Source organism: Vulpes lagopus, chromosome 19, assembly GCF_018345385.1.
Source record: "Vulpes lagopus strain Blue_001 chromosome 19, ASM1834538v1, whole genome shotgun sequence".
Lineage (NCBI taxonomy): Eukaryota > Metazoa > Chordata > Mammalia > Carnivora > Canidae > Vulpes > Vulpes lagopus.
Window position 1 is genome coordinate 35,121,992 of NC_054842.1, and position 121,750 is coordinate 35,243,741.

General features: G+C 38.1%; 1 protein-coding gene and 1 non-coding gene across 2 annotated transcripts; both read left to right on the forward strand.

The window, feature by feature from the left end:
- The first annotated feature begins 6,287 nt into the window (after positions 1 to 6,287).
- Positions 6,288 to 119,079, forward strand: ARMC8 (armadillo repeat containing 8). The gene is made up of 22 exons (XM_041734053.1): positions 6,288 to 6,506; positions 42,696 to 42,772; positions 54,083 to 54,154; positions 55,534 to 55,676; positions 55,781 to 55,878; positions 60,009 to 60,101; positions 65,057 to 65,137; positions 67,543 to 67,618; positions 67,712 to 67,802; positions 69,430 to 69,490; positions 71,454 to 71,654; positions 74,763 to 74,858; positions 91,264 to 91,346; positions 91,649 to 91,730; positions 93,935 to 94,021; positions 97,829 to 97,921; positions 100,642 to 100,791; positions 101,836 to 101,931; positions 106,625 to 106,720; positions 110,665 to 110,737; positions 112,166 to 112,259; positions 116,499 to 119,079. Exons 1-22 carry the CDS (start codon positions 6,462 to 6,464, stop codon positions 116,530 to 116,532), a joined length of 2,022 nt encoding a protein of 673 aa, XP_041589987.1. The 5' UTR covers positions 6,288 to 6,461; the 3' UTR covers positions 116,533 to 119,079.
- LOC121479157 lies at positions 58,827 to 58,949 on the forward strand. Its single transcript, XR_005984670.1, has one exon. It is a non-coding gene; the product is annotated as a U6atac minor spliceosomal RNA (small nuclear RNA).
- Positions 119,080 to 121,750: the final 2,671 nt, after the last annotated feature.

Here is a 121,750-nt window from a genome sequence, read left to right on the forward strand (position 1 = left end):
TAATTTTTTCTTTCTTTCTCTCTTTCTTTTTTTAAGATTTTAATTATTTATTTATGAGAGACACAGAGAGGCAGAGACATAGGCAGAGGGAGAAGCAGGCTCCCTGCAGGCAGCCTGAAGCGGGACTCAATTCCAGGACCCCAGGGATCACGACCTGAGCCAAAGGCAGACGCTCAACCACTAAGCCACCCAGGCATCGCTGAGCAATGAATTTTCAAGTCTGTTTATAAATAAAATGTGACAGACATCAAGAAAAACATCTATCCTTGCTATCTGTATCTCAGAATTGAATGAGGTGATTTTGGCACCTACCACCACCTGATGGCAGCACACCCTACAGGAAAACTAAGAAGAGAGCAAGTGTGTGGTGGTAAAACAAAAACTTAAGAGGGGCAAACATCACAAAAGAATAAAAGTTCTGTGGTTCTCGCCTCTGAATCTTAAACTTGTCAGACATATCACCGGACTTCCTGATTTCATTTTAAAAAACACCTTCACTATCTCTCGTTTACAAGTTTGGTAACTTCCAGATTCCATTCCTGTATTGTAAATGGTAAAAAAAAAAAAAAAAAAAAATTGGATTTACTTACCTAAACTGTCATCTTCAAGTCTTTATTTTCAAACACATCTGCCTAAAGTGGTCGTCATTGTTCAGGGTGGAGGGGTCTTTTTATTACCCAGGCAATCCAGAAGATGGTATAGCCAACTGAGGACCTGCTGATTTTATAGACAGTAGAGCTCTTGTCTGCATTGGTTTTAGAGGATCTACCAGTGTTTCTACACCTAAATACAGAGACGTGGTGTCTTAATTTTTCAAGTGGATGAAGGTTTATGGACAAGCCAAGCTCTGTGTGGAGTAACACTCAGGGATTTGCCTGGTCTGTTCCTCTTGACACTTCAGGTCAGAGCTTGGGGTGCCACCTCCACCAAAAGGACTTCAGGTCTCATGAAGTTTCCTTCCTAGATGCTGCCTTAGCCGCATACCCTTTTACTTATTATTCTACATTCTAATGACTTATTTTCTTGTCTCTCTTTATCTTTTGCCTGAAAGCTTTTGAGAACAAGGAATGTTATCTATCTTGTTCATAATTATATTACCACTCCTGGGCACTGTGCCTGGCACATAGTGGGTACCTAATATATATATTTTGTTGCATGAATACATTTCTAGGATCCTTGGTCCTCTTTTAAAAAATAACTCTCTAAATGATTTCTTTTTTCATTATTAAAGAAAAAACAATTGCTTAATTCACAACTACTTAATTTTTTACACTTAAATTCTTCACTGGGTATTTCCTGAGAACAGGGCTTTCTCTTTATAACAACAATTATCAAAGTCAAGATATTAGCAATGATTAGCAATCATCTAAAGATTTTGTTCAAATTTCACCAACCTTCCTGTTGATGTCCTTTGTGGCAAGAGGGGAAAAAAAAATTTTTTTTTTTCATTGTCCAGGATTCAATCCTAGATCACAAATTGCATTTGGTTGTCATGTCACTTTAGTTTCCTTTAACCTAGAACAATTCTTCAGCTTTTCTTTGCTTTTCATGACAATTTTAAAGGATATGAGTGTGTTATTTTGTAGAATATCCCTCAATTAGGATTTATCTGATGTTTCCTCATCATTACACTCATGCATTTTTGGCAGGAATACTGTGGAAGTGATGCTATAACCTTATCAGTACATCCTATCGTGGTGTCTATTTAACTCATTAGTGGTGATTTTAATCAAAATTGCTTGAATAAACTGGTATCTACCAAATTTCTCTACTATCATTAGTAATTTATGGGAAGATACTTTGAGACTTGATAAATATCCTGTTCTTCACTATATTTTCATCAATTTAAGCATCCCTTGGTGATTTTTGCTTCAATTATAACTCACATGGTTGTCATGTGGTGGCTTTCAAATTCCATCATCTTTATCTGTAAGTTGGAATTCTACCAAATTTGCTTGTAAAAAGAACATTTTCTTTTTTTACTGTAATTTCTAATAAAAGACTTTTTTAATACCTTACTACTCCTGCTTTATGCATATGCATATTTTGTACCTTCCAAACATTTGATGAATTACTAATGCATTATTTCCCATTGCAAAGGCATTGTAGATTTTGCTTAATTATCTGGTTGCTTAGGTGAGTGCTTAGTTGTCCCATGTAGGATAGGCCTGTGGAGTCCTAGGAGACTGTGAGGGCTCTGGTAGGAATTTTGAAAGAGAAATCTGTGCTCAAATTGATTGAGCCTCTTATTCAACCCCTGAGCAAACTTAAACAAATTATTGAACCTCTCTCAGAGTCTCACTTTTATTTCTGCCTGCTTGAAGTTGGGAACCATGTCTTTATACCACTTTGAATCCCTAGTAAATATGTGTACAAGTAACCCCACAGTTAGTGACTGTTAAACTGAACTATATCTTGTGTGCACCACCATTAATACATTTTCTCTTTTTGATCTAGCTAAAGATTCTCCTCTATTGTCAAATCCTTTTAAAGCTGCTTCTAAATTCCTTTTGAGGCCATTCAGTTTTTGGTTTACAACTATTCTTCTACACTTTATGCTTCCCTCCTTTTGCATAGGTATGTTTCTACTTTCAAGAATTTGACTTTCTCTAACCTGGCAGTTGGCACTTAGATATTTGTAAGTACTTTTCAGATTTCTTTCTGGCTACTTTTCATTTTGTATTACTATTTTTCCTTATTAAATTCACACTTTGTTGTCATTTTTTTCAGAAATTAATACTGCTCTGAGGTAAGAGCCATGGAAGGATGGGAAGAAATTTCATTCCTGTTTGTAGGGAAGTCAGTGTAGATATTTCCCTCTTCCCACTCACCACAGTGCCAGTTACCTGTTTTCTTGTTGTTGTTACATGGAAGTTTTATCAAAATTTTTTATTACCCCTCAATTTCCACTCATTAATTGGCTTTGACGAGTAAACCTACAGTTATTTAGCAGCAAAATTTGAACTACAAATGAGATCCTGATCCTCAAGCTTAAAAGTTTACTAATCAATTCTTCCTTCCTGTAAAATGGCTATGTCAGTCTTCTGGAAATAAAACAGAAATGCCTGAATAGCAGAGGTGTTGGATTCTTTGAGTCACATCTGTATCTCCTGTCCACTCTGATTTCAGCCACAGTTGTAATGATGGTTCTGCTGCAAGCTCAGATTCATATTGTCAGTATTGCACCCCAAAAGCAAGCCAACAGATTCTGCTTTTCTATACCAGATTACAGAAGCCCTCTCTATTCTGAGCACAAGTACAATCCAGGACAGTTACCAGCCCTGGGGAAATCCTCAACCAGTGCAGGATGGGAGAGTGGATAAATGCTCCAACTTCAAGAGGGACATCTGGGGGAGCATTCTGTACATTTTTCAGAGGCCCTCAAGGAGTAAGCAATGATTTCAATAATGGATCCTTATATTGACTTTTCCTTCTTTCTTTTCTTACACTCCCTGACCCATCAATTCTGTTCTCTGGAAACACTTCCCAAATAAACTACCTGCACTGAAATCACTATCCCATGATCTGCCTTTGGTGGTGCCCAAACTAAGTAAAAAGTTCATTCAATAAGCATTTACTAAGTGACTATTTTACGCTAGGCAGTGAGATAAAAGACTTAGCTGATAAAAATACTAGTACTTACCTTGAAGTGTATAATGAGGAGACAAGTAAACAATTACCAAAAAATTAAAATATATTGTTGGAGATACTCTGTTAGTCGCAAGAACATGATGCAGGGACACCTGGGTGGCTCAGCAGTTGAGCGTCTCCCTTGGACTCAGGGCGTGATCCTGGAGTTCCAGGATTGAACCCCATATAGGGCTCCCTGCGAGGAGCCTGCTCCTCTGCCTATGTCTCTGCCTCTCTCTGTGTCTCTCATGACTAAATAAATAAAATCTTTAAAAAAAAAAAAAGAACATGATGTATAAAAACATGGGGAAGGGGTCACCTAACTTATACTTGGGAAAAGGGCTTCCTGGAGGATGTATTGCTTGAGGTAATGGGTGAAGCATGGAAAAATACAGTTATCACAACTCTATAAATATAAATGTCATATAAATGTCAGCTGAAATTTCATTTGATACTTTTATATCCTCTGTTCAAGGGTTATGCTCTGCTATGTTATAGTATGCAGAATATGACATGATTTTAGGTGATAGGTGGACATTTAAACTTTTTTGTAGTTATGTTAATATGTACTAGAATAAAAATAAGCACAAAAACTTGATTTTACAGACTCTTATGGTTTAGGATGAAGCTAAACTATTTAATGAATTGAAATTGACTTTAAAGAAAAATACTGAGTGAATAACAACACCCAGGTTCAGATGACAAAGTTTGCATGGGTGGCATGCAGATTATTGAAGTTTGGAGAATACTGCAGAAGGAAAAATCTGAAGTGAAATTCCTGCTTTCTAGAAACTCAACAGTTTGTTTGGGAAGACAGAGCGATGAGGAAGGATGATTAGGGATACAATAAATTTGAAAACCAAGTACAGGTTTCCCCCACAATGCAAAATTAGAGTGTTCTTTTCTTTTTAACATCTAAGAATTTATTTAAAGACACAAAACAGGGATCCCTGGGTGGCACAGCGGTTTGGCACCTGCCTTTGGCTCAGGGCGTGATCCTGGAGACCCGGGATTGAATCCCACGTCGGGCTCCCGGTGCATGGAGCCTACTTCTCCCTCTGCCTGTGTCTCTGCCCCTCTCTCTCTCTCTGTGTGTGACTACCATAAAAAAAAAAAAAAGACCCAAAACAGCTATATTAACAGATACATATATATTTGTTTTTTCTTTATGCTGTTTAATGCTAAAGTGTTCTTATTAAAACTTTCTAAACTAAAATGGCATAAAGTGAAGAAGGAATACCATAACTTCACATGGAAACATTTTTGAGCATTCCCAGAGCTGAAAAATAACCTCTTTTAGGCATCTCTGATACCTTAGGCCATATCTTACTAACAGATGAACAAAATAAATGGAGATAAAGCACAGATGCTCACAGATACAGTTCAAAGCTATGGGTGGCTTGGTGCTGAGATGCTGAATGTAGTAACCAGAGGAAGAGCTTGGGGATGCCACTCTCCACTGCTGCCTGTGGTTGACAGGTGCCTTACAAAGGCTCACTGCAAAACACACACTGCTATTTTCATTTACTACCTTTTTTTTTCATAAAAGCAAAAATTCTCTTTGGGTTTCTTTGGTTAGCAAAAACAGATTCTAACGTAGGGCTTTGCTAAAAGCAAAGTGGCTTAAGGGGAACTTTCTAGAATAGAAAGCAGTGAGAAGCAAAGTAAAAAGGTTAGAGGCTACAAGATCAGTTGGAAGGCTATTGCTCTAGGGCAGGGGAGAGGTAGTAACAGCCTGATTAAGGAGTGGCTATAAAAATAGAAAAAAAACAAGTAATGAAACAGGCTTACTGCAACCACTCTATGAAAACTGACTGGTTATAGACAGCAGGAAGGTGAAACCTGTCCAGCCAAGTCCAGGGCTGTTTTATACACACACATACACACCACACCCATAGACACACACATGGAGTGGGAAAGCTGAATTAATGAGAAAATATCATTAGAAGCATGTTTTTATTTGGCTTCAGTTATCAGAGCGCTTTAGTGTTAATTCTCGGATATTTGTCCCCCTTTTTTTTCTATTTGACTCAGAGACTGAGGAAATAGTAACATATATATATATAACGCTTTCTACATTCCAGTCCTGTTCTAAAGACCTTTAGTTTCCCGTTCTCATAACCCCTATTTTATAGAAGAGAAAGCTGAAGCATAGGGAGGTTAAGTAACTTGGCTGGACGTAATGCAACTGATAAGTGAAGTAGCAAAGACTAACCCAGGCGTTCTGGCTCCAGAGTATCTCTTCTTAACACTACACCAGAATTAATGGGTCGAGCAGATTACGCCGAAGACCTGGTTCGGAGACCACAGTCCCTTCATCTGTAAAATGGCGATAACCACGCTAGGAACCTGCTGCAAAGGAGCGAGATAATGTATAGGAACGTGAACTTCAAATTACATATGCAACTCCACACACTCACTAGTCTTTATCATGTGAATAGGTGAGCTGCACTGTAACGACTCAGCCCGTGAAGTTTGCAGCTCCAAGAGCGAGACCCCACCCCTGTGGCTCCGCCCACCGCGAGCGGCAGGTGGGGCCGGCAGATCTTCTTTGCGCATGCGGAAACTGCTGCCCGCTCCCACCTCTAACCCAGGCTGAGAGTAGCTGCCGTTTCTGAGACGACGATTCGTCAGGAGACGCTTGGCGCGGTTTTCCTTTTCTCTCCCCTCTGCGGGCCCTGGTCGTACTTCAGCTGTGCCTAGAGTGTGGTGTGTTCTCGTCTGTCTGCCTGTCTCTCCGCAGAAGGTGCCTGTCGTTGGCCCAGTAGTTCCCTGTCGAAAGTGCCGGCCCCCGCGCCGGCACCGGCCGTAGCCGGGTGGGAAGGCTCAAGATGGCGTGCCTGTTGGAGACCCCAATCCGCATGAGCGTCCTCTCGGTGAGTGACCGCCGCAGCCGCCCGCCAGCTCGAGAGCTCGGGCCGGCCCGCAACACTCACCCCAAACATGGAGTGCCTCCTGGAACACCACCCCTTGGGGTGGCTTCCGGCTCAGCTGTGGGCCGTGGGGAGAGAGAGGGTGGGCGGGAGGAATAGACGGGACCCCGACCGAGCCAGAAACGTCTAACTCCGGGAGCGCCCACCGGTGCCGTTGCTCAGGTGGCCTCTGGCGGACGGGGTGGTTGGGCATACGGGCGGCTGGTCCGGCGGCTCGGCTTGGGTCTTGCCAGGTGCTTCGCTGAACCTTCCTGTTAGCGTTGCCGCTTCTCCGGGCCGAGCGCTGTGCCCTGTGGGGCGCGGGGCTTGCTCCTGGCCTGGGAGGGAGCGCCCGTCCAGCCCCCCCGCGGCGTTGGCAACGAGGGGTGCAGGCGCTTCGGCCCCCACAGCCTGCGAGCGGCCAGGCACGGGCTAGAACCGCTTGCTTCTTGGCAACGGGGATTTCACGTCAGCTGCAGCGTGTGTAGTTATTTGAGCTCCTCTGCTCTGCCCTGCTCTGGAGGTCGCAGCTCCGAGTCTAAAGGAACCTGTGCCTGGCATTACTTTTTTTTTTTTTTTTTCCTTTTAAGGGGAGTCAAACGCTGAGAAAAAGAAAAAAATTAAAATTTTCCTACTACTATTGAAAGAAGGGAATGTATTGACTCGCCAGGAAGTAATACCTAGTTGTTTTGTTTTGTTTTGTTTTGTTTTTTCTTCAAATTAAATCCGGAAATACAACTTTCACTTTTCACTCTATGGCTCTTGAGAACCAGGACCCGGAGTGAAAGTTACTGAGGAATAACTCCAGAGGATTTTTACAACGATTTAGAGCTGTCCAACTCAGAGAAGAGTCACTTTACCTACCAATGGTCCATCTGCTGTTGTTGGAAATAGGCAAAGACTCGTTGGCCATCTTTTAGACTTGGGGAAAGCTGTCTGGTTGGATTACAGATGCTTCGATTTGTCAGGTTCCTAGAATCTGTGACTCCAGCGGATTTCTTTTCTCTCCCCTGACTTCCCCCATTGATTCACCTATCTGGAAGCCCTTAGGGCATTAGCTGTGATTCAGGGTTAGAACGCTGTGGCATACCAGAACCAAGATCATTTAATTTGGGGGGATGGGGGCTGTCACCAGATTTGCCTCCTGATGGGTTTTAGCAGTCCTTTTCCTTATTTTATACAGCAATGGGGGAAACACTGTTCATCTAGGTATTGAATCAGGTTTGCTTTTTTTTTTTTTTTTAAGGTTTGTCTTTTATTCTACCTCTGTAATATTTTGTGGGAGAGCAGGTGAATGACTTTTCCCTCATGTTTCCTTTTTTTTTTTAAAGTATGCCTCTCACCTGTCCTCAATTACCTTTAATTATCTTGTTTATCTTTTTTTTTTTAACGTTTTATTTATTTATTCATGAGAGACAGAGAGAGAGGCAGAGACACAGGCAGAGGGAGAAGCGGCTCCCGCAGGGAGCCCGATGTGGGACTCGATCCTAGGTCCCCAGGATCATGCCCTGGGCTGAAGGTAGCACTAAACCGCTGAGCCACCCAGGCTGCCCATGTTTATCCTTTATTTCACCTGAAGCTTTACTTTTTGTACACTGTTAACTTGTGTCGTGCCTACAGTTGAAAATTTTCATTTGTTTCACTCCCTCAGTAAAAATATTTCCTGTTTAATTCTATGCAGAAACTTCTATTCCCTACTTCTGGGGATTTGCTTTAGTTCTAATGTCACCGAAGGCTAATTTATTTTTCACAGTCCCAACGCCTTGTCTGTCAGTTCACCAGTTACAGAGCCTTGAAAAATCAGACACCACTGTGGCACAACCGTTTGAAATAGAGTGCAGGTGGAACAGGAAATATTAATCAGAAATTACCTTGAAATAATTGATTCCTTTAATATAGGCTGCTTACTGTGCACCAGGTATGTACAAAACTGTAATGGAATACATTTTAGGGAATGCCAAGGATGAGATCAGATATGCCCTCAGGGATCTTACAGTCTGAAGGAGCCCACAGTCCGATAAACATAGTTCAAGCAAGGGGCAAATCGAATGCCTTTAAAGGTTTCATTCAAGGCCCTTTGTACCTTCTCCCCATGAGAGATCTCTTTCACTCTTACAACCTTAACTGTGATCAACTCATAGATTACCTTGCCAACCTTGACTTTTTTCCACCTAGTCTCACATCTTCAATTGCATGGATGTTACCTAAGACTTTTTTTCCCTCTAGTATCTATTTTTTCCCCATTAGTATCTATATTATTCAATGAATTATCATTGAATTTAAATAAATTATTGAATTGTATTATTGGTTTCAGAGGTAGAGGTTAGAGATTCATCAGTCTTATATAATACCCAGTGCTCATTACATGCCCTCATTAATATTCATCTCCCAGTTACCCCATCACCCCGTCCCTCTCCCCTCCAGCAACTCACAGTTCGTTTCTTATTAAGAGTCTCTTTATGGTTTGTCTGTGTCTCTGATTTCATCTTGTTTTATTTTTTCCTCTTTCCTCCTTATGATCCTGTTTTGTTTCTTAAATTCTAGGTATGAGTGAGATCATATAATTGTCTTTCTCTGATTGACTTACTGCACTTAGCATAATATCCTTTAGTTCCACCCACATTGTTGAAAATGGCAAGGTTTCTTTCTTTCTTTCTTTCTTTCTTTCTTTCTTTCTTTCTTTCTTTCTTTCTTTCTTTCTTTCATGACTGAGTAGTAGTCCATTGTGTGTATATATGCCATTCTTTATCCATTCATCTGTAGATGGACATCTGGGCTCTTTCCACAGTTTCGCTATTGTAGACATTGCTGCTATAAATATTGGGGTGCAGGTGCCCCTTCACATCACTACATTTGTATCTTTGGGGTAAATAAATACCCAGCAGTGCAATTGCTGGGTCATAGGGTAGCTCTATTTTCAAATTTTTGAGGAGCCTTCCTACTGTTTTCCAGAGTGGCTGTACCAGTTTGCATTACTACCAACAGTGTAAGAGGGTTCCCCTTTTTCTGCATCCTCGCCAACATCTGTCATTTCCTGACTTTATTTATTTTAGCCATTCTGACCGGTGTGAGGTGGTATCTCATTGTGGCTTCGATTTATATTTGCCTTATGCCGAGTGATCATGTGTCTGTTGGCTATGTCTTCTTTGGAGAAATGTCTGTTCATGTCTTACCTGAGACTTCTAACAAAGCACATTCCCTTCTCCCAAGAGACTTAATTGAGACTTTCCATTTCTATTAATGGTACTGTCTTTCATTGATCAGTCACTGTTAAACCTCTTGAATTATCTTTGGCTCTTCCCCCCTTTCATGGTCCTGTATCTAATCAGTCCTTAAGTTCTTTTGGCTCTTAGTGTTTCAGACATCTCCCATGGCCACCCTCTCATATCATTTTTGTGCCTGCACTACCACAGAGTCCTCAGAATTACTTTTAACGCTCCTTATGTCTTAACCTTTCAGTTCAAGTCCATTCTCTACCATAATTTTCCTATAGAAGACATTGGACATACTGTTTTCCTGTTTCAGTTCTTTGGTAGGTTCCTATTGATGAAAGGCTGATAATCCTGTTCACTTTGGACATAAGAGTCTTTATTTTCTGCATGAACTGTCTATCCCATATAAACTGTCTTTCCCAGATTGAAGTGATCTTGGATTCTTCCAAACCCAGTAACTTCTTGTCTGCCTACTCATTTGTACATATGAATTATAGCTTTGTACGGATTCATTCATGTAATATATTTTGAACTTCTGTCATTTGCCAGGCATGGCGCTGGGTTTGGGAATACAGTGGTGAGCTGCACAGACCTATCTCTGCCCTTTGGAAATTTTAGCCTAATGAGTATAGATGTCAAATCATTACACAGTTCTTTAATTGTGAATGACGATTAGTGTTATGAATGAAAAATATAGGGTGGTGTATGACCATGTAGTAGAGGAACCTGATATTGAGGGCCGGGAGGAGAGCTAGGGAGGATTTCCCTGAAGAAGTGATAATGAACCGAGAGTTTAGGGATGGTTAAGAATTAACTAGAAAAACAGAAGAGTGTTCTGGGCAAAGGAAACTGCTTTTGCAGAAGCCCTGAGGCCTTTAATAATTGTTCTGTCTTAGTAAATTAATTCAGAGGTAAGTGCTTGACCTTTTTCTTAACCCCACTGGTATTTATAGCACCATGTCTTTCATATACTAGGTATTCAGTAAATGGTTGAACTATCTATTTTGGGGATTTGAACAAACTCTCTGGCTATCTTTTTTTTTTTTTTTTTTAAGATTTTATTTATTTATTAATGAGAGACAGAGAGACAGAGAGAGAGAGAAGCAGAGACACAGGCAGAGGGAGAAGCAGGCTCCATGATCCGAGGTCTCCAGGGTCACGCCCTGGGCTGAAGGCCGTGCTAAACCCCTGAACCCCCCGGGTTGCCCTCCCGCTATCTTTTCTAGGCCACACAGTGATCATCCCTAGCCATCTTTGGTTTGCACTTTGGTTTGCCTTACCCTTTTCAACAAATTTATAAATTCTCCCATATTTCCCAACTCTTGGATGATTTCACATTGATTGTTTAAAACTTTTATTTTGAAGTAATTATAGATTCATGGGAAGTTGCAAAGATAGTACAGAGAGATCCTGTGCATGCTTTGCCCAGTTTCCCTTGTTAGTTACATTTATTTATAACTATAGTACAATATCAAAACCAGGAAGTTGATATTGGTAGAAGTACGTATATAGTTCTTTATCATTTTATTATGTCTACAGTGTACCACAATCAAGATAAAGAATTAGTCTATCATCACAAAAATCTCCCTTATGCTACCTCAAACCTACCTACACCCTCTGCCCACTATCTCTGACCCCTGTTAACACCTAATTTCCACCTCTGTAATTTTGTCATGTTCTGTAATGTTACATAAATACAGTATGTGACCTTTTGAGATTGACGTTTGTCACTCAACATAATGCTCTTGAGATCCATCCAAGTTGTGTGTATCAATAGTTTGTTCCTTTTACTGCTAAGTAGTATTCCATGGTATGGATGTCATATTTAGCTATAAACCTGTTACACATTTTGGTTATTCCCAGTTTTTGCCTGTTATAACCTGCAGTGAACAATCATATACAGGTTTTTGTGTGATCATAACTTTTCATATTTCTGAGATTAGTGCCCAGGAGTATAATTACTAGGTTATATGGTAAATGTATGTTTAGTTCTTAAAGAAACTAGCACTTTTCTAGAGTGTATATACTATTTTACATTCCCATCAGTAATGTATGAGAGATCCAGTTTCTCTGTACCCTCAACTAGCATTTGGAAGTCATTTTTTGTTTTATCTATTCTAAGTAGATATGTAGTGATAACTTACCATGGTCTTAATTTGCATTTCTCTAATGACAAGTAGTGTCAAAAATATTTCCATTACTTATATGCCATTCATATCATTGAATATGAGAAATACTTTAGTGAAGTATTTCTTCATATCCTTTTGCCCCCTTTCTAATTGTACTGTTTGTTTTTTAACTGCTGAGTTTTGAAAGCTCTTTATAGATTCTAGGTATGAGTCCTTTGTCAGGTGCTTAGCAAATATTTTCTCCCAAGTCTGTGGATTATCTTTTCAGTCCTCTATAACTATAGATTAAAAAATAAACTTTTTTTATTTTCTCCCAAGTCTGTAGAATATCTTTTCATCCTCTATAACTATAGGTTAAAACATAAATTTTGATCTCAACTTCACACAGCATACAAAAATTAATTCAAAATGGATCATAGATTCAATTGTAAGACATTAAGTGAAACTTGTAGAATAAACAAGAGAAAATCTGCAGAACCTTGGGCTTAGTGAAGAAGTCTTAGACATAATAACAAAAACATGACCTATTTAAGAAAAAAATTTTTAAATTAAAAATTAGTAAGTGGACTTAACCAAAATGAAAATTTATCTTTGTGAAAGACTCTGTTAAGAGGATGATCACATTTTACTGTGGTCACTTTGTAATGATTTGAGAGAGGCAAAGTAATAAAATTTTATTGCACAGCATTGTAGGCTGCTGTAGACAGCTAAGGCATCTATTAATTTTAGTTGTCTTCTTTAACAATGTATTCTTAGTGCTATTATGCCTTTTTGACAAGCAGCTAGTAGAACTATACAGGGTATTCCAAGTCTGATTCAGGGTATTCCTTGATTTTGTTCTGTCCTTGGTCATTATAAGCATTTGTTGGACTTAAGCTGCATATTGATTTGCTCTCTTAACATGGACAGCTGACAATAGGAAGAATTTTTATGTGAAGTTAAGGCCAGCTATACAATAAGCATGAATTTGGCCTCTTGGTTTTTAGTAATAAATGCAAAGCAAAATATGGTCAATGCATTTTAAATTTTGTCATTAATTCACTCCACAAAGCATGAGGAAGCTCAGGATATGTTAGGAGGTGTTCCTAAAAGGAATTTAGCAGTATGAACTTCCAAGTCTTTACTGGCAATGTGTGAGGAATGGGAGATGATCATTGTTTGTTTCCAGGCATAAGGTTGTCTCTTTAAGGGAAGATTGCCACCTGAATTGAGACATTGAGTGCTCAAGGAGTCTTTTAAGCTTTACAAAGAGTTAGAAACACTTTCATGTAGGGTCTTTCTATTTCATTGGAGATTTAGCTCCTGTGTCCTCCCATTATCATTAAGAATTTGAAAATACTGCTGGGAGCCAGGAATTTCAATGGTTTTGACTTGTATCTTTTTTATTCCTGATTTGGCAATTGCTTTGCAGTGCCATCTGTCATACTGGCTTCTGGGTAAAGATATGGAGTTACTGACAAATATTCCTCTTACTTTCTGGAAACTGGAGAACAGCTGCCTTTGCTGAGCAGTGGTGCTATGATCCATGGGACTATTTAGATAGGATTGAAAGCTATTCCAAATAAGAGCTGTTTTGCAGAAACATCCCCAACTTGTCACTTTTATAAAGGAAAATTGATCCTCTTTCTATAAAATCAGAAGAATAATGAGTTAGCTATATTCTCCAGTATATTCATAATATAGTTAATTGGAGGAGGGGGGAATGATAAGGGAGTATCATGCTGCCTCATGAACATGAAAAGTTGTGGTCCATTGGGAAAAGTTTCCGGCTCATACGATCTATTAATATTTGGTGGTCTTTACCATCTGCAAAGTTATTATAGTACATGAGATTCTTTCACTACAGGAGTTTTAAGAATTTATTAGGCTTTCAAAAAGTTATATGTGGTCACTAATTGGATAAGGGGAATGAAGAAAAGAGTTATGATCATAATCAAACATGATTGACAGGATTTTTACCTTTACAACTATGTAGTATTGTGTACTGAGGATTGGGAGAGGAGCATGTTAGGAAGTAAGGAGGAAAAATAAATTTCATTTTAGACATGCTGAGTTTGCAGTGTTTTCTGGACATTCCTGTTTTAGAGCTGTCCAATAGGCAGTTGGATATTCTGGAGTGTTTTCCATACCACCAAGTAATTCTCTAGTTCTCCATGGACCCCAGCCAGGTGTCTTACAATTTAACTCAATTCTGACACTGTCTGCCTGACCTGATAGAGTCAGATCCCACAGGTAAAGGGTTCAGTCCTACAAGACACCAGTTCTAAGTCCAGTTTGTTCTGGATCAGGTCCTAGTTGTAAGTCCAGGTTGTTGTTCTGTGCCTCTGGCTGATCAGCTGTAAATCAGAGGTTCTCACAATGCCCTCCTTGGTTTCGGTAATTTGTTAGAATGGTTCACAAAGCTCAGGAAAACCTTCACTTATGTTTCCCAGTTTATTACAAATGATACAGATGAGCAGCCAGATGATGAGATACATGAAGATCCAGACATGTCCCAAATGCAAGAACTTCTGTCCCCATGGAATTGGGGTATGCCACTCTCCCAGAACATGGATACATTGACCAGCCCAGAAACTCATCAGATTTTATTGAGCTTTAATCACCAGCACTCCCTTTCCTCCCCTCACACACCATTTTTCCCCTTCCCAGAGATTGCTGGGTTGGAATGGAAGTTCCAGCCCTCTAATCACATGGTCTTTCTGGTTACCAGTCTTATCCTGAGGCTCTCTTGAGGCCCTAGCCTAATTGTTCATTAGCATAAACTCAGTGTGCTCAAAGGGGAATCTTTATGAATAACCAGAGACACTCCTATCACTTAGGAAGTCCCAAGAGTTTTAATAGCTTTGTGCCAGGAACTGGGACAAAGACCACATGTATTTGTTGTACCACACACATAAAGATCTAGTGCATAAACCTGGGGTGATCATTTGGGAGTCATCCCCATACTGATCAGTGGTTCTGACTTACTAAGGCTAAGAGTCTCAACACCCTTGTCCCCAGAAAAACGTGCATCTGTTTAAAGAATCACATAATTTCAAGTGGTTTATGATTCCGTGAAACCTACATATCAATCTTGAGTTAATAATTCCTTTTTTTTTTATTAATTCCAAAGTCAGTCTCAAAAACATATATAGCAAAATTTAGAGGTCGTTTGCATTCATTTTTGAATGTAAAAATTGTGACAATAATAAGGTTTTGAAATTCATGTCACGTATCATGTGGAGACTTGGCTCTGAAGAACCATGATCTTTTGCCCAGAATATGTAGTGATCTATAAGATGCACTACCTTTACAGAAATGGTTTTGTATAGTAGATGGTGTAGCAGGCCTGGGGGAAAAGGGTAGGTCAGCTGGAAATCCACAAAGTAAGACACTTGGGGGGTCTGAGCACAGACAAAACAGAATAGACAGAGATTACAAGTGGCTGGTGATAGTGGCATGATTGTCACAGGCACAGTGTGGGTGACAGGTCAGACAGATCCTTAGTGGTACTATAGTAGGAAAGCTAATGTACCAATTGTTGAAGCGGTGGGCTGAGTCTGAATCAAGCACCATGGATAGCTCCGATGCAATGATATTCACTGTCTCTAAGAATCGGAAGCAAATAAGTCCTTTTTAAAAAATCAGGAGACAGCTACTCAGGACACTACCAGTTACAAGGTGTACCATGAAAGATGGTACCCAGGATCTCTGAGTCATTATATGATTTCAATCTTGAGTAATAATTTAAACTATTCTTGTGGTCCACCCATGTCTGAATAGCCTCACTCTTGTTCTGTCAAGATTGAGAAGCAAGCATTTGTATACATTCTAGTGGGTTTCCTGAGCTATCTTACCATCTTGGGAGGCATTTAAAAGAACCTCAGCGAACCCAGAGAGCATCTCAGTATTTGTAAAACTGATCACAATCCTTGTCATTCCTATGCCCTAGACCTTTGTCTCCTTGGACTTCCATATTCTGCTTTGTACCTTACTTAGTTCTTTACTCTGTCTGGAAGGATCTCTTCTTGGCCCTCAATCTTTAGACATTCCCTGCTATATTGAAGAGTAAGTGAATAGAATTTAATAGTAGGAAGGGACCTTAAAGATCATCCAAAACCAAACAACTCCTTGTGATTTGACCATATTTTAAAAGGATAAAGATTTCAGTACCTGATTAGAAAGAGGCATGAATGCTAAATTGCTTCCAGTTCTTGCAACCACCAAAGTATGTTTATAGCAATTGTTGATATTACACAGAAGCTATAATAATATTTTATTAATTAATTAATTTATTTATTTATTTATTTTATTTATTCATAGAGACACACACACACACACAGAGAGAGAGAGAGAGAGAGAGAGAGAGAGAGAGGCAGAGACACAGGCAGAGGGAGAAGCAGGCCCCATGCAGGGAGCCCGGTGTGGGACTCAATCCCAAATCTCCGGCATCATGCCCTGGACTGAAGGCGGTGCTAAACCACTGAGCCACCCAGGCTGCCCTAATATTTTATTATATTAAAAATTCACTACAGAAAAAGTAAAGGCTACTCTTCATATCCCTAGCTTGCTCTGGCTTTTAAATTATGAAAATAAAAAACCCTCTTTATATGAGTGTGAATTACCGAGTTTTTGGAAGAAATCTGCAGATGAACTTTAGTTCATTCTTGCCATTTTTTTTTTAATTGGGGAAAACTGAGAACTAGAGAGGCAGACTTACCCACTGTCATATCCTATTATATAAAGTGTCAGAGCCATATATTCAAACACCTAATTAAAAACAAAACAAAACTGTGTGCACAGCCTTACATTTTAGAATTTTGGAACTCTGAGCCCTGATTTACTGTTTTCAAGTGTTTCCTTAACATGTAAAGTCTGATTTTCAGTGTTATTTATTGAGAGTTCAGGGTTGCCTCTTATCCAGGTAGATTAAATTTAAAAATTATGTATTTAAGTATTTTCATGATTGTGTTTGTGAAATTTAAAGCTGATTGTAGGGATGCCTGGGTGGCTCAGTGATTGAGCATCTGTCTTCAGCTCAGGGCATGATCCCAGAGTCCTGGGATCAAGTCCTGCATCGGGCTCCCTGCAGGGAGCCTGCTTCTCCTTCTGCCTGTATCTCTGCCTCTCTCTCTCAGTATGTCTCTCCTGAATAAATAAAATCTTTAAAAAAAAATTAAAAATAAGTAAAGCTGATTGTATCCTAAGAGTCTCAGTTGTCATTATATTATTATATTCTATGCATATAGGGTCCAGTCAAGCTGAAGTGCCATTTTAGAAACCTTCTAAAGTAGCTAGAGGCTGCAGAAATTAGGGCTTTGCTTAATATGGAGATAGAGGATGCTATGAACCTCTAGAAACACCAAGGTATGAATCCCATGATAAAACAAGTAAAGGATAAAAATAGTTGCAAAAAACCAATGTGACATGTCTGAAAGAATTTGAATGAGAATATGATTGAGTTCTAATGGGGCAGAAGTTTACCAGAATTCAAAAAGTAAAAGAAAAACAACAAAACACCAAATCTTGGGTTTTAAATAGTACTTGGGCATTTTCTTCTCATTTTTCTTTATTTTGGAGGCTGGTGGGAATATTGGAACACATAGGAAGCTCATGGTAACTACCTGCAAGGAAAAGATCAGACTTTGTTGATGATTTTATTTAATTAACTTATTTTTTAAAGATTTTATTTATTTATTTATGAGAGAGACAGAAAGAGACAGAGACATAGGCAGAGGGAGAAGCAGGCTCCATGCAGGGAGCCTGATGTGGGACTAGATCCCAGGATTCCAGGATCATGCCCTGAGCCGAAAGCAGACGCTTAACCACTGAGCCACCCAGGCGGCCCTGATGATTTTATTTTTTTGTATTGTCCCAGATGGGCAGATTTATTTTGCCCTCAAAATTAGGAAAGAATTCTCTAGAAGTTAATTTTAATAGTGAAATAAACTGTCTGGCAGAGGAATACTGTATATCACCAAAACTCTTAAAGCAATTGTGAGGCAATATTTAGGATTTTGTGAATTTATCTCTCCAGAACACAACCAGAATAAAGGGAGAGGCATATGATTTGAAATTAGGGTACAGTTTAGTAAAATACTTTTAAAAAGTGTTGATTTCGGGGGCACCTGGGTGGTGCAGTCAGTTAAGCGTCCAACTCTTGGTTTCAGCTTAGGTCATGATCTCAGGGTCATGAGATTGAGCCCTGTAACAACTCTGCACTCAGCACTGAATCTGCTTTGGACACTTTCTTCCTTTCCCTCTACCCCTCCCCACTGTGCATGCTCATGTGCACAGTCTCTCTCTCTATCTCTCTCAAATTAATCCTCAAAGTATTGATTTCTGGTATTCTGGACATGGCAGCCCTACTCTTTAGGGACAACTACAAACATATCAAATGTCATGAGCTTTAAAATGAATAATTGAGAATTTGTGACTGATCTAAGCAGTACACTTATTTGGCATTTCCAGAAATTGTCAGAATGAGAAAAGAAAGCATTTTTGGACTGAGAGTTTTGGAGGGGTCAGAAAATCAAATTTTGGTTTCACATTATTTGGGGAATGGATAAGATTCTGGTGCTTCCGGTTGACTGGAACGTTAAGAGCTGGTTCAGTTGATGGCCCCCAACACTAATTTGTAGTGCCTCCTTGGCTATCCTGAAGTGAAATTCATAGATAAGTTAACTGTTCTCCCATGTTACTTTTAGTTATTTTTAAAGATTTTATTTATGTATTCTCCATTAATTCATTCATTCATAGCTCGAGTGAGGGAATGGGGGAGGGGAGAGAGAGGTAGAGGGTGAGATAATCCCAAACTGGCTCCAGGCCCAATGCGTAGCCTGACAACAGGGCTCAATCTCAGGATCCTGAGTTTATGACCTGAGCCAGAATCAAGAGTCAATTGCTTAACTGAGCCACCCAGGTGCCCCTCATATGTTCCTTTTAAAGAGTTGCCATTGTGGGCACCTGGGTGGCTCAAACATCTGCCTTTGGTTCCATGGTCATGATTCTGGGGTTCTGAGATGGAACTCCTGGGTTGGGCTCCTGACTCAGCAGGGAATCTGCTTTTCCCTGCCCCTCTCCTGCTTGTGCTCTCTCTTGCTCTCAAATAAAATCTTTTTTAGAAAATAAAGAGTTGGCATTATGTCCCAGGTCGTATTAAGGGAGAAAGAGAAGGAAATAATATAATTTGAGTAGTACTCAGGTACTACTATCAGAAAGAAGTGATTACCAGTAGTGATATATTTGTAGGTGTAGAAATTTGGCTGTGAATGTGATTGCTACACTCCAGGCTGATATAGCTAGAATGTAACAGTTACTTAAATACACTAAGTGATGGTGTTTTATGTAACTTTTGAAATGAACAATTTTTGGTTCCTAACAAGACAAAGTATAACTTTTTCCTTATTCATATGGGAGTTGCATTCTTGGGAAAATCACTGTACTGTAAAATACAAAATGTATTTCGTGTTTATATGTGAAATAGATTCTAGGCTCAGAATATTTTTAAAATTTTATTTTTGCCTATACAACTGCATAGTGTAAAGTCTTTTACATGTGGGTCCGTTGTCCCATGCATTGCAGAACATCCAGCCATCTTTCTTAGTCCTTGTCCACCTAGATATCAGTAGTACCTGCTGTCATCATTTACGTGAATTTATAACATGTATCTTAGAGAATAGTGCTGTTCCTGTTTATAACCGCTGAACACATGGGACTTTCTGAGTAGTGTATCTTAAGTGTACCTCCCTCTTTCTCTCCTGCCCTTTTCCCTCCCCTAACTTATAAGAGTGTATAGTATAAGGACTTGGAAATAAATGTGCTATTAAACATTTTCCCCTGTAGCAGGTATAGTCCTCTAATATCTTATTTGTCTTATTTGTCATTTACTGTTTTTTGTCCTTCTCTCCTTGCTGAAATGTAAGGTCTGCAAAGGTGGCCTGGCAGGGGCAGAGGGGTGTCTTTGTTCATTACCTAGAACAAAAATGTCTGCATAGTTGTTTAAATATTTGTTGACTGAATTAAAGGGTACAACTTCAGCTTTGTTTTGGATTCCCAAGTGCATACTATATCATTACAATACTAAATTGCATTTCTCAAACAACCACATTGCTTCAGAACTCTCTTGTGCACGTATTCTGCTCCATACCTACAGTCCTTGTCTTTTTTCCTCCATTTTTCACCTACCAAAATGATACTAGTATTTCAGATTGATTATGCTCACTGCTTAGACACCACCTCCCATTCCACTTCTAATTTTAGTACTTAATTAGATTTTCAATTTTCTTTTTATATTGTATTCACTTACTACATTTATCCTGTATTATAAGTTACACTTATAAGTTACATATATCTTTATTTCGTTTCTGTGCTTTGAATGCCTTAAGGTAAGGGATAATTTCTTATCTCTTACCAACATCTAGCTTACTGCCTGATAAATGAGCGATATTCACATGCTGAATTTCAGCCTGAAATAGGTTTTAAATGCAATCTTCATAGAATTCAAACATTCTTAATTTTTAGTTGTGTTTTCTTTCATCTCTCCCCAAAACCAGGATTTATCCTTATAATGCTGAATGATGAACATTATGAACAGTTTTATCTTGAAGTTCCTAATAATTTGAGGAATAATTGAGATATTAAATTTTGATTGGCAGTTACTAATTTAAACATTCATTTCTGGGCAGCCCTGGTGGCGCAGTGGTTTAGTGCCACCTGCAGCCCAGGGTGTGATCCTGGAGACCCAGGATCAAGTCCCACGTTGGGCTCCCTGCATGGAGCCTGCTTCTCCCTCTGCCTGTGTCTCTGCCTCTCTCTGTGTGTCTCTCATGATAAATAAATAAAATCTTAAAAAAAAAACAAAATAAATAAACATTTATTTCTTAGGGGTCAGAATTTCCCATTGACAACTGTTCTTTTTAATTTCTAAACATCATATAGTGAGAAAATAGATTTGAAAATGTTTTATAAACTGTAACAAACTAAACATTTGGTATTATAAAACTACCTCCCTCTGCTTCTGGGTTGATTATATGGGAGAGAGGACACTATATATCGGTTATTTCTTGTACTATACATTGATATTCTTAAACTGTGATTTTATAATTCTGAGCCCTTGATAACACCTGTAGTTACATAATTATAAAAAATTCACACATTATTACTTTTGTACATTGTTAGTGGTTTTTAAAAATCTCAAATAATGAAAGTTTAGATTTTAAAGTTTAGCACTCAGGTGCATATTTATTTCTTGCTAAGTACTAAGCTTGTTCTGGGAAAAAAAACGTATCCAATAAGAAAAGATACCTTTGGAAAAACAAAAAGAAAAGTATCTATCTGAATAATTAGGCTTTAATCACGAATATAAATAACCAAGAGAGTCATTAGTACACTTGTTAAATCAGTTATCTTTTTTGTACAAACATAGAATTTCCTTGAAATCAGTATTCGGATGGTACTCTTACATGGAGTTTTCCTGTATGTTCCCTCATTTGTTTTACACTCTATGTGGTAACATCACCATTTTATAATTGAAGAAACAGTCTCAAATTTTTATTTTTCCCCTAAGTCACAAAGCTAGTAAGTAGTAGAATGAGAACTCAAACCCAAGTCTTCAAATGCCAGATCATGTGTTCTGTCTACCACACAATGCTTGAGTATGTTAGAAATAAAGAACATAATTTTTTTTTAAAGATTTTATTTATTTATTCACAAGAGAGAAAAAGAGTATCCAGTATTTTATTACTGGAACTGTGTGTTTATTGATTCCCTTCACCCAGTTGGCCTGCTGCCACTCCCACCTCCCACCCCCCAATTAATCTCTCCTTTCTGTGAGTATAGATTTTATTTTGTCTGTTTTAAGATTCCACATATTAATGAAAACATGAATTATTTGACTTACCTCATTTAGTGTAATACCTTCAGGGTCCATCCATGTAGTTACAAATGCCATGATTTCATTCTCTTTTATGTCTGAGTAATATGTACATATTACATACATAGCATGTACTGTTGACCCTTGAACAATATGAAGATTAGGACACTGATATCCCCCTAGGCAGTTAAAAATCCACGTACAACTTTTTATGCCTCACAAACTTAACTACTACTAGCCTTTTTTTTTTTTTTTTTTTTTAAGATTTTGTTTATTTATTAGAGAGAGAGAGGCAGAGACACAGGCAGAGGGAGAAGCAGGCTTCATGCAGGGAGCCTGATGTGGGACTCAATTCCGGATCTCCAGGATCACACCTTGGGCTGAAGGCAACGCTAAACCACCAAGTCACCAGGGCTGCCCACTACTAGCCTATTTTTGAACAGAAGACTTAACTAATAACATAAACAGCCAAATATCACATATACTGTATATATTATATACTATATTCTTACAATAAAATAGAGACAAAATATTTAAATCATAAAAATACACATAAGTAAAAATATATCTACACATAAGTGGACGTCTGAAATTCAAACCCTTGTTTAAGGGTCACTTATACATGCTACATCTTCTTTATCCGTTAGTACATTAATGGACAGTTAGGGTTTTTTTTTCATACCTTGGCTATTATAAATAATGCTGTAATGAATATAGGGTTGCATATATCTTTCTGAATTAGTGTTTTTTTTTTTTCAGCTAGATACTCAATCGTGGACTTGCTGGATTATGTGGTAGTTCTATTTTAGTTTTTTGAGGAACTTTTATACCATTTTCCATAGTGCCTGCACCAGTTTACATTCCCAGCAGTGAACGAGAATTCCCTTTTCTCCACATCCTTGCCAGTATTTGTTATTTCTTGCGGTTTTTTTTTTCTAGCCATTCTGACAGCTGTAAGGTGATATCTCATTGTAGTTTTGATTTGCATTTTTCCTGATAATTAATGATTTTGAGGATCTTTTCATATGCCTGTTGGCCATCTATATATATTCTTAGAAAAATGTCTATTCAGATCCTCTACCCATTTTTTTTTTATTTTTTTTTTCTCTACCCATTTTTTAATTGGATTGTTTGTTACTGAGTTGTATGAGTTCTTTGTATATATTATATATTAACCCCTGATGGGATATATGATTTGCATGTATCTTCTCTCATTTAGTAGTCTGCCTTTTTGTTTTGTTGATGGTTTTTCTTTTTTCTTTTCTTTTCCTTTCCTTTCCTTTCCTTTCCTTTCCTTTCCTTTCCTTTCCTTTCCTTTCCTTTCTTTTCTTTTCTTTTCTTTTCTTTCTTTTTTAAGATTTTATTTATGTATTCATGAGAGACACAAAGAGAGAGGCAGAGGGAGAGGGAGAAGCAGGCAGGGAGTCTTACGCAGGACTCAATCCTGGGTCTCCAGGATCACGCCCTGGGCTGAAGGTGGCACTAAACCGCTGAGCCACCCAGGCCGCCCATTGTTGATGGTTTCTTTTGCTGTGCAGAAGTTTTTTAGTATGATATACTCACATTTGTTTACTTTTGCTTTTGTTTCTGTTGCCTTTGGAGTCCTCTGAAAAACATTGCTAAGACCATTGGCAGGGAGCTTACTGCCTGTGTTTTCTTCTAGGAGTTCTATGGTTTTAAATTGTATGTTTACGTTTTTAATCTATTTAAATTTGCTTTTATATACAGTGTAAAATAGTAGTCCAGTTTTATTATTTTGCATTGTAGCTATTCAGTTTTCCCAACATAATTTAGAAACTGTCCTTTTCCACTGTATATTCTTGGTTCCTTTTTTATAAGTTAATTGACCATATGTAATTGGGTTTATTTCTGGGCTCTCTGTTCTGTTCTCTTTATCTATATGTCTATTTTTGTGCCATTACCATGCTGTTTTGATTACTGTAGCTTTGTAGTATAATTTGAAACCAGGGAGCATGATACCTCTGGCTTTTTATTTTTGTTTTCGTTTTTCCCTCTTAAGGTTATTTTGGCTATTTGAGGTTAGAGAGGCTATTGAGGCTATTTGAGGTTGAGAAAAGGTCTTTTCTGGTTCCATAGAAATTTTAGAATTGTTACCATTCTATGAAAAATGTCATTGGAATTTTGAGAGATTGAATTGAATCCTTAGATTACTTTGGGTAGTACGGATATTTTAATAATACTGATTTTTCCATTTTATGAACAGAATATTTTTCTATTTATTGGTGTCTTCAGTTTCTTTTGCCAGTGTCTTACAATTTCCAGTGTATGAGTCTTTGCACTCCTTGGTTAAGTTTATTCCTAGGTATTCTTTTTGTTGTAATTATAAATGGGATTGTTTTCTTGACTTCTCTTTCTGATAGTTCATTATTAGTTTTTGTGTATTGATTTTTGTATCCTACAAATTTAATGAATTCTTTTATACTTTTAGTAGTTTTTTTGGTGGAGTTTATGGATTTTATATATATAATACCATATCACCTACAAGTAGTGAGCATTTGAATTTGTCCTTTCCAGTATTATGCCTTTTCTTTTTCTTGCCTAATTGCTGTACCTAGGACTTCCAGGACTATGTTGAATAAAAGTGAAGAGTGGGCTTCCTTGTCTTGTTCCTGAGCTCAGTGGAAAAGCTTTCACCTTTTCTTTTCTTTCCTTTTTTTTTTTTTTTTTTTAGCTTTCACCTTTTCACCATTGAGTATATTAATTGTGAGTTTGTCGTGTATGGCCTATGTTATTTATTTTTTTAAAGATTTTATTTATTCATGAGAAACACACACAGAGAGAGGCAGAGACACAGGCAGAGGGAGAGACAGGCTTCATGCAGGAAGCCTGATGTGGGACTTGATCCCGGGTCTCTAGGATCACGCCCTGGGCTGAAGGTGGCGCTAAACCGCTGAGTCACCCGGGCTGTGCATGGCCTGTGTTATTTTGAAGTATGTTTCCTGTATACCCACTTTGTGATTTTTTAAAAATAAATGGATGTTGAATTTTGTCAAATGCTTTTTCTGCATCTATTGAGATGGCCATGTGATTTTTATCTTTAATTTTGATAATGTGTATAAGATTGATTGGTTGATTATTTTCTTCTTCTGGGATCTCCTATAATGCAGGTGTTATTCCACTTGATGTTGAAACATCCTTGCATCCTGGGTAAATCCCACTTGACTATGATGTATAATCCTCTGAATATGTTGTAGAGTTTGGTAATATTTTGTTGAGGATTATTGCATCTATGTTCATCAGGGATGTTGGGCTATAATATTCTTTTTTTGTGGTGTCCTTGTCTGGTTTTGGTATCAGGGTAATGCCTGCCTCATAAAATGAGCTTGGAAGCTTTTCCTCCTCTTGAAGTTTTGAAGGAGTTTGAGAAGGATCAACTTAAAATTTTGAATTAAATCTTTTAGAATTCACTAATAATAAGCTGTCTGGTCATGGACTTTTGTTTGTTGGAAGATTTTTGATTACTGATGGAATGTTCTTACTAGTAATCTGCCTATTCTGATTTTCTATTTCTTTATGATTCAGTCTTAGAAAATTTCAAATTTCTAGAAATTTATCCATTTCTTCTGTGTTGCATAATTTGTAGGCACATACTTGTACATGGTAGTCTCATAATTTCATATTTCTGTAGTATCAGTTGTAACTTCCTTCCTTTCATTTCTAATTTTATTTGCATCTTCTCTATTTTTTTTTCTTGGTGTATCTAACAAGAATTGTCCATTTTGCTTTTCTTTTCAAACAACTGGCTCTTCATTTCATTGACCTTTTCTATTGTGTTTTAGTCTTTATTTATTTCAATTCTGATCTTTATTATTTCCTTCCTTCTGCTAACTTTGGAGTTTCTTCTTTTTCTAGTTCCTTTAGTGTAAAGTCAAATTGTTTGAGATTTCTCTTGTTTCTTGAGGTAGGCTTGTATTGTTATGAACTTCCCTCTTAGTATCACTTTTGCTGTATCTCATAGATTTTGATATGTAGCATTTGTGTTTACATTTGTCTCTAGGTATTTTTTTATTTCTTCTATGTAGTTGTTCAATGACATGTTTAATCCCCAACGAATTTGTAGTTCTTCTAATTTTCCCTTGTAACTGATTTCTAGTTTCATACCATTGTGGTCAGAAAGATGCTTAATGTAATTTCAGTCTTCCTGATATTGAGACTTGTATTATAGCCTAATATGTGATTTCTCTTGAAGAATATTCCATGTGCATTTGAGAGGAATGTATATTCTGCTTTTGGATGGAATATTCTGTATGTGTCTGTTAAGTCCATCTGGTCTACTATGTCATTTAAGACCAATGTCTTCTGTCTGGATGATCAATCTATTGATGTATGTGGGGTGTTAAATTCTTCTACTGGTATTATATTCCTGTCAGTTTCTCCTTTTGTGTCTATATTTGATGTATGTATTTTGGAGCTTCTCTGTTGGGTGCAAATATATTTATAAATGGTTTGTCTTCTTGTTGGATTGACTGTTTTATTATTATGTAGTGCCTTTTTATGTACCTTATTACAGTCTTTGTTTTGTTTGCCTTTTTTTTTTTTTTTTTTTTTTTTTTTTTAATGGGACGCCTGGGTGGCTCAGTGGTTGAGCATCTGCCTTTGGCTCAGGGCGTGATGCTGGGATCCAGGATCGAGTCCCACATTGGGCTTCATTGGGAGCCTGCTTATCCCTCTGCCTGTGTGTCTCTGCCTCTCTCTGTGTGTCTCTCATGAATGGATGGATGGGATTTAAAAAAAAAAAGATTTTTTTTTCTTTTTTTATTCATTTATTTGAGAAAGAGAGAACAGGGCAAGAGAGAGCACAAGCAGGGTGAGGGGCAGAGGGAGAAGCAGACTCCCTGCTGAGCAGGGAACCTGACGTGGGGCTAGATCCCAAGATTCTGGGATCATTATCTGCCAAAAGTAGATGCTTAACTGACTGAGCTACCCAGGCACACCCAGTCTTTGCTTTAAAGTATTTCATCTGATGCAAGAAGCTACACTGGTTTTCTTTTTGTTTCCATTTGCATGGAATATCTTTTTCACTCCTTCACTCTCAGGCTCTGTGTTTGTCCTTCTGAATTGAGTCTCTTGTTGGTCTCTTTAAAAAAAAAAAAAAATGAAAGGGGCACCTTGGTGGCTCAGTGGTTGAGCATCACCTTTGGCTCAGGTCATGATCCCAGGATCCTGGGATCGAGACCCACATCAGACTTCCCACAGAGAGCCTGCTTCTCCCTCTGCCTGTGTCTCTACTTCTCTTTCTCTGTCTCTCATGAATAAACAAATAAAATCTTAAAAAAAAAAAGTCTACATAGCCACTCTGTGTCTTTTGGTTGGAGAATTTAAACCATTTAAATTTAAAGTTAGTATTGATAGGTATGTACTTACTGCTATTTTGTTTCTGGCTTTGTAGTTCTTTCCATTCCTTTTTTCATTTTCTCTTTTCCATTGTGGTGTGATGACTTTCTCTACTGTTATGTTTAGATTCCTTTTTTATTCTGTGTATTTACCATAAATGTTTGCTTTGTGGTTTTTATGAGATTCACATCTATCATCTTGTGTATGTAATAGTCTATTTTAAGTTCATAGCAACTTAAATTTGAACACATTCCAAACTTTATATTTTTACTTTCTCCCACCCTACAATTTATGCTTTTGATGTCACTTTTTACATCTTCTTAATTTATGTATCTCTTAACTAAGTATTGTGGTTTTAGTTAATTTTATTATATTTGTTTTTTTTAACATTCTTAGTAGGTTTGTAAGTCATTAATACACTACCTTTATTTTATATCACCTTTTCAGTGATAATTTTTGCTTTTGTATGTTTTCTTTTTATTAATGTCATTTTTTTTTTCAGCTTAAAGAAGTCCCTTTAATATTTCTTGTAAGGCTGGCTTAGTGATGAACTTTTAAAGCTTTTGTTTGTCTGGAGAACTTTCTTTCAAGTCTGAGTGATAATCTTGCTGGGTTTTCTTGATTGGAGATTTTTATCCTTTCATCATTTTGAATATGTCATGCCACAGTCTTCTGGTTTGCAAAGTTTCTGCTGTGAAATCTGTTGATAACCTCTGGGGTTTCCCTTGAAAACAATTTGCTATTCTGTGCTGCTTTTAAGATTCTCTTTATTTTTCATTTTTGACCTTTTAATTAAAATCTGTCTTAGTGTGACTTTCATTGGGTCCATTTTCTTTGGAACTCTCTAGGCTTCCTGGACCTGGACGTGTTTCCTTCTTTAGGGGAATTTTCAGCCATTATTTCTTCAAATAAGTGTTTTGCTCCTTTATTTTCTTCTTCTGGGATTCCCTATAATGCAAGTGTTATTCCATTTGATGTTGTTCCTCAGGTCCCTTATTTTCATTTTTTTAAATTATTTTTTCTTTTTGCTGCTATGAGTGAGTTCCATTGATTTATCATCCAGCTCACTCATCTGTACTTCTGTCTTCCAGTGTATTGAATCCTTCCAGTATATTTTTCAGTTCAGTGATTGTATTCTTCAGCTCTGTGATTTCTCTTTGGTATTTTATGTTTGTTGAAGTTCTCACTGTGTTCATCCATTCTTTCAGGTTTGATGAATGTTTTTATGACCATTATTTTGAATTCCTTATCAGGTAGATTACTTGTCTCCATATCATTATGGTCTTTTTTTTTTTTTTTTTGAGGTTTTGTCTCATTTTCTGTTTCCTCATTTTGTTTGACTATCTGCATTTGTTTCTATTAAGCAAAACAGCTAGCTATCTTTCTCAGTCTTGAAAGAAAGAGTGTTTTTTTTTTAAGATCATATTTATTTGGAGAGCAAGAGAACTTGTGTGCAAGCAGGAGAGGGGCAGAGGGAGAGAGAAAATCTTAAGCAGACTCTGTGCTGAGTGTGGAGACCAACGTGGGGCCCGATCCCACAACTCCGAGATCACAACCTGAGCTGAAACCAAGAATCAGTTGCCCAACTGACTGAACCACTCAGGTGCCCCTTGAAGTAATGGTTTTATGTAGTTTCTGATCCTTCTCCTTCAACATTGCCCTAGCTCTTGGTTGTCTTTTCCACCCTTGTGATTGTCTTAACTGCCTAATTTATTCTTGATATGCCCCCGTTGTTGTGGATGTGCCAAGACTTGTTAGCAACCTAAGAGAAGGAATCTCTTTTAGCATCTCATTTCAGACTAAGCGGAAGCCAGACCTTCAGGCAGCAGCATTTGAAGTGTGGAAATATATGCAGTCCTGTGGGGCTTCAATTGTAATTCCTGTGGGCCTCCAGACCAGAAGATCTGGAGGTGTCTCCAGGGCAACAGTTGGAAAAGTCTGAGCTCCAGACAAGTGTATAACTCTTTCCTGGGAAGTCTGGCCGAGCCGTAGCAAGCCCAAGGTGGTGAACAAGTGTGGTGTCTCCCTGAGAGTGCCTTTTTAGTCTCTAGATGTGTGGGAAACTTGATGCCTATCCTTCAGGCTAAAGCACTAGGCTAAGCAAATAGGTTTTTTCATAGGAAGACTGGGGTAGTGTGTCAGTTTTCTGTCTCTGCAGTGCCGTGAGGGTGGTGGCTTGCCACAAGAGCTGTCTATCCAGGTATTACAGTCCCGTGCAGCTCTGGAAAGCCAACCCTGTTAGCCACCACCAGGAGATTAAAAGATGGGGCCAGGAGATTAAAAGATCCGTGTGGATCGTGTGTGACTGCTGGCTTTAGCAAGGCAGCTGGAGAGTGTGGTGGGTGGGGCAGACTCACAGACTTCAGAGAGGGAGCAGAAAAATGTGATTACTTGTGGGCTTCAACAGTGCTTTGAGTAAGTGCCTTGTCTATGTGTGTGCTCCAGCTTTAGGCTGGAAATGAGAGAATACCACTGGTGTTTACCAGCCCCAGCTAGGGGCAGGGGAATATCACAACCACTTGCACTTGTGGACTTTAAGTAGGGAGCAGGAGAACTCAGAGACCATTTGCACTTGCCTGCCCTCGCCAGAGAGCAGGGGAGTACTCCCAACTACCCATGCTCTCTGGCCTCAGCAAGTGCCAGGACCACTCACCCCTACATCCCAGCAAGGCAGTGGGACAGTGCTATGTCTGACCTTACTCACCTATGCTAGCATAGCAGTCTATGGAGAGTGCAGCAGTGGTGTCTGCCAGCCCCTCTGTCTCTGGGCAGCATCTCAGCTGCCTCTCACCCCTCTAATTGATGCCTCCAGATCTGCAAATTATTCTCCTTTATATATAACCTACACACTTCTCAAGCTACTGTTTTTTTGGTGGGTTTTGGGAAAGTGAAACCATATAATGAGCCCTCCAAGAGGGGAACCTCACTTTCCTATAGCACTTTGGGACCCCTGGATATTATTAGCACCATTGGTATTCTAAGTTCAGACATTCTAGGGGCTCGTCTTTCTGGTACAGATCTCAGAAGCCAGGGCGCCAGATGTGGGTACCAACCCCTGCTTCCTCTGGGAGATGCGCCTACCTGGTAAGATCTTTCCCTCTTGTGTGCCATGCCAGAGGTAGAGTTTTTTGCAAGACTGTATCTTCTTGTCTTATCTATCTAGATGTAATCTTTTTATCCTTTGTTGTAAAGAGCATTTCATCTAGTTTTCAGATCTTTTTAGGAGGGAAATGATCCATATTTAGTTGTAGAAATTGGTGTGTCCATGGGAAGAGATGAGTTCAGGATTTTGACATTTGCTGATGCCAGAGAGCATGGGTAGTTGGAGTGTCCCACCACTCCCTGGCTGGTGCAGGTGAGTGCAAATGGTTACAGTTCTTCTTCCTAGCTAAAGTTGGACCTTTCTCCCAAAAGGCAGGGTTTTCATTCACCCCAGTCATGGCCAGCTGATTCAGCAGGGTAGAGATTGTTTTAGTTTGCCTTTTCAGGATGTCTGACCAGTTTTCTGAGATCTTTCCACTTTTTCCTCTTTTGGACTACCAAAAAAAGAATTAAAGGTAGTTTGATTATACAGCTTAGTTTGTTTCTAGCACTCTTCATTTATGTGTATTACTTTGTGATAATGATTAATAATGCCCTCTTTCACTCTTTAAAATTATCCTAGTTTGGATGATAAATTTGAGGGTGTATTACTATTATTTTGTTATGTAACAAGTTACTCTGAAACTTAACTCCTTAAAACTATGTTTATTTCAGTTTCTGTAGGTCAGGAATTCAGGTGTAGCTTAGCTGGTGCCTTTGCCCCAGAGTTTCTTTAGAGGTTGCAGCCATGGTGTTAGCAGGAGCCATGTTTTGTTTTTGGTTTTTATTTCTGGTTTCTTGTTGTTGTTTTTTAAGATTTTATTTGAGAGAGAGAGAGGATGAGTGGGGGGAAGAGTAGATGGAGAGGAAGAGAGAGAGCCCTCAAGTTGATTTAATCCCAGGACACCGAGATCAAGACCTAAGCCAAAATCCAGAGTTGGCCACTTAACCAACTGAGCCACCGCTATGCCCCTAACAGGAGCCATGTTTTACCTGCAAGCTCAATTGGGGGAGACTATCTCCAAGCTCACCCATGTAGTTATTGGCAGGATTTGGTTCCATGTGGGCAGTTGGACTAAGGGCTTCAATTCCTTGCTGGCTTGGGTGTGAGCCTGCAGTTCCATTCTATGTGAGCCTTTTTGTAGCACAGCATGGCAGCTGGCTTTTGATACACACACACAGAACTCTGAAGTGACATCTTATCACTTCCACTGCATTTTTTTTTTGCTAGAATCAAGTACCAGGAGGTAGGTATCATTGGGGGCCATCTTACAGACTGCCTAACATAGTTGGTCATTCTAATAAAAGGGAAATTGCTTCCATTAATACTTCTCTATAATGGAATGCAACTCATTACCTGTTTTTGTTTTCCTGCAAGAAGACATTTACTTCAGGCTTCTCTTTTTCTTTATGGTGATCAGTACCTGTTTGTACATACAGTAGATTCAACTCTTCTTAATTCACAAATTTGGTATCTACAAACTTTATGCTAGATGGGCCCATGTACATTTTCATATAATATAATCTCAGGATGCTAATAAAGCATAAAATGTAACAGATTTTTAATTTATGCATTTGTGGTGGTTTTATTGCAGCTTTGAATATGTAAAATGAGTTCAGATCCAGTTTTTAAGGTCTTGCTAGGTCATTTGTTTGAAGCCTTGTGCCAAAAGGCAGAGGTCACAGTCTGACCTTAGCTAGTTCTGCTCTCCTTTATGGGCACAGACTGTACTTTGAGCTTTAGCGGGCTGCTTGGCACATTCAGTCAGTTGGAAGGACAGAAGGATCACCATGTCTACAGCTACTGGAAGATACAGAAAGCAATTTAAAAGGGCAAGGGTGTTTTGTTGTTGTTGTTGTTGTTGTTACTGTTTTTAGTAGGCCCCATGCCCAATGTGGAGCCCAACGCAGAACTTGTACTCACAATTCTGAGATGAAGACCTGGGCTCAGATCAAGAGTCAACTGACTGAGCCACCCAGATGCCCCATAAAAGGGCATAGGTGTTTTGAAGTAAAGGCACATCTGGAAAAGACAGAACATCAGAAACCCTCCTAACTTTCTTGTCTCTATGAGTAAGGAGGGAAGGAAGAATGCCAGTGCTTCTCGTATTTCTGGAGTAAATAAGAAGTACCCAATACTCCTTACTTTGTTGTTGGCGAGAATGAAGAGCCCCAAGGTTCTTTCCACTGCTACCTCCCCCAGTATCATAGACATGGTCCTACTCATTCCCTTGAGGTCACCAGTATTAAGCTCTTTATACCCATTTACATGAACTACCACAAGAAGCTCAGGGCTCTAGGGTCATTCCTCACGTGCATATAACCCTGTCTTTTTACTTTTCTATCCAGATCCCTTACCTTTCTCTGAACATTTCCTTCCATCTTTTTTGTTTAGACCAAAACTGGAATTTTCCTCCGATGATACTTTTTCCCAGCTTGCTTTTGTAAACTTCTTAACTAGTGGCTCTTTTTCCTTCTCTGTCTCTCATATCCCTCCTATCCCTGGAGATGGAGATTGAGACTTTCTCCTCATTGCTCTTTTCAGACCCTTTTCTTTCCCTTTTCTCTAAACACTCCTGATAAGATATACCTTATCAGACTCTACCTTGTGCATCTATAGAACCTCTGGCTCATTCTTCTTCATTTCTTTGAGATTTTAGCTCCTAGCTCAGTCACTTTCTCTAGCACTACTTAAATAATAACTTATGGAAATTTCATTTTTCTTAAAACTGTAGGCTTCCCTGATGATCATATCCTTCATCCTGCCTTGAGGTACTTGTTCCCATAGTCATTTCCTAGACCTTGATCTTACAATAACTAAAGTTCGTCCATAATCTCAATTTCAAATATCCTGGCCACCACCTCTGTCCTTCCAACCCACTCCTTCTATTGCCCCCGTGTCAGCAATCCTTCTTCAGTCCATTACCACTTTTTCACTGGCCTTTAATAGGTCCATCATCATAATCATAACTTTTCATATACTCTCAACTCAGCTCACCCCTTTCCCTAGCTTTGTCATCCTTGTGTGGTATAATTCTGGCTCTGGTTAAATCCAACTCTCTTTTTCATGCGTCCTTCGGTACATTTTAATGTCACTGAGGAAAAACATAGCCATGCTGACTGGTCATACTTTAAATTTATAACCATGAACCTCAAGAGGGCTAGTGCTGCCTGGCAGTCCTGGTACATGTTCTTGCCCATTCAGTGTTGTCATCTTCCTCCTTTCCTCAAACCATCCACATCCACACCCACCCTCACCATTGTTTACTCTCTAAAAATAGGAGTACTCACGGAGTGTCCATAAGTGCACAGTACCATATCTATCTACTTAATTCTCTCTGGTCATTGTACCTCCCATAGTTCTACTTGACCAATAAATTCCTTTTTCTCTCCATATTCTTGAACATTGTTTCAAAGTTTTCCCCTTGCCCCAGTGCAGCATGTTCTTCTCTCTGGTAAAGAAACTTTTCATCAGTGAAGAAGTATGCTCTCATTTATTTACATCTTTTTTAAAAAATGCTTTCCTGACTCCACTTCTCCCTGTAGCTACTACTGTTTCTTCATTCTCCTTTACAAAATGAAACTCCTTGAAAGAGTTGTCTGTGTATACTTTCTCTGATTCTTCTTTTCCTATTCATTCTCAAGTCCTCTTAAAGCAGGCATTGGCTTCACCACTCTGCCCATACTTTTGTTGTCAAGGTTGCTGATGACCACCATATTTCTGTATCATGCCCTAATCATCATCTTATGCTTTACTTTATTAATAAAATTTGCATATTTGTTACTTTCTCCTTGAAACATCCTCTCATTTGGCTTCTTGGAATTCTGCTTGATCCAAGTGCTCCAGTGTTTAGTCTTCTGGCCTTGCTTTATCCATGTAAAGTGAACTCCCTTAGTGGACTCATCCCATTCACATGCTGACAATTTCCTGATTGTATCTCGTGCCTACAGCTGTCTCCTAAACTCTAGATTCATATATCTGGTTGCCAATTTGACATTCTCATTTAAATGGCTAATAAAATTCTTAAGCCTAACGTGTTCAAAACAGAATTTTTGGGGCATCTGGATGGCTCAGTAGGTTAAACATCTGCCTTTGGCTCAGGTTATGATCTTGGGGTCCTGGGATTGAGTCCCATGTCGGGCTCTCTGCTAGTGGGGAGTCTCTTTCTCTGTTTCCCTCTGCCCCTCCCCTGCTCATTCTCTCTTTCTCTTAAATAAATAGATAAAATCTTAAAAAAAAGCAAATGAATTTTTGATCTTCTCAGTCTTCGTCATCTAATTAACTGACAACAAATTAGATGCTCAGGCAAAAACTTTAAGTATTATCCTTGGCTCCTCTCTTGTTTCACACCCCACATCTGTTGTATTGGGACAGTATATCCAATTTGACAGTCATTCAACTTCAACATTTATCTGGAATCTGAGTGCATTTTATTACCTTGAAAACTTGTTCTAGTCCAGGTTACCATCATCTCTCTGAAATGACAGCATTTGTGATATTGAAATAGCCTCCTACCTAGTCTCCCTACATTTTTCCTCTAGTCCCTCCACACATTTGTCTATTCTAAGATTGTATCCAGAATGATATTTTTAAAACAAGTCAGTTCATGTCTCCTTTTTTCTAGAACTCTAATGGCTTCCCAACTCAAACCATAAAAGTAAAAATCCTTGCAATGATCAATAGGGCTCTATACTAGCCCTCTTCAGTGGAAAAATAATGCAAGTGAGACGTGTAATTTTAACTTTTCTAGAAGCCATGTTGTAAAAGTAAAAAGAAAATGTAAAATCTTAATATATTTAACTTAAACCAATATATTGAAATGTTATTTCAACAATAATCAATGAAAGGAATTGTTAATTGAATTATTTTACTTTTTTACATTAAGGCTTCACAATCTGGTATGTATTTTATACAATTTGGATGCCAAATTTTGATTGGGAATACTTGATTGGCATGTAGGTTTCATAAAATTTACAGTTGAACAAGTAGATTTACATACCCAAGTAGTTCTAAATATTTTTTTCTTTCTTTTTAAGTATTTTATTTTATTTTATTTTATTTATTATTTTTTTTATGATAGTCACAGAGAGAGAGAGAGGCAGAGACACAGGCAGAGGGAGAAGCAGGCTCCATGCACCAGGAGCCCGACACGGGATTCGATCCCGGGTCTCCAGGATTGCGCCCCAGGCCAAAGGCTGGCGCCAAACCGCTGCACCACCCAGGGATCCCAAGTATTTTATTTATTTATTAGAGAGAGAGAGAGAGAGAGCACAAGAAGGCGGGAGCAGCAGGCAAAGGGAGAGGGAGAAGCAGGTTCTCCACTGAGCAGGGAGCCTAATGCGGGGCTGGATCCCAGGACCCTGGGATCATGACCTGAGCCAAAGGCAGACTCTTAACTGACTGAGCCAACCAAGTACCCCTCTTAAAGGTTTTCTAATAACTGAATCCAGCATTGGCTTTTAAATTTAAAATACTAAAATTCAAAAATTTTAAATTCAGTTTTTAGCCACATTTCAAATGTTCACTAGCTACATGAATCCAGTGGCTATCATATTGGACGGTGTAGCTCTTTATCATCTGGCCCCTCTTCTCTGACCTTATCTCCTGTGTCTCCTTTACTCATTCTGCACCAACTGTAATGTCCTCCTGTTGGATCATAGCAGACACTTCCCATTTCAGAGCCTTTGCATTTGGTTTTCTCTTTGCCTAAAAAGCTTTGCCCCCAGGTGGCTGCATGACTTCCTCCTTCATCTTCTTCAGGTCTTTGCTCAAATGTCACCTTCTTAGAGCAGCTTTCCCTGAGCAGTTTGTTTAATATCTATACTATTTGCCTTCTGTCTCAAATTCTTACATTTCCAGGTTGCCTTTTGAAAGAAGAGAGAAGAGGGCTGAGAAAGGAGGGGTGACCTGATCTACAAAGGGAATCAGTGAAATAAAAGAACTATCCCATGCAGACAAATCAGTGAATATGTTAGGCAAAAGTGCAGAGTAAATACATGAATACATGACTATATATCCTCAGCCCACTGCTACCTAGGCATCTCAGAGGATTGTTTTTTGTGTGTGTGTATACATGGCTTGACCCCCTTACTAATTGTAAGCTCCTTAAATGCAAAGTTCTGCTATAATATCCTTTTGTGCCTTCTTTGGCACCTTGCATAGAACTTTGACCAAAAGACAATCTGTACTCCAATTATGGGCCACCTATTGGTTAGCCTTTTGTGTTTTATATTCTTGGTGGCATCTTCCCTCCCTTCTTTCTCACGCCAGCAACTGGTATATGTTTGCTAATATTGGTATGTGTGTGTTGGCTTCACATGGTCTATGCATATGGTTGGGATGCTGATTCTTTCCTTGTCCAGTCTTGTGCACTCTTTGTTTTCCAAAACTAACTCCTCTAAGGAGTCTTCATCACTGATTCTCCCTCCTAGTTTATTAACTCCCTCCTCAGTGCTGCCTGTATGTGTGTATACTTTTTTTATTCTAGTAGGGAATATAAACATGTAAACATAATTACAATAGAAAATGAATTCTTGACGGCAGGAATTCAGTGCCTTGCATATAGTAAATACTCAGTGCTTGTAAAATTGAATGAACCAGATCCAGGTACAGGGCAGTAAAAGAGAGTTGCTGTTATTGGGCAAAACTTATGTTGTTTAAGATACAGATCTTAAACCCAAGTACTTTTTCTAAACCACATTGAGAAGCAAGAGATGCAGAGCTGTGAGAGAATATGTGAAAAGGAACAGTAAAATCCAAGATCAGCTCCTGTATAGAAGGGAGGCTAAAGATCTGAGGTACTTAAAGGAACTGGATGTGTTGGAAATCCAGGGGAACACATGTGTTCAAATGGAGTGACAAAATTCATCCATTTGTATTACAGGAATACTATTTTCAGTTTTACTCTGGCTTTTGCTCTTGATATATTATTTCTTGATGTAGTTGTACAGTTGTTTGTGTCCCTACTTAAACTTTGATAGTCTGACATCAGGGTAAAAGATCCATCCCTCATTTGTTAACTAAGGAATTGGGACAAATACTTTTTTTAAAATTATAAACCTTAAAAAAATTTATTAGAGAGAGCAAGTGTGTGTACAAGCAGGCGGGAGGGCAGAGGGAGAGGGAGAAACAGACTGCTCAGCAGGGAGCCTGACATGGGGTTCTAGACCCTGGGATCATGACCTGAGCCAAAGGCAGATGCTTAACTGACTGAGCCACCCAGGCGCCCTAGGGATTGGGACAAATACTTAAGAATCCTTCTAACTCTGTGGTTCTGTTATTTTGAGTAAACCAAATCCTGTTATCAGGTACTTTAATGGTATCCTGTTGGGCACAAGTCTTTCTACCAGTTTTGCTTGTTTGCTGACCCTGTTCTTTATAAATAGAGTACATACTAAAAGTAGGTATTCAGATTGCCTATGAGGATATTTTAGTAGGAGGCTCATAAGAGGAAAAATGTTTTGATTTTGAATTAATTCTATTATCAGAAAATCAGAATTTATGCAGTTTTTCCCCCAGAGATATTTTTGGTGACTCAGAAGTATAAGCTGGCACTGTGTCTTGTCAATTAACTGTTTCTGATCATGGGTTCTGGGTAAACTGGAACAGTATTTTTTCTGCTTGATACTAATTATTTGCACATGGGCGTAGTACATGAACATATTTCAGCAGGCATCAAGAAAGAAGCAGAAGGGGGAAGCCTGGGTGGCTCAGTGGTTGAGCTTCTGCTTTCAGCTCAGGGCCTGATCCTGGAGTCCCGCATCGGGCTCCCTACAGGGAGCCTATTTTTCCCTCTGCCTATGTCTGCCTCTCTCTGTGTATCTCTCATGAATAATAAATAAAATCTTTGAAAAAGAAACAGAAGGGACGAAAATTCTTTTTTTCTAGTTCCAAAACATATGTTCTTTGTTTTCTTTTTAATAAATTAATTTTTATTGGTGTTCAATTTACCAACATACAGAATAACACCCAGTGCTCATCCCGTCAAGTGTCCCCCTCAGTGCCCGTCACCCATTCCCCCCACCCCCCACCCTTCTCCCCTTCCACCACCCCTAGTTCGTTTCCCAGAGTTAGGAGTCTTTATGTTCTGTCTCCCTTCCTGATATTTCCCACACATTTCTTCTTCCTTCCTTTATATTCCCTTTCACTATTATTTATATTCCCCAAATGAATGAGAACATAGAATGTTTGTCCTTCTCCGATTGACTTACTGCACTCAGCATAATACCCTCCAGTTCCATCCACGTTGAAGCAAATGGTGGGTATTTGTCGTTTCTAATGGCTGAGTAATATTCCATTGTATACATAAACCACATCTTCTTTATCCATTCATCTTTCGATGGACACCGAGGCTCCTTCCACAGTTTGGCGTTTGTGGACATTGCTGCTAGAAACATCGGGGTGCAGGTGTCCCGGCATTTCACTGCATCTGAATCTTTGGGGTAAATCCCCAACAGTGCAACTGCTGGGTCGTAGGGCAGGTCTATTTTTAACTCTTTGAGGAACCTCCACACAGTTTTCCAGAGTGGCTGCACCAGTTCACATTCCCACCAACAGTGAAAGAGGGTTCCCTTTTCTCCGCATCCTCTCCAACATTTGTGGTTTCCTGTCTTGTTAATTTTCCCCATTCTCACTGGTGTGAGGTGGTATCTCATTGTGGTTTTGATTTGTATTTCCCTGATGGCAAGTGATGCAGAGCATTTTCTCATGTGCATGTTGGCCATGTCCATGTCTTCCTCTGTGAGATTTCTCTTCACGTCTTTTGCCCATTTCATGATTGGATTGTTTGTTTCTTTGGTGTTGAGTTTAATAAGTACTTTATAGATCTTGGAAACTAGCCCTTTATCTGATATGTCATTTGCAAATATCTTCTCCCATTCTGTAGGTTGTCTTTGAGTTTTGTTGACTGTATCCTTTGCTGTGCAGAAGCTTCTTATCTTGATGAAGTCCCAATAGTTCATTTTTGCTTTTGTTTCTTTTGCCTTCGTGGATGTATCTCGCAAGAAGTTGCTGTGGCCGAGTTCAAAAAGGGTGTTGCCTCTGTTCTCCTCTAGGATTTTGATGGAATCTTGTCTCACATTTAGATCTTTCGTCCATTTTGAGTTTATCTTTGTGTATGGTGCAGGAGAGTGGTCTAGTTTCATTCTTCTGCATGTGGATGTCCAATTTTCCCAGCACCATTTATTGAAGAGACTGTCTTTCTTCCAATGGATAGTCTTTCCTCCTTTATCGAATATTAGTTGACCATAAAGTTCAGGGTCCACTTCTGGGTTCTCTATTCTGTTCCATTGATCTATGTGTCTGTTTTTGTGCCAGGACCACACTGTCTTGATGACCACAGCTTTGTAGTACAACCTGAAATCTGGCATTGTGATGCCCCCAGCTATGGTTTTCTTTTTTAAAATTCCCCTGGCTATTCGGGGTCTTTTCTGATTCCACACAAATCTTAAAATAATTTGTTCTAACTCTCTGAAGAAAGTCCATGGTATTTTGATAGGGATTGCATTAAACGTGTAAATTGCCCTGGGTAACATTGACATTTTCACAATATTAATTCTGCCAATCCATGAGCATGGAATATTTTTCCATCTCTTTGTGTCTTCCTCAATTTCTTTCAGAAGTGTTCTATAGTTTTTAGGGTATAGATCCTTTACCTCTTTGGTTAGGTTTATTCCTAGGTATCTTATGCTTTTGGGTGCAATTGTAAATGGGATTGACTCCTTAATTTCTCTTTCTTCAGTCTCATTGTTAGTGTATAGAAATGCCATTGATTTCTGGGCATTGATTTTGTATCCTGCCATGCTACCAAATTGCTGTATGAGTTCTAGCAATCTTAGGGTGGAGGCTTTTGGGTTTTCTTTGTAGAGTATCATGTCATCGGCGAAGAGGGAGAGTTTGACTTCTTCTTTGCCAATTTGAATGCCTTTAATGTCTTTTTGTTGTCTGATTGCTGAGGCGAGGACTTCCAGTACTATGTTGAATAGCAGTGGTGAGAGTGGACATCCCTGTCTTGTTCCTGATCTTAGGGGAAAGGCTCCCAGTGCTTCCCCATTGAGAATGATATTTGCTGTGGGCTTTTCGTAGATGGCTTTTAAGATGTCGAGGAAAGTTCCCTCTATCCCAACACTCTGAAGTGTTTTGATCAGGAATGGATGCTGTATTTTGTCAAATGCTTTCTCTGCATCTAATGAGAGGATCATATGGTTCTTGGTTTTTCTCTTGCTGATATGATGAATAACATTGCTTGTTTTATGAGTGTTGAACCAGCCTTGTGTCCCGGGGATAAATCCTACTTGGTCATGGTGAATAATTTTCTTAATGTGTTGTTGGATCCTATTGGCTAGTATCTTGTTGAGAATTTTTGCATCCATGTTGATCAGGGATATTGGTCTGTAATTCTCCTTTTTGGTGGGGTCTTTGTCTGGTTTTGGAATTAAGGTGATGCTGGCCTCATAGAACGAATTTGGAAGTACTCCATCTCTTTCTATCTTTCCAAACAGCTTTAGTAGAATAGGTATGATTTCTTCTTTAAACGTTTGATAGAATTCCCCTGGGAAGCCATCTGGCCCTAGACTCTTGTGTCTTGGGAGGTTTTTGATGACTGCTTCAATTTCCTCCCTGGTTATTGGCCTGTTCAGGTTTTCTATTTCTTCCTGTTCCAGTTTTGGTAGTTTGTGGCTTTCCAGGAATGCGTCCATTTCTTCTAGATTGCCTAATTTATTGGCGTATAGCTGTTCATAATATGTTTTTAAAATTGTTTGTATTTCCTTGGTGTTGGTAGTGATCTCTCCTTTCTCATTCATGATTTTATTAATTTGAGTCTTCTCTCTCTTCTTTTTAATAAGGTTGGCTAATGGTTTATCTATCTTATTAATTCTTTCAAAGAACCAACTCCTGGTTCTGTTGATCTGTTCCACAGTTCTTTTGGTCTCGATTTCATTTAGTTCTGCTCGAATTTTAATTAACTCTCTTCTTCTGCTGGGCATGGGGTCCATTAGCTGCTTTTTCTCTAGCTCCTTTATGTGTAAGCTGAGCTTTTGTATTTGAGTTCTTTCCAGTTTTTGAATGGATGCTTGTATTGCGATGTATTTCCCCCTCAGGACTGCTTTTGCTGCATCCCAAAGATTTTTGTTCTTTGTTTTAAAAAGTGGGGCACCTAGCTGATTCAGTTAGTAGAGCCTGTGACTCTTGATCTCAGAGCTCTGATTTTGAGCCCCACATTGGGTGTAGAGATTACTTAATAAAATCTTTTTTGGGCAGCCTCGGTGGCTCAGCGGCTCACCGCCTTCCACTTGGGGTGTGATCCTGGAGACCTGGGATCGAGTCCCACGTCAGGCTCCCTGCGTGGAGCCTACTTCTCCCTCTGCCTGTGTCTCTGACTCTGTCTCTCTCTCTCTCTCTCTCTGTGTCATGAATAAATAAATAAAATCTTTAAAAAAATCTTTTAAAAAAAAGTAATAAAAAATATAAAAAATATTACCCAAATAAGTATTACAAGAAATAACATAATAGAGCAAACTCCACAATACAAATAAAGGGAAGTGTCTCCCTTTGCTTTTTGTTCTAACTCTCCCCATTCTATGTAGCTTCAGCCATTTCAGACTCAATAACTCTGTTGGACTTAATCTCTCTCTCTCTATTCTTTTAAAAGATTTATTTCTTTATTTGAGGGGAGATGCAGTGCTCCATCCCAAGATTCTGAAATCATGACCTGAAGCAAAATCAAGAGTTGGACGCTTAACTGACTGAGCTATCTGGGCGCCCCTAAATCTCTCTTAATTCTTTTTAATCTTTTTTTTTTTTTAATTCATGAGAGACCTGGGGGGTGGGTGCAGAGAGGCAGAGACATAGGCAGAGGGAGAAGCAGGCTCCATGCAGGGAGCCCGATGTGGACTCGATCCCGGGACTCCAGGATCACACCTTGAGCCGGAGGCAGACCCTTAACTGCTGAGCCACCCAGGTATCCCTCTCTTAATTCTTAATTGCTTTTCCCTCACAGAAACTGCGACAACTTTTTTACTTTAGTTTTTTTTTTATATATATATATGTCTGCTTCCTATCAGTGTAGCTTCTCTGCATCAGTCTGAAAGCCTTCCTCTTGAATGTGGACTACCACTCTTGAACTTTTTATGAAGTGGTTCCCCTTTCTTCCTTGCTGAGAGCCAGATTTTCTGTCCCATTAGTGGGTACTAAACAGAAGCAACTTTTCTGTTGTTCAAAGGTGACATCCATCAGTTGATTAAGAAACTTAACCTTGCTTCTTAACACTTATGCCTAGTTCTTCTGTTTGCAAAGCTTGCAGGGCTTACCACAAAGTTCCCACTGTCTAGTTGTGGTTTTAGTGAGAACTAGGTATTTTCTTTCTTCCTCATCTTACTATTTATCTTGTCACAGCTTTTCTCAGAATGATTTAATGTAGTAAGTATTTTATTAGATTAAATAGCTATTTGATGTTGTGGGTGATGCTGTGAATTTGTGATTTGCATGGCTTCAGATGTCATAATTTTTCCCCCCACTTTCTAGGAAGTAACAGCTAGCAGTCGCCACTATGTTGACAGGCTATTTGACCCTGATCCCCAGAAAGTTCTACAAGGTGTCATGTAAGTAGTATATATTTAAGAGTCTATCAAAAAGTCTTTTGTTTTTTATTAGTCTTGTTTGTTTTTGTGTTTGAATTTGCCAAATATTATAATTCTGAAAATGCAGAGTTAAAACTTTTTTCTTCTGTTTTAGAAAGATCCCTTGACATTCATGACTTTAATATTGTACTGTAAAGAGTTGTCTGATAGTTGTTCGCTGCCATGATTAACTTACTTTTTTTGTATAATACTTGTTTTACCATTTTAAAACATTTTTAAAACATTTTTAATGAATGTTTTTGTGACTTTAATATCCAACAAAGGCAAGGGAATAAAATTGATACTTTTTTATAATTGGAATGGTGTGGGAGAATATGTCAGTAGGGGTTTTTTGTTTGCTTTATTTTGTTTTTGATTAACTCAGTGACTGTAAGGGTTGAATCTCCTACTGATACTTTAAATCTTAGAATTTAGAAGGCAGTTGTTAGAAAATTTAAACTCTTGATAACCTGAATGCCCATTTTTTTTCTCTCCAAAATCCCCTACTATTTAGTGAGAGGAAACATTTTTAAGCAACATACCTGAGGTGATAATACTTTTAAAAATTCAGATAAGTGTGATAAGATTGCAAGTAATTGAAAAATGAATTCTCTATTCTGAGAGTAGATTATCATTGCTGTCAACATGTGATTTCTAGGGAAGAAGTTCTAGCCTGAGACTTCTCTTAGGGTTGACACACATGGAGTACCGACAGGCCTAAACTGTGTCCAGGGGAAGGAAGAAACCAAAAAGGGTCAGGATGTTTGGTATAGCAGTAAAGGCACACAGAAGTCCCTTTATTCTTCTCTTATCCTGTTAGTGTTATCAGCCAAATAGTACTTTCAGTTTAACTTATGCTCAGTCATGGCAAGGCTTTATTTATAGAAGTATCTACAGATTGTAATTCTTTTTTTTTTTAAAGGATATATTTTTTTTAATTGTATTTGCTTATGATAGTCATACAGAGAGAGAGAGGCAGAGACATAGGCAGAGGGAGAAGCAGGCTCCGTGCACCGGGAGCCCGATGTGGGACCCGATCCCGGGTCTCAAGGATCGCGCCCTGGGCCAAAGGCAGGCGCCAAACCGCTGCGCCACCCAGGGATCCCCAGATTGTAATTCTTAATCAAACCACTTCCCCCACCCCAACAAAAAAGGGCAGTGTAGAAGGCACATCTTAGGGATGTGGATTTGTAGAGTGGAGGCAAGATTAAAACGAGTCAGGCTGCTTGACTATTCAAATTGAGGTGGAAAAGAAGGTGAGGACCTGGATGTAGACCCACTTGGCATACTTGACACCTTACTTCACATTTTCTCAGTTTATAGGAACAGGAGATTACAATTTTTGTTTTATTATGTTGACTTTGCCTTTGTCCCCTTCACTAGGAGGCTTTATCATGATTTAATCAGCCCTTTTGTGGGCTAGTTTGATTATTACCAGAAAAAGTGATATTAAATCCATCTGTTAAATAAATCAGTTTGGGTTGTACCCATACACGGAAATTAGTTGTGGGGATAGTTTTAATTAACACTCCTCCTTAGAAAGACATTCCCCACACACAGCAAGAATTTTCTGTATTAGTAATTCTAGATACCATTTAGGATTGTTCACTAAGTAGTTTAGTTGAAAATGTCAGACCCATTTAGTGTTCCATGAATGATAGATGATGATGTTGTATCATTATTTTTATTGATTGCTACAGTGGTTGTTTAGGAGAAAAGCTAATTTTGTCAGTCAGGATTTCTGCATGAAAAACTTATCTTGTATCATAAATGAGTAGCTAATTCAGATGTTACTTGTCATTTGAAATTTGTCATTTCCCAAAGAACGCTGTAGCTTCTTGAGAATTGATAAATAAGGCATAAAAAACAATGGAAAGAGTATATTACAACAAAGCAGCTAAGGTGAAGTTTAATGGCCTTAGTGCCTCTTTAAAAAGTTGTCAAGTCTAGGACACTTAAACTAGCTAAAACAGATTAGCAAGATTTTTGTGGAGAGATGGTGGAGTACAAGGAGTATAGGCTTTGGAATTGGACAACAAGAGGTTGAATTCCTGGTTCTGACATTTCCTGCTGAAGGCCTTTCCTAGCTGTGTGCTGGGGCAAGTTACTTAATATCCTTGAGCCCTAACTTCATCATCCATAAAGGGAGAGTAATATGCCCATCTTTCCAAGTTATAAGAATTAAGTCAAAAACATAAAATCCAATGCCTAGTATGTTGTAGATAATCCACAGATTGACACTTAAGTGATAATCATTACCCTAATTTAAAACAACCTCAAAAATAAGAAAATTGTTTTCAAAGAGAAAAAAATATCAAACATTAAAAACAATTCAAACTGGTGGAGATAAGGGAGAGGGGCTAGAAGTCTTGATTCAGACAAGATATGCAAGTGATAACATATAAACATGATTGCTATTTACAATAATAAAATCTGTGTAAAGTTGGAAAGGCACAGATCACCCCAAATCTTTTTACTTTATGACAGAATAGAGCTACCCTTATATGGATGTGTTGTGTGATTTGATAGTGTCCTTTTCTCCAGAGAGAAAAATTTATTCTTTCTGACTTAATATTTTCCTAAAGTTTGTCACTGTCTGAAAGTTAATTGTATGTAGTCAAAAGAATGAAAAGTAAACTATATTTTTAACATTTTATTCTTAAATAAATGTCTAATACTGTCTTGTCTAATACTGGAGTAATACAGTATTGGTGGAAGAAAGAGGGAACCAAAATGAGGTTTAGAAAAAAGAGTTGACCAATTTTTTTCTTTTATACACATTACACAGCCACCATTGAGTCATACAGAGACCATTACTAGACCAAAATAGGTAGAACAGAAGTAGCCACAGAGTGTAAACAACCAAAAGTACCCTACCAACTTTAAGAAAGGAGAAGATAGAGGCTGAAGTAATCAACTTTGAGTCCAAAATATCCAATTGGAAAGACATTTAAAAATTGACAACTAGCTTTAGTTTCAGGACAACCTGAGTTTTATCATTTTTCTAGCTATAAGTTTGATTTTCTTGATAAGGATTGTGAGCATATAAAACATATAATCAGGAAAAGCACAATTGAAGAAATTAAAGGCAAATAAGGACTTTTCATCATGGTCTATAATCTAGAGCCATAGTCCTACCCGTACATCTAGGGAACTTCTTTGTAGCTAACCCATGTCATAAAGGACCATTTTACAGAGTTGGTGAATGTGGCCTTGTTGAAAAATACTATTAAGTAACAGAAGTGGTTAATAGTTGCTTAATAGTGCTTAATTGTTGAAGAGTGAGTTCTCTAGAAATAACTGTTTTGTTAGTGGTACAATATTTGCTATAAATTTAAATGATCCTATTGAATCAAAAGTTTGAATACAGAATCAGATCATAAAAGAGCAAAGTTTCAAATGCATAACTGAATAGAAGATCATTAGATAGGAATAAGATACGAACAGAAAACAGGGAGGTCAGTTGTATAGGTCATGAATTATAGCCTTTGCAACTACAACAGAGTAGCTATATCAGATAAACTATCCTGCATTGCAAATTCTGAGCCTTCTCTAGTGCAGAGATCGTGTATGACCTTAAAAAACAGTTACAGGATATTTTTTGAAGTTTATTCTAATGTGTTAGCTCAACCACATTAAATCTCATAGTTGAAGAATAACTTAACTGTTTATGTAGATTAAGTCAAAGCTGCTTAGCACTGTGGGTTTTTTTTTTTTTAACATTTATAATAAATTACGGCACCTGATCTGGTTTTTACATGAGTGAATCTCCAGGAAAAGATCGGCAGATATCCCTATGTCGCCCTGTGTTGAAGGACAAAAGATCAAATAAGCAAATGTGGCTGGCTTTGTAGTTTCCAAGTTGAATAGAACTAGGAAACTAGACTGGATCTCTTGGTAAACTCAGGCAGGCAGTTGAAGGTACTGTAGAATTGGTGGGTGATTTTCACCAAGTATCCACTTCTAAAAATTATTTTCTGGAGTATTTTAATATACTGATGCTGTAAGTTTATTTTGGTAATGATTACTTGATTTTTCTAGTTCCAGGAAATTATGTACCTCTGGTTTTAGTAGAACATAGACAAGTTCTATTTTTCTTGCATTAACTAAAGATAGGAGCTTTTATAAAATGAAGACTTTGAATTTTGAGAAATTTTTAATTAAGGGATAAGTTTTAGGATAATTCAAAAGAAGTAATCCTATCAGTTGCTTTTAAAAGTGTTACAGATAAACAAAGATAACCATATACCAAATGAAATGGAGTGACTGAGTCTTACTTGTTTAAACTAATCTGAGACAATTCAGTCTGTTTAAAAGGGTGGCAAGTTTTTCCAAAAATTGCTAGATCAGATTGACATAGTTTTATGCACAGATGGATATTTGTGTGTAATACCATGTTTGTATACATGGTATTAACTTTGAAAATCAAGAATAGCTGTTTATTTGTATGCGTGTGTGTGTATATGTGTATATATTGTTTTGTTGTATTTGTAGAACATTTAAATATATGCTGTCGTATTATAATGTAGCATTTTTTATGTTCTTTGGAATGATTATATGTATTAAAAATATTTATAAATATGCCCTAAAATATTGTCACATTTATTTTAATGCAGTTCCTACATTATACTCTTCCTTTTTGGAGAATGTAAGGTGATTTGTAATCACACATTGATAAAACAGAGTTAAATACATTTCTGATTTCTAAACTAATATTTATTCAAACTGGAACTGTATCTAACACCACATACATTCCAAGAATCTACACAATAGGGTAGCTTGTATATAAAAATTGAATTCCAGCAATTCTCAGTTCCGTTCAATTTATATGTATAGTAGGTGCCTAATACATGCCTCAGTTGATTTGAAATGGGAAGTTCACTATAAATTCCTCAAGTACCTCCTGGATCAACGCCTTATGTTAAAAATAGCTTCGGTTTGGTTAATAGATCACCAGTATCTAATTCTTTACAATTGGCAGTGCACCTGTGTTAATAATAACTTTAATTAGAATATGAGCATATCTCATTTCCTAACCATGCTGGATAGTAGAAAGCTTATGGTACTTGGATGTTTGGATGTTACATTCTCCAAAAAGGACATCATAATTAATTATATTACAGGGACAGAGCAGTGAGTATGTTTGTAATTTCCCAAGTCCAGATAATTTTATAAATTGTTTACCATGTTGCCTTATTCTGGCTACCTACAAATGTATATTTTCTCCTTATTTTACGGATGTCTTATGACCAGTGAGTTTTCAGAATTCGGTCAAACTTTATACTCAGATTGTAGTTTTCAGTATCCAGTGTATTTTTGTGCTACTTCACACCAGTTAGACCAAGGATTGAATATACAGTATTCCAAACAGGAGCTTCTTCAGGTAAGTGAAAAGTAATACTGGCTCAAAGTGAAAATAATATAATTGATCTTTAGCTTGTGGCTCCAGCCTTCTGTGATCTTAAAGATAATTTTCTGTTTTTAGTTACTAGGTTTTCATTTAAAATTTATGCTGTTTTGACTGACTGAAACTGTTTCTCCAGCAGGTCTAGATCCCAGTTCTTTAAAAACAAAATTTCCTGTGTCTTAATTGTAAAGTGCAGGGTTTACTTTCTCTCTTGGTTTAAAAAATTTTTTTTCCTTTTGGAGAGGGAGGGAGGGAGGCAGGTGGAAAGGGAGAGGGAGAGGGAGAAAATCTTAAGGAGGCTTCATTCTCAGTGCAGAGCTTGACAGAGTGCTCGATCTCACAACCCTGAGATCATGACCTGAGTTAAAATCAGGAGTTGGACATGTAACCGACTGAGCCACCCAAGCTCCCCAATTTTCTCTTGGTTTTGATCACTATCCTAATTTTATAATTTAGATAAAAGTTCTGGTGGACACTGTGCATGTTGGTTTAATATTTGAACCTTTTTCTCTACCACACTGAAAATTAATCTTTCAGAGTAAAGAAAGGAAGTAGAAAAGTAGATGCCTTTTGAGTCCTTTTATTAACCTCTATATAAAAGTAGATGCCTTTTGAGTCCTTTTATTAACGGAAAAATAAAAGTTTCTAGCTAGATTTTAGCTGAGAATGTTCTCTGGCAAATTCATTTTTATAACATCTTAATACTGGCTTCTTCTCCCTTCCTCCAAGAGTGGGATAGCCTCAAGGCTTACTTTTTAACTTTTCAACCTGGGTATTTTTATCTCACCTCAAATGTAATTCACTGTGTCCAAAATCAAGATAGATCTTTGTCTTGTTAAGGGATTTATTTTCTAAGCTTTCTAGTGTTCTCTGCATCCAGGAACTCAGACTTAAAGTAGTCAAAGAGATGTCACATACCACATTTCCTAAACCCATCAAATCGCCTTGTTAACTCCTTTCTCAAAATGTTCTCTGTATTAGTGATTCCTGTGGCTGTCAACCTAGTCAGTCTCATAAAACCAGACACCTGGATGGATTGCATAATTCCTTCAACAAACATTTGATTGCCTACCACGTGCTAGGCATGTGATAGGATGAGAGTATGTAAGACTGAATGGATCTGGAAGATCCATAAGTCTAATGAAGGAGTCAGATAGCTAAACAGATAGTCTACCATAGTTTGGTTAGTGAACAGTTTAATCATAAGCCAAGGGCAGTCTTGGGATCACACAGGAAGAGTATCAGCCATGTAGTTGCCTCTCTTGACTCTAGTATTCTCTGCATTCCTATCCATCCCATATTCATCTTATCATCCTTCATAACCTTTTTTCTGATGGAAACATGATTGTTCTTTAATCCATTCCACCTTATTTTGTCTGTTCTCTTTATCACTTTTCTTTATGCTCTGCTTAATGTTCCCACTTTAAAGGGACATTTCTTTTCAGTCCAGGCTCCTGGTTCTGCCCTAGAAACATGATATATTCATTTCTAATATGGTGTTCTATGAATGGCTTTTCCATTTGCCCTTCCCATTCACTATCCAAATCCTGGCCATTTTCTAAGATTCATTTAGTTCCTCCTGTTGCTTCAAAACCTGTTAAGTGGGCAGCCTGGGTGGCTCAGCGGTTTAGCACCGCCTTCAGCCCAGGGTGTGATCCTGGAGACCTGGGATCGAGTCCCACATCGGGCTTCCTGCATGGAGCCTGTTTCTCCCTCTGCCTGCGCCTCTGCCTCTCTCTCTCTCTCTCTGATGAATAAATAAATAAAATATTTTTTTTAAAAAAAACAAAAAACCAAAACAAAACCTGTTAAGCTTGTCTGATCATCTACTTAGCCCTGTAAGCACTCGATTTATAATATAGCACCACCTTACATTGCTGGTGTTATTTTAATCTCTTAAAGGAGATTGTAAACTCTTCAAGCATCACATTATGTGAAGCTCTTGTATCCTTCATAGAGCCTAACATTGCTGAGTTCAAAGCTTAATTGTTGAATTTCAGTAGTATATAAGGAGGGCATTTTTTTCCTCTAACATTAAAAGTTGGTAAATACATGGTATATATTTCTTTGATCTACTGGGAAGAGGATGTCTTTAATTGAAAGCTAGAAATGCTTTTTCATTTTGTATAAAAATGTAAAATTGAAACACAGGAAGAAAAGGAAATACGTTAGCTCACTTTTCGATCAGTTTGTTCTGAATGCCTGATGGTATGCTAGAGGTAATGGAAACAACACTTGGCATAAAAGACACAAGTTGAAACTGGCTCTGTCATTTAATGTAGAGCTCTGAGAAAAGCCCTGAACCTGAGTCTTAGCTTCCTCATCAGTAAAATGGGGTTAATACTAGTCAAGGTTTTGATGAATAGTACATAATATAATGGATATGGAATGCTTTGTAAACTTCAAAGCAATATATAAGGTTTTCATAATTTTGTTGTGCCCCCATCTTGGATAATTTGAGTTTGTATTTTATAAAAATACGGATTTCTATATGGTGCATTTTGTGATCCATTGATAGTAACTTCTCTGATATTTTCAGGTCAGATTGGCTTTCTTGCCTCTGAAGAGGAAACAGACTTCTGTCCTATCAAAGTAGTGATATGAATAGAGGGCAGCTAACAGGGACATCTAACCCAGACCTGGGAATTGTCAGGATAAGCTTCCTGGAGAAAGTGAAATTATTATCTAAGGTCAGACTTGAAAGATGAGTAAAGTTAGCCAGGGGGAAGTATGAGAGGGATAAGAAGATGAAAGAGAATAGCTACACTCTAGCTGGCTCTGAAATTGAATCCTGTACCATATTTAGGCCTGCTAAAGATGGATATATGTGATGATTATCTCTTCGGTTGTATTTCATAGACATGATTTTCTAGTATTTCTTTATAGTAAAAATTGAATAGAATGTATTTGCTAGCCATAAAAGTCTCTTCTTCCTTATGTAGCATAGATGTATTTTATTAGAGCCACAGATGAATTATTTTCTTTAGCCATTGGCCCATTTTATTAATTGTTTCTCTTTAGTCTGCTTTAACTCTATAACTACCAATTGCTTTCTTCATAGGTTTTTTGTTTGGTTGGTTTTTGTTTTTGTTTTTGTTGTATTTGCAACCAATTTTCCAGTTCTCTTGTATTAAGAGAACTGGAAAATTGGTTTTGGAGGGGTTTTTATTGGTTCTTGTCTATAAAAACATTTACTTTTGCATAGCTTCAGATATTTGGAACATGTTTATAAGGTAATTTGGGGACACTTCATTTCTGCTTAGTTTAGGAAGAACAGAAATCTGGGGAAATGTCCTGTTGGGAATTCCAGAATAGAGAAACCATCCGGAATGGCACCTGGCACAAGATAGACTCTCAATAGATAGCTGCTGGACAAATAGATATGCTACATTAGTATAGAACACATTCAGAGAAGGAAAGAAGATGAAAACAAATGGCAGACTGTTAAGTTAGGGTCTATAAGCTGATGATTGGGAACTAAGTCTCTGTAAGGAGACGGAAGCCTAGATGTATAGTCTTACCCACTATACTTTGCTAAGTGAGTCTTTGATATCACATAATTTTATAATTGTCTATCAGAACTTGGTTAAAACCCTATTAAACTTCATTCAGCTTAGTCCCCATAAATGAAAAAATATTCCTACTTATCCCCTGTGAACCATATGGAAGATCTGAGTGATAGTTTACAGAGAGAAATAGATTAGGCCCTGAAAAAAATAGACCTATACTCCGCTCCATTGAGCTACTGGAAGACTAGGCCAATAGTGTTTGGCTCAAAATGTGTGAAAATGCCATTCAAAAACTTGCGGTGAGAATCAGCATTCAGCAGATCACTGCATCATAGCATTATTTTTCTGTCATAATTGAGGAAGGTAATTGAGGAGAAAGGGTATTATAATTATTACCAGAGTTTTTAATGCCAGTGAATTTGGTTGGTATTCGAAACATATGCTAATTATAACATTTAGTTGTTGATTTTTTTTAAAGTAACTTTTTCTCCTTCTGTTTTCTACTGTTTTTCTACAAAATCATGGTTTGCCAATTCTAGAATTTTTTAGGATTCTAAGTTTCAAAGTTGGCAAAAAATTTCATATATACGTTAGAGTGCTGTCACCTAAAAGAGTCAAAGAGATGCTGGGTGAGAATGTAGGGGAACTTATTTTGGGATATGAAAGAAATACAAGAGCTAAAAACTTTGAAGTTCTGTAGCAATGATCTTAACATAGTCAGACCTGACTACATCCTATAAATATTTCTTAATGACCACTGTACCACCCTGAAATTAAATCCACAACAATACAACTTCTCACATACATAACTCCAAATATAATATAATGCCTTCCCTGCTTATAAGGGAGAACTTTTTTATTTTATTTTATTATTATTTTTTTAAAGATTTATTTATTCATGAGAATACACAGAGAGGAGAGAGAGAGAGAGGCAGAGGCACAGGCAGAGGGAGAAGCAGGCTCCATGCAGGGAGCCTGATGTGGGACTCGATCCCAGATCTCCAGGATCAGGCCCTGGGCTGAAGGCAGTGCTAAACCGCTGAGCCATCCGGGCTGCCCTAGGGAGAACTTTTTTAAAAGATAATTTGTAATGTTTCCATATGTAAATGTTTAGGCATGAATACATTTAAAAAACTTAATGAAATAGTATGGGCGCAAGAGCTGAAAATGTGGACTGACATATGATATTGATATGTGGCCACTGTGCTAGTTATCTGATTTTTCAAAATGAAATAACTTCTAATAAAAAGTATAATCTTTTTATTTACAGGGCCAGATGTAATACTGAAAAATACAGTTTTCTTTAAAACAGTACAAAAACACTTTCTGTTTAATTATAAAACTGTGGCCAGAAATTTCCAGGCACCCTCATAAACTTCTGAAATGCCTCTGTGAGGCTTTATTACTACTCTCTTCCCCACTTTGAGAATCACTGCTGTGTAGAATCACATAATGTTATAGTGTTTTTATTAAGATAGCACTACTGACCAATTAGGATAAGTCTTCTTTATTAATCATTTTATTAGTACTAGATTTATTTTGAGCCATTTATTTTTTTTCTCTACCTGTCCTTTGGGACTAATCAGTGTTTGTGAACCAGTTGGTCATTCATAGAGATACTCTTCTTGTAGAATAGTTTTACTCCTGATGAAGTAAAGATCTGAGTATAGCTAGAATAAAAAGTACTGGTGAGAATGTGAAAAAATATGAAAGATTTCTTTTCTTATTTTTTTAATCTCTTTAAAAGGTAATTGGCTGCTTAAGTAAAAAATAGTAACAGTATATTGCTATTTCTAATCAGTTGAAACATAAAATACATATGACAGTAATAGCACAAAGAATTTATGGAGAAATGGAAGAAGTATATGGTTGCAAGACTCTTAAAATACAAATGAAATGAGATGCTATCCCTTGAAGACTGACTGTGAGAAGTTAAAAGATATATATTATAAATCCTAAAACAACCACTAAAAAAACCCAAATCAAAACCCAAAGAAGCACATCTAATAAGGCAATAAAGGAAATAAAATAAAATCATAAGAAGTATTCAGTTCAAAGAAGTCAGAAAAAGAAGAAAGAAAGGAACAAAGTCATGATCCCTGAAAGAACTCAACATGCTTTGTATTGGAAGTCTTTTAGGCATACTCAGGGTATCTCCCACTTTGCCCTCCCATACTGTCCTTTTTTTATAGCCCCCAGTCTCATTCAGCACCTATCTGTTCCTTCTCTTGGGTACTCCAAGTGAATTTGACTTTGTCACTAACTTCTATATTTGCCAATCCAAGATATTGAATAATAAAGATAAAGTGGAATGAATTGATTACTGATTTTTCAGTGTTGGCTCAACCTTACCCCTTTCTCTTCCCCTGAATTCAGAGACATGAAAAATGCTGTAATTGGGAACAACAAGCAGAAAGCCAATCTCATTGTTTTAGGAGCTGTTCCAAGGTATGTTTGCTATTAATCCCTTTTCTGATGTTCATATGAAGTTTCTAATATATTTCTCATTCTCATCCATAATACCCATCTTTTTTCTGTTTTGTCTATCCTATTTTTGAAAGCCTTTTAATTTTTAAAATAAATGCTTTGAAATATATGAAGCATCTCTTTAGAAATGTTTAAGTACTAGAGAATGGAATATGAAGCAAATGTGTTAATACTTTTTGGAAATTCAGGAAGATTATTGGCCCTGCAATAAAAGAATGTGTTGGGTAGGTAGATGATATACACCAGCCTGATTCTTTATCTCCTCAGAACCTTGGCAATTTTATATGATTGGATAATAATTTCTTAGGAGTCTCGAAACCTCTTTTGAATTAAAAAAAAAAAGCCAACTTTTTAAATTCTGCTTTTCTTTTTTAAATTTCTAATTATTAGAATTTGCTGTTTTCTAACTTAGAAAGTTTGATCTTTTTCTGATGAACTAAATACTCTTCTTTATGATAGACAATGATAGTTGTATAACTTTCTCTTTGCCTTTGCTACTCAACTAAATTTTATGTGCAGTTGCTTTAAGTTTTTTATTCAGAATTTTTAATGTTCTAGTTTTTCTTTTCATTTCTGTCTTTTGATAAAGGGTCGATGGTTTTATTGTTTTTATCATAACTGACCTCAAATATATACTTTGATAACCATAAAGCTCTCAGCAGCCTTTCTTAGGGCATTAGTGTTCAGTGTAAATAAATGTACTTTAAGGAACATGGATGTTCTACCTTAGAACATAAAGGAGATGGTCAGTAAGTAATGGATGATTAGAGTTTGAGGAGTAATTGCTTGGCAGGCAGGGCTAGAGTGGAAATGGGAGGATCTCCTGATTCCCCAAATGGGAAAATTGAAGAAAGAAGAGTTTCCCTTGCTTGAAGAGCTCCACAAGGACTCTGAATATTCCTCCTAAGCGAAACCTCTGTGATTTCTGAACCATACCTCTGGATAGTCCAGGTCCCTTTCTAGTCTAAATTTAAGATCTGACAGCACTTGGCATTGAATATTCTGAGTCTTCATATCCTGGAGTGGCAGATAACATGGACTGTGGTGCTGCTCTCTCTACTTATGGACAACTTTCAGATTAATAGTTCTGATAAAGTCTAAGATTATACATAATAGTCCTTTTGCTCAGAATGAAGAACATCTCTTCTTGAATTTTTACCCAAATATTCCTTTATTAAGTTAGTAGCAGATATAAACAAATGATCATTTCCTAGCCTTCTGTGAGCTCACCGACCATGTTTTTAGTATGTGGGATATATTAGTAGCATTTTTCTGTCACATTACATTTAGCTGATTTAATTTTTTCAGTCTCCTCTGTTTATGAAATTCCTTCTTTTTAGATTGTTGTACTTGCTTCAGCAAGAAACTTCAAGTACAGAGCTGAAAACTGAATGTGCAGTGGTATTAGGAAGTCTTGCTATGGGTACTGAAAACAATGTCAAGTCTCTTCTAGATTGCCATATTATCCCTGCCTTACTGCAAGGTATGTAAGGAAGTCGTTTTTGTGTAAGAAAAAATTAGAATCAGTTTGCAGTGTTTAAAATATGAATCGAAAGGATGAGTCTCACATCTATTTTCTATTAATAGGACTACTGTCTCCAGACCTAAAGTTCATTGAAGCTTGTCTTCGCTGCCTGCGCACCATCTTCACCAGTCCTGTCACACCAGAGGAGCTACTGTATACAGTGAGTTTTGGAAGCTTTCAAATCATCAGTTACATTTCACTAACAGCATACCTCTACCTTACTCAGTACCTCAGAACTCATCATAACTATGTTATATTATAGAAAAGTCTCAGGAAGTATTTTAGTTCTTGCTAATTTTCAAATATCAAATGTTCTAGGTATTATAAAGAAGTGAAAGATACTGTTAGAGCTTGAGGAGTTTATAAGCTGTTTAAAAAAGAGAGAGACCAGGGGATCCCTGGGTGGCTCAGCGGTTTGGTGCCTGCCTTTGGCCCCGGGGCGCAGTCCTGGAGTCCCGGGATCGAGTTCTGTGTTGGGCTCCTGGCATGGAGCCTGCTTCTCCCTCCTCCCATGTCTCTGCCTCTCTCTATGTCTATAATAAATAAATAAATAAATAAATAAATAAATAATCAATCAATCTTTTAAAAAGAGAGAGAGACCCATTTTGATCTCTTAATATCAAATTAAGGCAGTATATTTAATGTATTCCCTCTAGGTTAAATCCAACAGAGTAGGCTTTACAGAGAATTTGACCTGGATCTTGAATAATGGCTAAGATTTAGAGAGGTGGAGAGGAAAGAGGACATTCTAGGTGAGATCTGTGTGCAAGAGAATATGCAGGACATTAGGCAGAATTAGTCTAATGTGGGAAGGGCGTCAGTGTTCATTTCAATGGAAGAGATGAACCAGAACTTTCTTGGAGGAGGCTTACTTGCCAGGCTAGAATCAGAGAATATGTGTAAGAGAATCCAGAGATCTTCAGAGTCATTCATTGTTTTTTAAAACTTCAGAAATTATTAGGGGGCTTTTTTATCTATTGACTACAAAAGACTTTCTCAATTGAACATTATCCAGGCCAGTGTTTTTCAAACTCTGTGATTTACAATCCACAATAAGAAATACATTTTCCAGAATGCCTCGGTGGCTCAGTGGTTGAGCGTTTGCCTTCGGCTCAGGGCATGACCCTGGAACCCCGGGATCAAGTTCCATATCAGGCTCCCTTGCATGGAGTCTGCTTCTCCCTCTGCCTATGTCTCTCTTTCTGTGTGTCTCTCATGAATAAGTAAATAAATAAAATCTTTAAAAAAAAATTTCCATTGCCACACTGTGTGTGTGTGAGTGTGTGTGTGTTTGTGAGAAAGAATATTCCTGAGACAGTCTTCACAGAACAGTTCAATAAATGTGATGCCTTCTGGTTTCTAGTCTGTCCTTTTCTCATTTTTAGAATAATGCTGGTTGTGATTCTCTGAGCCAACACAAAGAATCACAATGTCGGATAGGACAGATATAAGTCAGAGATCTTATCTAGAATCACATTTTACAAGTATTTCAAGAGTATAAATAATCAGGCATAGGCAAAGGAAGCAGGGAGAGGGGGCATGTCATGAAGCTCCATTGTCCATCCTCCCCACATAAGATACATGCTCCTCTGTCTGATAATGGTACATAAAGTCTGTAAGTGAGGTTCATGGATCACTTTACACAGCAGGGATGCTCTAAATTATGAGACATCTCAATTTTATTATTTTATTTTATTTTATTTATTTTATTTTTTAAAGATTTTATTTATTTATTCATGATAGCCACACAGAGAGAGACAGAGAGGCAGAGACACAGGCAGAGGGAGAAGCAGTCTCCTTGCAGGGAGCCCGACGTGGTATTCGATCCCGGGTCTCCAGGATTGCGCCCCGGGCCAAAGGCAGGCGCCAAACCGCTGCGCCACCCAGGGATCCCAAGACATCTCAATTTTAAACCTCAGGGATTTGTGCAGTATTCTTCAGGGAGCCATTCCTTATAAGTTGGTATTGTTCTCAAAATTGAGCAAGGACCATGATTATCTGGAGACCTTATTAAGTGCATATTGTTGGAGCCTTCTGCCAGACTTTCTGAGTCAGTGAGTTTGGGGTAGGGTCTAAGAATTTGCTTTTCTAACAAGTTCCCAGGTAGCTCAGAGGTTGCTGGACCACTCTTTGAGGACTGCTGGTTTACTGTAAGCAGTCCTAAATTGGGGACATCCTCCTCAAAGCTTTATACCGAGGAAGACTCTCCTCCTAGTAAGTGTCAGTGTGTTTCTGTGAAGGTCCTATTGTGATGCGTACAAAGAGATTAAACCAATCACCTGTCATCTTTACCCTAGACTTTACTCTCCAACTCCTAGCCCAGTAAGTGAGAAATTGGTTCTGGCCAGCAGTTTTAACTCCTTCCTCCTTGCTCTCCAAAATTATTTTATGAACCACTAATGATTCATGGTGCATACTTTGGAAAACTGGTCTACACCAACTTCACTTTTTTACATAAGAAAAATTATGACCCAGGGGACATTAAGTGGCTTTCACAGTGACAGTGTCTGTTTTATGCCTCAGAGACAATGGTGGGTCTGTAAAGAGTTTTGGATGGGATGATGACAGACAGTGTTTTAGTGTAATTAACTCCCATCTGTGAGTTGGACTGTATAGCTGGCACAGCAACTCAAGTACTAAACTGAAGACAGGGTTGGCCACTTAAAAGAAGGTGGGATGTCTAGTTTGAAATCCTGTTTGTCAGTTGGATGACTGGGCAAATTATGTAACTGTTCTTTGCTTTGTTTAATCAACTATAAATTGTAGATCTGTAAAACAATTGGCAGAAACAGGGCAGGTGTGAAGAAATGGGATGAGGCTGTTATAACAGGAAAACTGAGGGATGAAAGAGCAATGGAGGAAAGAAAGGAGGTAGAAGTAATTAAGGAGTTTAATAGAAGCTTTCATATCATCCTTCAATTGCCTGTTCTTTCTTAGCTGCTACCTGCTTCCTTGTCTTCTGCCAGTGGACCTACTGTTTCTTCTCTCCCCCCTTTATAAAATAGACATGTACTTGACATTCTCATCTCTCTTCTTTCTATACATTTACTACCTGACTTTCTTTGGGTTTTCTAAATTTTTCATTTTGCTTTTAAACTACTTGTGATAGTGTTGTATGAAAGGAGAGAATAGCACTCCCCTTGACAAGGATGGAGGAGGCCCTTGGGCCTGACAACACACATACAGTTAAGGCATTGCCACCTACTTCGTGGCATCTAACCAACGTTTTTTTAAAAAATAAAATAAACTACTTGTGATAACACAGAAGGTTATACTAACAAGCAAAGAAAAAGATTTCACTTAAAGGGAATTAACAGCCTTCTGTTTTCTTACTTAGCAGTTATATATTTTGAGCATTCTTTTCTTTCTAAGGGAAACCCTAAGTCTTGTTCATCTACACAGTGATACTCTTAAGTTTCCTTCCTTGCCCTCTGTTGTCTTTTGTCAAAATGTGATCTGTGGACCAGCAGCGTTGGCCTCATCTGGAAGCTTAGATCCTACTCCAAACCTATAGAATCAGAATCTGTACATAATGACTATCCCTGGGAATTGCATGCACATTCATATTGAAGAAGTATAGCTTGAGGACTCGTGACAGCATTGACTAGGAGACTTGAGCTAAGTCTCCTTTTCCATCTGTGGTTCAGACCAAGTACCCTTTCAACTTTGAATTCCCTTTGCACCCTAAGAAGGAGATTCTTGGAGAGCTGTGCAGCAGATTGGGGGATTCTCCTCTCTTCTACTGCACTGACTTGTTTATTGCTAAGTGTCAACAATAGGCAGAATCGTGCTCTAAGTGAGAAGTTGATATTTTACAAATTGTCTTGTGAAGATTGAAATTAGCTAACTATAGTCATTAGGATTTTTACTAGTCACTGATACTGCAAGATCTCAGAGATCAAAGCTGTTAAGTCTTATTTTTATGCAGTAATTCTTCCTTATAGGCTGTTTGTTATTATATATCTTATTAGCTCACATTTTGGTTTCAGAACAGATTTCTGTCAAGTCTTTTGAAATGATTTTGTCTTATTATGAGGATGTAGGCTGTTTATGGGAGAGAAGTTGAGAATTTCCCACTCTTGTATTTTGTTATTGAGGATGAATATTGAAGCCCCTCGTCCTTTGCCTAAACAGTTTTGGTGACTCTTGTTTTTGTTTTGCTGTGTTCCTTAAAAAGACTTGATTTACTGTGATTAAGAAGCTTGCATATGTACCTGCTCATGGAAATAGTTTGTTAGATATATTCACAGTGCCTAAGTTCATTGTTGCTCTCTTTTCCTTTGACTTCAGGATGCCACGGTGATACCGCACCTCATGGCGCTGCTTAGCAGGTCCCGCTATACCCAGGAATACATCTGTCAGATCTTCTCACACTGCTGTAAAGTAAGAACCAGAATAAATGTTTGTCTGTAATGTAAAATCTTCTATGCCCCCAGGAGATGTGCCTTCTTTGTGTATCCTCCAGAGATAACCTGTACATATATAACTATGCAGACCTATGTATATTCTATCCCCTCCCCTGTTTTTATATATAAACAGACCTTTGTATATATTCTCTTCCCCTTTTTGGACACAAATGGTAGCATTCCATACATTCTATTCTGTACCCTGCATTTTCCACTTAATATATCTTGAAAGCTATTCCATATCAGTACATAAGGAGCTCCCTTATTTTTTTTAATAGCCATATAGTATTTTACTATATAGATATCTAATAATTTGTTTAACCAGTTCTCTGTTGTTAGACATTTGCCTTGTTCCCAGTCTTACATTATTATAAAACAATGTTGCAGAAATATCTTGTGTAAGACATTTTATAAGAAACAGAGTTGCTAAGTCAAAGAATGTGTACATTTATAGTCTTAGCATATATCATCTTGTATAGAGGTTGTACCATTTTATACTCCTATGCAGTGTGTGATCATAACTTTTTCTCCACACCCTTGTTGTTGGAAATTGTCTTAAGTGACCTCATATAAGGAGAAATGAGAAATTCTTCTCTGCTCTTCATTGAAATTTCTGTTCCTAAAAGGGTCTCGGCCTAAACTGAAGAGTGCTATAAAGTGCTACTTATTTTGCTTCATAGTTTACATACTGAGTGTAGTCTTTTGATAGCCATGGGTGATTATTTATTTGAGATCTTTCATAATTTCTACACATTTGGTAATCTCTAACCAAATATTTATCTTCTGATGATTCTATAAATTTTTCAGGATAGCATTACTCATCCGCTTATATTTATAATACAAAGACGAAGTGAGGAATTTGGGCAACTATAGGGAATAAAGGAAAGAGAAATGAACACCTACATAGGAAAGCAGGAAGATCACACATCTATGCTATTTTAGAACAGTTGCCCAAATAAATGAAAATTAAATCACTTGGTTCCAGAAAAAGTATCATTGATTTGTTTAACCCTTCTCGCCCAAATCCTAGGTGGCTTTCACAGCCTATTTAGTTCTGTTTAAGACATTTAAAATTTAAGAATTTTGCCAAAAATCCTTGAAGTTTCCGTTCCCAGATTGCTTTGATGGTGTGTAAGCCAACTCATAGGTCCAAGGATGTCAAACACTTCTTTAATCTTTTGAGACAAGCAAAGAAAGATTTTGAGAAAATGACAATTTTGTTGCAATTCACTTGCTAAAAATGATCTAAACTTAACAGGTTGTAGAATTTTCCAGTAGTGCAATGAAATCTTGTAGCCAGGTAGGTAAAGAAAGATACTCCAGAACTCCTGTGCCTGTTAAAAATCTTTCTACATCTATACCTGAGTGCTTAAGATCTTGGCATATACTAGTTATAACCACAGTAATCTAAAGGGGCACTGAAAATTGGACCTGGAGATGTAATTACTAAATGTTATATTATGAGAAGTTTGAATAATCCCTTCCAGAAGTTACCCAAATAGTTTTTAGAATTGCTCATTAGAAACTGTTAAATCCCTTTAGGCTTGTTCACCTGAAACTTCTCAGTACTTTTTAGCTGAAAATCATAGATAAAAGAATACCATTAAATCACTAGTTCTTTTACTGGAGAGAATCTTATGCTGAGTAAGAATTTATAGGCACCCTCCTGCCACTAACAGAACTGAAATATTACCAGAGAAAATCACCTTAAGTCAGCTTTCTTTTAGCCTGGTAATTAGTATTTGCCACTGTAATTAAATGACCAAATTCAAGTGTTTTGAGATATAACTAAACCTTAGGAAATATTATAGCCTTTATAAACCCATTGACCATAGTCTAATATAAATATTAATTTTTCTGTTTATTTACTAGCATAAATCTTTGAAAACAACTGATCTCTGTAGAGTTATTAACCATAAAAACCTTTTACTTTCAGGTTGTTAAATTTACATATAGGCTTAAGATTCATAGTCCATTTTCAGACTCATTCATAACTTTGCAAATGCAGTTGACCCTTGGACAATGTGAGGGTCGGGGGTGGCCAAACCCTGCTCTGTCAAAAATAGGCATATACCTTTTGACTCTCCTAAAATTTAACTGCTAATATCATTCTAATTATATCTTTGAAATTCTCTCCTTGATTGATTAAGGAGCAAAAAAAAAGGGCTAGTAATACTAACTGGGACTAAATTGTTGTCACTACTTAAACAGGTTACTCAAACTTCTGAGACGTGTCTTTTGGAATTTAAAATCTTGAGGGCTTATTTGCTTCCCACTTCCCACCCTATGGATGTTGTCTCATTAGCCCAGGTCCATGTGGGTTAATTTGGAGAGACCTAAGAGAGACTTGACAAGAATCAAATGATAGCTCCTTCTCTAGTTGGTTAAGCCATCAACAATTCAATTCTTTATTACTGTTTTTACACCATCCTGTGTACAACCACAGAGAGGAAGAAGGGCGTCCTTTTTAGTAATTATTTCCTACAGTCTCTGGAGCACAGAAATTGAGAGATTAAAAACTACAGTATCTTGTAAGCAGAGGGAACAGTTACGTTAAATGAGTTGCATTGTCCTTGATCTTTTTTTATAATATAACTTGATTAACACAGATATTCCATAAGTGACCTACCTCTTAAAAATATGCATGCACCTGGATATTAATTGATGTTTTTAAGAGTAAAAGACTGTAAACAATCTAATTGTCTAACAGTAGGGTACTAAAGTATGGTTTACCTGCACAGTGGAATAAGGCCAAAAAAGAAATAAGAAAGCTCTTTATGTACTAATATGAATGATTTCTGGGAAGTAGTATAAAGGAAGTAAAAGCTTTAGAACAATATGTATAGTACATGTATAGTACATATAGCACATACATAGGTAGTATTCTACCTTTAGTGTTAAAATAGGGGAAAGGATATACTTACGTATTTGTATGTAATGGCTTGAAAAATGTAAAAACAATCTGTTAGTATTAGGTCACCTCAAAGCAGAGGAACAGGTTGGCTAAATACAGAGAATGGAATGAGCTGTGAGGTGCAAGGGTGAAGGCAACACCCTGTCTACTTAGCTATTCTGCTAAACACTGCCAGTATTTAAATTAGGATGTTAAAATTCATATGGAAGGCAAAAAACCTTAGTATGCTAATAATATTGTCAGCCTAGGGTAATTTAGGTTTATCTTCACAATTTATTCTAGTTACCTACTTGTTACTAGGTAAGAAAAAAATGGGTCAGATTCTTAGGAGAGCCTTTTCTTAGATTCCCCATTATAGACTACACCACTGTCTTTATATTGAATAAGATGGAGACTCATGTTTTAAATGAGATTGTTGAAGTAAAGCATTTAGAACAGTGCCCAAGCATATAGCAAGTACCCAATAAGTAGTACCTATAATTATAATTGCAGATGCATGGATGAAGATGAGGTAGGAAGATAAAGAGCATATTTGCAGCCTGTACCCTGAGAATGTCAGTATCTTTAGTTGTTCTAAAAGCAACCCTGCATTATTCTGGACAGATACATATGGATAAATACATCAAGCAATACACACAGGGAATTTATCCTCATACTGTTCAGCAAAACATTGTTTTTAATAGTAAGACATTAGAAACTACCTAATATATGTAATGGGAGTTTGCCTGAGTAAATGGCATATTATGTATCAATTAAAAATCAGAAATTAGAAGTTAGTAATAGAAGTTGCTGAAGTGTTTTGTTTTTTAAAAAGAGCCTTTTTATAGAATATAAAGTGTTTAGGGAATTACTACCTATTAAATAGAATATGGCTGTTTTGTGATTCAGGACTAGGTATACTAATCTCCCCACTTCAAATGATGAATATTTGTGTCCAGGAAAGAATGACTATCTGCAAGATCTTTATTACTTGGCTAAATAGTGGGTTGGAAAAATTGATTTGAGAGATTTTTTTCCTAGACTAGCAACTGGTTTTCTCTGTTGAGCCCAGATAGGTAGCCAGCTTTCAGTGCTGTATTTTTCTCTTCTGAATAACGATAAGCATGAAGTAGCATCCTTAACCTTGCTTTGATTTCATTATTTGAATGGTTATATGGTACATAAAATCAGTGCATAAGAGGGGCACTTGGCTGGCTCAGTTGGTAGAGCATGTGACTCTTGATCTCAGAATAGTAAGTTTGAGCCCCACATTGGGTTATAGTGATTATGTAAAAAATTTTTTAAAAAAATTAAAAACTAAATCAATGCATAAGAACTGTGGCAGTTTTGAAGCCTTGCTTTTAACCTTTACCTTCTGTCACTTTGAAGATCTTCAGCAAATTGCTTAGTAGAAAACAGTTGATGAGAAGTAACATCCTGAATTTTCCCATTTCTTTACCTTTCTACTCTAAGAAATGATAATTGAAAAAAGAGAAATGACATAGAAACAGAAACCAAAACACATTCACTTCTCTGTATGGAGTGTTGTGTTTTTCACCATCGTTAACTCAAACTTCCCTGATGTATTGAAGTAGTTTAAGCTCTGATCTACTTCTTGCACTTGAGTAATTTTAGTGTTTCTCTGACCAGTTCATCAGTCTGAAGTTGTAAGAATGACTACCACTGTCTCCAGTGGGCATAGTTTAAGCTTGTGCACATGAAATGCAGAATTCACAGTGGTTCTCTTCTTGTGACGGTGTCATTTTTTTAAGAACTTCAAAGGGCCTGTGCCAGGATAGCTTCTGTACCCTCTTCATTATTTGGGGGTAAGGTAAGGAAGCAGCAGTTCTACAGAACTGGGATGCCATAAGACATGGCAGCCCTTTGTCTACCCTGCTTTATTGGGATGGATTTATGCAAGAGAAGGGTAGGTGAGAATTCTACATTGTAGTGAATGAACTTTTCTCCATTTAAGTAACTATTTTGTTGGAATGAATCATTCATTACTCTTTTTAATGTTTTATTCTCTTTTCTTACAGGGTCCAGATCATCAAACTATTTTATTTAACCATGGTGCAGTTCAGAATATTGCTCACCTACTAACCTCAGTATCTTACAAAGTAAGATATTAAAAATTATGGCCAGATTTTTATATTTTATTTTTGGTTTCTAGAGTCCTGATCTAGAAGGAGGCCCACATGTTATGTTGGTTTGATAGATATTGTGATCAAGAATAACATTTTATCCACAAAATGTTGTGGGGTATTGTTTTATCTATAGAATCCTCTTTAAAAAAAATTTTAAAAGCTACCCTTGCCTTTCCACTTTTTTTTCAAAATATGGTTGTGGCTTGATTTGCTATTGGTTTTGGGTCTCTTCTGCTCTGATATCAGTGCCAAAGCTGTACATAGGGTGATGCTTTGAAATATCAGGAAATATTTTGATTTCATATTTGAAACCTGAACAGCCATAGTGACTCAGGGCATATACTCACATACACATTTAAAATGTGTTCTGTTTTGTATTTTGAATTAAAAAGTCAAAGGTTTTCAGACTTGCTAATTTCCTTCACTGTCTTTTATATATAGATAAACAGCGTCGTGATATATGATCAAGCATTATGTTAAAAATTTAGTCATTTTATTGTTGTCCAGCTAGCAAGTTATAACAGATAATGGGGCATTGTCCTTATTGTATCAGATTATGGCTGGTATGCCAGGACTTTGACACAGAGCAGAGAGAGCCGTAGTCATTTTTGTCTTCTGTCCTCATGCACTGATTCTAATCTGCTCTGTGTTGCAGCCTGCTAATACCTATGTTTTCCTACTTCAGATATCCAAAGTTTGATCTTAGTGAAGCACTCACAAGGATGGGAATGGGGAATGGAGCCAGCTTGAAATTAGTCAGAGGGAGAGGAAAGAAATATATAGTGAGAGCTGCTTCCTCCACCCTGTACCACATGGAGGCTGAAACCAGTCAGCACTGGCACATCAAGAAACAATTGCTGGAAAAAAAAAAAAAAAAAGAAACAATTGCTGGGGTGGCTATTTACTGTCCCTCCTCTTCTCCGTCCTCTAGCTTCATAAATTCTCTGTCTGCTCCCTCCTTTATCTTCTCCTCTCTCCCCCCTCCACTTATCTTCTGCACCAAGCTCCCTTATCTACTATAACTGATAATAGGTTGTGGAAGGAAAAAGGTTTTGGTAACATTATTCTTTTGTCAAGGTTTGCTTCATTGTCAGAGTGTCATTGGCATATTTTAGGTTCCATATTTTAGGTGTGCACATGCTGGTGCTGCAGATCTTTGCTGAAATGCAGGACAGGGCTTCTTCACACTTCAGTTACCTATCCTGCCAGGCTTGAGTTCCACATAAGAGCATCATATGTAGACTCAGAGGATTAGATTGTCCGGTGAGAACTGAAGAGAAAGAATGAAAAATAACAGTTCTTATAGGAGCTCCTGCAAATTGTGAAATATATTGTATGTGGTTAAGAGTTTGGCCCTGTGGTGTGGTCCTAGACCAGTAATCTAGTTTTGAGGAATAGTAACACAATTCATAAGTGTTTTAAAAGTTAAATTAGGGGGCGCCTGGGTGGCCCAGTCGTTAAAGCATCTGACTCTTGGTTTTAGCTCGGATTGTGGTTTTGGGGTCCTGGGATCAAGCCCTGTATCAGGCTCTGTGGTCAGCACGGAGTCTGCTTGGGACTCCTCTCCCTCTGCCCCTCCCTCCTCTCTCTCTCTCTGAGAGATATTTAGTTTCTCAAATATTTTTTTGTTTTGTTTTAAGATTTATTTATTTGCTTATGAGAAAGAGAGAGAGAGAGAGAGAGAGAGAGAGGCAGAGACATAAGGCAGAGGGAGAAGCAGGCTCGCCACAGGGAGCCTGATGCAGGACTCAATCCTTGATCCCGGGATCACACCCTGAGCCAAAGGCAGACACTCAACCGCTGAGCCACCCTGGTGTCCCAAATAAATAAATCTTTAAAAAATAAAATAAAATTGGTTTAATAATAAAAATAAATTAGCTTAATCCTTTTCAGATTTTAACTTTGTTTCCTTCTGTTCCCTTTGCCACAACCCCATCTCACACAACTTTAAGAGTACACCTTCTTTTTTTCTTGTTTTCCTTTTTTTGTCTTCAGTTCTCTTGTTTGTAGTTTGGGGAGAAGAAATGTCCCACTTGAAAGGTACTTGGTAATTAAGTGTTATTAAGCTCACTTTGACTTACCAACATTGTATTTGTACATTGTTCTTTTAAATTTGATTAGGAATTTATATAATTAAATTTTAGTTGCTGCTTCTTCCTGTTTTTTCTTTTCTTTTACTTCAAAATTAATTTTAACTTTTTATAATTAAGTTTAACTTAGTGTACTCCAGATATTCAGGTGTTCCCTTGAGGCCTTTCTTTTTATACTTTAAGCAGATTTAAACAATTGTTTCTTCAGAAGAGTTTAGATTCTGATACATTAAAATTCATATTTGCAAAATCAAGATAAATGCATTTTTTGTTTATTTATTGTTACAGGTTCGAATGCAAGCACTGAAATGCTTCTCAGTTTTAGCTTTTGAAAATCCCCAGGTATCGATGACCCTGGTAAATGGTAGGCTGGAACTTTCAGTGGCACCTACATGATTTAATTTATGAACTTTGTAGATTTAAAGAATTCTTTAATTCTTGTTTCTTTTATTTTTAGTTTTGGTTGATGGAGAATTGTTACCACAAATTTTTGTGAAGATGTTACAGAGGGATAAGCCTATTGAGATGCAGCTGACATCAGCAAAATGGTAAAAGTCAAGACAATGTGGGAAGAACAACTGTGCTTTATCAATATGTTAGAGTATTTTTGGACAGCCTAATCAGCTCACTGCCAATCCTCATCTTTGGGATTTTGGAATTTGCAAGTCATGGGTTGTCTCACATTATCTTAAATGGGCATGAGGTATCTTAAATGGGCATTAGTAGCATTCAGAGCATCAGCACTCATATAACAGCTAAGGCTATCCACAGAAAATTACTTTATTACATTCTCAATGTACTCTTTGTGTTTCAGTTGAAATAATATAGAATTAGATTTAACTAACAAATTTATGCAAAGAATTGAGAAAATATAAAGATACAAAAATATGGAGTGAGAATTAGTTGAAGCTGATAACCAACGCATAATTTCAGAGAATGTGGCTTCCTCGTGTTTAGAAAAACAAAACATAAAATTCTCATAGAGATATGACTGTTTATAAGATAGTTAAATTCTTATTAATACAAGTCCTAGCTCATATGAACATTCTGCTCATATGAATACATTAATAGATGGGTTGAGCACCTGTTGTGTAAGGTTCTTTGCTAAATTGATGGTTCCAATATTTAAGAATTTGTGCCTCTCTAGTATCTTGGCAAGAATGAGGAATTTTCAGTGAATTACTCATGTACAATGAATTTTTTTATATGAGTATATTGTATACTAGTTTGCTTTTTGTCTTCAAAACCTTTGTCAAAAAAAAAAAACTTTGTTAAGTAAGATAAATGCTCTTGTGGAATTGTTTTTTTTAAAAAATGTGGTAACAAGTCTTAAGGTGATAACAGCTATAAACAATTCAGTCCTCTATAATCTAAGTAAAAAATGTATTGATTTTTTTAAAATAGCTTTCTGTAGAAGCCAGAATATGGAGTGTTTTAGATGTACTACCACCCTGCTCCCCTCCCCCTGCCCGCCCAGCTTACTAAAGAAATCTAATCCAAAAAGGAAATTCATTAAGTGTCTAAAGTGCTCAGTGTTCAGTAGCTACTTAGTTCAAAGCCAGATATAATTGTGAAGGCAAATTGTTATTCAGTTCAGTACAACCAAATCATTGACCAGTTGTCAAAGCCACTGCTGGCAAACTCTGAAGAATCATTAATTTCTTATGGCTATCTCTAAGTGTTAAATGTTAGATGCTTCTTCTGTGATACTTATATTACTCTTATTGTAGTTAGAATATCCCAGTTTAGCTTGATATAATCTTAGATACTTTGTGAACTTTATATTTTTATATTTTATATTTTAACTTTATATTTTTAACTTTTTCTCCCTTTTTATTATGGAAACTTTCTAACACAGAAACGTGTAGAAAAAAGTGTAAGGACCTCCAGTGTGCCTGGCACCTGGCTTCGGTTTATCCACTCATTAAGCCTTTATTTTTAAAAAACAATTTTGTATGCATTTCTTAAAAATATCTGACTTTATTGTCTGTATATATCCATTAGTTGCTTTTGAGTAGTAAATTGGCAGAACCTCACATAAGGTAATGTGAAAAACCTCCCACAAGATGAAGAGTAGCTGTCTTTTTTTGCCCCATAAAATCCTAAAGGCAAGGAATTTTTCTTTTAAAGCTTTAAAACACAAGCAAAAACTTACTTTTTGCCATCTTATTCCAGTTTAACTTACATGTGTAGAGCTGGAGCAATTCGGACAGATGACAACTGTATTGTATTAAAGGTGAGCTAATTCTCTCTGAACACACATAAAAGTCACTAAGTCGTAAGTGTTGAATATAAATCTTGGTATTCCCATTTCTTTTTTTTCTATTTCTTTTTATACATTTACAACTATGGTATGTGTGCATAGCATAAAATGATATTAAAACATCATGCTTTTCTTTCTATTCTATATGAAATACCATGTAGTTTTTAAAAAAATTGGTTTTAGATGTATTTTAAGAGTGAAAGTGAAATAGTTTTTTCCTTGTCACACCTTTTTCATTTTTATGGAAATTAGGAAGATATAGATGTTGTAAAAATATGTAAAATTCAAGTGAAATATAAAATATATTTTAATCCTTGAGTTTCATTAAGTTTGCAACATAGTTTTATAGGAAAGCAGTTCACTAGCTCTGTAGACAAAGACTTTATATCACCCTCATGGCAGATAATCAAAAGACATAATGAGAAAGAAAAAGATAATAACACATGAAAGCCATCAGTATTTATTGTGACATGTCAGAAGCAACTAGAACACAGAGAAACTCAGGTAAGAGACTGGCCTAAAAATTATAAGACCTGAATTTCACCACTGACTGGCTTGGTAACTTTGGGCACATCCCTTACTCTTCTAAAACAAAATAAATGTAAATACATTGACTATATATCATTTTATGAACCTGAGATCTCTCATTATCAGTGTACAAAATGAACCCAAGGATAAAAGAACATTTAAGACGAATACTTGCTGATAGTCTTTGGTGAAGCAAGTCAATTAATTTAATGAGATCTGAGGACCCTTCCCCCCTTAGTAAGCAACATTGTGTAGAGTTCTAAGGATTCCATGCAAGTAACCTTGGTTTATTTGCTCAACTGCTCTACCCCTCCTCTTCTCCCTAATTGGTAAACTAGGTTAATAGCATCTTCTTCACGTACTAGCTGTGAACATTACACTCAACAATCCATGGATTTGTGGTATTAGTAAATGTTAGTAACTGTTCAAAAAAAATAAGAATAATAGGTTTTTCCTCTTGGAAGCCTAGGATTGTATTATAAAGCCTGCACTAGCCTGATAGAAAATCAGTAGTGAACAATAAAGTGCTAAACTTTATGATAAAGATATAATAGGAACTTAGAAAAGAGCAAAGTACAGTTGACTACGGTGTTGAGAAAGGCTTCCTATAATTATAACATTTCAGTTTCCATCTTTGTGTTATCCTTTTAATGTGGGTTCATTCATTTACTACATCCCATGTAGTAAATACATGGGATTTTTTTTTAATTGAGTACCTAATGTAGATAAATTACCAAGACCAGCACCAGGATTTTTGAAGGACCTCAGAAGTAAAATTGGGCTAGTAGATATAGTCCTTACAGGGAGTAATTTGGAAAACCTAGGAATTACAATTGATGCATTTCACTTGCATTATAGGGAAACTCATGGAATCTGAGTAATGATAAGATCACTAAATTTTTAGTGGTATTTTGGTTTTGCAACTGTAGGTATTGATCACCCACCAAAAATAAAATTCATCTCAGTCCTATTATTCACTAAGGAAAAGATAGCATACTTTTTCTATGGCACAGTTGTTCCTGATTAAACTGCTGGATGTCTTTTAAGTAAATAAATACATAGATGAGGCAGAAACGTCAGACATGATTTATTAGGGAATTCTTAAATGTCTTTTATAAGGTTATACAGTAAAGTTTCAATTTTATCCGTGATAAAAGCCTAATGATTTGTATTAATGTGCTTTGATTGTGTAATTTAGGGTTTAGTGTGCCAGCACAAATGATTAATATACACTGAACTTTGTTTTTACATTCCAAAAAACCTTTCATTCTCTGAAAGTCTTTATTCAAACATTTGATCTCTAACATGCCTGCCAGTAAAAACCATTGAGTTGATTGAGTCACTATATGCTCTCCATCAACCTTTTGCCTTTACCACAAAGCAAATAATAAATTTCACTACCTTCCAGACACTGCCTTGTTTGGTTCGAATGTGCAGTAAGGAGAGATTACTAGAGGAGAGAGTTGAAGGAGCTGAGACACTCGCCTATCTGATTGAACCAGATGTTGAGCTACAGAGAATCGCTAGCATAACTGATCACCTCATTGCCATGCTTGCTGATTATTTCAAGTATCCCAGCTCAGTGAGTGCCATCACTGATATTAAAAGGGTATGTTCTGTTTTCCTTTTCAGCAGCTCAAGAAAGGAATTTTTTAAGATTTTTTTTCTTACTGCTCACAACTTTGAACCAATAGATAATTAGAGTTCAGAGCCCTTTTAAATGAAGGAATCTTTTCTGTTTGTGATAACATAGATGATGTTTTATAGGTTTTTGAATCCAGTTTGTTTCACGTAATTATCAGAAATTTTTCACTAAGCAGGTAACCAGGAAGGAAGAAAATTACATCCCTAATTCCCAACTAAGATCCAAAAATAGTGGGGTCTCTAAGCTGGGTATTGTCATTATAGCAATATCATCTAATCCTGTTGAAGTTCCCAGAATCCTCTCTTGCTATATTCTCATTCTTTAGGTTAAGGGTCATCTTCTTGTGAGTGGCCTTATTTGACTTTCCACCACTGTCTTTCTCTTTCGCTATATTTTCTAACTTTTGTCTTCTTCTCTTTCCTTGCTTCAGTTTTATACTGTGCTTTGGGCCTGCTAGTGTCCACTAAAGTACTATATAACCTCTAGTTTGAGAGCATCAAGAACCCAACTGCTTTTCTCAAACTTTTTCTCAAACTGTAAGTCCCTTAGACTAGTTAGATATTTCTTTTGATTTTATTCTTCTCAGCCTGTTAGTCATATCCAGTTCTCTAAGAGTAAGAGAACAATATTCAATTAGAGAAAGTTTATTTAAGGAGGTCATGGTAGAGAGAGCATTGCCTTCTAATTAGTAAGTGGTACTGTTTCATGAACGTGACTATATTTTTAATGCCAGTGGTCCCAATGGTAATTTTTTTTTTTTTTAACTTTCCTTTTGACCTCTCCCATGTCCTTGAGTTCCCAAAAACTTCATTTGGCAGGCAACTGTTCATTTGGCTTTTAACACTGAAAATAAAAGGAACTCTTAATGGTTTATCTTTTTTCTTAGAAAGGGCCCAAAGTAACCTTCACTGTTACTGCTGTTAGTAATGTACACCATATATTAAAATTAATGCCTGCTCTTCCTTCAGTAGTATTGTTCTTCCAGTATAGGTAATAGATTACTTTGAACCATCTACCTAGTCTGTTTTCCCTCTGGCCACTTGCACACATTGACACAGTATGTCACTGGTGTAAAGATACATGAGCAAGTCCTAACTGGCCTCATATACACCCTCAGTTGACCATTCTAGCAAGGCAAATAGGACACTTTGATGGACAGGAGAGTGAGAAAACATAAGAACTTGTAGCTTATACCTGTATAAATCATTCATTCATTCATTCATTTTTAAAGATTTTATTTATTTATTCATGAGAGAGAGAGAGAGGAACAGACACAGGCAGAGTAAGAAGCAGGCTCCATGCAGGGAGCCTGACGTGGGACTCGATCCCAGGTCTCCAGGATCACACCCTGGGCTGAAGGCGGCACTAAACCGCTGAGCCACCTGGGCTGCCCTGTGTAAATCATTTAACTAGTGTATAGAAAATTATCACTATGTTGGGGTTTTTCCCAATTTTATTTTCATCACAGTAAAACTAGAATAATAATAATCTTTTAAATGATCTTTTATACCATACCTGAATATTTGTTTTGTCATCTTTATTTTTGATGTTTGATTATATAATGGTTTCTGACCATAAAAATACTGATACTAGACCCATTGTAAGAAATTCTTACATAGTCATAAATGTGTGATTTTCATTATATATTTAATCCAAATCTGTATTCTAATGTATGTTATGATTATGACTAGAAAGTACGTAAGACTTTAAGGATATAGATATTTTAGAACTTATACATCAAAATGAATGTTGGGTATTGGAGTTCCTCCCATAATCTGGCAGTGCCTGCTGTGATCAAAATATTTTTGAAACTACTGTTGTTTTTTGAGTTTTTTTGTTTGTTTGTTTGAATACTTTGAGAGAGAGAGAAGGAAAGGGAGCATGAGAGGGGAGAGGCAGAAGGAGAGGGAGAAGCAGACTCCCCAGTGAACAGGGAGCCAGATGTGGGCCTCAATCCCAGAGCCCCAGATCATGACCTGAGCCAAAGGCAGATACTTAACTGACTGAGCCACCCAGGCACCCCTGTTGTTATTATTTGTTACCATAAATGATGTTACCTAGCTGAATTTATTTCCCCATTTTCACACACTACAGTGACAATTAATAAAACTCTTAGTTGATGAATTTAGGGCCTTCTAGCTAATATGCCATTTAGCTCTTTAGGAAGTTTCAAAAGAGTCTCAGAATGTTGTAAACAACATTTAACATCACTGCATAAAAGGGAACCTTTCCAAGGCACCTCATTTGGAGTGGTAGTCATTCCAGTGAATTACTTACAGAATTATTTACATTATTAATATATGCCTTATACATTTACTGATTTGTATTTAGTCATTGAAAACGTCATGAGAATATGCTTCTATTTCATTTTTGAGGTAGTTTAGTGATAATTAGATACACAGAAGAACTGATAACCTAGTCAATTATGCATATGGAAAGATAGCATTAATTGTTTCATACCAGTAAGTAACCTTAAACTTATCAAAGAAACCTCCGAACATAAGCCTCAGATAATTGTAATAGATAACATAGTAATGATTACCATGGTCTGTTGTTTATTAAGAATTTTCACAAAGGTTTTCCTCTTTCTAAAATCTTGTTAAATGCTGAAATTGGCCTAACATTGCTCTTGGTGTTAAGAAAACCTCCTAGGGACCCTGTTACAGCGGTATTCATGTTATCAGCTGTAGCCTGTGGCTAGACAGACCTGAGTGCCTACTTTTTGAGGACAGCATTTCAAAGAGCTGGTGCAAGCAAGCAGTGCCGCTAAAGCTACCATCTAAGAACATTGAATTTTTAAGGGTCAGTTATTCACAAAGATTTTTCATGCACCAGTGTCAAATGTTGTGGCGTCCACTTTTAGACAGAAGCAGACCGCATGCATTCCAGATCATGCTGATGCAAACACAGCAAGGTCTTAGTCATATGTGAACAGAACCCAAAAATAAGCAGTGATTCAGTGAGAGCACTAATATCTTAATAGTTAATTTTTTTAAAAAAATTTTAACTCAATTTTATTGGAAATTAGATGTGTGGACTGAGTTGCAGTATACCTTTTTTTCCCTCCCATAGCTTGATCATGACTTAAAACATGCTCATGAACTCCGCCAGGCTGCATTCAAGCTCTATGCCTCTCTAGGAGCAAATGATGAAGACATCCGGAAGAAGGTGAGTCTGGGAGAGGGGCGTCCCCCAGTCCTGACAGCCAGCAGGCAGGGAGTGACGTCAACCTGAAAGTCGTGGTGAAGAGCACTAACAGTGACTGTTTGAATATAATAAAACAGAGTGACTAAAGGCATAATTGAAGAATGAATGGGACCCGGATTTGGGGGGTTGTTTGTTTTTAGAATATAGAGTGGCATGGCCGTGCTGGAATGAAAAATAACTGGCGTGCTTTTTTCTGTCATTAATATGAATTATTATGTTGCACATTTTTGCATGTGTTCTGATAAAAATCAATTCTAGCACTGTGAAGCTTCAGACACCTTGAAAGATCTAACACTAGAATTGTAAATGTTATTTATGAAAATACTTTCCAATGCCATTGAGAAATTCAAACCTTTATTGTATATTGTTCTTTGATATGTGGCTTAGTTATGTTTTGATTTTTTTTTTGCTCTGTGCAAGTTTGATGTGAATAAAATCTTTGTGGAATAATGATTTTATGTTTAGTGAGTGGTCATCTGAATTTTCCAGTTCCCAAAAAATGTATCACTGGTCTAGCACCTTATGTTACTACAGCCTAGTCTAACACTGAACTCATGTTCTTTATTGAATAGTTCTAAGCAGGGACTAAAATAGAGTGGTAAGCTCTGACGTGGCTGCCTCCACAAACCCCAAATGGCTGGTGTTTACCACTCAAAAAAATATATCATCTAATAAATTTTACACATGGCTTTTAGGAACCTCAGTAAATTAATCCACATGTTCTGTCTTGATGAATTGTAGAAGAAAGAGCAAATTGGGCATTATTTACTGAAACATGGCAATTTATATCTTTCATCTATAGCCCTGTGAGGAAAATCCAGAAGTATTGGGAATTTACCATGATTCAGAGAAGTACTTCGGGCTTATAGAGAGAGAAGTATGAAAAAACTGTAGGTTTATTGAAATAAATTGAAAAGGAGCCATTATTGAAGAAAACTGAGATAATAGATTAGATGTTTGAGTAGCTTTGATTTAAAAATCAGTGCAAAAAACTCAGCTAAACTGAATGTTTTCCATGTACCTCAATTTAATTCAGTTAACAAGATGTTTTTGACTTGAAGTGTTTAGTAAATATCTATGAAAATCCTTTTTGACACTTCTGAGCTTTCATTTGTAATCTGTTACTTCAAGGCAAACATAATAATGATCTGACATTCCCTGTGTATAAGCATGATTTCTGGATGTTGATGCTGATATGTTTCATTCAGTTTAGGTACATGGTCTATTGCAAGGGAAGAGGCTTTTATGGCGACTCATATAGATAAAACATTTTTTAAAAATTTGACATGGACTGTATAACTTAAATACATAATGATTTGGTTTTGGATGGTTATCAGGCCCATTGGAAAGAGAAGTATTTTACCTATTCTTTTAGCTCCAGAAGGCTGTGCCATGGACTGAAAGGGAGATAGATAGATGGACCATAATGGGGGGAAATAGGATGTCCATTTGTACTTCTTTGTACTTTTTTTGTTAATAAACTATTGTTTTTGAATTAATGACTTAATTTGTGATATCATGTTCTAGAAATATTTGCAACATAATAGTCTGATCAGTAGTCTATTAAAAATTGTATTCATAATGTGTATAATTTCCTGGTAAGGCTAAATCCTGATAATTTCTGTAGAAAGATGACAAATAAAAAATAAGTTATAATTATTATAGTTTTTTTGTGTGGTAAAGAAAAGATACTGTGACGTTCTTATGTAATGGGGATTATATAGAGTTTTTAGGAAGATATTTAATCCTGGGAAATTAAGTGTTTGAGTAATTTACAGTTTATAGCAATTACTAAAGAGAGAAATTGTAAAATGGAAAATATAAAATAATATTGTGATAAAATCTGCATGAAAATGGTTCTTAGGAGTGGAGAATCCTTATTTTTGGTGTATAAAAATGATAAAATGATTACTCTTCCTTTGAATGCATTTATTTCTATTCTATTTTTTTGTTGAAATTATATCTGGATAGTTTTTTATTTACTTTCTCCATGAAACATTTATTTACCTTTTACACTTAATGCCTTATAAACTTTGATTGTATTCCTTTTTTGTGTAGATCTTGAAGTACAATGTTTATTATTGTTTTATTTTTTAATACAATATTTATGCCTGCTGAGATTAAATTTCAGTTCACTGAGCTAATGAGTAGAGACGGTGAAAGGAATTTCAAGGACTATAGAATTGTTTTTCCCACCCCTCCAAACAAAAGCAGCAAAAAGACTTTGTTTTAGGATAAAAATATGAAGTGTTAATTTGGTCTCCCTTTTAAATTGAAAATGGGAATGTAATTCAGTAAATACAGGAGATAACCTGTATATCCCATTGCCCTATAATGGCCAGTTAAAGAAATGAGACAGAATGAAGAGAAAAACTAGAGCAAAGAGGTAGAGACAGGTATACACACCAATAAAGAAGAAAGATACAGGCCTTCTCTCTTCATTGACATAGTCTATCTTATTGCTTCCAAAGATTTTTAAAGGCCTGCTGTGATTCCATTTCTTGATCCTTCTCTCTGGGGTAGAAGAAATTGAACTAATGACTGAACATGACCTATAGATCAGAAATTTACCACTCTTACATTGGAGCAGTGTTGGTGGATTCCCACTAAAAGAAACCAATGGTATAACAGTCCTTAGGACCTAATAAGCACTCATAACATTTGTTGAATAAATATAAAAATGGAAATATAGAAACCATACACAGAGTGGCATTTCCGTAATACATTTGGATCTTTCTGTATTCTGTGCAGAGCAAAGTTGGTATCCTGATTCCTGGCTTTGCATCCTTTATCACTTTGTGGCATACTTACAAATTTCACAGTTTCTCACAGTTTCCTGTTAGAAAGTGAAGGAGGGTGGAAAAGTTCTGCAGGTGAGAATGGAAAACATTACTCTTGGCTATGACATTAAGAGGGAGAAGCCCAAGAAAAGATGAAGGACCCCTGAGCTTGACAATAGATGTTGCCTGGCCATATTGAATTCAGAATAATTCAAGGATTTTGGTCAGAGAAAGCAATGACAGAGGCAGCAATTGAGAGCTCAGTGGAAGAAAGGTCCAGAGCACATTAGCAGTAAGTACACTGACAGCAATGCCAGGTAAAGATTAGCTGTAATCTCTGCCATGGGCAAAGTCTAGTTTCTAATGATGGCCTTTACCACATATTAATGCTAAGAACCATATTTTCAGTTAATGGGACAGTAAAAAAGAAAGAAATTAAGATACCTAACAAATTATTTCAAATACTGGCATACCCAGTCAAAACTCCAGTCAGTGGTTAAGTCTTTCAGAGGCAGCAGTGGCAAACAGTCCTGTAATTGTGAAGTCAATTCCTTTATAACAAAAAATTGCTCTTCTGAAGACCATCACTTGATTAATACCTATTGATCATCAGGTTGGAAAATTAAAAGGATTGTTTCACGTTTATTCTCTTCAAGGAACAGTAGAATTTATCAGTAACAAGGTGTGAGAAAATTAGAAGCAATAAATATAAATTAAAATTCAAGGAAATTAATAAACCTAACATGATGTGATTTTTTTTTGATAAAAATAAGACACATTACAAATGTTAAATGTAGTACTATTTGTAGTACTATTGTAGCCTTTGCTTCTTTGAAGTATCTAATAGACCCTTTCAAAAAGTTTTCCTCTTGGATTTTGAATACTTAATATTTTAGCCACAGATCCCTTTTGAGGAACTAGAATGTAAGCTCCATGAGGGCAGGGATTTTTTTGTTTGTTCATCACTGTATTCCCAGCATTTATAACACTATTGGGTGCATAGTTGGCATGTAATACATATTTGAAGAATGAATGGGTGAAGAAAATGAATGGACAAATGGATGAGTGAACCATATTGCAAAATTGCATTATTAAGCACCTGTAATCTAATTATATATGGGCCTTTCTGCATTAAGAACGTTCATAACTTTACTAGCAGTTACACAGGTATGTGAAGAGATGAGCTTTAAAATACAGGAAATCTATATCTGATCATATAGGCAAGGGGTTTCACTATATTTAGCATTTAACATAGAGAAAATACAAGAAACTCCCATTTTTCAAAAGGCAGACAATCCCAAGAGTGTGTCTTCTCACTTTGATATAGATCAAAGAGAACATGTTTTATGGTATGGTAGTTTAATTTTGAAGTAATTTTTACCATTATTTCTTAGGGTTTTTTTTTTCCTATCTAAATGTATATGAATTTTAAAAATATATAGCATTCACAAGTGTGAATCTGGACCAATTTTTTTTTTTTCCTGTAGGTATGATTTGGTTTATAGGAATTAGCTTGACTCTTAGGAATCAACCTATTCTTTTTTTTTTTTTTTTTTTTTTTTTTTAATTTTTATTTATTTATGATAGTCACACAGAGAGAGAGAGAGAGAGGCAGAGACACAGGCAGAGGGAGAAGCAGGCTCCATGCACCGGGAGCCCGACGTGGGATTCGATCCCGGGTCTCCAGGATCGCGCCCTGGGCCAAAGGCAGGCGCCAAACCGCTGCGCCACCCAGGGATCCCAAGAATCAACCTATTCTTAAAGTAATATACATCTGTATAAAATATCCCATATTAATGTCAGATTTTTAAGATCAGTAATTTGTTTCTACATAGATTGAATTTCCTACATTGTATAAACATTGTCCAATGGGTGGAGGAAAGGGGAAAACAGAGATTAGATAAAGAGCAGTAAAACACAGCCTTAAGATTCAGCATTTATACTAAAACCGCAATAAGTCAGAGAAAACTAAGAAATGGCCAGAAGAATTCGCTTAGGGGCTCAAGGAATTACTGTGAACCAGTGAAAGTGGATGAGGTGATTTCAATATATAGCTATCCTTGAATCAATTTAGAAACTAATAATTTAATATTTTTGTTATTTTTAAGGTTTCCTAAATGCTTTTTATATTTTCAAGAATTGAAAACGTAAAATCTTAAGTTTTTGTTCCTTTTAGGGGCAAAAAAAAAAAAACAATCCTCATCCAGCCACAGATGTTTTATGATAAATGTGAAGATAGTAGCAAGATGTTTTTTGCTTTTCCCAACTGAACAGTGGGTTGTTTTTTTAAAAGAGAAAAATAAGAAAAGGAAAACAGAGAAGGAGAATTTGTCTTCTACCCTCTTTTTCCTAGCAAAGGAAGTTATGTCTTCAGGGTCATTGTGAGGACAAGATCTAATGTATTTTAAATATTTAGCGTGATGCCTTGTAGGTGCTTCATAAATGGAAGCATTTGTTAGAATATCTTAAATCACTTCATTGGAAGATTAAAAATAAATACATATTTTTAAATACATATTTTTAAGTGTATTAGAAGAGCTGAATGGCATTGGGGCATAAATTTTTTTTAAAAGTTTGCAACAAAGATAATGATGTTTATGCTGTAAATTTCCAAAACTGTATTCATTCTAGTAAAAATATTTATGGTTCAGAACCATAGGACCGTTCTTTAGTTTCTCTCTCATTAAAGATAAGATGTCTTTTTATTCTTTTATTTTAAAATATATTTAAAATACTGGTTTTCAAAACTCCTTGATGCTATAGCTATAGCTTGTTCTCCAAAGCACCAAATACAATTTTGTTTTTCTTGGAGTTAAGTAGAATATTACAATATAAATCAATAATTGGTTAAAATCCTAGGTAATAGATGTCTTCAGAAAAGTGAAGAGGCCAAGTTTTACCTGACTTTGGTTATCTAAGTACTACTGTCCATAGTTGCCTTAGATGTCATTTTTCCAAAGGGTCATCATTGGTATAAAATCATATCTCAAATATATATATCTTCAAATTTTGAACAAATATAAATTCTTTGATATTTTTAAAGTTGGAGATTTTAAAATATATTTATAAATATAGGTTAGTTTTTTCTAATATCTTTCTGCTATGAAAAACTCATTGAAGCATTTCACTTTTGAACATTTTTATCATTGGTTGTAGCTTGATTTTATTACTAGTTGGTTTTCTGTGTAACAATATAATTATACCACGAATTTATATTTTTGCAAAGCTCAGTAATTTTAATGGTCATTTAAAAGGCACAGTGTCAAAATTCTGTATTTGTCTCTGCCATGAAATCAGGCAGATGGAAGGAATTATTTCTGAGCCTTAGTCTGCATTTTGAAACAAACGCCTTGAACATTTTGAAGGTTTTCGACAGTACCACAGAAGTAGCATCCTTCAAGACTTGGCTTTGCTACTGAATAATAACAAATTCATGCAGAATTCTGAATTCCCTGACTTAATCTATGGTTAAATTGTTAGTTATCTTCTTAAGGCTAATCTACCAAAGAATTTTAAGTGAACTCTGCAACATTCTTTCACAATGGTAAGTATTTTTGAAGAGTTAACCATGACCATACCAGGTTTTGCCACTTGCCCACAGTATTGAAACCGTTGGCCTTCAACATACTGCAAGAAGCAAACCTGGGCGTGCTAATGCTATATACATAATAGAGGTATTTATAAAATCAAGTAATGAATTTTTATTTCAGAGTTGCATCAAATGGAGACAACATTGAATATTATTTGTGTTGTTGTGGTTGCATAAACCATTGAATTATAATTCTTATTCTTAAAATGTGAAGTAAATGTTGATTATTTTGTCTATAATCTAAGATATAAACCAAGAGATGGGTTAAAAATATGATCTTTATTAGATCTGTAGAACTAAAATTAGTGACTGAGTTGGGTTTTTAGAATGTTCTGTCTGGAAATGAATGAAATGTTTTGGATGATATAATATTTGTGGAGTAGTAGATTTTGAGAAAATTGAGTTTGTGGTGAGGAACCAGGACCATTGCTGCTGCAATTTTCCCCATGGTTATAAATGCTAGCACAGGGCTTGACAAACTATACCCTGTAGGTACTAAATACCTATGTAGTAATTCTATAACCTGCTAGCTTAGAATGGTTTTTGCGTTTTTATATCGTTGGTGGGGGAAAAAAAATCAAAGGAATATTTCCTGACATTTGAAAAGTAAATTAAACTCAAATTTGTGTCCATAAAGGTTTTTTTCTCTACTTTTTGTCAACTTTATTAAAGTATAATTGATAAAGTTTTATTGGAATATAGCCGTGTTGATTTGTCTATGTGTTGCCTATGGCTGTTTTGCACTATAATGGGAGATTGAATAGTTGGCGACACAATCATATGCCACAAAGTCTAAAATACAGGTTTGCCCCCGCCTGTGCTAGTAATGTATAGCTAAATATAAGTGACTATGATACAAGTATTTTTTTTTTTTTTATGATACAAGTTTTGATGAAAACTATGCTTCCTGTTTGCCTTTTTATAATGAACTGTAGAAAGAAATGGGGACATGCCAAAGCTGAGGTTAGGGGGGAGAGCAATTGTCTAACTTCTTGAAAGAGAGGCATTATCAAGTGTTGATGATCTGAAATTGTCACTGGATACTTTTCTACATGCTGATTCCCTTGTTTGACTGATTTTGTCATATAATGGGCCCCAGACAAATTGGATAATAGCTATACATTGGGTTATGGTAGGAAACATTAGGTTCTGAGTATTGGTTAGCAAAGTTGCCTGAATAAGATTTTTCACCATGCCAAAGAGAAAAATAAAGATCCAGTTTGTGTATTAAGCAAACATCTATTCAGCCTTTGTGATACATGAAGCATTGGGTTACGTGGTAAGGCGTCATAGAAAAATTATATAACTCAGATACTTATATCAAGAGATAATTTGTTTAGGAAACCTAATTTTAATGTAACTGCTGACATTTATTGAGCACTTCGTATGTGCCAGACTCTGTGCTAGGCATTAGCACATTATCTCCCCTAACCTCATATAACCCTGTGTGATAGCTATTGCAGATCAAGAAATAAGCAGTTTGACCAAGACCACCCAGATAATAAGAGACAGCAACTACATCATATCCCAGTGTCTGACTCCAAAGTCTGTGCTGTTAACTGTTGCTTTACTCATATAAAGTTAAATACCATAACCAGAGCCAAATTACGATATGAAATGACAAGAAAATTCAAAGGACAATGTGTGATAGAGTAGTTGAAAAAGAAAATGCTATGAATTTTTGAGAACCTAATAACTGTTATTAGCTGGTTGCAAAGCATCAGATTCAGAAGATGTGTCTATTTTCTCACATAGTTTTTGATACAAAGTTAAGTAGTGAGGTGCTTTAATATTCCCATTTATACATCTGGCAGTTATGATACATACCTCCTCCTATATGCCCAAGAGTGAAGACTGGTTGTGTACCTTGTAGGAGCTCACAATTTAAAGTAGGTAAGGGGATGAAACACTAAAATGCTATGTAGTAATTCCAGGACCTTGTGTGCAATAAAAGGTGATGTCTACATTGAGAGCTAGTTTTTCCATAATCTGATTAAGGTACAGCTATAATTAAAATAGCCTATTATGAGTGAATCTAGAAGAATCCATCTCTTATATAATAGTCTCATCTCAAGTAAGAGTTTACTTGAAAGCATTCTCACCTTTTCCTTCCAAAATATTAAAATCAGTTGTTCCACGAGTTTTGACCCACAAAATGAAGGATCTTTGTATCTCTATTCTCCTACATCAATTGGAAATGTTTTTCTAAGGGCACTGTATAGATGTGGTCACATTATAAACTAATGTACTAGAAGCATCCAGAATCAATGACGAAATAGAGGTGCTGTGTCAGCATTTTATTTTGTAGATAGCTCCCTTATGGAATAGATTTTAAATTAAGGCAAGATTTTTAAATCCTTGTATGTTCTTTTAATAGTTCTCTCTTGTCAGACTATGTTGTTTGTAAGTAGAATGTAAACTCCATAGAAGCATTATCTGGCAAATAGTAGCTGCTATGCTTGTATTAACTGAGTAAACTGTGTACGTCTGGACATGAAAATTCAGCCTGCCAACCTGTAGGATCATTAAGAATATTGGAAGCATGGATGTGTATATAGATGAGTAGAGGCTGAGCAGGGCCATTGTATTGCACAGCTCTTGGAGCAGTGCATCATTCAGATCCCTGGAAAACAGTACAAGGTGAAGAGGAGGTTTCTAGTTCTGTTATTTGAAGTAATTTTTAATGGTTTTACTTATGTGCTAAAATGAAAGAAGAGAATTAGCTATTTATGTTCCGTTCTGCCATTAAGCTGATGTTTGAGCTTTAAAAATTGAACATATATATATATATATAAACACATATATATTTTTATATATATGTAGAGAAATATTTTTTGATAAAGTGTTGATCTATGTTTACACTTTATAAGTATTTCTGACATGATGTGTTTGGTTTTAGCGGAAAGAGATGTTGGGCCAAGAGAACGCTCCCACTTCTTTCCGAAGTGTAGAAAAGTTTAGAACTTTGAGTATTTCTTCTAAACACTTAAAGAGACTTAATGAAATCTAGAAGCCTAAGAATAGGTCCACCATAAGAATTCTCTCTTCTTTGTCCTCCACTCCTAAACGTGATACCATTCCTATTAGGCCTGCAAGAAGGATTAGATGTTGATTTAGTTCAGTGCCTTCAAGAGAAAGGACTAAAAGGAGGTCCTGTAGGTCATGTCTTACTAGAATGTTTTGTTCACTTCTCTGGCTGAGATAAGATAACTATTTCCTCCCCACCTGTGTGTCCCATGATCATGGAATTTGAGAAATTTGGTATGAATGTGGGAGTGGATAGCAATAGAAGATTGAGAGAAGGGAAGACATACTTTGTGAGATGTTTACTTGAGACTCAGGAATATAATGTGTTGATCCATGATTTGTCCTAAGAGAAGTTGTGTATCATTTAGAAAAAAAAAAAGCCTTTGGTAAAAACTACCCTTTATTTTAAAGCTATTTGCTTGAGGAAAATGTCAGAAAATCTTACATTGGAGCAGTGGCAAAGGTATTATATGGAATAGACTGTGGGTAGGAAAGCCTGCGGTTCTCATTCAGAACAGATGGGCTAATGACTGAAAACGGTAGAATATTAGTTCCATTTAGTTAGTATCTGTGGAAGCTGGATGCTGATTCTAGAATGGAGATCAAATCATTAGGGAATTGAATGAAACGTCAGTGGAACTCTTGTGGGTTTTCTTCACAATATTTCCTTAGGTTACTTTTTCTTCATTGGCTTCCATCTTTTCCAACCTTTGGCATTTTTACCCCCACCCTAAGCTGAATCATTGATCTGTTATTTTCTCTCTTGGGGGCCCTATAGTATGCTAATTTTTATTGGCCTAGGATGTCAGTATATATATATATATAGGCTGTAGTTTCCACAGCACTAATAACTTTTTTTTTTTTTTTTTTGGTTCTGATAACTTTTAAATTGCTTTTTCCCCAGTTTTCCAAGTTAGATCTCAGTTTAGTTACTAAGGCTAAGCAAAAATCTCATCCTTTTCACAGCAAGTGAAATGGACCTTACACTAGAAGTAAGAAAACCTAGTGGGTGGCTCAGCGATTTTGTGCCTGCCTTCAGCCCAGGGTGTGATCCTGGAGTATTGGGATCGAGTCCCACATCAGGCTCCCCGTGTGGAGCCTGCTTCTCCTTCTGCCTGTATCTCTGCCTCTCCATCTCTCTCTCTCTGTTTCTCTCATGAATAAATAAATAAAATCTTTAAAAAAGAAAACCCAGTGGAGCCCTAGCACTGTCCTAATTTGCATAGACAACCTTGACCAGTGACTTAATCTTTTGGAATTTCAGAGACCTCATTGATGAACTAAAGAAGTTGAATAAGTTTATTTCTAAAACTCCTTCAAAATTTAACATTATTCAATTAAAAACTTAACCAATCATGTATTTAATTCCTCCAGATAGTTGTCTGCTGCCATCAGTGGCACTGAGAAGAATGCAGTAGGAGAATCGGGTTCCCAAATGAATAGGAGCAAGCATTGCAGCTGCCCCTTGCTTGATTCGTGGAAGGCCATGTGCTATTGGGGTGTGTGTGTTCTGCTTTTCTGTTTTAGTAAAAGATTGGTATAAGGATGTACTTAGGAATTATAAATACTAAGTGCGTTTCCATGATATGCATGGCATCATGTCTTTTAGTTAAGTATTTTGTAGCAAAATCAGAACGGTCACTTCCTAAAACCTAAGGAAAGTTTGGTTTTCCATTTTTAGGAGTGGATCCCTCCCCACACCCCTAATGATTCTACTCAGGCTACCAAATAAGCTGGTTGTGCATGCTTATCTTACTCTGGTATCTACCTTGTTACCTCATAACCCCTTTCCTTCCTCCCCAGCCCCTACCCTGTTTCTAAAACCAGTCTCTCCACTCTACTGACATCAGACCTTGTGTTCATAGGGCTCATCTGCTTAGAAAAAAAAAGATAAGTTTTATGAGGGGCTGGACCTTAAATAGGTGGCCCCTGGTCAGAAAGTCTCGTGTGTATCGTGGGACTCGTCTACATTGACACGTACGAGTCAAAAGGGTCGCCATCCATACCAACAGGTTCAGTGTCCATTATAGATCTTTTTCCCTGCCAGACCTATTCTTTGTTCCTGACCTCCTTGTTCTGCATCCTGCTTGGCTGCTTAGCCCCTGCTATATTAACTAGACTTTCTGGATTTGCTACCTTATCCACTTAGATCTTAAATCTGCCTCTTCTGACTTAGGAAGTTCGATTCCAAGTTTTCACTCTTTCTAGCCAGTTCTCTCTTGTCATCCTCTGTTAAGACTTTCTGGGAACTTTTCACAAAACCTACCTGGAATTAAATTATATTTGCTTGGCCATTGTGCCCACTTTACCCTTCCAACTCCCTTGACTCCAAGCCCACTCAGTTTGAATCATCTGAGAAGTTTCTTGACACCGCTAAGAATCTGCCTGGTTTTTACATCCTCTGCTTGACCTGTTTTGATCACAGTTCAAGGTCCAATCTAAAGTTGCTAGTACCTGGAAAATGCTTCATCCTGGGTCATGCTGGAAGGAGTAGTTGGGTTTTGTTTTTAACTCTGACTCTTCCAGTTCTTCATATGCTCTGAGGAACAGATGGTATATGACTTGGCCACAACTAAAGTATGAGTCCACTGGAACTCATGGAGGGCTAGGGAATTCCCTTGTAAGCCAAGACCATTTTCATCTTATTAACATTCCCATTTGTGCCATGAACTTTAGGATTATCTGGGTTCTGCATTTTCCCCATGACCCTCTAGGCCGATTGCCCTTTTCTCTCACAGGCTATAGAGTTCATCTGAATTGCAGGGGCCTCAGATCCTTATCTGTAGGAATTATAATACCAGAGAAAAAAGCTTAGTAGTCATGAGTACTAAAACACCAGCAGAGAGGTAGCATGGAATCTGGCCCATTGACCTAAAACTTGGTCAGTTTATGATGTAGCATTTTTATGTGATTTAATTCTGTAGTAAATTTACAGCCTAGGCCCCCTAGAAGAGCAGAGAAAAAGAAATGGCACCTACACTCTGAAGATTCAGTCTACCACTTACATTCCTGGCCAGGCACAGTGTCTATGTAACAAAGGGCCCTTCCTCCCTCCCTCCTTCCCTCCTTCCCTCCTCCTCCTTTAAAGCAAATTCAACAAGCTATGCTACAGGGCATATTTGCTGAACTGTGGCTGAGGAATCTCCAACTAGAACCATTAGGCAGAACAACCTCAAGCTTCACTTGGCATTGCTCTTATATTCTAGAAAGACCTAAGATCCTTTGCAGGGTCTTGGACTTGGCTCTCTATCATTATCAAGGCTTTGTAGCACAGTACTGGGGTTGTTGAAAGGCACTATGAAGAACATGTGTGCTTGGCCTTCCAACCCAGGTCTGAAAAGTTTCTGTTAGACTTTATGGCAGCAGCCACCGCCAACTCCTTCCCAGCTGACCTGAACAGTTTTTCTCTGAATGTGATCACAAACCTTTCTCTGCTTTGTAATCACATTTTTATCTTTATTTTGTCAATATATTCACTATACCGCTCCTTTTATCCCTGCACAGATGGTGTGAATACCCTCAAGATTATAAAGCCACAGTTAGATAGTGTTGCTCATTCACATAGCCTCTCGTGATACCTTTTTGGATTGGAATCCTAGGTTCTCATTCTGATTTTTGCATTATTTTCACCCTCTTGCTCCCAGACTGGTATCTTGGAGAAGGTGGGCCAGGCATTCAAGTAGTGGGCCTACCAGAACCCTGGCAGAGTTACTAATGTCCCTCCACAACAAGTTTGGTTACAAATCAGGCTTCCTACTTGCAGACATTTTGATAGACTGTAACCTAAGAAGATCACCTTGTGCCTGAAAGAGAAAATACCTCCAAATAGTCCTCCTGTTTTATATCCTAACTCAGGGGAAAGGCTTACCAGTCATTTTATAGCTATTCTCCAGCTCCAAAATACCAGCCTCCACACCCTAGGAAACTTAAAGCATGAAGCTCTGCTCTGATGTTATGATGATTAGCTGCTAACATAGTTCCCCCTTGTCTGTTGGCCTAAGCCTCAGTATTCTCTGGTATGGTCATTAATGGCCATTTCCCAGCCATTCTGAGATTGGAGGTTTTTCCCACTTACCCTTTGTAGACACTTAATTCACTCTGTCTGCCTGTAGCCCTTGTCATTCCTAAAGTACTTTTGCTGATGTAGATTCAAGTGCCATAGCACTCATTCAGTAGTTTGTTGCACTTGCCAATCCTTCATTGTAAGTTTGGTAGGAACAAGGGCTTTCTCTCCCTTGCCATTGTATCTTCAAGTTTTAAAACCATGTCGAGCATTCAGTGGGCACTCAGATAGTTGCTGACTAAGTAAATGTGGGCACGTAAATAGGAGCTGTGCCCTATTTGCCCTTAGACTCGTCTGCCTGCTCCCTGGTTTTTGACCCCTTGTCTAACTAGACCTGTACTATCTTGTCTCTTCTACCCTACCTTCTCATGTCACTTCTGAACAACCTGATAAACTAACGTGTTTATTTACATGCTGATTGCAAATAACTGGAGGTAAAATAATCATTGCTTCATCCCCTCATTGTACTGAAGGCCGAGGGAGATCAAGTGATTGGTCAGGATTATAGAGCAAATCTGTATGCCTGCTAAGTGCTACACTTGTCCTATCCCTTGGCAGACTTACATCTTCAGTTGGATGTGGCAGGTAAACCTTATCCAGAAGCCTCTTTAAATTCTTGCCCATGCCCATGTTTCCTAAGCACCCAGAGTCAGTCTAATAGCATTTCTCAACCCCATCCCCCACTGCCCCCACCACCACTTTATTCTTGGAATAAAGAATTTTAGATTAGGGAGTATCAAGCTGATTTTGAACTCCCAGCATTGTCATTTGTGTAGAGTGAGAGATGAGCAGAGCCTTGGGATATGCATCCATTTAAGGAAGGGAGGGGTGAGAGGACTATAGCTTAAAAAGGTTAAATTTGGGCATTCTTTTAAGTTGAGGTGGAAGTGGGCATTGGGGCAGGCAGAGAAGGACCCAGGGGGTTGGGCAGAATAAAGATGCAAGAAAGAGGTACGGAAAATAGTTTCTTTATAAAAGCAGAAGGGCTTTGAGCTTGAAGTACGAACTTCAGCAAGGAGTAAAGAAGAGAAATATGGAGACATATTATATTAGTAAGGAGAAGAAGAAAGTTGAGACAACTTGTGTCCCAGGAAGAAAGCAAGGCCCCTGCAAAAAATGAGGCGGCACAGAGGGACTTCAGGCATGAGGAGGTGGGAAGAATTTGAAGAACAAAGTAACCATCCTAGGACATAACGGGACTCTCCTGAGGATGAGTGCAGAGTTGGTGGAGCAGCAGTGATGGTCCCACCAAGTGGGATAGCATAAGCTGAGACCAGGCGGCCAAGTTTGGTGACTTCCATGGTAGTATCAGTGGTTTGAGATCTGAAGCAATGATGTGTGGTGGAAGGACAGTGAAATGGGGAATCTGTCTACTAAGTAGAGTGTCTGTGCAAAAGCATACAGTAGAGTAGGTAACCAGGAGCTGAGAAACTAGAAGACTATGAAGACAGGGTGAAAAACATAAAGTTAAGGGTGAGATTTAGGTTTGGTCTGGGGAGAGGAGTCAATATGGAAGTTTTCTTATGTCAATTTGGAACCTGCAAATCACTAAATAAAAATGACCATTCCTACCCTATAGCTAAAGCATGGCTCCACGTTCTTAATAGTTCATATTTTTCTCCCCATCAACACTGTGTTTTCTCTTCCCATTTGGCTTGAACATCTGAAGATTTCCCACCCTCTTCTGTTCTGAAGTCAGCATTCTAACTCCTGTCATTTTAGTCTAGGTCCAGGGATCCTCAGCCATGACTGCACACTGGATTCTACCTGAGGAGCTTTAAAAAAAAAAAAAAAAAAATACGGGTGCTGGAGCCCCATTCCACAGTCTGATTTAATTGACCTGAGATTTTTTTTTTTAAGCTCCCCAGGTGATCTTCCCATGTGTTCTCCCAGCCACGTGCTTTCCAGGTGTGAGTAATGACTCCCATTAACATGTCACTCATGTTGGCACCTACCTTGTGAACACAGGCTTACTTCTCTAACCAGGGCCATATTACAGGCATGACTAAGTGTCAGGACCCTGGAGTCAGATATTACCTGGGTTCCTCTCTGCTTTGTGATCCCAGGCAAGCTCTGCATCATCTAGAACCTTCACTGATGAGAGTAATAATAATGCCTGCAAAAGGGTTAAATCAGATAATGTAATATGCGTATTAGCACAATGCCCAGCACGTAGATGTACTTAGCCAATGTTAGTTGTTTTTGTTAATATTTTGGTTGCGATTGTATCAGCATTTTTTTCTAATATGTGGTTTTTCCATAGGACCGCACAAGTTAAGTTTAATTTCTTCCACACAGTTTTTATTTTGTATCTGTACATTGCTTAATGAAGGAAAATTGTAGGCTATCTTGTTTTTAAATTAAACTTTTTGATTGTAGTGATTATATGTAACAGGACTTAGTGTTACAGTAAAAAGATGGCAAGGGTTACTTTTCTAAATATTTAGCTTAGTTTCCATTTGCTTAGTAAGAAAGTAGCCACAGGGTGGCTCTGTCAGAAACCCACAGATTTCATAAGGAGCTGAGTATGGACTATGATTTTCCTAGAATCTCACTCTGGCAGGAACCTGCCCAATGATGATTCAGTTGTATCTTTTGCTTTGTCTCAATACTGTTTATGTAATACTTCTGCAATATTTGTGCCATATAGTTATTGTTTCAAGTATTTTTAAAAATAAAGAAACATAATCTGCCCTTCATGCCCGTCATTCAGTCTGGCAGGTCCTTAGTGGGTAGGCCTTCCTTTCTGATGAGCTGCCTGCCCCCACCACAAAATGATGGTTCCAGAGGTAAAAACTCTTGTTAAAAACATTAACTTCTAATGGATATTAACATACTTGCATTTACAAGCAGTGAAATTTGTCCTCTTCGTGTTGTTATTTATGCAGCATTAACCTTTTTCTCCAGATCATTGAGACTGAAAATATGATGGACCGAATTGTGACTGGCTTGTCTGAGTCTAGTGTCAAGGTGCGGTTAGCTGCCGTCAGGTATGAGCTTTAAATGGTCTGAATAAAAACCCTTTGCCGTGTGTTTAACCTGTTTCCTTTCCGGACCTTCAGCAAGTAAGCGCAGAATCCAAATGTTACTCGAAAGTATTCTCAGGTGAATTCTTACATCACTTACCAGGGAAGCTAGCCTGAAAAGCCCATGAAGCCCTGAAGTAGTTGAATTAACAATGTCTATAGATATACTTGAAGTGCTTATTAGTATTTATTGAAATGCCAAGCAGTGTCTTTGAAAAGTAAAAGTTTTGGCTTCTTTTGAAGCTAATTTTGATTATTCTTTGTAGATGTTTGCACAGTTTATCTAGATCTGTGCAGCAGCTTCGAACCAGTTTCCAGGATCATGCTGTGTGGAAACCTTTAATGAAGGTAAGAAGAAAAGCAGCAAGTAGCACCCATTGCCACAAAGCCTTTATAGTGAGCCAAGGTAGCTAACAGAACTCCCAGGTCCAGCAGTATGGCAGGGTTTTGTGTGAAGAATTTTGAATATTTGTCTCCTCAGATCTGATGTTCTAAAGCATCTTTAGATCTACAGAACGTGTTTCTAAGGTCAAGCATCTCAAGTGTGATGGGGAAGCAGTTGCCCAGTTTTCTTTTATTCAGTAAAACTTGAGTTACTTATCTGATCCCCCTGTGTGTTTGGTATTACACTTTAGACTTCATCCACAGTCTTTGTAGTTTTTAGTTATAAAAAAGGAAAAGAATCAGTCATTGAGAGGTATAACCTCTTCTTAACCTTTTGGCAATCCCTAGATTTTTTTTTTTTTTTTTTTTAACCACAGTGTCATCTCGTATGTCTCTACACCGAAATAACTTCTTTGGTCTTATGTCTTTCCTTCAGGACCAAAAAAAAAAAAAAAAAAGTGGTGTGGGTCAAATAAATCTGAATCAAAACTTAGATGAGGCTGTAGGTTGCTGCTAATGATATCACCCTTTTTGTGCAGAGCCTTTCAGTTGATAAGGGCCAGGATAAATTAGACCATAGATAGAGTAGTCCTTTAAGAAGCTTAAATTTGTTGCTAGAAAAGGAGATTGGTATAACTGCACAAAGAACTTGAATAGTGGACAGCAATAAGGCTCCTAGGAGAGGTCACAAACAAAGGCTGTGGATATTCAAAGGAGGATAGAGTGACTTCTGCCTGGAAGGGCTTCAAGGAGGCTTCTGGAATGAGGATGGCTTTAAAAAAAATGGGTAGGGTATGTACCTGAGGGGTAAAGGAAAGGTGTGGCAAGGGAAGGGAAGGATTATTGATCTCACAGGGAGTTGTGGCAGACACGGAGATCAGGATGCAAAGCACATAGATTTGATCTTCATCAACTAGCTAACAGTTTACAGGAGAGTTAAAATGCATTATCTTAAGACAACTATTTTTATTTTGTAATTCTTGCTTATTCTAGGGAATTTCAGACTTGATTTAGATGAAGAAAGCATTATAAATAATATATTTAACTCTGAAGGTTTTTGTGATGATCCACTTCCAGTTTGCATAACAAGAGCTTCTAAGATTCCTTTAGGGATCATCAATCTGATCTGATCCCAAATGCAGAAGGATTCAGTTGAAGTGGATATTGCATATAAGCGAGGTGGTTTTTATCAAGTCTTCACTCTTAGAATCTAGAAACACCAGGTTCTAATAATAGCTAATGGTGACTAACATTTGTCATTATGCTATGTTGCATGAGTCCATGGCAATTAGTTTGCTATGTACCTACTATGTGCTTGATGATAACAACAATTATGACAATCAATTAGCTTTTTAAAAACTTGTATAGCTATTACTGTGTGCCAGTTACTGCTCTAAAATCTTTTCATATATTAATTCTCACAACAATTTTTTAGCCAGGGAATTCATAAACTTATTTAGTGTTTGAGCTGAAATTTGCATTCAGGCAGCCTGTGTTCTTTACTCCCATTTTGTGTTGCTTCCCTTAACATTGACCGTATCACATTTAATCTTAAAAAGGCCTATCAAGGAAGTACTGTGTTTCTCAATTCAAAGACTCAGAGAGGTTAAGAAATATGGTCAAGTTCCATATCTAATAAGTGGAGAGAAGGGGGTTTGGAACCAGGGCTCAGTCTTGAAAACCAGTCCCCACGTTGCCCTACCTGTGTAGTAGCTTGATTCATCCATGCTTTTGGTAAAAAAAAAAAAAAAAAGTCCTTCTAGAGACAAACACATCAGAACATTTCAGGCTCTGGGGCAATTTTGTGATTTCAGAAATGGGGTGATATAATGGAGTAAATTGAACTAACTCGTTCCAAAGCAGTCCCATGATGTTCACACTTTTCATATAGTGCGCCCCCTCCCTGACTTATGTGTTTATCTCTTTCTGTGCAGCACTTCCCATCCTGGCAGTGGGGCTGGAGCTTCTCCAGCAAGATAGGTGTGAGGGCCTTAGTCATAATTAGAGCACCAGGTAAAGTTTGACACAGTATCAAATGGATCTTTCCTAACCTAACCAATATGAAAAGTCAAGGTGAAAGATAAATTGTTTTTGGTTCTCATTTGTTCTCAGGATCTCAACTCCCTCATTCCAAACCATTAATAGCATCCCTTTTTTAAATTCCGTAGGTTTTACAAAATGCACCAGATGAAATCCTAGTAGTAGCATCTTCCATGCTATGTAACCTTCTTCTTGAATTTTCTCCAAGCAAAGAGGTTCGTATTGATTTTCTCTTCCTAGACTTTGTTCAGTCTACCTAGAGCTTAGTTAAATAATTTGTACAGTAGTTGACTTTGAAATTTCAGGATTGAGGTTTAAAAACTACTGGGGGGATCCCTGGGTGGCACAGCAGTTTGGTGCCTGCCTTTGGCCCAGGGCGCAGTCCTGGAGACCCAGGATCAGATCCCACATCAGGCTCCCGGTGCATGGAGCCTGCTTCTCCCTCTGCCTGGGTCTCTGACTCTCTCTCTCTCTCTCTCTCTCTCTCCCCCCACCCCCATCTCTCATGAATAAATTAAAAAAAATCTTTAAAAAATAAAAAAATAAAAAAAAATACTGGGAACACCTCAGTGGCTCAGTCAGTTAAGTGTCTGACTCTTGATTTCGGCTCATGTCATGATCCAGCCTGGTCATGGGATCCAGCCTGGTGTCAGGCTCCACACTCATCAGGGGTCTGCTTGAGATTCTCCTTCACCCCCTGCCCCTGTTCATTCTCTTAATGAATGAATGAATGAATGAATCTTTTTAAAAAACCTACCTCTAAATTGGGGACGTATGTGTAAATAAGATCATTTTAAAATGCAGTTTAATTTCTTAGTCTCCCTTTTCTGCCTGGCATGTGCAGCTTATTTGGAAGATACGGTAGCTTATAGTTCATCTAAACTGCCTGCAACTACAAATGTAATTACAAAAGTAATAGACTATTTTCAAACTATATATGCTAAAGAATAAATTAAGGCTCAATTTTGTAAACCAGAATCGTAAATCATTTGAGGGTTATAATGCTGGCATTGGAAAATAATTGTTTTACTTTTTTTGAGAGAGAGAGAGAGAGAGAGATTGAGAATTTTAAGTAAGCTCCATGCTGATCGCAGACACCAACATGGGGCTCAGTCATAACAACCCCGAGATCATGACCTGAGGTGAAATTGAGAGTCGAATGCTTAACTAACTGAGCCACCCAGGCACCCCAGGAAAATCTTTTTAATGTTTAATGTTAATGGTAGTTGTTTGGGGAGGGATTGCATATGGGAATACTTTTTCCCTTTTATACATTTTATAAATTATTTGAACATGTATTGTTTTTATACTAGGGAAAACTACAACAAGCTTTAATAAAGCTTAAATAAAATCTTATTTAGTTAAGATTAGTTTCATCATGTTAGTTTCATCATGTTAAAATATCTCTGGTCTGCCCAATTGTGAGCTGAGGTTTAGACACTATCCTTTATTTAGTAGTTCCATTTTTGTTGAATTTCCTTCCAGCGTTGTAACACCTATAGGCTTCTAACTAGCATTTAGTAACAAGGTGGAGGTTCAGAGATAGTTACTCAATAAGCAGAAATCCCGGAACAAAAGGGGAGAGACTGGTAGTTACTCTGAAGGAAGAAAAAGTTAAACAGGATGCCAGAGTTTCCATCTGTTTTCCTCTGCTTTTATGGTGGGAGTCTTGGCATGATGATGATCTGGTTGCAGTTAGTACAATACCATTAATCATCCTGAACAGCTCTTATGTTGCCTCAGATCTATCTTTAGCATACATAGATAGATTTTGGTTAGAAGTAAGGTAAATGAGCTAAGGCATAGGATCATTAATACGATTGATTTTTTTTTTAAAGATTTCTTTTTATTTATTTATAATGGACATAGAGAGAGAGAGAGAGAGGCAGAGACACAGGCAGAGGGAGAAGCAGGCCCATGCCAGGAGCCCGACGCGGAACTCGTCCTGGGACTCCAGGATCGTGCCCTGGGCCAAAGGCAGGCGCAAAACCGCTGAGCCACCCAGGGATCCCCAATTGATTTTTTTTTTATATTGAAAATAAATTGGATCCTGAACTGGAATGGAAAGAAATGCTATAAAAGCATTTATTAGGCCAGTTGACAAAATTGGCATATGTGCTATAGATATGATAAAAGTATTGTTTTTTTGTTTTGTTTTTTTAAAGATTTTATTTATTTACTCAAGAGAGACAGGGAGAGAGGGAGAAGCAGAGACACAGGGAACCTGATGTGGGACTTGATCCCAGGACTCCAGGATCACACCCCAGGCGAAAGGCAGGCACCAAACTGCTGAGCCACCCAGGGATCCCCTAAAAGTATTGTTTTAATGTTAACCTCTCTGAAGTTGGTAACTGTTCTGTGATTCTAAGAGAATGTCCTTGTTCTTAGGAAATACATTGAAGTATGAAGTATGAAGGGTAAAGGGACATGATGTATATGCTCTACTTTTAAATGATTCAGAAAAAGATGAATAATGTGGATATGGGCATACAGGAGAGAAATAATGATAAAGCAAATATGGCAAAAATGTTTAAAATTGTTGAATCTGGGAGAATATGTGGAAGTACCTTATATTATTCTTGCTACTTCGTAAGTTTGAACTTAACTTCAAAACAAAAAAAAACAGGGTGCCTGAGTGCCTCAGTCGGTTAAGCTTCTGCCTTCAGCTCAGGTCATGATCCCAGGGTCCTGAAATCAAGACTGCATCAAGCTCCCTGCTCAGTGGAGAGCCTGCTTCTCCCTCTCACTCTGTAGTTCCCCCTTCTTGTGTGCTTTCACACACATGCTCTCTCTCTCTCTCTGTAAATAGATAAATAAAATCTTTTTTAAAAAATAAATGCAAATTAAAAAAAGAACAAAACAGGAGATAGGGAGGTGGGTGAAACCAACAAAAAGGAAGAAGGAGATACAGACTTCCAGTTATAGAATGAGTAAGTCTTGGGAATAGCAGGGATTGTAATAGCATTGTATGGTGATATGATACTATACTTCTGGTAAGCATAACGTAATGTGTAAACTTGTCAAATCATGTCATACATCTGAAAATAATGTAACCTTGTGTGTCAACTTACTAAAAAAATTTTTAAAAAGAAATAAAACCAATTTGTACACATAGAGGAACGTGTTATCTTTCTTCAGAGTGTCATCTTGAAAGTCACTGTCCTTTTTCTTCCTATGTAAATCTGAATTGCTTAAGACAGTTGTAGAATCCACTTGAAAGGAGATCTTTTAAGCACTCATTGGTGACAGTAGATCAATCCTCAAAGGTGTGGATTTTTTAGAAATTATCAAAGTCTGTTTTCAGCCAAGGATCATAAATAAAGTGAGTGGTCAGGCTAACGCATGCTATTTTAGGTGTAGCGTGTGATGTGACTCTAAAAGTATACAACTGTTAAAAATAAAATAATAAAATAAATAAATAAATAAAATAAATAAATAAATAAAATAAAATAAAATAAAATAAAATAATAAAATAAAAGTATACAACTGTTTTGCTTATACGATAGGTAGTCCTGAAAGTAGTTCTAAAAGATGTGTTCTGCAGCATGTTTAGCATGTTTGGAATAACATTGACAATTTGGAAAGAAGCTAGTTTGGTTAATGTAAGTTCCATGTAAACCAACCATGTTGTCATAGTCCCAGCTTATAAAGAAAACACATGGAATACACACGTGCACTACCCAGGGAGTGAATGTCTCAAAGGACGGTGAGAATGAGAGTGTGGAATTAGATACTTTAATCATAAGGGCATGTGCAGAATGTGCAGAGATTAGGACAGCTCCTGAGTCTTTCAGAGCTACAAAGAAAAGAGAAATGACTGGAACTATTTTGGTTTTTGAATTTGTGAGAGACTAATTGTTCTTGCCCTTCTCATGGTAGTTTTTGTGTCTGCCTCACTCACTGCTTTGTGAAAGTTACTTGGAGTTGGGTAAAAGTAGGAAGGAAATAATAGATTGTCAGGGTATATGCACATTAGTCACAAACCTGACTTTAAAACTGCTTTTTTTCCTTTCCAATCACAGCCAATTTTAGAGTCTGGAGCTGTAGAACTACTTTGTGGATTAACCCAAAGTGAAAATCCCGCTTTGCGAGTAAATGGAATTTGGGCATTAATGGTATGTTTCACTCTTTTATATAAATCGTCATTTGTAAAGAAAATGGAGGTGTTCTCAAAGGTGAAACTAAAGAATGTGTTATTTGAAATGTCTGAAATTTGCTTTTTGAAAAATCTTTATTTTGGCCCAGTTTTCTAATGATCTCAGACTTGAAGACTTAGTATTCAGCTTCTGGATTTGAATATAATCAAGTTGCACAGCCACAGTTCTCCTGTTTATTATTAGGAAAAGTGGACAGATATTAAAGTTGGACATCTAACTTGGAAAAAATACTTTTTCCTCATCATGAATATATTGATAACCTGCCTAGAACTACTTGCTTGACAGAGCCTTTTCATGTCTCCTGTGCTCTTTCTAATTCTGAAATAAGCTAGGGGGGTTATTCATATTTTACAGATGAGTATACTGAGCACAGAGTGATTAAATAACTTGCCCAAGGCAACAGAATGATGCATAATTGCTTAATAACTTCTTGATAATTTCAAATAAATAATTTATAATAATCTAAATTATAAAATGATGTAACTATGAAGTCAAAACTACATAACTTAAGATTTATTAAAATATATTGAAATTAAAATTTACATGGATTTCTTCAAACATAATTATAGTAGTTATAATTTAATTACTGTGTACCAGACACTGAGCAATGTTTTTATCTCTAGTTGTTATCACTAATTCTTATTTTAAGTTATATTGGTTTATATCCACCTCACAATTAGGAACCTGGGTCTTGGAGGGTAAATGAATCATCCAAGGTGTCACACCTAATGAGTGGTGACAATAGGTTCTGAACCTGTTTTAAACATAAATTCTTTTTTTTTTTTTTTTTAAACATAAATTCTTTTCTCTATTCTGTGTGTTCGGTGTGTATCTGCTGTCTTCTCACACAAACTTTGAGATAGAAATACTCTTCTTCTAAGAAAGCACTGAATACAGTAGTTTGTTATCTTTCTTCTAAACTTTGAATCAGCTTTTAGTACTTCTCTTTCTTGAAGCTCTTTCCCGGGACTTTTTTTTTTTTTTTTTTTTAACCTTACTTTCTACCTAACCCCCCTTTGCAACCTCCTTCTCAGGAAACCCAGTTTCAGTTCCCAGTTTCCAATTCCCTTTACACTTCAGTTTCAGGGACTTCATCTACTCACATGGTTTCAGCTCCCCTTAATAGAAGTTACTTTGAGAAATATACATACCCACACATAATTGTCCCCTGTTCCCCAGGTCTATCACTTAAATGGCCTATGAGACTTCATTTGAAGCCTCCCTGACATGTACAATTTTATTGTTAAAAATTGAATTTATTATCCTACTCCTCAAACCCATATTGACTATTTTATTCTCATCAGTCACTGTATAACCAGCTGCTTTCTTCTCTGTCTACCAAGTGTAAAATCCTGGCATCATTTGTGGTTTAGATCTCTTGACACCAGCCCAGTGCTCTTTTTCTCTCTGCCAAACTGCCTCACATCATTAGGTAACTTGATCTTTTGCATGTTTTAGCTCCTAAATTAAAAATAAGCCTGAGGGCCCCTGGGTGACCCATCTGTTAAGCGTCCAGCTCTTGATTTTGGCTTAGGTCATGATCTCAGGGTTGTGAGATCAAGCCCCATCTCAAGGCTCCGCATTCAACGAGGAATCCGCTTGAGATGCTCTCCCTCTCAAATAAATAAATAAGATCTTAAAAAAAAAAAAATTCTTATAAGGCAATATTGATACATTTCTAGTTTACAAGAGTTTTTTGTACCAAAAGTTGGTTTATGACTTATTTGGAATTTGCCATGTTTTTCTTTTCTTCAGATGTGTTATTATTAGATTAAGCTGGGGTAATCTATAATGTATCTAGAAAGGAGAAAAAGGAGCAAAATAGATACCAGCCATCTGAAGTTGCTAGTAGCTTAGATACACTTCCTACCCTTTGGAGAGCTTCCTGTATATAAACTTGCCATATCAACACCTAGTATAGTAGGTGTTTTGGTGCCAGTAAAGTTGACAAAACCCACTACTTATTTTCACCCATAAGGGAGTGTTTTTAGTCATTCTTAGAATGGGTGGCACAGTATAGTTATTAGTAATAACTTGTTATTAAAATACACAGAAGAAGGGGTGCTTGGGTGGCTTAGTGGGTTAAGCATCTGTTCTCTATCTCAGCTCAAAGTCTTGATCTCAGGGTTGTGAGTGCAAGCCTCACATCGGGTTCTATTCTGGGTATAGAGCCTACTTTTAAAAAAAAAAAAAGGGTGCAGGGAGGTAACTTGATAACCAGAAACATTTATGAAAAGTAACCAAGCTCATAGATATAGATAGCAGATCAGTGGTTGCCAGAAGAAGCAGGAGATGGGCGGGTGGGAGAAATCGGTGAACCGTTTTATTGTTTGGGCTTTGGGTTTTGTTTTTGTTTTCAGTTTAAATAAATTGAATAATTTTTTTAAAGAATTGATTTGCATGTTTTCTAATTTTTTGTCAAATCTTAAGACTCTCAAGTACCCATGTCAAAAAGTGGTCATATTCCTTATACAGGAGTATATATAGGAATGTAGTTATCTTTCTCTTCACAGACAGAATTATAGGTAATTAACAGACATCAGAAAAATAATGTGACTTAAATTTAAAGATTATCTGCAGCTTCTGATTGTACTTTGAAAATTGTCAGAGTTACTATCAAAATATAATTTAATAAAGAAAATTAAACATGATTTTTGAAGCTTCTTTAATCCTTTCAGAATATGGCATTTCAAGCTGAACAAAAAATAAAAGCAGATATTTTACGAAGCTTGAGTACTGAACAGCTATTCCGGTTATTATCAGATTCAGATTTGAATGTGCTGATGAAGACATTGGGACTTCTTAGAAATCTCCTCTCTACTCGGCCTGTAAGTACAATCATCCAGGTTTCCATATTAGCTGCCCCTGCATATGCAATATAAAACCTTGCCTTCCCTCACTTCTCCCATCAACATCTGCCAGGAAGTGTGATTCAAATGTTGCCCCCTCCCAGAGAAGTGAGAAGTCGATATCTAGACCTGTCACCACCATAAGTGAACTGAGAGCTGCTTCACCATATAGCTACCTGACCCTCCACTCCCACACTGGTTATTCTGTCTCCCTCTCCTTACTCCATGCTGAATATAAGCTTCCCTTGATTTGTTACTTTATTTATTTATTCTATTTTTTTTTGTTACTTTATTTTTACTTAGTTTGCTGGCCAGAATGGGTTTTCTTGTCTGCCTCAATTACTTACCCCTGGGGTCTCTGCTTCTTTTCCTTTAGAGAATGCTTCTCAGTGTTACTCCATAGACCAGTTCCCACCCTGCCAGCATTTACTGGGTTGACCTCTGAAGATGGCAGTGTGGAGAACAGTGGCTATATGTCAAAGCAGGAGGGACTGAGCCTTTTTCTAGGGTCCCTCTTGTTGTTCCCTAAGCAACAGTGTCAGTGGCCTTCAGGTAGATGAAGAAACATGGGTAGTCCCTTTGTGCCTCACTTGTTTTCTGAGCCATCTTTGTACATTTGTGCCCCAGGGTATTAGTAAATCTGTGTCATATTTTCCATATCTTTGGCTTCTTCCCTTTCCCCATCCATTTTTAAAGTTTTTCTTTAATGTCTTTGGGCTTGAGGATCCCCAGTGACTGACTGTATTCTTAATCAGGTCAAGTCTATGTCCTTCTTAACATATATATATATATAATATACATACACATACACATACACATACACACACACATATAGACACATACACATAGAAGGCAAAACGCAGTTTTCTGCTATAATAAACACTATTCTGTGGCATCTACTCCTATATGCCATGATGTTCTCTTTCAAGCAGTTATTGTTTAACTTTTAGAAGCTTTTTGTTCCTTTCTATGGTCTTTTTCTCTGTTCCCTAGATAATTGTGGATTTCCCATTGTTTTTGCAGCATATAGATAAAATAATGAGTACTCATGGAAAGCAAATTATGCAAGCTGTCACCCTTATTCTGGAAGGGGAACATAACATTGAGGTCAAAGAACAGGTATGTGCCCCCCACCACTACCTCCCCTTTTTTTTTGCTGAGGAGTATCTTCTGAATGTCAATAACAAGAAGGATTTTCATTAGGAGTGTCCTGAAATATTCAAATCTGTGAAAGAGTGTTGAGATGGAAGGTACTATAGAGACAAGAAATATTTGAGAAGAAAGATCCTCTACCACCCCTGAAACTGTCTTCAAGAATTCATCCTCCCAGAATAGAAGAAAATATTACCAGAGTCTATAATTTCACCCTCTTGTGTCATGCACTATATACTGTCCTTGTCCATAGGGATACTGCCTTTGATCATTCCTAGACTGAATCTACTCTCTAGGATTCATCATCTCCAGGTCTCTATATCCACCATATTCTGAACTAAAATTCCTGCAACACCCTGATAAAATAATCGTCTTATGATGGAATCGCTTTTCATTTTTTAACTCTAATGTATACCTGTTCTTTATTCCTATCTCATACTTCTAGTCCCTTTTTTCTTTTAGTAGGGCAGGTTTAGGGTAGGCATAAAAATACAGAGGCTATGCATTCATCAGGTAACAGTTTGAGAATCACTTTTTTATATTTTCTGGGATTTATTACAGGATTTTTAACATAGGGGCATCCCGGGTAGCTCAGCGATTTAGTGCTGCCTTCAACCCAGGGCCTGATCCTGGAGACCAGGGATTGAGTCCCACGTCAGGCTCCCTGCATGGAGCCTGCTTCTCCCTCTGCCTGTGTCTCTGCCTCTCTCTCTCTCAGTCTCTCTCTCTCTCATGAATAAATCAATAAAATCTTAAAAAAAAAAAAAAAAGGATTTTTAACATAGTATATGTTTTGTCGTAAAAAAGAAAAGTCACCTACAAACTTAAGTTTCTAATACAAGATCTGAGGCAATGGTAATGTTCAACTTTCTGACATGGATGTTGGCTACATGATGTGTTCACTTTCAGAATTCATTGAGCTATATACTTCTATGTGTGGAGGAAACTTGCCCAAGGTCATCATGGAGAGTTGAATCTAGAGTCTGACTTTAGGGCGCATGCTCTGCATTCTCTGTGTTCCTGAGTTAGAGTAATTCTACAGGTTTCAGAAGAACAACCCAGGAAATAAGAGTGGTAGGATATAGGAGCTGTGATTGAATTTGTGAGCAAAAAAGGCAAGAGATTTGACAAGGTGGTTTCAAGATGAACATTTTAGGTGATTTCTCCTAAAATTCAATAATAATCATGTTTTCTGATGAACAAAAATTTAACACAGAAAAATGATAATTCATAGGCATTACTAAAACTAGGTTGAACTTGATCCATTACTGAAACACAACAAAGAGGAAGGTGAATAACTCAAATTATTCTGCCTGGGGGTTCCTGGGTGGCCCAGGTTTGGTCTTGGCTCAGGTTTCAATGTCAGGGTGGTGATTTCAAGCCCCACGGCAGGTTCCATGTCCAGCTATTTTACTTAAACTATTTTACCTAAAGAGCATAGAAAGGCATTTTGTCTATAAAGACAGCGCACCTAGATAGAATTCCACTAACTTGAGAAGTAAAGCAAGCCGAAAAGGTGAGGCAAGATTTGGATGAGGGCAAAAAGGACCAACAACAGTAATGTGTTCTGGCAGGACTCAAATTATACTCTTTCATACAGATTTTGGGATGGTCTGGAAGTAGGTGGTGATGGGGAGGCTTAAAGCGTCTAGTTGTTAGCTGGAAAAAGAAATAAAAGGCATATAGATTGAACAGGAAGAAATAAAACTATTCCCAGACAACATGAATGCCTATGTAGAAAATGCCATGGACTCATCAGAAAAAGCTAGAACTCCTCAATGAATTAGCCCAAGGCCACAATATAGAAAAATCAATTGTATTTTTAATATACCAGCATGAACAAGAATTTGAAATTTTAAAAACACTACCATTTATAGTAGCTCAAAAAAATGAAATACCATATTAAAATGTCATACATTATCCTTTACATATGTTAGATTTGATTTACTGAAATGTATTAAAGGAAGTATCACATCTGTATTCATGAGAGATCCTAATGTATAGTTTTCTTGTGATGTCCTTGTGTGGTTTTGGTACTGATATTTGATTATTGGGATAATGCTTGCCTCAGGAAATAAGGTAAAGGTATTCCCTCCTCAGTTTTCTGTACCTATTTGTGAAGCATTGGTATTCATTCTTTCTTAAATTTTTGGTAGAATGTACCAGTGAAGCAATCTGGAACCTTATGTTTCTTTTGTGAAAAGGTGTTTAAGCTAAAAACCATTTATTTTATGGAAATAGGAGTACTCAGGTTATCGATTCCTTTTTGAGTAAACTTTGGTATTTTGTGTCCTTCAGGAATTTGTCCATTTCATCTTTTCGAATTTATTAACATGAAATTGTTCATAATACTCTCATCTTTTTAAAGTCTATAGTGTTCTTTGCAGTATCCTCTCTTTTGTTCTTTATATTGGTAATTTCTTTTTTCTTCATCAGTCTGGCTACAGGTTTATCAGCTTTGTTTTTGTTGTTGTTGTTGTTGTTGTTGTTTTTATCTTTTCAGAGAAGCAGCTTTTGGTTTCATTGATTTTTTTTCCCCCACCCTGTTTTGCTTTTCTATTTCTTGATTTCAGGGATTGGCAAACTGTTTCCACAAAGGACAAGATAAATATTTTAAGTTGTGTAGGCCGTTCAGTCTCTGTGGCAACTACTCAGCTGTGCTGTGCTAGCCTGAAAGTAGCTATAGATAATAAACAAATAGACATGGCTATCTTCCAGTAACATTCTACTTACCAAACAGGGAGTGGGTTGGGTTTGGTCCATAGGCCGTAATTTGCCAATCCCTACTCCATCATTAATTTCCAGTTCACATGAGTGTTTGTGTGAGGGTGGATATGTGTGTGTGTAGCTTTTCTCTATGTTCCCTGCTTATATGTTAAATTGGCTTGGGCCAAGGTTTGTGGGGCTTCAAAACAGAACTGTAGCTCACTCTGCCATGCTGTTCAGGCCTGAGGATGCACGGGTATTCTAAAACTCCAAGAAGGGGAATCACTTGCCTATCTTGATGAACAAGTTTTACTGAGAAGTATTTCATGAAGTCCCCCTCATATTCTGTCTTAGTGGGTAAGAGAGTACAGGTGACTCTTCCCTAGACAAGGCTAAAGAGGTTTGTCACTCCTTCCTCTTCCCAGAAATGCCTACGTCATGAAGCTAGAGTCCAAACCTGTTTATCCCCCTGGCTGTCCCCTCAGTCCTAAGAAATTCAGGGTGTTAAACCTGCCAAGATTTCTAACAGGCTCACATGTACCAGCTCACTTTGAAATCTGGCATCTTCCTCAGGGTGTCTCTCTCCTACATCTGGGGCATATCAAGGTCCCCTGTCATGACTTTAGTGCCCTAGAATGGTCTCCCAGTGCCTACTCAAGCCTTGAATCGTACATTGCGTTTTCTATGTCTCCTATATCCCAGAGGCAGCCTTTTTTGTTGTTGTTGTTGTTGTTGTTGTTGTTGCTGTTGTTCAAACCTCAGGACTCACCTCCTAATCAATGTATTAATCTAGGAAGAATAAGACCACACACTCTTTACATCTGAGGCTTTAGGCCATAGTAAGAAAATACTCCTATCAATTAGCTATAATCCGCAAGCTTAATTAGCTTAAGTCTATTAAAAGAAAGGTTAAATTTGGAGAAAATTACTTGAATTTAGACCTCATTCCCACTCCTCATCACTTTCTTTGAGTGGTTCCTTACTGTGCTCCAGGTCTCAGTGTCACTTCCTCCAAGAAGCCTTCCCTGACCTTCGCAGCATTAAGCAAGTGCACTTCATGCTTTCTCGGTTCTGTTTTTCCTCTGTCCCACCACAGTGAAATGTAATTGTGCGACTGCTTCAAAGCTAGGTAGTGTGTCTTATTCCTGTCTCACCCTGATGCCCTGCAGAGTGCATGCACATTGTAGGTGCTCAGTAAATGTTTGTTGAATTGCAAAGACTGACGCTGGCTCGGTATCCTTTCCACTGTCATTTTACCTTACTTTAAACATTGCCCTCCTGTTGGTTTGGCTGTGAAACTCCCAACAACTGACAAAAGAGTCCCTTCCTCCAGTACCAGTGTGGTGATTATCTTCATATTATCTTCATATTCAGTTGGACAGGCTCCCTCCAGTCTCATTAGGTCAAGCTGGACTAAGCTCCTTCACACATTTACCTTACCTTTCTGTTCCTCTGATCAGGTTTTAAAAAGTCAAGAAGTCCTAAATGCATGTGGCTAGTGAACCAAGGTCCAGGCCTTGGAGAGGGAGAGAGGGAAGTTGCAGCACCTATGATGCTTCTACCAGAGACTGTGCTTTTGAAGAAATCTTGTTGGGTTAGGAACAAGAGCTTCTCTTAGAAATGAAAATTTCAAGAAAATAACAATTCTCATTTTCCCTTTGATTGATGTGATAGCATGAGCTATAAGACATGGCTGCCTTTACCCAATGATGGATTATGCCCTTATCCCCCCAAAAAACTACTGGTGTTTGGGTTCTCTTTTGCCTAAGGTAGACTTTTGCGAGATGTGGTTACTTTTGTTGCCAGTGATGTCAGGAGATAAGAAATCAGAGCATTCAGAGTGGAACCTATGAGAATCCACGTACTTCAGACAGAAATTGCCCAAGTTCTTGAGAGAGCTTGCGTCTGGGGACTTCAGAGCGTTCCTGATCACCGACCCTTTGTTCTTTTCCAGACACTGTGCATCCTAGCCAACATAGCAGATGGGACAACAGCAAAAGAACTTATTATGACCAATGACGACATTCTGCAGAAAATCAAGTATTACATGGTAGGCCTTTGTCCCTTTCACTGCTCTCTATTAGCTGCAATTAGAAGGCTCAAAACAAATTGTGCAGAGATTAAAAAAGGAATAGACTACTCTGTAACAGATCCAAGGAACTCTCTTTCATCCTCAAGAAAAACAGACAAGAAGGCCTTGAAGTTTGTGCCATTTTGGCAGTATTACCACCCATTCATCACCCCATACCCAACCTTCGTTGTCTCCTGATTGCCTCCTCCTTGGTTGGCAAGTGAAGACTTGGCCTCTTGGTTTTCTTTCAGTGCCTCCAAATCCCTGCCTTCTTCTCAAGGCTTCTATCCAATGTAAATGAGCTCCTTTGGCACCTCTGGCACTTGTTCTTTGATTTGACCTGTTTGCTTGCAAACACAATCTGCTACCTATTTGCAGACACCTCAGCCAACCTACTGCCATGGCCATCCAATGAATATTGTTATCACCAGAAATTGCCCTTTGGCAAATCTAGCAATCATTTCATTCTGTCAGTGTCTCCAAGCAAAATCTTAGTTGTGGGTGAACTTGTCTTCTTTTTGCCTATCAATAACTGCATAGAAAGGCACAGAACCAGGCTGATGGATTTTGTGTTAATTTCTTGTTTACAAAACCCCTGTGGGTTTTGTGATTCTCCATTATGCTGACACCTCCATTCTCCATGAGAATGGGTTCTTCTCCTTCTTTAAACCTCACCTTTTTTATCCCTCATCTCTCTTAGTGGTGACGTCACCTTTTGTTTTATTAAGAGAATAGAAGCCATAATCCTTCAGTGGCTCCCTGTTGCACCTTGAATAATATCCATATCCCTCTGTGATGGCCTGTAAAGTCCTGTATGATATGGGTTACCATATCTCCAACTCCTCTCATTCCCCTCTTACCTTTGTTCATTACACTGACCTCCTGTTCCTTGAAAATGCCATGCATGTTCTTTCCTGACTTAGGACCTTTGCACATGCAGGCTCATCTGTGTGGAACACTTTTCTCCATGCTCTTTCATGGCTTGCCTTCTCCCCTCTCAGATCTCAGCTCAACTGACACTTCTTTGTGGGCTTTTAATATATATAGATTATTCTTTGTTACTGCATTCTGTTCCCTTCAGAGCAGTAACTCCGTTATAGTGATACATATATGTATATTTGTGTGCCTGAGTGTAAGTTCCATGATGACAAAGCTCTATGGGTTTTGTGCACATTTTTGTATCTGTCATCTTGGACAATGCATGGCCTTTAGTATGTGCTCAGTAAATAATTGTTGAATGAAAACCTTACTGCTTCAACCAGGAACTCCCTTCTTTCCAATATCAGATCCACATAGCATCTCTAATCTTTTCAAAGTTACTCTTAATTTCTCATATCCACGGAGATACACCTATTTTGTGCTGCTTTTCATAGCCAGACTTCTTAAAAGCATCTTCTGCACATGCTGTCTCCTTCCTTACCTCTAAATTCATTTTAACCCCTTTCATCTGGCCTCCATTCTGATCACTCAACTGAAACTTCTCTGCTTAAGGGAACCACTGACCTCCATGATGCCAAATCCAAAGGACAGTTTTCTCTCCTAATCTCACCTCACTTAGAGCAGCCTTCAACACAGCTGACCATTTCTTCCTCCTGGAAACATTCTTTTCTCTCCTATATGCTTTCCTGAGCTCTGTGATTTTTGTTGCACAATGGCATTTTCTAGGGAAAGAGATGGTTTCAAAGATGGTTGTCTTGTCCCTTTCAAGATTCTGATTTAATAGGTCTGGGTTATAGCCTGGGCCTCAGGGTTTTTTAAAGTTCCCCAGGCAGTTTTTATGTACAGCTCAAGTTGAGAACCACTGGTTTAGGAGCATCTCATCAACTCCTATGGCTTTTACTAGCATCTCTGCTTTTTTGGTTTCTGGTTTCTGGTCTAGTAGTCAATTTTGGTAAATAAAATAGGCATTACAGTTTTTACGCTTTCCATAGTATGAAACCTACAAAACAACCACAGTAATGATTACTGACCTTCAAAAGCCATGACAATAAGCTTTCATGATGGTACTTTCAGCTCTACAAATGCTAGTTCTTTTCTTAATGGAGGTAAAGGGTAGAGAAGCAAGGTAAGAGAGTCACATGAAGGGTATACCTTCCAGTATACCTTCCAGTCCTGTCTTCTGAACCCTGGTCTCCTGTCCTCCTGCTTACTTTACATCTCCTGTCTGATGCTTCCTAAAGTTGAAAAAAAAAAAATACCTCCTCTAAACCTAAATTTCTTCTCTCCTGTTCTTTCCATCTCAGTACAGTAGCTCTGCCATCTATCCTGTTGCTCAAATCTGGGAGTCCATCTTGATTTCTCTAGCTCTTTCACCTCATTAGTCTGATTTAGCAGCAGGTCCTGTCAGCCCTTCCTCCAAACCTAATCTGGATTCTGTTTGTTTCTTTATATTACCACTGCCCTCACCCTGGACCAAGGCATAGCATATCATGCCTGATTGACCCTAATATCCTTCTAGACCCCTTTGCAGTGTCACACAGAATGTAAATCAGATCTTCACCTTCCTTCACCTTCACCTTCCACTGCTTAAATCCTTCAGGAGCTTCCTGTCAACTCAGAGCAAAATCTTAAGTCCTATTTCTGGCCTACAAGGGCCCACAATTTTCCCTGAACTAATATTGCTCCACTTTGCCTTCTCAATATGTGTGAACTCTACAGATACTTCTTACCTCAGACCTTTTCAGGAACCTTCCCTTCCTCTCACCAGGCCCTTGCTCTTTACACACCTTCTTATCCTTTAAGTCTCTGCTTAAATGTTGCCTCCTTCAGAAAACTTTTCTGTGCTTTCTACCTAAATTATGTTCCTACCCCTCCAACTCTCCAGTTTTCTCCCCAGCAATTTGTTTCCAAAAAAGATGTATTGAATGAACTTATACATTGCAAAGACTTATTTTTGTACTATATAATAAGTTCATTTATTCAACAAATACCTATTCATGACCTGAGTCTGAGATATTGATAAGTTTTGTTCTGTTTTGTCTTTGTAGAGGCCAAACTAGGCATCTCTTTCAAAGTCTTGACGGGTGAAAAGAAAAAAGAATCACCAGCCATAGACTTCTAGTGAAGGAAGCCACATCTACTTCTTGTCTCTGCATAGTTGAGATAGTCCTATATGGCAAAAGAAGTCTATCTCATCCTTTAAGAAACTGTTGAGCACATTATGCCACTGATATTTTCCCAGATATGCATTGTATTTAAAAGTACTGAGGAGTTCTTTTAAATTGACCAATAGGAAAATCATCTGTAGATATTGTTTTACTATTGAGTCATCTGTTATGTAGGAGAAAGTACTCTGTATGGCTTAAACAAAAGTGGTTATATTTTCAGTTCGTAAAGAAAAATAAGAATTGTGTTTCAGGAGAATAGGAGGCTCCTTAATAATAGTAGCAACATTGGATGAATCAAATAAAGACTCAGGTTTGGGGGGACATATCCCCCCCCCCATAAGAATCTTTTACTTACTCTTAAGAATAATACTCTTAGAAGAGTAATTTGAATCAGATAATCAATAGCTGAATACCAAAGGCACATTCATCCGATTTGTTGGCCACTGGTGATCTGAAAGTTTCCTGGTATGGATCAAGCATAGCCTAAGTCTAAAGCACAGACCTATGCTATGCCAGTATTTCTGTGTGCATGGATAGAGTGATAATTTGCAAACTACACTTATAGCCTTTAGGTACTTTGTTAGGCCTATCAGAGGGTTTCTAACCTAAACCCCAGTTTACCAGATTTCCCACCATCCTCTTGTCTTTAGCACAACCTGTTCACCCATTATTGTTAACTTTGTGGCCCCTGAGGACAAGTGAGTTTGAGGACCCTGCTTCACACTTTTAGCCTATTGGAATTGCCTATGGTATGTTATAAAATAATTCTTCAAATCAGATTACCTCCATATTTTTTTCTTTTTCTGCATCAAATAGGGTCATTCACATGTGAAACTGCAGCTTGCCGCTATGTTTTGTATATCAAACCTCATATGGAATGAAGAGGAAGGTAAGAGATTGGTGAGATTTGTTCTGAGGAAAATTATGGGAGGGAAAGCAGCAGATGCCCCTGAGATCCAAGATATAGGCATTACTTAGCAGGTCCTGAGCATCCAACCAAGTCACCTTGGTATAAGAGTCCATGGGACTAGCCTGAGTTGGCTGGACAGTTAACAATGAGCTCCACCTTGCAGTTAACAGTGCAGCAGATTATAGAGGATGGGGGTAAAAGAGACCCTAGAGAAATAAATGGCAGTCCATGCTCTTGGGAGAGCTAAGGAGGAGTTTCGGGGCGGGGGGGTGGATGTACTTGAAGAAGATAACAGGTGAGTATGGATGGCCAGGTTGGTCTTTGATTGTGTGCAGAGGAACCACATGGATGGACTATAGGCACATAAGCTTAATGGAGAAGAGGGTGCATTGGTGAGAAATGAGAAATACACTGTGACTACCGAAGCAGCGAGTCTATAAGGTGACCTCTATGGATCAGAGATTCTCCACCTTGACTGCATATTAGAGTCACCTGAGGATTTTTGCACCAGACCAATTTAATCAGAATTTTGGGGGTGAGAGGTTGTAGGCTTTTTTTTTTTTAACTCCCCAGGTGATTCCAATGTATAGCCAAGGTAGCAAACATATGTAAAAGAGCAGTGGTTCTCAGTACTGGGTTGACTGCTTAAGAATCAACTGGGGAACTTTTTAAAATGCAGATTTCTGGTTTTCACACCTAGAGATTTTGGTTCATTGGGTCTTGGGGAGATCAATGCATGGGTGAATCACTGCAGGTTCTTCTCGGGGAGGAAAGACTCCAAGAGTCTTTATTATTTATTATTATTATTATTCTACCCAGCAGCGTCTAGAACAAAGTAGAAGGAGGAGAAATTGTATTCAACATAGAGGCCTAGAGACCAAGTACCATCCAGGTGCCAGGGAAACAAAGCCACCCTCAAGGAGGTCCTAGTCTAGTTGGAAGATAGGAAGAGTGGTATGAAGTTGGAACTGCCACATACTAAGAGGCAGCAGGAGTACTGGGAGGTTAAAGAAGGTTGGAAGAGAATAGAAGGGGGGAAATAAGATCTGTCTGGAGTAGGAAGAGCCTGGCTTGTTATGTCCAGACAGAAGAGATCAAGATGGGGCCAATGGCAGAGGGCCTTGTGCCCTACTGAGGAATCTGACCTTGACCCTGTAGTCCATGGAGAAATTAATCTATTAGCAGAACCCAGGATGGACTGCAGGAAGGAGGGTCAAGGAGCAGAGAGACCAGTTAGAACATTGTTGGAGGTTCTGAGCATGAGAGGATCCAACTTCATTGGGGACAGGGGAATAGAAGGGTGGCAGAGTAAAGGACTCTGGTAAAGCTCTAGATTGTTGTTTGTATATCAAGCAGAGTAACTGCCTGGGTCATGTTCCCAGTAACCTGATAGCTTTAATCTCCTAGGTTCACAAGAACGCCAGGATAAATTACGGGACATAGGCATCGTAGATATTCTACACAAACTGAGTCAGTCACCAGATTCAAACCTTTGTGACAAGTGAGTATCAAAGTAAAAGGGCCTTGCTTTGGGGTATGTTGGATTCTTTTATGAAAGGGTTTTGCTTGCTTAGTTATTTACATTGCCAAACTTAAGATCTTTTAGATTGTTGAATTCCCTTCTTAACTTCTGTGAGCCAGCTGTGTGACTTGAGTTAGAGATAAGCTAATTAGCAAATTATTAAAGATTCTCATCTTGCTGTGAGTTAACATCAACCTAAGCCATCTTAGTGTATATGTGAAGAGGATCCAGGGATCATTTTCTTGACATTTAAGTAAAAAGGAAGGCCAACAATAAAAACATCCGTTATCTCAAAATTTCACTGAGCACTTGCCTTGTGCCATCTGGTCTGGCTGCTGAGAATACGGCAGTGACCACTGAGAGGTTCTTGTCCTTACCATTTACTGGGAGAGGCAAGAATCATAATCAGAGATTCCTCTACCCTCTGAATGGCTAAAACTGTTCTTCCTAGCTGTGTATGCCCTCCTACCATAGCCTTCACTCTATAGCTCAGTCTCAAGGTCCCCTCCCCCTCTACCCTGCTTCCTGCTCCAGGCACACCTGCCTCTTGCAGTATCACATCTTCATGCATTTATACATTCTATTCCTTCTGATTTGCCATCCCAGTCCCCTCTCTGAATTCCTTCATTCACTCAGCAGGATATATATTTTTTTAATAATAACCTTTATCAGGCACTGTTCTAGGCATTGGAGATAAAATGATGAATAAAATTGATGAAGTCCTTGCCTTTGTGAAAGTTAAGGTCTAGTACAGGAGACAGTGATAAACAAATGAATATGTAATATGATAGCAGATAATGAGAGGTACTATGAAGAAAAAGAAAAAGATGAAGAAATGAAGAATAAGAAAGTTTCTTCTCATACAACTGACAAGTAAAGGCCTTGACCAGTAAAGGCCTCTGCAGAAGTGACATTTGATCAAAGACCTGGATGAAATGAAATAGTTCGCCAGGCAGATGTTCAGAAGAAGAGTATTCCAGGCAGATAAGACAGTGAGTGCAAGGCTCTGAGACAGGAATGAGCTTGGCATGTTCAGGGAAACAACAGGAAGACCAGTAGAGCTGCAAAAAAGTAAATGAGGGGTAGGGTGGTAATAAGTCGACTCCAGGGGGCAATGGAGAGCAAGTGAAATGTCTTGTAGGCCATAGTAAGGACTTCGGATTTTATTCAGAGTTTAATAAGTCATTGGAGAGTTTTGAGCAGAGACCCTGTCTGACTTGGATTTGTGCCAAATCACTCTGGTGGCTGTGTAGAGAATCACCTGCGCAAGAACGGAAGCAGGAAGAGCAGGTCAAGGCTATTACAGTCATACAGGTAAGAGATGAGGGTCGTAGTGATAGAGGTATTGAGGTCAGATTCATGATTTAATCTAAAGATAGAGACAATAGGATTTGCTCGGGGATTTAATGTGTAGGATGTTAAAGAGAAGAAAGGAAAATGCCTAGAGTTTTAGCCTGAGCAACTGGATTGGGTGTTGCCATTTACCAAGATAATGAGGAATACAGGAAAAGTGGGTTGGGGTAGGGAGAATCAAGGGTTCTTATTTGGACATGCCAAATTTCAGATACTATTAAATATTCAAGGGACTTCTCAGGATAGTGGGGCTGAGGGTATAAACTAGGATGGTATATAAAGCTATGGAACTGGATGAAGTCACCTAAGGAAAGTAAGAGAGAGGAAAGAAGACAGGAGGGCTAAGGACTATGCTCTGGCGCCCTCCAACATTTAGGGGAAAATGAAAAAGATCTAGCAAAGGAAATGAAGAAACAACCGGTAAGGCAGGGAGAGACCGAGGCACAGGAGATGTCCTGAAAGCAAGGGAAGAGAATGCCTGAACATTAGCTATTTATCCTTCAAAACTCAGATCAGGGGGATTCCCTGGGTGGCTCAGCAGTTTGGCGCCTGCCTTCAGCCCAGGGCGTGATCCTGAAGTCCCAGGATCGAGTCCCACATCAAACTCCCTGCATGGAGCCTGCTTCTCCCTCTGCCTGTGTCTCTGCTTCTCTCTCTCTCTCTCTCTGTATCTCATGAATAAATAAATAAAATCTTAAAAAAAAAATCAGATCAGGTTGTCACCTTCTCCAAAAGGTCTTGCCTGATTCATTCATTCTCCACCCTAGGCTTTGTCAGGAGACCCCTTCTGCCAGGGACTTCGGTGGCACCCATAGGACATACCACACTGTGTCATGGCTGTCAGCTCACTTGTCTGCCCCACTGAAGGGAAAAGGCACTAGGTAATTGCTCCTCAAGTAAATGGCTGTGCCAGATTCTGGAGCATATAGAGTGGGCTGGCTACAGTGAAGCTGGCCATCCAGTGGGTTAAAAAAGACAAATCCCCCAAATAATTGCAGCCCAGGGCTGCTGCTCAGGTGAGTGTCCCATCAAAGGCAAGTGAAAGCCAGGGACCTGCAGAAGGCTGGATTTGAGCTGTACTTTGAGGACTGGCACCTGTGCCTTCACCTCCACAGCAGTAGTAGCTGTTTTTGACTTAAATGGTAGCCTCAGTCAGCTCGTCTCTCCTGGTTGAGGGCCAGATCATTCCCTGGGTTTCTTTTCTCACATTTGTCCAGAAATGAAAGTAGTTCTACACAAAATCATTTTTGGGATGACCTAGAACACTAGAAGAGGCCTCATTAGCAGGATGTACAGTAGTTTTGAGCCCTGGCTTACATGGCTTAGATCAGTCTAATGCTATTGCCCCATATTTGTATGGCAAATAAGTTTTCAGCAATTCTTAAACTGCATTAAAAGAATCAAGGGCTGAGCTACCCTACCTAGTCTATCTAAGGAAAGATAATCTTCCCTCTAGAACCATCCATCTGAAAGACTGCTTAGATATTCAGAGATAGCAGGGACATAATAAAGTCATGGTCTCTGAGGTCCAATATAACAAATAGAGATAGTCCCTGAGAAAGATTCAGAAGGAGTCTGAATTGGTAGTTCTCATTTTATTCAAAACCCTCATGTGGACCTTCCCACCATGGCACAGTGGAGTCCGTTACCTAAAGAAGACCTCTCTCAGGTTCCTTCTGTCTTTAAGGCTTTGTGATCCTTTGACTTTCAAACACTTACAGATAAGGAGCTATTGCCAACAAGCCTTTCCACCTCAGCCTCAGAGGGCTTTGGGATTGTGAGGTGAGGTAGATGGTCATTAAAGGATACCCTGTGGTATCATTCATCAGCTTATTTCTGTAGGAAAATGACTTTGTAAAACCCACTCACTCATAACTCAGAGATCATCTGTATGGGGCTTTCCATTTTGATGGATTAGACTATTTGCAGTTACTATAGTTATAGAATCTTAGATAATTGCAAGAACATCCCTTAATATGCACTTTAAAGGGTGTAGGTCATACCCATTACTTCACTACAGAGACTGCACTTGGGTTCAGCTTATTGCATGCCCAGTCTACCTTGGCTTACTTTCATCTGCTAGTAGTAACTGAACATTTTAGCCATTTCTTTCCATAACTTAACAGGGGAGACCATTGCTAACACCTGACTTCCTGATTCCCACAATTGTAGCCTCTTGAGAAACTGCCAAGTTCATGATTGGAGTAGTAAAGGAGGCCTCCTCAGTCCGAGGAAGACACTTTTACAAGGATCAGAATGAGTGAGACCACTGCTCACATCACAAGTGTTATTCTCCAACTAGCTACCTTCCTCCCCAACCACCCTAACAACCCACATCCTGTGCCGGTCTGTGTGAGCGGGTATGATGAGAAGAAAGAAATGAAACTACAGCCTCCTTCCTCAATTTGAAGACGTTTGAATCATGAGACAGCCATGGGTCCTGAGCTGTAGGCCCCCTTTGCACCTTCTAATCAGCACCTGAATGCCTCTCCATGGGTCAGTTTTCCTCTTAGCTTCCCAGTACCCTGAGTGTCCTCCCCCACGTCCTGCAGCACCAGCTAAAAACCTGCAGGCAATAGAAGAATTCCAGATCTATTGTGGCAATAGGTCAAGGACAAAGGGAAACTACAGAATGTCACTGCAGCAGGTATAAGGACAAGAGCAACCTCAGGAAGAGGAAAGTAGCCAGCATAGGTTTGAAGTTATCTGCTGACCACAGATCTCCTCTGCCCCTTATGGTAGTCATCCAGCTGGGCTCATCCCATTGGGGGATCTTTTTAGATTCCAAATTACCATCTTTGAGACACGGGTTTTGCCTGAATTACACTTCTGAGATGATGGCTAACAGGAACTTTGTGATTTCAGGGCAAAGATGGCACTGCAGCAGTACCTGGCGTGATGGGAGCGCCCTGGGCACCTGCAAGCATCCCACATCCTTGTTAAAGGAAGTACAGGAACTAGCCTCATTTGATTCCTTCTATTTGCACAAGTCACCTTGGACTGCAGGGAGCTGTTTTGCAAAAGCAATTTGGTAGGCTTAGATCTCAAATTCATCTTGAGAACATTTTTTTGAGGTAGTAATTTCCTCAAAGGACTATTGTGTTTGTTTTGTTTTTTTCTGAGCTACCTGGACTCTTTATTAGAACAATCAATCATTTTCCTTTGGACCTACAATTTTTTGCCTATGCTGCAGCCACTTTGTGAGTAAGAATGAATGTGTCTCTGCACACAGAGGTGTGTGTGTGTGTGTGTGTGTGTGTATGTGTGTGTGCGCGCGTGTGCACGTGGGTCAAAATGAATGGGTGTGTGTGTGAGGGATACCTCAAATTTTTCTTTTCTTATTTTGTGTGAAAATCTCTTTTCTACAGATTTTCCAGGGTTTAAGCATTGCTTGCTGTATAAAAAACTTTACTGAATTATATACAGTTTGAATGAAATGTTATTTTAAAAACAAAACAATTGTTAAGTGTTCCATAAAGGTTATGTTGAATTTTGGTCAGATGAATATTTGTAAGTAAAAAAATATATGCATTTCTGAACCTCAACTTACATAGATTTTCTTTATAAAAAAAAAAAAAAAACCACAAAAAAAAAAAAAAAGAAAGAAAGAAAAAGAAAAAAGGTTGGCTGTAGTTGGCCTGAATAACAGGCATGATATATGGTGCTGTGCAAAATAGTAAGCTAGCATCTTACTGCCGTCAATATCAGCAGGTACAGAGCCTCTTTTCAGCCTAATTCAATAAGCTCTCAGGCTTCCAAGTCAGATGGACAGGGTGGAGTGGAGTGAGGCAACAAATTCACCATAGGATTTTTGAACTATCAAGGGGAAATAGAACTACTGATAGTGAAAGCCCAGCCCTGACTCTGGCAGGCTACACATGACCGGAACCGGGCACCAAGAGCCTCCCAACTGCCCTAAATCCTGTCATTGGTGTAGCAATATCTGGCAGGATTTAGAGCCAGTCATGGAACCTTATGCTCAAACTAAAATAGGTCATCACTTCTGGAAACAAAGTCCGATCACCTTGTGCTTCCTGAAACAGCATATATCACTGTGAAACTAAAGAATGCTCTACAGACTCATCTGTAGAAAGAAGCAAAGAACAGGATAGTTTAGAAAGCTGTTTTTCTCTTAGCTATACTCAGCTAATTCTACTAGTCACTCAGGACTGCTATTCAGTGTGCTTTTGTAAAGTGAGATCAAAATTTGAGTGAGACATGTGGCTGAGATCTTTTCCTGCATGAAGCCCAAAGCACTGAAGTTTGAGCGAGGGAAAGGGACTCTCCCCCGAGGATGGAAGATGATGGCTTCTTTTCCAGTGAGTGCTACTTCACCCTTCTGCAGCCCTTAGCTTGGCACCTGGCTCCAGCTTCTGGGTCAGCTTCAAGGTGAACTCAACAGAGGTTGCTCTTGACTGTTGGAGGAACAACCAGGCCTTCCTTTCCTTTGCTAAAAGAAGTTCAGAGGCATTGTGGCCCGGAAGCTTGCCATGAGTGTGTGCTACTGGCAGAGCCCCAAGCCTACCAGCCACTCCTGATGGGATTGCTCACAGCGCAGCCACCCCATCACCAACCTGCACCTTCCTTGGAGGATTTAAATATGTTTGATTGCAAATGAATGTTTTTAAGTGTATTTAATGCAATTTTTCCTGTTCTCAACATGACCACCCAAGATTCAAACACAGAGATTTCCAAGTTGTTTTTTTTCCCCCCCCCCGAACATCACCAGTTTAAAAATCTGTCATGAGAGAGACTTGGGTTTTGTGCAGCCATCAGAGTGCTAGTGTGAGAACACCAGTTTAAAGAAAATGGAGTTTATTGGGAATAAAGCGTTATTTAGGCCCACTCATTGATACTTCTAGTACTGAGAAAAATATTGTTGGTTGGCATTTGTAACACAAAACACTATAGAGTTGGTATTTAAAGGTACCAGGTAAATATTAAAAGAAACCAATAATGAATTGCTAAGACAATCTTGAACCCAGATAGCATTAGAAAGCTGAAAGCCCAATGAAATAACACTTTCACACTTAAACTCTGTGGATAAATCTTGCCTGTGGCTATAAAACAGATAGTCAAAGAAAAAGTGCTTTACTATAATTAACTTTTCTGATTTGAATGAAGGAAAAATGTATTTATTAAAACAGAGCTGTTTGCTGCTTTAGGCAGGTGCAGTGTTCAGTCAGCAAGGAGGTGGGAGGAATGGGGCGTGGCCTGTGTCTCCACGCGAGTCCTTCACTAAGCTTCTCGCTCTCTCTAATACTGCATTCTGTTTCTCCTTTTGTGCCCTGATTGTAACCCAAAATTTATGAACTAGAAAAGAATGTCCAATTTAATAAGTTGCATTTTTTTTCCTTAAGCACTTTATGCAGAACAATACATGTTCTTCTGGTAGTGTTTGGATAATATGATTTTAACACATGCTAATAAAAGCCAAGAAAACAAATCATGGCAACTTCTTAAAAGGAGTCTGTGTTCCGAATGTCTAGAACATTAGGAAACATTAGAAGATAATGTGTACTGGCTTTTGGAACCTATGATTCTTGGTGAACAGGAGGCCGGGAAGTGACTTTGCATTTCAGAGTGGGGGCTGGTGCCCTGTGGTAGTTACAGCTCCCCTACAGGGGCATATACAACCGTCTGGGAACCTCTCTTCTTGGCCTGAAGGCTAGGAGACATTTTACAGGTGGCCACACCCAGCCACCAGGACCTCCCCAGGGTTGTGTCTACTCCCTCCATCCTCTCCTCAGCCCCTTTTGTGTGTCCCACTTCCACTACCACCACTGCCTAGACTCAGGCCCAGAATTTGGCAGGTGACCAGCTGCCCTGTGTATAAGCAGCTGCTCCCCCTCTGCAAGGATGTGCACGTGCTCTTCACATACTGCACACTGCCTTCTTTTCCCCATCTCTAAAATGTAGAGCAGCACCTCCTATCTCTCAGCCTCCCTAGAAACCGAAAGCCAAGGACATCACAGCTACCCCAGAGCATGGGGAAGGGCGGAGGCGGGGGAAACGTGGTGAGTGGTGAGGTGGTTGGCAAGCGAGGGAATTCTCTTGCCACAGGACAAACATGAAATGAGACCTGAGAAATGAGGAACTGACCCCAGATTCTGATGAAGAGCCAACAGGAAGAGGTCCAACACTTTCCCACCTGGGATCAGGCCTGTTGTCACCATAGACCTGCTCCTTTGTGGATTTATCCTGATTGCTGGGCAGAGAGGCATGCATATGTTTCCAGCATGACTCCAGTTTTGGTCTATGACCTGGCTTCTGGGGAAACAAAACCCCTGCCCCAAGGGCCACATTATGGCCTATGTTAGCCACCTTTCCTCACTCTGCAGCCCCTGACTCCTGGCTTTGGCTTTGCTTGACAGCTGACCCTCTTGCTGAGTGGAGAGCCAGAGCCAGCCCTTAGAAAGGAACCACCCTCTTTATTTCATGGAGTGGCGCCTGCCCCCTACTCTGTCAGGCATTCGCACCCAGAAGCTGAGACACCTTAATGCCTAAAACAACATCCATCCTGCAGCCCCTGGTTTGCTTCCATTGTAGGAAGCCAGGCCCAGGGTCTCTACCACGGAGTCCCATCCTTAGAGTGGGCTGACATTTTAGATCCTCAGGAGCCTTCCCTCCTCCAATTCCCACCCCCCGCCCCTATTCCTTCTACTTTGAACCTTTCAGACTCTGAGAGAAGAAATGCTCTACCAAGTTATAGATGGAAAGGGTATGTCACCACTTCTCCCACTCTAGTGCCCTCTGCCTTCCCCTCTCCCAGACCTACCCCTACAGCCTCAGTTCCCCCACCTATTCTTCCTCTCCCCTGCCCTGCTTTCAGAGGCTTTGGTCATACCATTTCTCATCTCTCCAGTGATGGGAGATCTTGGCTTCTCAGCTTCTGGGGAGATCAGATAGCAGTCAGCTGAGTGCACCTCCAAGTAGCTCATTCAGAGCCATGCAATACCTGTGGGGGTAGAAGACCAGGCACAGGGGTCTAATGCTCTGCATTGAAGGCACTCACAAAGGGAATAGCACAGCGCCATGGTGACCTAAGTATTTGGGGATCTGGAATAGTGGATTCAATTTTCCTGACATCCTATCAGGGTCCCTCCGAGTACATTGTTTCTCATGGAAGTACAGATGCTGATGAATACAACAGGCATGCATGTTTGCATCTAGAGGTGACAAAAGTCATGGGGAATGCAGCCACCCACCCAGTGTTACAGGCCTTTCTCCCCACTTCACGCAGCCTGACTCATGCTTCCATCCCCAGTGCCAGCATAGTGTTGACAGAAAGAAGCGCAGTCTTGTGGGAGCTAACTGCGCATTTAAAGAACTTCAAGTCTTAAGCAGAGTCTTCTGGAGAAAACCAACCAATGAAAGGAAATCGCTAACAATGCCTTGGGGAGTGAAAGAACACAACCTTTTCCTCAGAGAGGAAAAAGCAGATGCCAGGGCTTGGTGGATTCAAATAGACCAAAGAACAAACTAGCAGGAGGGACTGGCTACCCTTGTTAATATTCACAGGGGTAGGGCATCTGGGTGACTCAGTCGGTTAAGCCTCTGCCTTCCACTGGAGTTATGATCCTGGGGTCCAGAGACGAAGTCCCGTGTTGGGCTCCCTGCTGAGCAAGGAGCTGCTTCTCCCTCTTCCCCTGCTCCTCCCTTTCCCTCTGGTCCTCCCCCTGCTCATTTCTCTGTGTCAAATAAAATTTAAAAAAAAAAAAAAAAGCCATATTCACAGGGGTAGTAATAGTTAACTTTTTACTGAAAACCTCCTGTGACCCTCAAGGGCACAACCATGGAAGGGTGGCTAACCTGGGTGATTTAGCAGAAGCTGCAGGCAACTTGGCTCCACTGGGAGCTCAGATTTTAAAATTAGGCAGTAGCCAGAATCAGAAACCAAAGAGACGGGGGAAAGAAACGTCAAAATCAGATGATTCCTTGTTCCAAATGTAACTCCCAAACATTATTTTATAAAGATGGCCTGATTCATGGAGAACCTCAGATGGCCAGTTGGGCAGCGTTGCAGGACTGCCCCTGTGACTTGGGTAGGCAGCAGGAAGATTAAAGCCAGTTTCTATCTGCCTCCACGTCCATATGGCTGGAATTGTTCTATCTAA

Bases quoted from the DNA above. Each gene is read 5' to 3' on its own strand.
- ARMC8 (XM_041734053.1), top strand. From the start codon at position 6,462: ATGGCGTGCCTGTTGGAGACCCCAATCCGCATGAGCGTCCTCTCG. The intron at 67,803-69,429 runs GTAAAAGTCAAG...ATCTTATTCCAG, and splicing joins CAGCTGACATCAGCAAAATG to TTTAACTTACATGTGTAGAG. The intron at 112,260-116,498 runs GTGAGTATCAAA...TTGTGATTTCAG, and splicing joins GATTCAAACCTTTGTGACAA to GGCAAAGATGGCACTGCAGC.